The sequence below is a fragment of the Marmota monax genome, unplaced genomic scaffold, assembly GCF_021218885.2.
Source record: "Marmota monax isolate L192 unplaced genomic scaffold, Marmota_monax_Labrador192_F-V1.1 WCK01_AAM20220418_F8-fsc00014, whole genome shotgun sequence".
Classification (NCBI taxonomy): domain Eukaryota; kingdom Metazoa; phylum Chordata; class Mammalia; order Rodentia; family Sciuridae; genus Marmota; species Marmota monax.
The window spans coordinates 31676186-31793042 of NW_026695222.1; the positions used below are offsets into that span (position 1 = coordinate 31676186).

General features: G+C 57.7%; 2 protein-coding genes and 4 long non-coding RNA genes across 14 annotated transcripts; 3 read left to right on the forward strand and 3 right to left on the reverse strand.

Annotated features, from left to right (window-relative positions):
* Positions 1-14384: 14384 nt before the first annotated feature.
* Peds1 (plasmanylethanolamine desaturase 1) lies at positions 14385-33587 on the forward strand. Of its 2 annotated transcripts, XM_046433588.2 has the most exons (6): positions 14385-14573; positions 21551-21670; positions 29572-29663; positions 30226-30370; positions 31363-31575; positions 32328-33587. In XM_046433588.2, exons 1-6 carry the CDS (start codon positions 14450-14452, stop codon positions 32447-32449), a joined length of 816 nt encoding a protein of 271 aa, XP_046289544.1. In that variant the 5' UTR covers positions 14385-14449; the 3' UTR covers positions 32450-33587. The 2 variants fall into 2 exon arrangements, with proteins under 2 accessions (XP_046289544.1, XP_046289545.1); XM_046433589.2 differs by lacking the exon at positions 21551-21670.
* A 4963-nt stretch (positions 33588-38550) lies between these two features.
* Positions 38551-41917, reverse strand: LOC124085699 (uncharacterized). Its single transcript, XR_006849527.2, has 2 exons — positions 39087-41917; positions 38551-38971 (listed from the first exon to the last, which is right to left on the reverse strand). It is a non-coding gene; the product is annotated as an uncharacterized LOC124085699 (long non-coding RNA).
* On the forward strand, positions 41913-71491 carry Ube2v1 (ubiquitin conjugating enzyme E2 V1). 5 transcript variants are annotated; one of them, XM_046433591.2, is made up of 4 exons: positions 41913-42028; positions 58456-58604; positions 68841-68966; positions 70002-71491. In XM_046433591.2, exons 1-4 carry the CDS (start codon positions 42007-42009, stop codon positions 70146-70148), a joined length of 444 nt encoding a protein of 147 aa, XP_046289547.1. In that variant the 5' UTR covers positions 41913-42006; the 3' UTR covers positions 70149-71491. The 5 variants fall into 5 exon arrangements, with proteins under 5 accessions (XP_046289547.1, XP_046289546.1, XP_058431631.1 ...); XM_046433590.2 differs by lacking the exon at positions 41913-42028 and adding an exon at positions 42351-42457; XM_046433592.2 differs by lacking the exon at positions 41913-42028 and adding an exon at positions 49314-49386.
* A 10394-nt stretch (positions 71492-81885) lies between these two features.
* LOC124085878 (uncharacterized) lies at positions 81886-87707 on the reverse strand. 3 transcript variants are annotated; one of them, XR_009225820.1, is made up of 8 exons: positions 86876-87707; positions 86512-86632; positions 86081-86253; positions 85765-85957; positions 85572-85680; positions 85176-85298; positions 82834-83901; positions 81886-82155 (listed from the first exon to the last, which is right to left on the reverse strand). It is a non-coding gene; the product is annotated as an uncharacterized LOC124085878 (long non-coding RNA). The 3 variants fall into 3 exon arrangements; XR_009225821.1 differs by lacking the exon at positions 86876-87707 and having other exon boundaries at positions 81887-82155; positions 82834-83761; positions 86512-86684; XR_009225819.1 differs by lacking the exon at positions 86876-87707 and having other exon boundaries at positions 81887-82155; positions 86512-86684.
* Positions 84769-87903, forward strand: LOC124085879 (uncharacterized). Of its 2 annotated transcripts, none has more exons than XR_006849616.2 (3): positions 84769-85178; positions 85593-85768; positions 86717-87903. It is a non-coding gene; the product is annotated as an uncharacterized LOC124085879 (long non-coding RNA). The 2 variants fall into 2 exon arrangements; XR_009225822.1 differs by having other exon boundaries at positions 84769-85064; positions 85163-85768; positions 87545-87903.
* A 6159-nt stretch (positions 87904-94062) lies between these two features.
* LOC124085965 (uncharacterized) lies at positions 94063-101646 on the reverse strand. Its single transcript, XR_006849645.2, has 2 exons — positions 101065-101646; positions 94063-95551 (listed from the first exon to the last, which is right to left on the reverse strand). It is a non-coding gene; the product is annotated as an uncharacterized LOC124085965 (long non-coding RNA).
* Positions 101647-116857: the final 15211 nt, after the last annotated feature.

Here is a 116857-nt window from a genome sequence, read left to right on the forward strand (position 1 = left end):
GAAATGCAACATCCTTTCATGAAAAAAAAAAATCAACAAACTAGGAATTGAAGGAGATTACCTCAGACTCGATGGGAAAAGCCTGAAAGGTTTTCCTATGAGAGAGGAATAAGGGGCTGGGGCTGGGCTCAGAGGTAGGGCGCTGGTCCAGCAAGCACGAGGCTCCGGGTTCCACCCTCAGCACCACACAGATGTAAAGTAAAGATGTTGTGTCCACCTAAAAATAAATATAAAAGAAAAGATGGAGAGTAATGCAAGTGTATCTACTTTTCTCCCTTGTAGTCAACATAGGACAGGCAGTTCCAGCCAGAGCGAGTGTTCACGAAAAAGAAACAGAAGGTGTCCAAAATGGAAGAAAGCAAAATCATCTCTGTTCACAGATGACATGATCTGAAATGTACAATCCCTAAATATCACACACACGCACTCATACACACACACACACTCACACACATGCACACGCACACGCACACTCACTCACACACACAGAAAGAAGCTGTCAAAATAAACGACCTCAGCAGGACACAAGGGCCACACAGAACACCACCAGCACTGACTGCTACAGTAACCATGGCTGACCCGAAAAGAAAGTTATAATTCTACTTATGATATTATCAAAAAGAATAAAATACTTAAAATTAACCAAGAAAGTGAAATATTTGTACAGTGAAAACTACAAAAGATGGCTGAAAATTTTTTTTTTTTAAAATGGAAATATAGGCTGGGCACAGTGGTGCACACCTGTAATCCCAGCAGCTTGGAAGGCTGAGGCAGGAGGACCCCAAGTTCAAAGCCAGCCTCAGCAACTTAGTGAGGCCCCAAGCAACCCAGTGAGACTCTTGTCTCTAAATAAAATACAAAAAAGGGGCTGGGGACGTGGCTCAGTGGTTAAGCACCTCTGGGTTCAATCCCTGATACTAAAAAAAAAGAAAGAAAACCCAGAAATAAACCCCATAGATAGAGTCAATGATTTTTAAATGTTTTTAGTTGTAGTTGGACACAATACCCTTATTTTATTTATTGATTTCTATGTGGTGCTGAGGATGCGGCCCAGGGCCTCACACGTGCCAGGCGAGCGCTCTGCCACTGACCACGGCCCCAGCCCGAGTCACATGATTTCTGACAAGGGTGCCAAGACCACTCGGCGGGGAAAGACGGTCTTTTCAGCTAATGGTGCTGGGAAACTGAATATCCATGTGCCAAAGAACGACGCAGGGCCCTCACCTAACGCCATTCCCCAAAATCAGCTCAACAAGGGGCGAGGACCTAAATATGAGGCTTAAAACTACAAAACGTCCAGGGGAATAAGAAGGGCGAGATTTCACAGCGTGGATTTGGCACTGACCCTTGGGTCTGGCCGCAGAGGCCCAGGTGGTGGGGGAAAGGTGGATAAGCTGCCCGGCAATGTCCCACGTATTCATCAACGATCCGGCGGACAGAGGGGAAAGGCGCCCAGGGGCAGAGAAGGCATCGGCGAGCCACCTCCTCTGTAAGCCCTTCAGGTCCAGGGTGCACAGAAGGGAAACTCACAACAAGGAACAGTTCAAAATGGGCCAAGGTCTGGCAAACCAATTCCACCCTGCGGCCTGCGCAATGGTTTCATTAATGAGGTTCTTGGCATAAAGTTAGCTAGAAGAGATCGAAATAAAACACACGGACTCAGTTACCTTATTTCTATTGCCAGGTCCGAGACGGCTCCCCTCTCTGGCTCCGACCTCTAACCACCCGTAGGGCAGCAAGGATTACTCAGGGCTAGCAGGAGAGAGAGAGAGTGGACACGCCAGGGAGGAGCCTTTTATTGGGGAACAAGAAATTCAGGGGATAATTCCATCCAATGAAGGTAGAGGGGGGCCGCACTCCAAGGTCAGGGTCAGTGATTGGGCCCCCGGGGTCAGTGGTCAGTCACACCCCCACACGGACGGGTTCTCTCATCAGGAGAGGGCCGGGAAAGCCTCAGACCCTTAACGGGAGCCGCCCAGTCACGTGTCAGGATGGCTTCCCACACCAAGGACTCGCACAGACATTTGGAAGACGTATGAGCGGCCAAAACACAGAAGAAAAGGTGCTCGGCTCCACTGACCGTCACAGAAACGCAAATTAAAGTCCCAGGAGATACCAACGTTACCCATTAGGATGGCTGCGTTTCTCTTTCTTTCTTTCTTCTTCTTCTTTTTTTTTTTTAATCAAACTACAACAAAAGCAGGCTGTGTGTTGGGGGTGGTGTCACTCAGTGGTCAGCTCTTGCCTAGCACGCCCACGGCCTGCTAGGATTGAGGATGTGAGGAACTTGGAATCCTCATGCACTACTGATAGGAATGTAAAATGGGGTCAGCGGGGTGAGGTGGCACACACCCATAACCCCAGCTACTGCGGAGGCTGAGGCAGGAGGATCACACATTAGAGGCCAGGCTCAGAAACTTAACGAGACTCTGTCTCAAAATAAATGATTTTTAAAAGGACAGGTATAGCTCAGTGCTTGCCTAGCATGTGTGAGACCCTGGGTTCCACCCCCAGCATCACAGAGGCAAAAAGGAAAAGGTTCAGAACGGAGGACACCAGGTAGCTCCTCAAGAAAGTGACTCAGCAGGTCCCCTTGTGGGTTTGTCCCCAAAAGGACGGACAACAGGATCTCAAAGAGGTATCTGCACGCCCACGACCAGACCACAGCAGCCTATTCACAATCGCAAAGCGTGGAAGTCGCCCAGGTGTTCGTGAACAGATAGGCAAAAAGTGGCACGCTCACACAGCAGATGTCACTCAGAAGATGTGGCAGGCGTCCCAGTGCCAACACACCTGGAGGACAATGCCAGGTGGAAGGAGCCGGTCACCAAAGACACACACTGTGGCAAAGGGCGGCTGCCCGGGCTGGGGAGGGGCTGGTGACCGAGTGTCTGTCCGGGAAGATCACCTGGACACCTGGGCACGTGCGCAGGTGAGGCCATGCCCCTGAGAGAGGACCCCACACCTGGACTGTGCCTGTGAGGGGACCGTGGTGGTAACTGCTGGGACGCGTATTCACCCACAAGTTTTTAAATCAGGGTTGGGGGGACAGACAGAAATGGCAGCTGGTGTGTGAAGGAGCCAGCCCCTGAGGGCTCCAGGGACCAGAGGTGACTCAGCAGAGGCCCCATCCTTGAGTGGGGACATTCCAGGGTAGCCTCCTGTTGGTGGCAGGCTGGGAGGGAGCTGTCAGCCCAGAAGCCCGAGAGCGGTCAAGCCTGAGTCAGAGGCCATTCTGTGCCGGTCATAAAGCCACAGCTGGTCCGGGGACACGGTGGCCTCGGCGCCCTGCCCCGCCCCGCCTGGTGCCGCCCTCCTGATGGGCACAGAGGCTGGCTCCCGTTTCCAGGGGAAGCAGAGCTGGAGGGCATCCTGGTGCCAGGGACCACCTGTCCAGCGGCCGTGGACGAGGTGTGCAAGGCTTCTCTGGGCTCCTGCTGCCATCTGGCAGGTCCGCGCCCAGGCGCGTGGGGGCTCCGGGCACAACAGAAGGCGGCCAGTTTGCCCAGAGACCTCAGCCCTACTGACCTCGGGGCGGGTAACTCTGGTACCGTGCAGCAGGGGACGTTCAGCAGCACCTCTGGCCTCCACTCACTAGATGCCAGGAGCAAGCTGTGCCCCATCTGCACAGCCACGGATGTCTCCAGACATCGCCCGGTGTCCCCTGAGTCACCTCAGCCCCGTGGAGACCTGCTGCTCTGACGGCACCTGTGGGCCGACTGCCCAGGCCAGCTGCTCTGGGTAGATTCGTGGGTGTCACTGATTTTCTTCTCTCCACGCAGGTGCATGGCTTGTCCTCTTAGGAGGAGGTACAATGACGTCACCAGTGTCAGAATAAGGGCTTCGGAAGCCAGGTGCGGTGGCACACACCTGTGATCCCCGTGGCTCGGGAGGCTGAGGCAGGAGGATTGTGAGTTCAAAGCCAGCCTCAGCAACCGCGAGGTGCCAAGCAACTCAGTGAGACTCTGCTAAATAAAATGCAAAATGGGGCTGGGGACGGGGCTCAGAGTGCCCCTGAGTTCAATCCCTGGTACCACCCTCCCCCCTCCCCCCAAAAAAGACGAAGGGTTTCAGATTATTATTGGGACAATTAGTGGGGTTTGAATATGGACGATGCAAATGACATTCTGACAGAGTGTCAGTGTGAAATCTCCTGCTTTGGGAAACTCATGGTGACACTGAGAACCTCCTGCTCTTCTTCCACGCTGTGGCAAGGGCGACCCGTCTGTGCTGATTCCCAGATGGGTCAGGAAAACGGCTCCTGCGCACACAGACAGGGTGAGGACAGGGATGTACAGAAGTGCAGCACCCGAGGCCCCGGGCGGGACGTAGTATTCTTGCAACTTTTCTGTAAATTTGAAATTCTTTTAAAAACTACCATCCAACAAAAGCTTTTCTTTTAAAAAAAAAAAAAAAACCTATATTTTATTCTAGTTTTAAAAACATGGGTTTAATCTGTCATTCCCACTTCTCCCAGGAAAAGGAAAAATCAGGCTGTGCCCAGAATCGGGGCCCCATTTAGGGACCTGGTTCCAAGAGCTCCCGAGAAGGGTCCTCAGTGCAAGAAGAGCAGCGGCGCCTCGGAGGAAGACTACAGATGGGACCAGTGGGGGTTCCCTGTGCCTGGCCTGCTGGCCTCCACCCCGCCCTGGGCAGCCTGGTGCCTCCGGGAAGTGACCCTCCCCTGTTCCTCAGGAGCCCTTAAGGGCAAAGGGCAATCTTACCGCTGAGCCAGCGAGGGCAGACGCGGGCGGGGAGGAGGAGGAACCGGGAGCCCTGGGGCGCAGGCCCAGGCTGGTGTTTGACTTGCTTGGATCAATAAATCAGGAGGAAGTGGCCCCAGGAGGATCTGAGCCTAGGACTTTTGGATGCCGCCCCAAGAACTGCCCGTCCAGCCTGCGGGAGAGGAAAGGCCTTGCGCAGTGGCCGGCAGCCCACCGGCTGCTGCCGGATCCCCTGGTGCCACGAGGAGGCCATCCTGGACGGGGAACCCAGAGGGACCCAGCAGGGGCTCCCCCAGCCAGTCCCCAGGGCCGTGGGCAGAAGCCATGGAGCTGCGGCGGTGTCCCGACGACTGAGTTTTGGGGGTGAATGGAGAGATTCCGCGAAGCCATCACAGGGCCCGTCTGCTCCCATCCCCGGTGCCGTCCACCCCCTCTGCAGAAGCACTGCGAGGACCCCCTGGGACAGCAGCAGGAGAAGTGAGAAAGCAGTTGACAGAGCGGAGGCCGAAAGGAAGGAGCCTGCCTGCCGGGCAGAGGCCTGCGGTCCTCCAACATACTCACTCTTCTCTTACTTCTGCAACTCCAGCTTCTCAGTTGGCCTCCTGGGAGAAAAACTGCACGTGGCCCAGACCAAATTCTAACCAGTAGGCGAGAAGCCGGGAAGTGCTGTTGCCTTCATCGCTCTGTCCCGCTAGCTGGAACACAACACAATGGCTGGAGCTGGAGCAACCTCCTGGGTCCCTGAGGTGGAAGCCCCCCTCCCTGTTAGGGGGGGTGGTGAAGGTGCCTGATGGTTGTGGAGTGGCCACACTACCCCTGACTCCTGTGACTTCGTGAGAGAGAAAGAAATGTCTGCCATATTTAAGCCACTGTGACTTTGGGATATCTGTCACCTGCAGTCAAATCTAATGCAAACAGATGCACTTTCCTCCGGCAGAGGGGAGCAGCTGCGTCCACATCACAAGCCCAGTCTACCTGAGCCCAGCCAGCTCTTCCTGGCCTCCTGGCCCTTGGTTGCCACTGACTGCAGGTGACCGCTGTTCCCTGAATGGTGCATGAAGTACTTTCCCCCTCCTGGCCTTGCTCCTGACACGTCCTCTGCCCACCTTTCCCTTGGTGAAATATCACCATCTTGGGGTGAGTAGCACAGGTATTGAAAGACCTGGTGCAGACTTTTTTTGTGTGTGTGATGCCAGGGATTGAACCCAGGGCCTTGCACCTGTGAGGCAAGCACTCTACCGACTGAGCTATGTCCCCAGCCCCTCTGGCACAGACTTAACAGCCCAGCACATAGTTCCCATCCCTTTCTCCCGGTTCCCTCCCTGACCTCAACCCCCACTCTGCAAATACTCCAAAAGCAAACAGAAAATTTATTAGATTCTTTTTTTTTTTATTTTTTTGGTGGGTGATACCAGGGATTGAATTCAGGGGCACTCGACCTCTGAGCCACATCCCCAGCCCTTTTTATTTTTATTTTGACACAGGGTCTTGCTAAGTTGCTGAGGCTGGCTTTGAACTTGTGATTCTACCTGCCTCAGCCTCCCAAGCCACTGAGATTACTCATGTATATTTTAAAAAAAAATTTTTTTTTAGTCGTAGATGGACAGCATGCCTTTATTTATTTTTATGTGGTGCTAAGGATTCCACCCAGTGCCTCTCGTGCTCTACCACTGAGCCCCATCCCCATCCCCTCGTGTCTTTTTTTTTGGTGGGGGGGTACTGGGGATTGAACTCGGGGCGCTCGACCACTGAGCCACATCCCCAGCCCTATTTTGTATTTTATTTAAAGACAGGGTCTCACTGGGTTGCTTAGCACCTTGCCAAATTGCCGAGGCTGGCTTTGAACTTGAAATCCTCCTGCCTCAGCCTCCCGAGCTGCTGGGATCACAGGTGTGGGACACGGCGCCTGGCAATTTATTAGATTCTTATAACTGTGAAGTCAAGAGAAAAGTCACAGAGCAGGTAGGGCTTGCTCTAGGGGCTCAGTGCTCCTAGTAGCAGCTAAAGCTTACAAGGCGCCAGACGCTCTTCTGACTACTATATACTAACGTGTCCATCTTCACAACCCTGTGAGGTGGGCACGACGTTTACTACCCTTATTTCCTACTCGAGGAAACTGACATTCTGATGGGAGTGAATAATTTGCTCATGGTCACACAGCACACACGTGGTGGGGCTGAGACTCAAACCTAAATCTGTCTGACTGCAGAGGTAGGTCCTCTTTCAGGGGAAGGTTGATCCAGCAACTCAAAGATCTCAGGAAGGACCTGGTTTCTCTTGGTCGCTCCTCTTTGCCTCCTCTATGTTGATCACCCTAAGGGTGCCCCCCACCCGGAACGTGCCAGCAGATTCCAGGGGGACCTACTTGCTCATTCACACCCCCGTTCCATGCCAGGGTCCTAAAGCTCCTGTGGTTGGACTATTTGAAGTCACATGCCCATCTCTGAACCAATCACTGTTTCAGGGGACTGGACAATGTGCTGGGGGGGGGCGCTTCAGAACTGCACAAACCGCGGCCTGAGAATGGGGTCAAGGAGACTCCTCCAAAATCTTAGGGTATCATTTCACCAAGGACAAGGAATGGACCTGGGCCGCCAGAGCAGCCCCCCCAACTCACACGGACAACAAAGCACTTTGAAGTGAACAGGGAGGAAACAGGAGGCTTGGTCTGGGCAGCGCCTGGTCCTTCCGTGTCCCTGCAGGGAGAGGCCCTTCTGTCCACGCCCAGGGTCGGAGGCGTCACCCTGGGTGGAGGCAGCCTGCACAGGGCCAGAGCAGGCCAGAGCATGGCCCCAGGAGCTTCCTGCTGTGACTGGTGTAGGGAGAGTGGCCCTGCCAGGCACACACGGCCTCTGGGAGCCCTGCTGGCCCTGGGCTGCCCTTGAAGCCTGGAAAGTCTCTCTGAGGCTCCCGGCCTCCTTCCAGCGCTGGCCTGGGTCCTTGAAGATGCCTGTGGGCTCCAGAGCCACGGAAGGCACGTTCAGGTGGGGCAGGGAGCTCGGCATGAGCAGGAACCTCGGCTGTGTGGGACGCTGACCCACACCCTTCCCCTCCAGTCTGCTCACCGTCACTGGCCACCCCATTAACAGTGGCACCTGCCTTCTGTCCTCCCAGACCAATCCTCCCTCCTCTGCTCAACGTAGTTCTTGAAGCAGCTGTCTCCTTCTAGAACATTCCGGCTCCTTCTAACACATTCTGTCTCCTTCTAGCACATTCTGGCAGTTTATCTCCTGCTGTGTCTCCCCTGCCTTCCCCACCCAAGCTCCTGTTCCAAGAGGGAGGTTTTGTCATTTTTTTGCCCACCCCACCCCCACAGTTTCCCACAGCTCTAACAGATGGCACGTAGTACATGCTCAAGAAATGATTGCTGTGAATGACTCGGTGAGGAGAGGCTCCGAGGTCACAGTGGCACTCGCTTTCGCCCACAGGAGGGTGTCCTCAAGGATCCCAGACGGGGCACACTATGTGTCACAAGGAACATGGCAGGAATAATGCTCAGGTGGCCACAGGACAGGCCCCCGCCCAGCACGGGCTGCACACAGGGCAGGCACTGGGAAGCTTTGGGGCACCTGGTGGTCAGGCTCACAGGGGGTGGGAGGGTGGTGCCCTGGAAAGCCCCCAACCCACCCTCTTCCCCCAGCCCCACCATCGTCACCTCTGACACCAGACCCTCCCACCGTGGCCCCTCCCCCCAGGGCTGACCACCCACCTCTGCCCCCACAGGGACCTTCTCACAGCAGGTCGGTCGTCCCCTGCGCTTGGTAAAGCCTAGATTCCACTGGGGGGGGCACCAAGCTCACCCTACCCAGCTTTCCTGCCCTGCTGCCCCCTCCAGTCCCCAGGACGTCGCCCCCCCCCCACAGTTCCGGGATTTATTTATTTATTTATTTATTTATTTATTTTTAATTTTAATTTTTTATTGTGGGTTGTTCAAAACATTACTAATTTCTTGACATATCATATTCCACACTTTGATTCAAGTGGGTTATGAACTAGTTCCGGGATTTAAAACAGCCTTCATCTGGAGGCCATCGCACACAGGGTTCCCTGTGCCTGGAACATGGTAAGACAGTTCCTCCTGGAGTCCATTCCCAGAACAACACACTCAACCTTCAGCTTGGGACCTGTCATCTCCCCCTCCAGGAAGCCCTCCCTGATTGCTCACCCTGGGGCAGGTCGCCCCACGACACGTGCATTCCCAACACGTGTCCACCTCTCTCATTCATTTCAACTCATCTTTGAATGCGCGTGCTGTGCCATCTGCCTCTCTGATCCTGCCCTCCCCCCTTGCTCTCCACCCCAGCACCCCCCCATATGGTCTCTGTATGGTCTGGACATGATTCGAGGGTGTCCCCCATGGGGCTCACGCACTGGAGCTTGGTCCTCCACATGGCAGTGCTGGGAGGTGGTGGCCCTTGGAAGGAACCTCTGTGGTTCTCCTAGGACGCTGGTTACTTCTCACAGGAGCATGTTATAAAAGAGCAAGCTTATCCCCTCTCCAGTCTCCCAGCTTCCTGTCTTACCATGTGATCGCTCCCTCTTGCACATGTTCCTGGCGACACCATCCATCACAAGACAGGGCTGAGTCAAGGCCAATGCTAGTCCTTGAACTTCCAGAAATATAAGCTCATAAATCTCTTTTCTTTGCAAAGCACACAGCCTCAGGCATTTCATTATAGTAAGAGAAAATAGAATAATACAGCTTTCTTGATCTTCCCTGAAGACACCCAGCAGGGCCTTTGCACTCCCCTCACCTGGGTATCTGCAGGTGGCTCATTTGCTTCCTTCAGGTCTCTGTTCAGAGGACACCTCCTCAAAGAAGCCTTTGCTGACATCCTCCCTTTCTAATGGACGCCCCTGTCTTCACCCTGCTTCATTTCTTTCCATAGCACCTGCCCCACCTGGCAACATGTCTTCTTCCCTGTTCATGACTGCCTGTCCTTTTGCAACTGTGGAGACATCCTGTTCACTATTGTCTTGCCACATTGGCCCCAAATCCAGCCCACAGCAGGCCTTGGGAGAGATGTGGTCACTGAATGAAAGCGGTGATCTAGATCCACGTGACCTGAGGCAAATCCCGGGCTCCATCCCCAACATGGTGACATCTGGGGGTCTCAGGCCAGCTCTGCAGTCTGAGCCTCAGGGCTGGGAGGAGCTGGAGAACAGGGACCCAGGGACAAGGTGCACCAGGAAGCAGGAATGGCCATACAGAGGCCCCACGGCAGCAGTGGGAGGTGACAGGAGAGGGGCTGGCGCATTGTCAGGGCCTTAAATGCCAAGGATCCATCCCCCATCTCTGGCCTCACCTTGCAGAGGGCGCTGTCCCCCGGGGCGCAAGACGGACCTGACCAGGCCAGAGATCTGCTACTGCCCACCACCCGGAGGGTCCTCACTCCAGGCCGTGCCTCCTGTCACTCACCCCTGCCCCCGACCTTCCCCCCAGTCTGTGACTCCACCTCCTCCCTCCTCTCTGACTTTGCTCAAATGTGACCACACTCGTGTCATTCTCTGGGCAAGAACACTTGGTGCCCACTTGACACTCAGGACATCAGCCAGCACCTCCCACACAGGGGCCACCAGAACCCGGCCACCCTCGTAGCCAGAGGGATCCTCTTTTCATGTAAAGGCAAGGTCACTGCCCAACTGTGCCCAAGGTCTCAGCACTGTCCAGCAGAACTTTGAACTCTCTCTGCACTGTTGATTCATTAACCCCTGAAATGTGCCCAGCAGAGCGGAAGGACTGAGTTTTAAATTTCTGTGACTTGACTTATTTAATGGCCACATCAGGTCAGCAAGGCTGGGGAAACATGTGGCTGTCAAAACCCAGCTCGTGGGGATATAAATTAGTAGAGGATTCCAGTGGCAAGATCTACCCACCTGCCAATCCATTCGTCTGCTTCTATTAAAATGCAATCAAAAGGCATTTAACATCTGTCCCAGCCACCCCACCTCAGAGGTGTGTGCTACTGGTCTACCTGCACCCACAAGCATGATGACATTAAGTTTGTAACCTGCAAAGAGGAAGCCACACAATCTCCGTCCACAAGTGGCCAGTTAGCTGAATTACGGTCCAGCCACATTGTGGAATATGATGCAGCCGTGAAAAAAAAAAAAAGAGTGTGGCAATGTGACACCTAAGGCACACACACACACACACAAAAAAAAAAAACAGATAAATGGACTTCACCCAAAGTAAAATATGTGCTTGTCTATTAAGATAGTAAAATGACAACCAACAGGATAGTAGAAAATATATCCAAAACATCTATCTGATGAAAAGTTAACGACCACATTATATAAAGAACTCTTACAATTCAACAACAAAAAGATAAATAAGCCAGGCCTGGTGGCGCATGCCTGTGAACCCCAGCAACTCAAGACACAAAGGCAGGAGGATTGTAAGTTCAAGGTAATCTGGGGAATTTAGGGAGAAACTGTCTTATGGATTCAATGCCCAGTACAAAAAAATAAACAAGGCAAAACCAACACTTTTTAAATGGGCAAAGGACTGAATAGATATTTCTCCAAAAAAAGATCAGTGAATGGGCAACCAGCACCTGGAAGGATGGTCGATCATCACCCATCGGGAACGGAAACCAAACCACAGAGGGGTGTCGGCCCCTTTGCCAGAAGGTTGAAGTCTGAAGTGGAAAGTGGCCAACCCGTGGAGGTGGGGGGGGGCAAGGGACGTGGCACAGGGCTGTGGGTGTGCACGGTGCGGCTGCCGCGGCAAAGGGCTCACCACACCTGGCCCAGCAGTTCCACTCCGAGGTCCGCCCCTAGGCAACTGGAAAACCCGCTCTACGTGAAACCTTGGCACCAGCGTGCCCAGGGGCCCTGCTCGGGCCCCAGGTGGAAACAAACCGAGTGCCATCAGTGGAACACTTAAACACACGGGGACATTGGAACAGGATCTGCCCCTGTGACGGGCTAAGGTCCTGGGCGAGCTTCAGTGGGGACGAGTCTCAGCGAGGGGGAGAAGCAGGCGCAGAGGCTGCGGGTTCGTGGTCTGTAGTCTGAAAAGCCACAGGAAGCGGATCCACGGAGGCAGGAAGTGGACAGTGGAGACCGGGGGCTGGGGACGAGGACCCACTGCTAATGGATCCACGGCTTCTTCTGGGAATGACGACTGTGTTCTTGAATTAGTCAGTGGTGATGATCACACAATTTTGTGAATACACTAAAAACCGCTGAGTTAGACACTTTAATAAGGTACACGCTGCATGTTAAAAAGTGTGTAATTTATATCTTTAAAAGAGCGTGGCGGGGGGGGGGGGGAGCCGGGGCGGTGGTGGGCACCTGTAATCCCAGCAACTCTGGAGGCTGAGGCAGGAGGATTGCAAGTTCAAAGCCAGCCTCAGCAACTTAGCGAGGCCATAAGCAACTTAGCGAGACCCTGTCTCAGAATAAGATATAAAAAGGGCTGGGAGTGTGGCTCAGTGGTCAGCACCCCTGGGTTCACTCCGACTGCTAGGACAAGATTAAAAACAATGACCCCAGAGCAGAAGAGTAAGGTACCTTTTGAGTAAAAAGAGAAGGACAATAGCAATAAGTATTCATTTTGTCTGTATTTGCATAAAACTTGTACGATGCACAAGAAACTCATTCCCAGGTAACTCATTTCCTGGGGTAGACTGGAGAAGGGTGGGGGGGTAGTATAGTCTGATGTATATCCTTTTATGTCATTTTGATTTTCAAAGCATGTGTCTTACCTATTAAAAATGAAATAATTTTTTAAAGTGGAAGTCAGATCTTGCCATTTCTCTGCTCAAAACCCTGCGTGGAGGGGACGCCCGGGTCATTTAAAGTAAGACTTTATAACCCTTCCAAGGCCCGGCCTCCAGCCTGCCCCCCAGCTCCCTCCCACCCCCTGGCTCTCTCATCTGCCTTCTTGCTGTTTCTGGAACACCACAAGCAAGTTCCTCACTTGGGACCTTTGCACTCATGGCTCCTCAGCTTGGAATCAGTTGTCCCAGCCATCTGCACAGCTGGTTTCCTTCTCCTTTAGCCTTGGCTCAAATGTCACCTTCTTGAACAAATGGCCTCTACCCTCACCTTCCAGGAGAGCCAGCACCCTGCGCTGCCGGCTTCTTTAGAACAGCTGGGCCGCCTGCCCTCCACACCCAAGTGTGGAGTGAGTGGGCGGAGCGCCACCAGGCCCTGGCCACTGGAGGGGGCCTGTGGACACCAGCCACTTCATCCTGCTTGGCGCCTCGGGGCACAGAGCAAGCAAGCTTTGAAATCTGAGATCCAGGCCCCACCAAAGCAAGGCAAGAAAACCTCCTGGGTTAAAACCCAACCCAGCAGCTAAACCTGGCGCAAGGCCAGACACTTCACCAGAATTTGCCAGGACTTGGGCTGCAGCCGGTAAGGGCCATTCCAAGGTGGCTCTTCGTCTCTGGGAGGAGATATGGGAAGGTGACAGAAAGGGACATGAGACTGACCAGGGGCAGTGGCCACCCAGGGTAGGAATGCTCAGAAAATAGCCCCGGGGAGGCTGGAAGCTGAGGAATTCAGAGCTTAAATCCTGCGAGAGAGAGGAATGAAGATGGAGCTTCTGAATGAAATCCTGGAAGAGCCTCCCTCCCCTCCTGGAACCTCTTAGGTCCTTCCCGGCCTCCAGGCAGCTCCCACTTGATGGCAGCATGTGGAATTTAAGTGAGCAATTACTTCTGCAGTCAGCTAGACCTGGGGTAAAGCCGGCTGCTGCCATTTACCTGCCCCAGTATTGAAGGCATCTGGCTGAGCCGGACGCATTCAAGCATTTCTGGAGAGTCTACAGCATGCCAGCTGCTCCTCCGGCCAGTGGGGGTTCCCCTGGGAACAAAGGAAGTCCCTGCCCTCAGGAGACTGTTTCATGGTAGAGCAGACAGGAACTGCAAGTTCACTGCTCACCAGACAAGCCTGTGAAGACAAAACAGGGTGATGTCACAGTGCCTGGAGGAGGGGGCACCTCTGAGCAGGGAGTCACGGGGGCCTCTCTGGGTGTCCCTTCTCCAACCCTCGGCCCGGCGCCTGGCTGCTAGGGAGCGCTCAACTAATCTTACAGTGACTTCTAGGGTCCTTTTCATCAGTTTACTGTCCCCGCCCCGGAAAGAATATGAGTTGGGGCCGGGACAGGCTCGAGGTGTCTTCTCCCCGGCTCCTAGTGCGCGGCACGTAGCTGGTGGGCGCCAGGTCCTGGTAAGGTCTGCACACAGTAGGCTGCCCCGCTAGAAGCCGCCCTCGAGTGCCCGCCGGGCCCCCGGCTCCAGCCCGGCGCCTCCCCTCGCGTACTTTGCACAGTGGGCGCTTAATGGCACGCGCTGGAGGAGCGCCCGCCCTGGCCCGGCCCAGGCCCTCTGCACCCACTGCTAAGCCGGGCGGCGGGCGGCGACGTGCCGGGATTCCAGAAGGCCAGCGCGCGGCCGGCGGGGGGCGGAGCAGGGCAGGCGGGGACGCGCCGCCACCCCACGCTTCCGCGCCCAGCTGCGCCCAGCTGCGGCCCCGCCCCCGGCGCCGCGGTTGGCTGCGGCTCGGGGGCCGCCGATTGGCTGGCGCGTTTCCGGTGCGGGCCCCGATTGGCTGTGACGCGAGGCCGGGCAAGGCCCCCGCCCGCGCCGCCGCCGCGCCCAGCGCCGGGCGGTCATTGGGCGGCGTGATCTCGCCGCGGTTCCGCGGCTGTGCCGCCGCCGCCGCCGCCGCCGCCGCCAGCAGAGCGCACCGGGCGGGCCGGGCGAGTGGCCATGGCGGGCGCCGAGGACGGGCCGGGCCAGCAGCCGGAGCTCGACGAGGATGAGGCAGCGTATTGCCGGCGCTGGGGCGCGCAGCACGCCGGGGCCCGCGAGCTGGCCGCGCTCTACTCGCCAGGTAGGACCTCCGGGCCCCCCTCCGGGCCTGCAGTCACCAACCCGGCTGCGGACAGCGACCCTGGGCTCCCCAGGTCGGAACGTCAGCCTGGGGCCCAGATGGGGAACTCCAGCCCGGGCTTCCAACTTGCAAATAACGCCCCCAGGTCCGGGGTCCCCATCCCACCGTCCTCTCCAAGCCCAAGCCTGAACCCCAGCTCCGGGGCTTCCTGGCTGCAGAGACACTCCCAGATCAATGATACCACCCCATCAGGTCCCGCGTCCCCAGGCAGCTTCCATGCGACCCGCACATCCGGAATCCTATCCCCGGAGCGCTGCGGGCTGCAGTGAGCGCCCCTAGACTTGGGAACCTTCACTTCAGGACCAAGACTGAGGCAGCCGCTTGGCTACAGGCGCTGTCCCCGGCCACCTAAAAGTCACGTCCCATCCTGGCTTCCCCCGGATCCGGAATCTACCCAGAGTTCCCATCTGTATTTTTGCTAGGGTCCTGGGCTGCAGATGGTGACCTCACCCCACTCATCCTAGGAACCCTAATTTGGAGGCTGCAGAATAGGCCAGAGGCCTTTCCCGGCGTCTTCGTTATCTCCCTTACCCCCGTGGCACCCTCCAGTGCAGAGCATCACCCTTTGCCCCAGGCTCCTGGATTCCAAGAGTGGGAGGATGCAAGCCCCCCCAGTGTAAGCTCCCCCTGTACACAAGCCCCAACTCCAGCCGTCGCCTCTCCCCACGTTCGTAGGTCATCCCCCTCCATTAAGACTTGGTTGTGGAGCCCTGTGCTCCTCAGACGACTGGGATCCTTGCTTCGGCTCTGCCCCTTTGCCACCGGCCAAGGTTCCTCCTGGTTTCTTCCTGCTTTGTCCAACATTCATGCTTCAGTAACCGCCAACCCCCACCCTGTTCCCGGACTCCACGGGAACCCCCAGGACCTTGCTGCCTGCTTCCCCTGGAGGGGGACTCCAGAGTGAGGTGAAGGGAGCTGCCTGGGGTCCCTCCGCCAGCCTGTTGCCATCACTCAAGCTTTGTCTGTGGAACATTCTGACATCTTGTTTTGCCAGGATAGATGCCACCATGCACTGTCCTAGCCTGCGTGGGCCTGGGGCCTCCACCCTCTTGGCTTCCTGCCCCGACAGCCCGTGTTCAGTGCAGTCTCAGCCCTAAGGGACCTTTGCGGGACCTTGGGGCCTTTGCTTTTCCTCTGTGGGTCCTGGATCTCCGGGGTCTGTGCCCTTCCAGGGCCGAGCTGCGTGTGTGCAGTTTTTCAGACCTGACTGGGCACCTGCTCCTGCTGCCCAAAACACCCGGCCTCTAGATGGAAACCTCCTGCTCTCCCTGGGGGAGGGGGCTGGCCCCGAGGGACTTGGCTGTGTGACCTGGGCCAGGCCACTTTTCCTCCCCGGCTTCAGTTTCCTCACCTCTGAACAAGCACAGGATAAAGTGTGGGCGCCCAGTTAGGAAAGGAAGTGAGGGCAGCGCTCCCTCAGCTGACCCAGGACCTCTGCTGTGAGCCCAGAGAAGCCGGCTTGTCTCTGTGGTCCTCAGGCTCCCCCCTGGGAATGGAGGGCCAAGGCTTGAAGGCCTCCACTGGACAGCCAGCCCTGCCCACCTGCCTGCCTTCGGCCAGCCCAGACGGTCGGCAGGCATTGCAAGCCCTCACCTCGCACTCCATCGTGACTGCGTGTCTGCCCATATCTGATTCTGGTTCCCCAAGCATCCTTCTCTCTGAAGAATAGCCCCTCTGTCTGCAGCCTCCTGCTACCCCAAACCATGGTCAAGACCTTCTGTCCTCCTGGCCTGGAGGGGAAAGGAGAGCCTGGTCAAACCGATTCTTCCAAATTACTTTCCATCGGCTTCTGTCTCCTCACTGTGTGGCCTTGGGGAAGTACCTTGACCTCTCTGGACCTGATCTGAGAAACACCTATATTCCTGTCCCTGTTCCAGGCCTTGGGTAGAGCAACAAACAAGACAGAAAACCTAGAGCGGTATTTTAGTAGGAAAACAGTCAGTTTTTCAAAATAAGGAAACGTTTTCGCTCTGTGAAATACATACAGCAGGAAAGAGAGAAGGCTAGGGAGGGGGTGATATTCCAGAGAGAGGCAGCAGGCCTCTGAGCAGAGGACATTTGCACAGAGACCTGAAGGGGAGAAAGGAAGAGGGAAGAACCTTAAAGATATTTGAAGAAGGGTTCCATCCAGACCAGGGTAACAGCAGTTGCAAAGGCCCTGCGGTGGGCTTGCGCTGGGCACATTTATAGAATGCAGGGAGCCTGTGGGCCATGATGGTGAGCAGGGAGAGGGGGGAGGGGTTTCTGGGTTCTGGGACTGAATTCTTGAGATTCCTGAGCCAGGGGTGGTTTGGCACTTGACAGTTCATGGTGGATACCAAGGGCAGTTGATGCATTCAACATCTATTGAGCACCAACTGTGTGCCAGGCTTTTCCTCACAGGCTCTTTCTTGGTTCATCCCCACTCCAGCTGTGAGGTCTGCCTGGTGTCACCTCTGCTTTCCGGAGGAAGAGGAGGCTGAGGCCTCCGTTAGCCCCTCACCCACACCAGGCACACACCTGTCCTGCATGCCAGTCCTGGTTGGGATGAGGCATGTCTGTCCCCAGCAGATGGGAAGGTCAGCGAGGGCAGGGAGGGAGTGTGCTGAGCAGCCCCCGCCCGCCTCTGTCGAGAGGGTCCTGAGGCAGAGCAGTGACCTGCCCAAGGTCACGCAGCCGGTCAGCAGCAGCGCTGGACTGGCGCGTGCTGGGGCCCTCCCTCTCAGTGCTGGAGCTGGCTGGGCGCCATGCCTCTGAGCTGCACCCAGTGCTTTTCATTTTCACTTGGAGGCAGGTCTTGTCGGTCTCCAAGGCTGGCCTCAGCCTCCCGAGTTGGTGGGTTTGTGGGTGCGCCCCGCGGAGCCAGGGAGGGTTCTGCATTCTTAACTGTCCCTTTGAAGGGAGCCAACCAGGGACCGGGGTCGAGGCCAGGGGACAATGCTCCAGGTTAGCAGAATGGCGCTTGTGCGGGGCTGTGTCGGAGCGGCCTGGTACGCAGAGCAGTGGGGGTGTGTGCGGGTGGCCGAGGGCAGGGGACCTGTGAATGGTGAGGCAGGGGGGACAGCAGCCGGGTCCCAGCTGATCCTGGGGACCTGGGAGCCACAGAGGGGCCTACGCAGCACCCCACTCTGGGTTTGACTTTCACAGCCACAAAAGACCCCATGCCAAGTGTCCGGGTGTGGAGGGTCTGGGGTCCTGGAGGGCAGGCACATATCCAGCCTCCAGCAGGTGCCACTGAAACCTGGCTGTGTGTGTGCCACTTCTCAGGTGTCCCAGACTGCTGGGCTGGGGGGCCTGAGGGTCCCGATCTGGCTGCCCACTCCCCCGATCTGGCTGCCCACTCCCCCGGCCAGCCTGGGGCGCCCCGCCCTGGGGAGGGGGCTCTGGGTGGGTGGGGAGGGTGGGGGTGTCCTTTCTCTTCCTTCCTGCTGGATTCCCACTGTCATCTCTGTCCCTCTGTCCTGGTCCCCTCCCTCTCTGGGAGGCCCAGGGTCTCTGGGTGGTCGGGGGCAGTCAGAAGCGCAGGTTATTTGGCGTTTCTCCGTCAGAGCAGGACGGGGCAGCCTGATGGCGAGCCTCGGCTGTGGCCTGCCCCACCAGCCTGCACGCGGCCCTGCCCTCCCCGGCCAGTGGGCGGCCACTGCTTTAGCTGAGCCTCAGTCGCCCATGTCTGCCGAGCCTGGGCTGGTGGAGAGGGGCTCAGCGCTGGAGCCAGCGGAGGTGGGCGACCTGGCGAAGCCCTGCACCCGCCCACCCTCCGCCTGCCCATCTCAAGTGGCAGCGTTCAGGCTGCCTGCCCTCCCGGGCCTGGGGGGCTGAGGGTCCAAGCCTTGACCATCGAGTGGCCTTGGGCAGGTCACTCTATCTTTCCAGGCTGTTTTCTCCCTCTCAGGGGTGGGGGGAGGTCCCCAGCTGGGAGGTGTGAGGGGGGCTGCGGCCGTCCTTAGCACCGCACCCCGCTCCTACCGGCGACCTCGAGGACTGGTGACCGTCGTGTGTGGATTTTCTGTGGATCAGAACTGAGGGGCACAGGGACCCAGATTCCACGGGGGGGATGGAGTTTAGGTGGGAACATTCAGGTACCGGGATGTTTTTCGTGGATGGGGAAGAGCGGGGGTCATCTCTGGACTCAGGACGTCCTGTTCCGTTTACGAGTCCAGGATCCACCCCAGCTCTGAGCCTCAGCGTCCTCACCTGGGGAAGAGGGTTGCAGATCCTTCTTTGAAGGGGCTGAGACTTGAACGTGACCCCCTCCTCAGATGACCGCACAAGCCCGGCCTGGCTGCCCCTGAGGCCGCGTGAGGACACAGGCAGGGCGGACCCCGTCAGATGAGGTGGCCAGAGTGGCCAGAGCCTGTGTTCTCCAGGGAAGCGGGAAACTAGGAATTCATGTGATTTTTAAATTTAGCTCATTTAAAAGAAAAACGGAGCAAATCCTTCCCTGGGGTCCAGCATCTCTGGTGTGGGCCTGGCTGGACTCCACAAGCAGCCAGTGGACATGGGCATCGTGACTGCTGCTGTTGTCTGACCCCGTGCTGCTGCCCACTCTGCCCCCTCTGTCCTGCAGGCTGAGGGGGAGGCTGGCAGGGAGGGGTCACCTGTCCTGGTTCCTGCTGGGGCTCACAGCCCCCGCCCTCCACCCACCCCAGGGCTTCCTGATTCTGAGCCCTGGGCCCTGGACAAACAGGAACTGGAAAGGGGAAGGCCCTGGGCTGGGGCTGCTGATGGTGGCCCTGGGCTGGAGCTGCCCATGGTGGCCCCGGGCTGGGGCTCTGGGGCAGGGGGCTCCGTGGGGGACCAGGCCGGGCTGCGGTAGGCCCACTCCTGCTTCTGGGCCCTCTGCGGAAGTCCTTGCTCTTTCTTGGCCTCTGGCCTTTTCTGAACAAGAGGCCACGGGGATGGGACCCTGGCGTTCCCCTGGCCAGTCTGAGCCTTGGTCTTCACGGGGTGAGGGGAGGGCAGCTGTCCTGGTTCTGGCTCAGGCTGGGCGTCGAGCTGTGTGACTGAGCCCCGTCCCCGTCTGGACAGAGCCGGAGACTTCCTTCCAAGGTGTGCTGGTGAGGGACAGCCGAGGCAGCCTACTGTGGTCAGGGACTTGTTTGTTCCACAGCACGAACTGAAGAGCTCACTTGGCTACGGTCCCAAGTGCTGCGCCCCCAAGTGCCGCGCCCCGTGTTGGGAGGGCACAGAGGCTGGGATGGATCTTCTGTGGATCAGAACTGAGGTCCCCGCTGGCACAGGGACCCAGATTCCAAGGAGACCCCAGGCTGAGGGCTGCGGGAGCAGGAGCCGGTCTCCGGGTGAGGGGCGCGCGGAGCCTGTGCTGATCGTGTCACAGGCCTGCCTGGCCCTGGGCTCCTGACCCAGAATGTCACTGGAGTGATGGGGGCAGCATCAGGAGCCGGACAGGTTGGGTAAGGGAGGGTCTTAGGAGCCAGACCCTCTGGCCAGCGGATCCCAGTCTAGCTGACGAGCCAGGTGGCCCTGAGTGACTTCCTTGAGCACTCTGACCCTTAGTCTTCTCCTCCGCGGGACTCCTGTTAGAGTCTGTAAACAAGTCAAAAATAACACCTGGCATTTTGCCAGGGGAATGTTAGAGTTCGTAAACAAGTCTGGATGGTGCCTGGCAAAATGCCAGAGGGAGTGGTTTGAGAAGTAACAAAAGCTAGCCATTAAGTGTGGAGATTCCTGATTGGTTGACTGCTGTATCTAGTTTATGCTAATTAGATAAGCTCTGTGGAATGTATAAATACTGCTCCTGTCCTGCAATAAATGGCTCCTACTCCTGCTGTATCAACGTTCACAAGTTGTTCGTCACCCCCCGGTTATTTTGCTGCAGCCAGCCGGACTCCAGCAGACTCCCACTCCACAGGTGCTCGGCACTTAATGCTCCGTAGGTGTCCGACACCGATGACCACCAGAGTCCCGCCAGTAAGGGGGTCGTGCCCGGGACCAGCTGCCTGCTCTGGGTTCCGGTCACCCACGTGATGTTCCGATTTCCTTTTATTTTTTTAAACCTTCAGCTTATGGTCGAAAAACGTTGGTGTGTTGTGTTCAAAAAGGCGTAAATGGAAAGCCAGCCTCAACCGGGCTCTTTTCTTTCATGGTGGCTGCTGGTGGCGCTGTGCACCACTGTCTGTCCCAGGCGTCTCTCCGTGTCCGCGACTAGATGGCTTCCCAGCTCGTCCTGGCGGAGGAGGTGCCTCGCGCTGGGTTGATATGGCCAGTCCCCGGCCCGGTGGCCTTCGGGCCATTTGCGGTGTTCTGACACCTCAGTCACAGCTGCAGCGGGTGGCCAGGGCGTCCCGGCTTGCGGGCTGTTAGAAATGGGGGCGCAGGTGCCGCGGCGCTGGCCTTCCACCCCACTGCTGGGGATCGGAGGCAGAGGATGGCGCGGCTGGGCCGCCTGGGCGCTGGCCTAGGCTCAGAGTGAAGACCTCAGGAGGCCGGGCTGTGGCTGGGGGAGGAGCCCCCTGGGTTCCGCCCAGCCCCGGTGCTGCCAAGAGTGGACGCCGGGGGAGGTGGCCACACTCCTCGGCCGACCCCGCCACCCCACCCCGGTAGTCGCCCAGGTAGCGCCAACCCTAGTGTCCCACAGACCTCCTGGCTCAGACCCAGGACTGCTCAGGGGAGGCTGGGCAGGATCGGAGCCTCCACCTGGAGGCAGTGGCCGGCTGAAGAGAGCCCTCTGCAGAGAGCCTGGGGGGCCAGGGCATGAGCCCCTGTGTACAGGATCGGCCCGAGCAGGGGAGCCGCGCTGGGGACCTGCTCTCAGGAGGGCACCGGGCCTGTGGCCGACAGGCCTGACCCCTCTCTGGGCCTCGGTGGGCTCATCTGTGAAATGGGCAGGGGGCCTCGTGCTCCTGGGCGGGGGTGGCCCAGACCCTGGCCGCCTGGCGCCTGCTGCCTCACCCCCTCCTCACCGTCCTCTCCCCCAGGCAAGCGCCTCCAGGAGTGGTGCTCGGTGGTCCTGTGCTTCAGCCTCCTCGCCCACAACCTGCTGCACCTGCTGCTGCTGGCCCGCTGGGAGCACGCGCCCGCCGTCGTCCTGGGCGTCGGTGAGTGGCCAGGCTTCCCTTGCCCGCGTGCGCGCGCGCGTGTGTCTGTGTGTGTGCGTGTGTGTGCTCATGTCAGTCTGCCGTGGGAGCCCCGCCTTCCCCTCAGTTGGTGGCACCTCTGTCCTGTCCCCCTGGGTCCTCTCCTGCCCTGGGCCCGAGCTGTTGGCCCCACCTTCACAGCACTGCTGGCCTCTGTGGTGGACCACGACGCGAAGGAAAGGCCACCGACTCCCGTTTCAAACAAATTAAAGCCTGGCCCGAGCTTCCCTCCGGCCAGGCCGTCCCTCCCCCAAAACCCACGGAGCAGAGGGCAGCAGGCTCTGGGAGCGTGGCCAAAGGGGGTGTCCTGGGAACCTAGAGGTAACAGGACTTTGACAGGCATGACCCAAGGCAGGCAGTGGGTAAAGGTCTAAAGGGTCCACCTGAGGGACTGGACCTAGATCCCGGCATCAGCATTGACGAGGCGCCACCAGGTTGGAGAGGGCCGCTGTCTGGCCGGGGGAGCCAGGCGCGGGTGAGTGCAGCGGGCATCCCACGCAGGGTCCGAAATCGCAGTGGCTTACGGGAAAGCAGAATGAGCTTCTCATGCCTCTGCGGCGAGATGGCTCCAGGTGTTAAGAGGGAATTAGGCTGGGTTCGTCCCTCTGCCCCGCCTGCCCGTCCCTCTGCCCCGCCTGCCGGGGGTCCTCACTCCCCTGTCCCCACCCCACCAGCCAGTGTCCACACGTGGCCCAGGAGGGGTCCTGCAGGAGCCTCAGGCCCCCTGCTGCCCTGCCCAACGTGTGCTTAGGCAGATCCCAGCTCCTCGCCTCGACTGCACCCACCGCCTGCACCCACCGTCACCTCCTGCTGCTCGCCCGCTCCCGCCAGGCCCGCCTCTGGCCTCTCCCACATCCCTGGGGGGGGGGGGGGGGGGGGGGGGGCCTCTGTGAGGCTGTTCCCTGGGACCGGAACTCTTTCTTCAAAGACATGTAGGTACAGACTCAAGGTGCTTAGAGGTCACCTCCTCAGAGAGGCGCTTCCTGGTGGCTCCTCAAAAATAGCCCTGGGGCACGGTGGGGTGTGCTTGTGATCCCAGCAATGGGAGGCTGAGGCAGGAGGTCAGAAAGTTTGTTTTTGTTTTTGTTTTTTAATATTTATTCTTAGGTTTTAGGTGGACACCATATCTTTATTTTACATTAATGTGGTGCTGAGGATCGAAGTGCTTCATGCATGTTAGGCGAGTGCTCTACCACTGAGCCACCACCCCAGCCCAGGAGGTTAGAAAGTTGAAGGCCAACCTCAACAGCTTAGCCAGACCCTGACTCAAAATAAAAAATAAATAGGGCTGGGATGCAGCTCAGTGGTAGAGTGCCCCTGGATTCTATCCCCTCTATTAAAAAAAAAAATAAAAAATAGCAGTCCTGTCACATGTCACACCCCCACTGCACTCTCCACGCCACGCCCACGTCAGTTCTTCGAGGGCAGAAGCTTCCTCTTCACGCTCTCTCTGCCCCAAGCCCAAGGCCTGCTCATGGTGGGTGACAGTATCGGCTGAACCCGTCAGTGAACCTCCTGGTATCTTCCCCAGGTCCACCCTCCCCTGTCCACAGCCAGTGAAGCAAATGTCCTCACTTTCCAGATGAGGAAACTGTGGCTCCGCAGGGAGGGGCCGGGGTCACCTCGAGGAGAAGCGCCACACAGCCCTGGGTGCCCTGCCCCTCGCAGCCCGGGCTCAGCTGCCCTCCTCTCCCCAGCAAGGGGCAGCTGGGCCCTTGCTCCCTCCCGCCTGGCCTCCCTCAGGGTTCAGTGCCCACAGTCTCATCGAAAGCTCTGGCGGCCAAGCCAGTGGCGCTCAGGCCACCAACTGACCATCTGGGGGGCCGGACTAGCTGGAGGGGAGCAGGCTAGTCAGCACCTGTCCAGTGCTGCAGAGCCTGGCCCTGCCTGCCCCCAGGGACGGGAGGGACCTGCAACAACCCAGCCCTTCCTCAGACGAGCAGGTGTCCACAGACGGGGTCACTCTTGCTGCCTGTGTGTCCCTGGCGTCTGCGAGCCTCATTTCCCACACACGCAGAAGAGGACTGCTGGGCCTGCGGAGGCACAAGTCTGAGGCCAGTGGGCTTTTTTTTTTTTTTTTGGATGCTGGGGATTGAACCACTGAGCCACGTCCCCGGCCCTTTTTGTATTTCACTTAGAGACAGGTCCTCGCCAGGTTGCTAAGGCTGACTTTGAACTCACGATCCTCCTGCCTCCGCCTCCCAAGCTGCTGGGAGGTGCTGTCACCACCCCTGGCTTCTTGAGGCAGCTCTGGCAACTTAGAAGACCCTGACTCAAAATGAAAAATAAAAGTGGGGGAGGTGGCTCGGGGTCAGGCACCCTGTGCTCAGTGAGACGACACGGCCACAGTCCCTGCCCCCTGAGGTGCGCCTAGTGTCGGGGAGGCCAGCTACTGGGGGGGTGATACCGCCGTGAGGCACCTGGCACCTCGGCCTCACTGGTCAGTTCCACAGTGGCTATTTGGTGACCCTGTGCCAGGCACTTCTCATCTCTGGCAGCCTCCTGAGGAGGTCCTGGGAGGCCAGGGGACTGGGGCCCACGCCAGGCGTGTGCTGGTGGAGCAGGGCTCGGGCTCCTTCCCTGGTTGGGGCCCGAGCTCCGCACCCTGTGGGGAGGTGTGGCTCCCCATCCCACACCTCTGCCTCTGGCTGATAACAACAGACAATCCTGATAGTGGTGTTGACACAGCCCTGATTGATTTAAATAGCTGCTCTGATTTGTGTGTTAACGCGCAGGCGGAGGGCACCGTGCCAGCCCCCTGCCCGTCACTATCTCCCCCAGAGATTACGGTGCCCCGGGCAGGCCCAAGAAGTCAGGCAGAGCGAGAGCATGAAAGGTGTGTGGTTGGTAAAGTGGGCACAGGGGACACGAGGCTGACAGGCAGCCAGGCGGGAGGTGTGGTGGGGTGTCCCGGAGAGGAAGCCCCGAGCGCCAAGGTCCTGCAGCTGCTTGTGCCCGCGGGTTAGGGGGACGGGAAGGAGTGCAGTGAGGCTGGGCAGTTCACCGAGGGAATGGGTTGGTGGCAGCTCAGAGGCAGTGGGGACACGGGATCGGGCTGTGGCCTGGGTGCAGGCTATCCTCCACGCCCGCGAGGAGTCCTGGGGAGTTCCCTGGAGAGGTGACTGCCGCTCAGCCATTCGGGACGCGGCCGTGGAGGTGGCACAGGTTGTGGGACGCAGGAAGAGCCGTGCCAGGCGCTCTGCTCGCTGGGCTGGGGGTCGCTGGGGGGCGAGAGAAGGAGGGTCAGCGGCCACTGCCTCCGGCTGGCCGACGGGCGGGAGGGAGGGACTGCCCCTCAGAGACGAGCTGGAGGGAGGGATCAGGAGCCTGAAAAGGACGCGGGGTCCAAGCCCAGACACTAGCGGGAGACCCTGGCCCAGTGCTGCGGGGCGCAGCGGGAGGAGCGCAGGGGGTGGGAGTCTGGCGGGCCAGGGGCCCAGCCCTGGTCAGGTGGAGGTGGGAGTCGCTGAGTCGCCCTGAAGGGCTCAGCAAAGCCCCAGAGGTGAGTCGGAGCCTGGAGGGAACTGTTCCTGTGCCAGTGTCTGCAGGGAAGGGCGGTGGCTGAAGCTGCCCCAGGGCGAACCAGTCTCCAGCCATGAGCCAGCCACCAGCAGGGCAGAGACAAAGAGTCTTCTGTGTCCCTCCCCTGCCCCCATCCAAGGGGCCTCGCAGGCCAGCAGGCAGCCTGGAGCCTGTCCCTAGAGAGCCATCCCCAGCCTGGACCCAGGGCCAGTGCCCGCAGCGGGGGAGGCAAGGCCCCTCCCTGCCCCCGTGCGTTCCTGACCTCTGTCCACAGCACGAAGGCCTGAAGGCCAGGGACTGGTCCCTTGACAGGCGACAAGACCCAGGCACTGGGAGGGGAGTCCTTGACCTACCCGAGCTTCCTCTGATGAGCCCAGGGCCGCCAGGCACTTGCCGGTCCAGCCTGCTGACCCTGTGGATGGGGGCAGGGCTCGCACCCCCGTTGCCCAGCCCCGAATGTGGGGGCTCCTCCACCCACTCAGTCAGTAGCCACCCTCACAGTGGCCTCTGGTGGCCTCACAGCCGCCCAGCCACCTGCCACCATGTGAGCCTGGACGGGCCTCAACCCTGGAGTCTCTGTCCCTCTGGGACCTGGGCTGTGGCGGGGCTGACCTGTGCTCTGGAGAGACGGTGCACCCCTCTTCTGGGCACCGTGCACGTCCTGCCTCCCGGTACGGTCAGGCCCGGTGTTGACGCAGAGGCCAGGCACCGTCCATTCCGTGTCCTGCTAATGCCCCTCTTCCTTCCCGAGGCAGGGTCTGGCCGTGTGGCCCAGCCTGGCCTGGACTTTGTGATCCTCCTGCCTCGGCTGCCTCCCCCCGTGGGATTTTAGCTGGTGGCTCCCTGGTGACTGGGCTGTGGCCTGGGTCTGGGAGGAAGGTGTCAGAGGCCGAGGGCCTTTTCATCTTGTCATAGCCGGGCAGCTCTCCCCAGGCCTGGAGAGCCGTGCCCCTGAGCGCACCCCCAGCCCTGGCCAGGTGCCGTGTGCAGGAAGCATGTGAGGACACCTTCGCCACAGGTGTCTCTGCCCGTGGGATCGGGATTCTTGTCACCCGCAGCAGCAGTGCCGGGACAGTTAAGGCGATTAGACGTGTGGCCGCCTGGGCGGGCCGGGCTGCCGCGGGGGATTAGGGGACCTGAGGCAGACAGGTGCTGGCCGGGGCTGGGAGCTTCAGGTTAAAAATACACGGGCGCCATCTTCACCCAGGGGAGCCAGGGCGTGTGCCCACCCGGCGTGGAGCGTGGGCTGCGGCTTCAGGGGAAGCTGGGCCAACCCAGACGCCACCACAGCTGGTGGAGAACACGTCCTTCTCCACCTGGATGACGGGACGCTGGTCGGCAAAGAGCAGGGCACACTGACGATGCCCGTGACCCTGTGGGTGGACTGTAGAAAGTTCTAGAGCAGCTTGGTCAGTCTGCGCTCCTGGCAGCAGGTCTGCAGTTGCACAGGACAGGAGTGGGAGGGAGATGAGGGGCAGGAGGGAGCCTGGGGGGGCGGGCCAGCGGGTCTGTGGCCTGTGGGGCAGCCTGAGTGTGGGAAGCAGACCCGTGTGGCCCCCCGAGGTGGTTCCCACCCTGGCACTCTGGAGAGGCGAGGACACCGGTCCTGACTGGGAGGTGGTTGGACGGGTCTCCTAGCAGGCCAGCGCTATCAGGCCGGGGCCACAGGCCACAGGTCACGTGTGGGCCAGGCCCCGTTAAACCTCGAGGCCAGCTGCAGTTTGGGGAGTGGAAAGGGCTTCGTCGGTTCTACCCAGAGCCGAGCACTCAGAACAAGGACCTGGGTTCTGAAACATCCCCAGGCCACACCCCTCCTGCCTCCAGCCGCTTCTTGTCCGCGGCTGTTCCTTGCCCAAGAAGGAGAGTTTAGGGCTGGGGTGCAGCTCAGTGGGTGGCGCCTGCACGCAGGAGGCCCTAGGTTCAGCCCCCAGCACCACAGAGAAAAGAGAAGGCAGTGCTGAAAGGCATCACTAACGTTGTTGGAACAGGCCTCTGGAGACCCTCAGCTACCTCATTATGCACGTGAATGCTGAGGCCCAGAGGAGGTAAGGGGCTTGTCCTGGTCACACAGCAATATGGTGGTGGGCAGAGGCAGTGTGGGCAGGAGGAGCCCTGGTGAGCCCTGGGCCTCCTGTGGTGCAGGTTGGAGGTGGTAGACACCCCTGTTCTTGTCCTGAGGCTGCCACTTCCAGGCCACGTGACCGGGGGTGGGGGTGCTTTGACTTCTTTGAGCCTCTTTCCTTCTCCAAGAAATGGAGATCACAAGCGCAGCCATCTCGGGTGTCCTCGGCGCCGGGTTGGGAACAGAGCAGGGAAGTGTGGCCCAAGCGTCTGCTTGGGGTGTGGCTTCACTCAGGGGACCCTCAGGTGACAGGCACCCCGAGGAAGCAGCTGCCAGGACCTGGGAGAAAGGGGCTCCAAGGGACAGCGGGGACGTCCTCTGCCTCGCGCCCAGCCGCCCCATACCCCGCAAGGAGCAGGCCTGCGGGCCTTGCGGGGCGCCCTCCTGCCTGTCCTATGGCTTCCCAAGGCAGGAGGTGGCTCTGCTCCACGCCCCTCCCTCCCTCCCTCCCTGCTCACCAGGGACTTGGGGGCCTGCAGAAGCTGTGTCGCCTGCCATCCCGCCCGCCATCCTGCCGCGCTCCACGCAGGGCACACGAGTCCCAGAGCCTCCAGAAGGGTCTTCCAGCAGCTGCCCTTGACTCTGGCCTAGCCATCAGAACCGCAGACTGCAGGGACCCAGGCGCTCACTCTGTCCCCTGGGTCCTGAGCCACGCTCTCCAGGGAGGTGTCCAGTCTCTCTGCAGCCTCCACAGTGCTCCAGGGCCCTGTCACCCTGTCACCCAGGGGCTGAGAACTGGGCCTCCAACAGCAGTCCACGGGGACGCCGAGTTGGGAAGGAGCAGGAGGGCACTGCCCGTGAGGCTGCTCCCGCTGGCCTGGTCCTCTGCCCTTTGCCACAGGTGGTAGAGAGCTCATCGTCACTGTGTCCCACCGAGGTGGCACAGGGGGCCCTTGTCAGATGTTGCTTGGTTGATGCAGCCTCTGCCCAAATACAGTATTGAGGGCCTACTGTGTGCCACGCACCCAGTGAGCCCAGATATGTGCCGACATCCAGGTCACAGCCATAAACAAGAAACCAGAATCTCAGCTGTGTGCACCGGACACAGTATGCAGGCCTGTAATCCCAGTCAGGAGGCTGAGGCAGGAGGATCATGAGTTCAAAGCCAACCTCACAACTTAGGGAGGACCTGCCTTAAAAAAAATAAATAAATAAAGTAAAAATAAAACCGGGCTGGGGATGTGGCGGGTGTGGTTGCCTGCTCAGGTGTCCAGGGAGGACACATCAGTGGACTCTGGGGGAGAGGGCCCGGTGCACTGTGTTGCGTCTTGGGAAAGGATATGCCTGGCGGACAGCCGCACCGCAGAGCCCAGAGGTGCACGGGGCTGTGCGAGGGAAGGGGAAAGCCAGCAGGGGGCGCTGCAGGGGTGAGGGAGTGGGCGGCCGCAGCCCTGAGAATCACCTCCCGCAGTCGCTGCCCGGCCTGTGTCCCCCGAGTGCGTGGCTGTGTGTGCTGCTGTGCCGGATCTGGGTCTCAGGGCAGGTCAGGAGCCAGGTGTGGCCCTTGCTGTGTGTGTGACCTTGTCCAGTTACTTCTGCTGTCCAAGCCTGTCTCCTCCTCTCTAAAGTGGGAATAAAAATGGCAGTGATATCTCACAGACGGTGAGGTTGGTTGAGCTCCATCGTGTAGACACATGTGCCTGGTACTGAGAAAGGGCCTAATAAATGGTGGCCACTGTGTGCCTAAAAATCACTCCTGTCTTACAAGACGAAATGGGCGCAGAGATGTTAAGTAACATGTGCAGTGTCACACAGCAAGCGAGCAGTGGAGCTGGAACTGCATGTGACTGTGCTGCTCTGAGCCCTCAGGTGAGTGGTGTTGGTCTCCAGGAGACCCACTGTGTGCTGAGCAGGCGGGAAACAAAGACGAAGGAGGCAGCTAGAGACCAGGGGGTCACGGCACTGGGACTGAGAGCTGGGGTGGGCAGTAACTTCTGCCCACGACTGGGGCAGAAGGTGCAGGACGCCAGGTACAGGACGGCCCTCCAGCCGCAGGCGCACTGTGTGGGGGAGGGTGGGAGCGGCGCCGGGTGACCTGAGCCCAGCTTGTTCTCCTGACCCCGGCGGAGCACGCGTGGGGCCGGGGCTCCGTCCACAGGGAAGAAGTCCCGGGTGGAGAAGGGCTACTTTCCTCCTCTGACAAACGCGTGAGCGTGGGATGCGGGCATCTGGCCGCGGGGCTCTGCCTGGGCCGGCTGCAGCTTGCTCCCTCCCTCAGTTGCAGGGGCGGTCACCGCGGATTTCTTCTCCGGCCTGGTGCACTGGGGCGCTGACACGTGGGGCTCCGTGGAGCTGCCCGTCGTGGGGAAGGTGCGTACGTGGGGCCGCGTGGCCTGGGGGCCCCCTGGGCCAGCCCGCCTTCCCGCGGGTGAAGCAGAGGCGTCAGGACGGGTGGCCCGGGAGCTGGGTGTTGGCCTGCCTTGAACTTGGGGTCCCCTCCTGCCGCCCTCGCTGCTGGTCTGATTGGGGCTGACCCTGGCTTCATCCGACGCGGCCCACCCCGGCCTTCCCACCCCTCGACGTCCCCTCACGGCTGCTGGGTGGCTGCCCAGCCCACCCACAATGAGAGCGGTCCCCCCCGCCCCCGTCACAGCCCGAGTCCCCACTCACCCCACGGCCCAGTCAGACCCCGTGGCCAGAGGGACGTGCTCTGTGGGCACGTCGGCTATCAGAGAGCTGGTGCCAGAGAAGGGGGCACGTCCTCTCCTGAGGAGGGGCTCTGCTGCCGGCGCAGTGGGGGCTGAGTCCAGGGCGGGGGCGGCCGGCCAGGCTCCTTGTGCCCTGCAGGCCGCGGGCTCCGTCGGTGCCCGTGGGTGGAGGGCCCTGGGCGTGCCTGTCCCGGGCTGACTGGTCGGCGCCCCGCGGCCACCAGGCTTTCATCCGGCCGTTCCGGGAGCACCACATCGACCCCACGGCCATCACGCGGCACGACTTCATTGAGACCAACGGGGACAACTGCTTGGTGATGCTGCTGCCGCTGCTCAACATGGCCTACAAGTTCCACACCCAGAGCCCAGGTGAGGCCGGGCGGGGCGGGCGGGGCGGCCGGCTGCAGCAGGTCCCAAGCCCCTCGTGCTCCCGGCTGGGCGCCGTCGGTGGTCTCTGGAGCCCAGGGGTCGGACACAGACACTGGGTCAGCTCCCCTGGGCAGTCGGAACTGGGCTCGGCTGCCCCCGGGCCCTCGCCCCCACCTGGCTGCATGCACTCGTCGCCACTGCTGCCCGCTCCTGCCCACCCGGGCCTTTGTGCTTCCTGCTGGCCCCGGGGCTCTGGGTGGGAGCAGCTGCCCGCCCCCTGCAGCCACACTGAACTCAGCCCCGGTGACGCCCCCTTTTGAAAGGACTTGTTGCCCCAAGGCCCGCCCATTTTCCACTGCAGTCGGGCAGAGGTGAGGTCAGTCGCACCCTGGTCACCTCCCTGGGCTTGAGAGGTGGCTCCCGTGGGTGCTTGTGATGAATATCTGCAGGCCAGAGGGTGCCTGGTGCCACGTCGTGTCCCCCCATCCCTGTGTGTCATAGCTGCTGAGTGGCTGCCAAGTGCCCCTGCTGCCCTCCTCCCGTCACCTGCCCAGGAGGCCCTGCCTCTCCCCTTGGGACGAGGCTGGAGCTGGCCACAGAAGAAGGGAGGGCCAGCGCCGGCCTCGGGTGGGCCCAGCTCCATGGGCTGTGACCCCCAGAGCCCTTGCGGCCCCCAGACCCTTGCAGAGCTGTCCCCCTGCTGTGCCTGCCTCCCGCGGGGTCTGTCCCCAGGAGACTCCTGGAGCAGGTCTGCGTGGGGGCCTGGTGGGGGCTTATCCCCACGTTAGTGATTGGGAAGGGAGAAGGTGGCCCTGCTGTGCCACCACCGCGTCTCCCTGTCCCTGTGCTTCCTCCCTCCTGGCCCCAGTGGAAAGGTGGCCCGCTGGCCTGAGGCTCGCTGAGGCTGGCAGAGCACCCAGGTGCCCCAGGCCCTGAGCTGCAGGGTGAGGGCTGGTGGCCTGACCCCGCCCCGGTGATGCCCCTCTCCGCAGAGGCCCTGGCGCAGCTGTACCCCTGGGAGTGCTTCGTCTTCTGCCTGAGCGTCTTCGGCACCTTCACCAACCAGATCCACAAGTGGTCGCACACGTACTTCGGGCTGCCACGCTGGGTCACCTTCCTCCAGGACTGGAACATCATCCTGCCACGGAAACACCACCGCATCCACCACGTCTCTCCCCACGAGACCTATTTCTGCATCACCACAGGTGCGGGCCGGCGGGCCAGGCCCTGGGGCGGGTGGGCCTGGCGGGGTCCTGCAGTCCTGGCCCTCGTGGGTCTCAGGGCACACGGACGAGCATCAGCTGTGTGCCCGGCACCCTGCAGGTGCCACAGTAAACAGGACAGGCCCCCCCACCCACCCCACGGAGCCCTGACTCCCTCCACCCACCAGCCAGCATGTATTTGTTGAGCACCTACTGTGTGCCCATCTCTGCTTTGGGTCTAGGACCCAGCAGTGGATAAAACCGACTCCCCGCCGGGGGGGCGGGCCCAGGAAGTAAAGATGCAGCTCACCTGCTGGCGCCGCAGGGGGGGAGCAGCAGGGCGGAGCGGATGGTCCCCTTTAAATGAGGAGTCAGAGGTGCCGTTAAGCAGAGGCCTGGAGGAACTGGGAGGAGGGAGCTGAGGAGTCTGGGGAACCCCGGGTGTGGAGCCAGGGAGATTCGAGTCAGGGAGCAAGGAGGCCACTGCGCAGGTGAGGAGGTGGATCTGGAAGAGCTGGGTGCTCCTGAGGGACATGGGGACAGGTCAGTCTGGCAGAGGAAACAGTCCAAAGGCCCAAGCTGGGGACCCTGCTGGGACAGACACGCGGGCCAGTGGCGGAGGGGGAAGATGCCGGTGTGAGGCGCCCCGGGGCCCGGGCTTCTTCCCGCTGCCGTGGCCGGCGGGAGGCGGGGTCGGCCACCTGCGCCTTGGTTGGGCTCCCTGCCGCCGTCCGCTCACCCGTCCCCCTGCGCAGGCTGGCTCAACTACCCCCTGGAGAAGGTGGGCTTCTGGAGGCGCCTGGAGGACCTCATCCAGGGCCTGACGGGCGAGAAGCCTCGGGCCGACGACATGAAGTGGGCGCAGAAGGTCAAGTAGCCTCCAAGCCACCAGCTGGCCGCCGGCCTCCCGCCCCCACGGAAGCCATCTGCCGACTCCGGCCTCCTGGAGCGGCCCCTCCGCGTGGAGGACACCTCCTGGGCTGCGCCCGGGCGCCCGCCCGCCCCCATGACACAGAATACTTGAGCCACTGATTTTCCCATTTCCTCTTTCCGTTCTCTTTCCTGGGCCCCGACCAGGGCCTGGCTGCAGAAAAGAGCCCTGTCCTGCCCGTCCCTCAGGCAGAGGGCCACCGCGCCCTGCACGCCTGCCACCCACCCAGGCAGCCCTTCAGCGTGGCTGGCATTGGCTGCTGAGTCACCTCTGTGTCCTTCCCTGTTTGACACCAGAGGTCCAGGAGGCCCCAGGACACTGTCCTGCCTTGTCCTGTAGACTGACCCAGAGGCCTTGGTAGGGGACACTCCTAGCCACCGCCTTCAGCCTGCCTGTCCACCCAGGGATGGCGCGCCCCCAAAGGTCAGGGGGCAGCTGGCCAGGAAAGGCTGGGACCCCCCAAGTCTGACCCCCACCCCCCTGCCCTCTGGTTCTGGCTGGAGCTGGGGTCTCGCACAGAGACGCCGAGCAGGGTCCTGCCAAGGCTCCTGGCCCCGGGGACAGGCACCGTGTCCCCTCTGGCCAAGGTGTTGTCAGAGAAGGCAGAAGCGGGGCTTTTTGTTTTGGGTTTTTTTTTTTTTAAAGGTGCTTGCTTGTTTAATGTAAGTAATAGAAAGCCTTAATATCTTTTCTGTAACACGGAGGAATATTTTAACGCCATGTTTGGATGTACATATATATTTATAACAGAGCAGGAGGCTGCTTAACCTGGCCGCCCGCTGTCCCTGGGGGCCGGAGGCGCAGTTAGGAGCCGTGTGGGGGCTCACCACATGAGACAATGAATCAGTGTTGACATGCTCCAAACGCTTGGGGAAGGGACCCGACTCGGTGGCCTTCCCTATAGATCATGGCAGAGTCACAGGGACTGACCCCAGTCTAGGAGGCCCTTTGGCATATGTTTATTTGCGGCTGACGTGTGCCACACTCTTGAGGCACCGCAGCAAGAGACCAACAAGGACCCGCCTGGTGGATTTGACCCCCCTGAAAGAGACAATAAACATAAATAAATGCACATGGAAATTCAGATGGTGATTTGTGAAAGAACAGGGTAGAACCCCATTGGAAAGGTGGGGGGGAAATGGGCAGAGGGGGGACGGTGGGGAGGTGCTGAGGAGGGGCTGCCTGGATAAGACCTGGAGGAGGAGGAGGAGGAGGAGGCAGAGCTGCCAGGGAGCAGCAGGGGGGGAAGGGGCCTCTTGGTGGGATGGCAAGTGCAAGGGCCCTGAGGCAGGAACAGGTTTGAGGCCAAGAGGAGGCAAGTCTGGACTGGAGTGAGCAGGGGGACAGTGGAGAGGAGATGGGAAACCCAGGAACCTCGCAGCCTCCCAGGCCGAGGTGAGTGCGAGGCCACTGGACATTTTAAACAAAGGAAGTTGTTTCTGTTTTGAATAAGTTACCGTAAGGCACACGTGTCAGGCTGGGATTCAGTTGTGGACGCTACAGACTCTCGTCAGAATCTAGTTTGGGACTCAGGGGTAAAGGGCTTGCCTGGTGTGTGTGAGGCCCTGGGTTCCATCCCTAGCACTGCAAAAGCAAAACAGAAAGAAATCTATTCTGGACTAGTTTCTGCAGTTAGCCAGAAGAGAAGGCCTGTCGGGGACAGGAAAACGGTAAGATGAGAGCAGTCACATACAACATGGATTTATTTTTAAAAGTGTGTTGGCTCGGGAGGCTGAGGCGGGAGGATCATGAGTTCAAAGCCAGCCTCAGCAAAAGGGAGGCGGTAAGCAACTCAGTGAGACGCTGTCTCTAAATAAAATACAAAACAGGGCTGGGGGTGTGGCTCGTGGCCGAGCATCCCTGGGTTCACTCCCTGGTACAAAAAAAAAAAAGTGACCCATACCTTCGTTTTCCTGAACTTTGGTCACCACGGGGCTTTTTTATGCCTATGTCTGAGGAGACCAGTAACGGAAGGGAAGCTAGGGTTTGATGGCTCACAGTGACAGGTGCGTGGTGATGGTCGCCTGGACCCCCAGCTGCTCTGGAGGCTGAAGCAGGAGGATCCCAAGTAGGAGACCAGCTTGGGGAACTTGAGCAAGACCTTGTGTCAAGAAAGAAAGGGCTGGTCATGGAGCTCAGTGGGCAGTGTCCCTGGGTTCAGTCCCCAGTACCCCCCAAAAAAGAAAACCAAAGAAATTTATAGCGAAAGGAATTGTATCAGCTCACAAAACTCAGATGTCCGTGGGGTGGCCCTGCCTTGATATTGGACAGGACCCAGGGACTCACATTCATCAGAACTTGGTCTCTGTCTTGCCTCAGTTTCCCCTGAGTTGAGACGGCATTGAACAGCGGCCCATCTCCGGGGACTCGCCCTTCCCACTGGTTGCAGAGAGGCCCGGAGTGGACGCCCAGTGGCTTGGGTTGGGTCCTGTGCCTACCCTGAATCCACCACCTTGGCCTGCTGGTGGGGCACGGGTAAGTGTCGCTTGGCCAGGAGCAAAACATGTCCTGCGACCTTCTCAAACCCCAGGAGGGAGGCAGGTACCCAGAAGAGAGGGCGTCTGTACAAGAGAGTGTGATGGATGGGCAGGGGCCAGACTCCAGAGGGGCCGGCTGAGCGGCCAGGGGCTGCCAGGGTTGCTGTCCTGTCCCCAGGCCCTGCCAACCTGTGGCAGTTGCCCTGGAGCTAGCAAAAGAAATGAGTCCAGAGTGACTGGCATAAGGTCAAGTGACTGGCACAAGGTCCCACAGCCAAGGATGGCCGAGCCAGGCCTCCCACCCCCGCCGTCTTGCCTGAATCCCAAGGGCTGGAAGATGCTTTCCCAAACCAGAGGGGGCTCTGTTCTGCATCAGGTCAGAGTGTGTCGGCCACTGATAAGATCAGGGCTTGCAAAGAAGTGTCGGTGGCCAGACAGGAAATGCCACTCAACCCCTGAACACCAGCACCTGCCAGACGGCAGGGCCTGGGCCTGGGGCCATCCCGCAGCTCTGGGGAGTGACCACTCTTGGCACCACTTGCACATGGGGATGCTGAGGCCTGGAGGTTACCTGTTGTGCTCAAGCTCACAGCTGGTAGGTGGCACAAACAGGATCCAAGCTCATGTCCCACCCAAAGCCCTTGCGCCTCAAATACCCGTCAGTAGCCCCAGAGGAAGGGGGGGGGGAGGCCAGTGACAAGAGAAGTCCTCAAGAAAACCGCAGTCCACATGGGAATGGCAGCCATGCTGGGAACTGGGGTGACCTGGAGACTGTAGCTCTCCACACACAGCCGCTCTGGGCATCAGCTGATTAAAGAGAAGCCAGACGTCCAGAGTTTTCTTTTTCTTTCTTTCTTTTCTTTTCTTTTTTTTTTTTTTTAATATTTTTAGGTGTAGTTGGACACAACACCTTTATTTTATTTATTTATTTTTACGTGCTGAGGATCGAACCCAGGGCCTCGCACGGGCAAGGCGAGCGCTCTACCGCTGAGCCACAACCCAGCCCCCAGTCCAGACTTTTCAAATGCTGGCTCCATGTTTAAAACATGATGCCAGCCGGGCGCGTTGGCACTCACCTGTAATCTCAGGGAGTTGGGAGGCTGAGGCAGAAAGACCGCAAGTTCAAAGCCAGCCTCAGCCACTTAGCAAGGCCCTAAGCAACTCAGTGAGGCCCTGTCTCAAAACAAAGAGCGCTGGGGATGCGGCTCAGTGGTTAAGCGCCCCTGAGTTTAAAACAAAAAAAACAATGCGGGCCAAGCAAAATAGGTGTCATGGGCTATCTGGGACAGCCACCCAACCTGGGCGCCAGCTTTAGGTGAGCATATGTTGCCATCTGGTGGTGGAGCAGGGTAGGTGACATGCAGGGCAAACACTGGTTCCCAAGCGTCCAGGTCTGTGCTGGCTTCTCTTCAGAGGGGTCTAGGCACACACCGCAGGCTCCTGTCCACCGTTTGACCCCAACCCCTTTGGGTAAACCTGTAATCCCAGGGACTCCAGTGGCTGAGGCAGGAGGACGGCAAGCTCCAAACGAGCCTGGGCAACTTAATAAGACTCGGCCTCAAGTTAAAAAGGGCAGGAGATGTAGATAAGTGGTGGGGTGTCTCTGGGTCCTAAAAAATAACGTATTATTTGAAAGAAAATGAGCCATCTAAGCAGAATGGTGCACACCCAAAATCCCAGGCACTCGGGAGGCTGAAGCAGGAGGATCACAGCCTTGGCAATTTAGCTTCAGAAATCAAAACCCTGTCTCAAAATTAAAAAAAAAAAATCTAAAGGGCCATGGGTGTAGCTCAGTGGTAGAGCACCCCTGTGTTAGACCCCAGTACCCCCTCCACACAAGAATGTGAACACAAAACAGGCCACAGCAAGGGTCAGCGGGCGACAATGGGCCAAATCCAGCCCACTGGTTTTGCTGTGGCCACAAGCGCTTGTTTTTAAATGATTGGCAGGAGAATCTTTCAGGACAGGACATTCAAATGCCAGCGCCCGTTGCAGAGTTTAGTTGGCACGTGGCCATGCCCACCCACTCACTGGTCCCTGGCTCCTTTGTGCTGCAGCAACGAGGTAACTGATTTCCACAGAGGTCAGGTGGCCTGAGGAGCCATGAGACCAACTCTCTGGTCCTTTACAGTAAAGGTTCCCAGTCCCTGATCCACAGCGAAGTCAAACACCCCAGTTTCTGCTCCCCAAGCCCTCAGCGCCCCTCCCAGGCTCACCAGGCCCATCATTTTGAAATACCCTTGCAAGTCCCTTATATAGGCACTCGGGTAATGTAATGTCCACCCACACACAGTAGGCGGGACTGTGCTCTGCACCATCCCCTTTTTCACATAACCGTTTTGGAAATAGTGTTATCAATGTTCAGAAAGCTTTCTTCCTATTTTATTTTCTATTTTTTTTTTATATCAGGGATTGAACCCAGGGGTGCTTAACCACTGAGCCACATCCCCAGCCCTTTTAATAGTTTATTTAGAGACAGGGTCTCACTAAGTTGCTTAGGGCCTTGCTAAGTTGCTGAGGCTGGCCTGCACTTGCTGTACTCCTTCTTCAGCTTCCCAAATCACTGGGGCATCCCCATACCCAGCCTGACTCACTCCTTTTAACAGCTGTGTAGTATTCCACCTCCAATGGTTGTTGGGTTGTTTTCAGTCCTGAGTTTTACAAACTGCTGTTACTTGCAACAGAGATCTCAGATCTTTGCTCATAGGGCCACTGGATCTGAAGGGTCAGCTCCTAGGAACTGAATTGCAGGGTCGAAGGGTGTTTGTGTTTAAAAATCGTGATGGCTCACACCCAGCCCTGTTCCAGAGGCTGGTGCATTCACACTCACCGCTGCTGAGCAGCCTGTGGCCCACATCCTTGCCAACACTGTGTTATCAAAGGTCGAGCTCTTTGCCAACCTGATAGGTGGTTTTAATTTGCATTTCTCTTATTGTATTTTATTGAATCTAAGATGTCATGCGTCCTAAGATGCATCCTGGTTTCAGAGATGTTTGAATGTAAAAATCTGTATCTTAAAATCTTTGAAACACAATATCTTATTGTGAGTTTAAAAGGCACTGCAATTCCTCATCTGTTCATGTCCCTTCCCAAATTTCCTGGAGGACAGGGTAGTAGTGGTTAAGAGTTTGGGGTTCAGATCCCAGCTCTGCCACTGACAAGCTTGTGACTATGGGCAAATCACTTAACCTTCCTGTGTCTCAGTTGTCTCATCTGTAAAACGGGGAGAATAATGGCACTTACACATAGGCTAGTTATGAAGGTTAAAGAAATTACTATATGAAAAACACTATGTTCTGAGAACACAGTAAATGCTCAGTAAATGTTTGCCTTTCTCTTTTCTTTTGCGGTGCTGGGGTTGAAACCCAGGGCCTTGTGCATGTTGGGCAGTGCTCTACCATCTAGTTATACCCTAGCTCTTTGCTTAACGGATTTCAAGGGCCCTTTTTAAATTAACTCGTCCAGCTCCCTAGTTTCATCCCTTTCTCCATGGCTACAGAAAGTGACGTATGATACACAATCGGGCGTTGTAGAAACAAATTGTCTAGAAAGAAACCAAAGGCTGGGGACTTCGAGTGGGAGAACATGGGCTTATCATGCTTAAGGCGCTGAGTCCAAGCCTCCACCAGAGGGGGAGAGAGAAGGTGGGGGGGCGCAGCGGGGAGACACCGACCAAAGGAACCAACCCAGACGTCCACCAACAGAGGACTGTTGGACGGACCGGCACCCCTCCCCGTCCCCCTTTTTGACTGAATATTGTAGCAACAACATCATACATAAAATGTCCTCAGGCAGCTTAAGCAATGGACAGTGACCTTCTCGGGCCTTCCTCAGTCCGCAGCAGGGGCCCAGATTTCCCTGGGCAGCTCCACCCCCTCTCAGGACCTGGCTCGCCACCTCTGCGTTGTCATCTTGGTCTGGAGCGTCAGGGTTTGGGCCTCAGGTTGGGCCTCGTGGCTTCACATGACCGTTGGCGCCACTTCGCCACTTCCTATGGTGGAAAGAAGGGAGTGGAGAACAAAAAACCCGGGAAAGGGACGCCTCACCGGGGCCGCGGGCCGCGGACAGTGTCCAACACCCCCCTTTTCTGGACCTCCCGCCCCGACCTGCTGCTGACTCAGCGGCCGGGCTGCACGTCCGTCACGTGTGGCTGGCAACCTCAGACCCCGCGTCCCTCGCCACAGGGGACCAGCAGGTGCTGCCGGGGGCAAAGGAGGAGATTCCAAAACTGACTCTCCGCCGTCCTCGCTGTGTGATCCCCGGGAAAGCCACCTAACTCCGCCAGCCTCGGGTTCCTCGGCCAACAAAACCGAGACGGCAAAGGCTCCTTTGCAAGGGTCACTGAGGATTAGGCAATAATAGCAACTAATGCTTAAGTAGCACTTAACGTCAAGCCTTCTGAGTCCTCTAGCTCTGCTAACCATTTTAATCCTCAACAATCCGATGAAGCAGGATTCCCTCCTCGTCAGCAGCTGAGTTATCAGCTCCGGGCAGAGGCGGGACCACGCCGGGGGCCGGGAGGAACCCAGCTCCAGGGACTGGCTGTGCCGGCCGGGAAGGGGCGGAGCCTCCCGCGGGCTGTGAGCCCCGGGAGCACTACAACTCCCAGCAGGCACCGCGACCTCCGGACTACAGCAGCCAGCATGCCCCGCGCCTCCCGCTTAACCTCTTGCGAGGCGTTCTGCACAGGAATTTCCCGTTATTGTCAATTTTACTTTCAAGGAACTCCCAGCAAGAACCAGAAAAATCTATGCGAATAAACATCTTCTGAGCATCGTGGAAAGGGACTTGAATCCTCATTCCTCCACCCGTAGGTTCTCGGTCTCCGTCTGCTCATCTTTGAAATGGGGCTGTCCCAAGGGGTGGCTGCATCCAGCTGGGAGCTAGTAAAAGCAGGATATAATGGCTTGGTAAATGCCGTTTTTTTTTTTGTTGTTGTTGTTTTTCTGGCGTCCCTTGCTTCTCCCTGTGCCAAGGGGTTTTCTCAAAGTATTTTCTCGACAGCGACCCTGTGGGTCGATACTTTCCTCTCCCGTTCAAAGAGAAACTGACGCCCGGAGAGTCGTGCAGTGAAGTGCGTGGTAAAGAAAGACGTGAACCTAGAAGATTTCCCTTCAGAGGGGCGCCTACCTCTGCAGCCCAAATGTTTCCACTTGCTGCTGATGTTTTACAGTGACCCAAAGTCCAGGACACATATTTAATGTGCTCCCCAAATCAAATTTGTATCCTGTGCTACATAAAACGTCAGGTTGCATTGTGTGTGGCTGAAAAAGGAGGAACACCTGGCATTTTGAGAGCCGATTATAGCTGAAGTTGACCCATTTGGAGGAACCAAGGAAAGCTTTCCTGAAGAGGTGATCCTAGATCTGAGAATACAGGCAAAGGCCCTGCGAAGAGAGGGCTCTGAAAAGGTTGTGCTCCCTGAAAAGAGCCAGGCTGGGGGGAAGCAAGCGAGGCCCTCAGTCGGCCTCACAAGTGCAGTTAGGACCTGAGTGGAAACCTCCTTAAATTTTCTGCCCTGGACACTTCACTGGCCCCATCTTAGTCCATGATGGGCACATCCTTGCAGGGAGGGCAGCCATCCATCCTAGCTTGCCCAAATGCTTCTACTTGCTACTGACCCTTTACAATGACCCAAAGTCCAGGACAGACCTCGTGTCCATTATCCTGGAGAGAATGCAATAGACCCCTTCAGTGTGACAGGTGTCCTCACTGGAGATAACTCTATGGTCATTCAGCTTGTACCATCTATGTTGTCCAGAGGGAATGGGGAGCCACTTGAAGGCTTTAGCTGAGGGCATTTTGAGTAGACTCTGGCTGCCTTATGGAGACTAGACTAGGTCAGAATACAGGCTGCCAAGGCTACCCAGGGGAGACAACAGCACTTGCCCTGAGTGGGACCAGTGGAGAGATGCTTGGCAGAAACTGCTGTCGAGAAAGGTGATGAGTGGGATCTTCTGGGTGAGGGCTTCCGGCTTCCTCTGTCCTGAGTGCTGGTCCTTCCTCTGCTGGGGATCAGCAGTATGACCTTGAGCCAATTCCTTCAAGTTTCTCAGCCTCAGTTTTCACATCCATATAAAGGAGTTGCTCATTAAATTATCACTTATTTGCAAATATATATGTCCCCAGGACCTTTGTACTTGCAGTTTTACCTCCTTTGCATCAGTTGGGTCTCTGTTGAAATGTGACCACCTTAGGAGGCTCTTCCTGGAGATTTCCTGCTGCCCCTTCACTGGTCTATTCCCTGGCCAGTCGTAGTTAGTGTCCCACTTGTTTACTTGCTCTTTGTCTTCGACTAGAATCTAAGCCCCTGAAAGCCGGGACTTGGTTCTTTGGGGGTTCATCTCCAGCACCTAGCACAGTGCCTGGCATACAGTTGGTGCTTAACAAATATTTGGATGAAGGAGTAGACTAATGAGCGAAGGAATGAATGCATGGGTGGATGGATGGGCAAACGCTTTTGCTGCCAGCTTTAAAGGTCTCAAGTCAGTTAGCTGCGCCTGACCCCAAGCCGCCTCTGGCCAGGCAGCAACAACCCTGGAAGCAAGACTTCCTGGCCTGAGGTCAAGTTCTGATTCAGCCGCTTAACAGCTGAGTTTAGCTAAATCGCACGGCCTGGCTCAGCTTCATTTTTCAAGTTAATCCTGACCTGGTGAGGACGTTGCGAGGATCTAGCTGGAGAGGAACACGCCCGAGGCTGAACAGGCGCTTTTTGTTTTGCGGCTTTCTTTTCCTTTCACAGTCGCGCCCTCCCAAGCCTAATCGCCCCAGCCCCTCTCACCAAACACCTCAACACCACCCTCGCACCCGGGCCGGAAGACACTTGCAGGTTGCCGGGCCCTCGCGCACGCAGACATTTCCTCTCTGCGAAAGGGTTCTCAGCTGCAGCCCCTCCAGGCCCGGCGCGCGGGTGAGCGAGCGGGCGTCAGCGGCGCCGTCTGCGCTTGCGCGTGCGCCTGCGCACCAGCGCCCGGGGACGGACGGGGGGAGAAGAAGGGGCCGGCCTTCGAGCGACAGCGACGCAAGATGGCAGCCACCACGGGCTCGGGTGAGCGGGGGCGGGCCCGGCCGGCCGAGGGGGTGCGGGCTGGGCTGGGGCCGGGGACCCGGGAAGGCCCTTGCAGTGGGGCCGGCGTCTCCGCGCCGCCCGGTCCGCAGGGCTTCGCAGAGTGGCCCTCGCGGCCCGACGGGGAGGAGGAGCAGGCGGCGGCCGGAAGCACGGGCGGGGGCCGAGGGGCCTGTGGGCGGCGCGGCGAGGCGCGGAGGCTCCGGGCGGCGGGAGGGCCCCGCGGCGGGCCAGACCGGGCGAGCCCCGCGGCGCTGCCGCGGAGGAGAGCGGGCCGGGAGGCCCCTCCGGGTGCGGCGCCCGGGATGTGTGCTCGCCGGATGGCGAGGAGCCCGGGGGCGGGCGGGCGGAGGAGCGCGGCCCGGCGACGGAGCAGCCCGCACGGCCAGGCGTTGGCCGCAAAGTCCGCAGGTTAGGGACGGAAGTGTCGCCTGGCTGCCTGGGGGAAGAAGGCCATCTCCATGGGGCCGGTGGGAGCGGGGAGGGGCAGTGGCCAGGGCCGGGCTAGGGCGACCCAGGGGCACCCCAGCACTAGCAGGCCATATCTGAGGGGACAGGTGACTCCTCCTAGTGAGGCTGCGGAGGCCATCTGCGGGCTGGGCGGAAGAGGTGTCTTGGGAGTGGCAGCCGTGGCAAGGCCCCCCGCAGTGGGTCCAGACGTGATTCCTTAGAGGGGGACTTCTCCTGTCCTGCCCTGGGTCAGGGGGGCAGACCTGGAAGTGCCTGTCCGGTGGAGCCACTACTCCTTTTCACTTTTGGATAACTGGGACAGACTGGTGCCTTCAGCTCAGAAGTTCCCCATTGGCCAGATGGGAGGGACAGATGAGAACTCTTGGGTGACTATGGGGAAGGACAGCCAAGAGGGAATACTCCTGAGGGAGGGACTCTGGTGGTCCCTGGTAGGTTCAGGGAAGCAGCACTTGGAGACTGGATCTCCTGCTGAGCACACTTAAAGGGGCCAGGAGGGGACACTTGAAGGAGCTGTTTGAGGATTAGCATTCTGCACTTGAACATCTGGAAATGGACTCAGATGGTCTTGGAGGTGGGTTGGTCATTGGCTGCGGACGATTCCTCCGGGGGGGCTGATGGCGGAAGAGAGTTAGAGCCCGGAAGTTCAGGAATTTGGGGGAGATTCTCTACCTTTTAATGAGGAGGCTGCATCCTCAGCCCAGGAGGTACCCCCAGATAGGGTGATGGTGGGTTGCCTCTGATAGAGGGAGCAGACAGGGACACCAGCCTGGGTACGAAAGTCCTTGGGTGTAAGATAGGGCAGGGTCAGGAGGGGGGTGGAAGTGTGGGGGACCTCATCTTCTCAGGATGTCTCTTCTAGTGTCTGAGTATGACTGATAGGGTAGGAACTGCTAGAATTGAATGCAGAGGATCTAATTAAAGTGATCCATCACAGACTGCCTTTTACATTGCCTTGTACATTTAAGTCAGCAGAGTCTCCCTGGAGCATAGAGGAGCCGGTGCAGCCTTTAACTAGATTTTGGTTTCAGTTGGTACATTGCTGAGTCAGTTCATTTACCAAAACACTACCACAGGCACTCCCAGGAGACAGAGGCTGAGTCAGGGCAGGCTGCTGGGGGAACTTCTCACCAGAATACCACCCCTGCCAGGTTGCTGTGAGCTGGAGAATGCAGTGTGTCCGAGGCAGCCATTGTTACCATGCAACTCAGCCTTGTTGGCAGTTGCTTGAGATCAGCTACCTACTACAGTCCAGTTTAACAACTCCTTAATTCTAACTTCCTGAGGCCCTACCAGTGTTAGAGGGCTTCATAAATGCTAGGGCAATCAGAAAACATTAGCAGCTGCTGTCTAGTGGACTCCAGGGGCACTCGGCATGGCTTAGATATAGAACAGGCTTTGAGGCACCCTATACTGGTCTTCCCAAAATGGACATTTGCTGAAGGCCTGTATGTCCTATCATAGATAGCAAACAGGATGGATGTAGCCCCTGTCCTTGAGGAGTTCTGTTCAAATTAGGGAGGAGGCTATTAAGGAAGCAAATAATTAAGAATATTTTCAGCCAGGTGTGGTAGTGAATACCTGTAATCCCAGCAACTTGGGAGGCTGAAGCAGGAGGATCCCAAGTTTAAATCCAGCCTCAGCAACTTAGGCCCTAAGCAACTTAGACTTGTCTCAAAAAAAAAAAAAAGAAAAGAAAAGAAAAGGGCTGGGGATGTGGCTCAGTGGTTAAGCACACCTGGATTCAATCTCCAATACCAAAAACAAACAAGAATATTTTCACATACAGGGAGTGCTGTGAAGGAAATTGGGTGATGTGATAGTGTCCGGAGAAATGGTCAAGGTAGGCTTCTCTGGGAAAGTGGCATTTGAACTGAGACAGATGATGGAAAGAACCAACCCTGCAACTTGTGTCATAGGGAGGACTGTCCATGCCAAGGCCCTGTGGTGGCTCTGAGCTTGACATGTTGAAAGAACAGAATAAAATTCCTCGGTGTGTGAGGGAGACTTGTTATGGAGTCCAGTCATGGAGGTGTAGCTTTGGGTTTTATGAAGTACAAGGGGAAGCTATTGAATGAGTATCTGATATGAAATGGGCTTTAGGAAGTGTGTGTTTAATGAATGCTTTAAAATGACCTGTGGCCACAGGCAGTGAAGGTGTGTAGTACAGGCTTTCTAACCCTGAGAAGTTTGTCAGGTGTGTTGCGGAGCCTGTGCCCAGGTTTAAAGAGAACCTTTTGATTAATCTGTGCCCTTGACGCCAGGAGAGAGTCGTGAAGCCTTGAGTTCCTGCAGAGGCTGGACTTGGTTTCATGGTCAGCACTTGCTGCACCACCTTCCTCTCATTTCCCTTGGGTCTGTGATGTGCGCTTTCGCACAGATCCTGGAGAGTAGAACTGTGAAACATCCCTCTCAGTCCCTTAGGATGCCACACTGTGACTGGTGGATTTCTCCTGCCTTGTCCAGTAGTGCAGGATCTCAGACAGTGGTCCTTGCTGTCACCCAGCAGCCCACAGACTTCCCTGACAGTGAACTAGAAACCAAGTGCAAGAAGAGTGAACCCTAGCTGGGCATGACTTCAAATTTGCATACCTAGGAGTGGCTCCCGTACACATCTGGTTTATGGCAGGTTAACCATGTGGGCAGTGGAGATTAAACAGTTGTCCCTTCTGTTCAAGGGTGTTTCCCAGAGAAAGCCGGAGATGAGAACTCATAGTCCCTTAGTAGGTCTCAGTTCCCCTATGTCTCACTGTGAGCCATCTTGAATCAACTGTAGTTAAGTGACTTTTGCAGTGTGGTCCCTGCAGTCAAGGAAGGAACTCCATGTTGGCTCAGCCAGAGAGCCTGCAGTGTGCTCAGTGACGCGGGAACTGGCTTAGCTGGGCCAGTGCCAGCTGTTCTGTTAAGGGACCTCCAGGGTTCATTTCAGTGTTGATTTTGTCCCTTCCACATTAACTTTAAAATCACCCTGTTCCTTCCCCCCTTCCTCTTTCTCCTCCTCATTGTTCCTCCTCCATTTTGAATTGAACTCTACAGTAGTTTGATCAAAGTAGACTACAACCGTGAATCTGCCTAATTCTAAAAGGCCACAGGGAGGTACAGAGCAGCACATTTGGTGGAGTAAATATTGTGAAATTACTGCTTTCGTGCTGCATGTGGTGCTTTGGAGCATTCCAAGGACTTTGCTGGCCTTTCCTGTTGTCTCCTCTTCGCGCTCACAGCCCGGTGAGCTAACAGGGCAGGTGTCAGTTACTGAGGGAAGAACTAAAAGTTGAAGGAGCTGGTGGCTGGCTGAGAAGCGGTGGTGGTCACACCAGAGCCCATTTTGACTGCAGCCCCCCGCTGCACACACACCCTGCTCCAGGACCTTAGGAAACAGGTGGAAAGGCGTGGATTTGACATGTTCTTCCTGAGTCTTGGAGGGTTTATAATCTTGGGAAAGAAAGGACTCGAATGAGAAGTGTCTGCCGTCCACTTCAGGAACCCTTTTTTATAGCATCCCTAGCCATTGTGTGTCCCCTGCTGGGTCATGGGAGTTGGGACCGTTTTTAGGGAAGTGCTTGCATGTACCCTGTTCTGAGTAACATACCCGCTGGGCCTGGGCCAGTAGCTCACGTGCAGGTCCTGGCCCTGGTCTGCAGCAGGCCCTGGGACCTCTGGGGGTTGCCCACTGGACTATTATCTCCGGCCCCATTGCCTCTTCTCCAGAGCCGGCATTGCGGGCCCTCAGCCCTGGGCCTCTGTCCACATTTCTGCCTCGGCCACGCAGTTTCCCTCGAGTTGATGAGAGTGGATGGTGTTTGGCAGGAGTCTTTCCTCAGCTTCACAGCCACCCTGTCACAGGTCCAGCCGGTGTAACCCCAGTCCCCTCCATCCCCCTTGTCGTCCTGTAACCAGAACACCACCTTTCTCCTGTGTGGAAGTCGGGAGAGCTGCTTTGACTTGCCCTTTTCTAATACATTTTCTATACAGGAAGCAGAATGTCAAAACTGTCATTTCCCCTCAGAAAGCCCTTCCTGTTGCACTTGAAGAATAAACTCAGGATTTTCCCATGGCCCATAAGGCGCTGAGAGGTCCTGGCCCTGCACCCGCTGCCTCACATGGTGGCGCGCGCTCCTGTTCTTGCTTTTCCCCTGCTGGGTGTGCTGTGGCCCCAGGTCTCCATGTGCCCGGCTGCTTCTTATTCTTCAGGTTGCAACACTCCCCAGAAAGCTCATCCCTTGCCACCTCATGCATGGAATGGTTTTTTGTTCTGTTTTGATACCAAGGATTGAACCCAGGGCACTTAACCACTGAGCTACCTCCTCAGCCCTCTTTATTTTTTGAGACAGGGACTCGCTGGGTTGCTGAGGCTGGCCTTGAGCCTGTGTTCCTCCTGCCTAGCCTCCCAAGTCACTGGGATTACAGGTGCACCTCCGGGCATGGTTGCAAGGAGATTTCTTGGTCGCTATCCCAGGTGCCTGTTTGGTTTTCTTCTAAAGCGCAAGCTTACCTGAGTCTTGTTTCTTTTCTTGCATATTTTCTGTGCCTTTCGTCTGGCAGGATTCTGTCTAGTTCTCTGCTGTGTCCCTGCACCCGGTGTACTCCCTGACTTTATAGTCAGTTGTTCAAAAAATATTTGTTGAATGTTGCAGTGGATTAATCCAGGGTCTTACTTTGATGTCACCAAATATGTCAATTTGGCATGTGGGGAAACTGTATCTGATAGGACAGGAGCAAAGTGACCCTCAGTCTTCCCCAGGACAGGTCTCACCCTGGTGCTTTACTGTAGAGCTGACTGTGTCCTCGCCTTCCCCAGCCCTGACGCACTTCTTAACAGCTTCTCTGTCTCCACCCTGGGAGGGGAGGGAGGATCTGACCCTTGCCTCCTCGCTGACCAGCCTGACCCTAGCCTCCGAGGAGCTCAAGGTCTTCATTCTGTCATTGCAGTTTGCTTCCCCTAGAGCAACGGTCTCAAACTAGGGAGCATTCAGATGGCCTGGAGGCCTGCTGGAGTTCTGGAGGGGCAGGTTCCCAGCTGCATGAAGTAGCGCTCGGGGAGAACCCCCTCCTGGCCAGGCCTCCCGGGCAGCCAGACCAGCTGCTTGCTCAGCTTTGACCTTAGCTCTCGGAGGCTGAGCCCTGTGCCTCCCTCCAGGCCTCCGTGTCTCCTGAAGTGGGAGCCTCCTGGGGCGGGAGCAGCCCCACACTCCTAGCCCAGTTTGCTGTCTTCCTGGAGGAGCCCAGAATCCCGCGGAGCCAGCAGCTTTCTTTTCGGGAGGACCCTGCAGCTCTCCTGTTCTAAGTCAAGGCTGGGGTCAGGCGCGGGCCTCGCAGCCTTCGCCTGCTATCGAGTCCCTTTGCACCACAGATATTTCAGTATGTAGCTGAGCGTCTGATGGCTGCCTTAAGTGTCCCGCTCTACGCCGCGTCAGACTCATCACATATTCATGCTTTCTCAACCTGCCTGTTGTATTTTCTTCGTGCCTCCTGCAGCTGCTGATTTTTAAGTTTATATTTAGCCAAGAGAATTACTGGCTGCTTTTGATACTGACACAGGTCCAGGAAAATCCTCTGGAAAGAATTCTGAAGTAATAGGAACAAATATTTTCTTGTCAAAGGCCTTGGGTTACTGTGATATTTTAGCACCTTGGCGAGATTATCTTAGCATGTTTAGATTTTCCTTATCTATGTCTAGCTCTTACAGAGTCCATTTTTATATCCTCTATGTCATCACTTGATGCTGTTTTTCCAGCTGTATTTTAAATGTCAGATGGAAAAATATTGGGAATCTGAAAATTTAGGTTGATTCAGTCGATTAAAGTGCAGTAGGAATAAAACACGTTAGAATATTGGGTTTTCTGACCAGTTATGCTTCTGTTCTTTGGCATATGTGGACTTGGTTTTTTAATTTACTCACTAAAATGTTTTGTTTAAGTGAAATCGTGAGTTTGAACTTACACTCTCCATTTGGGATGGGGTGGGCTCCTGGTGACTGGTACAGCCTGAAGTCTGCAGGTCTCTGAACTCCACCTGTATTCAGATTTATATACCTAAAGTAGCCCCTGAAATTCTAGGACTGGGGTGCAGTTTGGCCATTTGGATTTAAATGCTCTTTTGTTTTGTAGAAAGTGTTGATATATTAACTTTATGTGCAGTGTCTAGATGGTCTGGGATATTAGTAACATGCTTTCCTGCAGATTATATGAAACATAGTTCATTTTACAAAAGTGAAGAATACTTTCCCTGTGTGGTTTAGGTGAGAAACCAGTTTTCTCTCATTAAAAAAAAAAAAAAAAGTATATACCTTCTTAAAATTCTCGATCACTAAAAAAAATGAAAATAGTACCAAATTTTACTTATATCAAAATTTAAAAACCTTAGCATCTCAATTATACGCTGTTGGTGTCCGATGTGTCGGTCACAGTAGACGGTTAAGACTGTTAATAGAAAAGGGAAGATTCTGCTTTTTCTTCAACCAGGAAACATTTATTGAGTTCCACTGTGTGCCAGATAGCTTGCTGGGTTCTAGGGAGGCAGATTGACTGAGTCACAGCTCTGCCTTGAGAAGCTCGGAGAGTGAGTCAGAATAAAAAAGAGAAAAGGAAACGGAAACAGAAAGAAAAAGTACAGCGCAGGCCTCGTGTGGAGATCTAGGTGTATAGGGACGGGGTTCTGAGAGGTCCTCTGCAGTTTACTGCCTTCCAAGTAAGATTTGTAGATTTTAAGATCATTATATTAAAAATATAATTTTTCTTGGACCTTAAAACCCATACTCACCCCAGGATGATTTTCATGATGTTAGACTCCTCTTTTGCAGATGTGTTGGGGTACTGAGGAGTGAACCCGGGGCCTCACGCATGCAGTTGATTAGAAGAACAGAAGCATAACTGGTCAGAAACCCCATATTCTAACATGTTTATTCCTACTGCACTTTAATCAACTGAATCAACCTCTGAGCCACCTTCCCAGCCCTAGACTCCCTATTAATGGTGCCTTGTTTGCTGTTTGTATTTTCAGAAATAAAGCAGAGATAGAATTTTGTGACATTGAAGTTATTCATTCTGAAATGATACCCCTAGTTAACCCCTAGCCGTTTGTTCATTCGCCCACAAACTTCTGAGTACCTTTTCTAGAGAGCTGAGCACTTCGGGCACCTTAGGGGCATCGGAGACACAGTACTAAACAAAGACAGAGATTTATTCTCATCACCGTAGCCAATGAAGTGGAAATGAATATGTCTAAAATGTTCAGTGGCAACAAGTCCAGTAAAGAAAAATACTACAAGATAAGTCTGCACGCCCTTGACCTCAGTGACTTGGGAGGCTGAGGCAGGAGGATCACAAGTTCAAGCCCAGCCTCGCAACTTAGCTAGACCCTATCTCAAAATAGAAAGGGCTGGGATGTGGCTCAGTGGTAAAGTGCCCCTGGGTTCAACCCCCGGTACCCCAAAGTTTTGATAAATAAATCAAGATGAGAAAATGGAACAGTTAGTCATTAGGTTGAGGAACAAGGGATCAACTCAGCCACTCCCGGCTTTGGGACAGAGGCAGAGCAAATGCAGAGGAGGAGAAAAGGTGGCACACTGGTGTGGCTGAGGCTAAGGGAGCAAGCAAGGAGTGACAGGGATTGGTGTGTGACGGTGGGGTGCAGGCCAGGGCAGGACTGGGGAGTGCTCTGGTTGTGGCAGGAAGCGGGTGGTGGGCGTGGAGAAGAGCACTTTAAAAGAAACTGGAGAATAGAATAGGCAGTTAGGAATCTGGTGGCGTGGATCAGAGCAAAATACTGTGGAGACCGTGAGTAAGAGTGACCAGATTTGCAAATGGGTTGGATGTGGGAAGGAGTGCTTGTCAGGACTACGAGATTTAGGGTCAGGAGAAATGTTTGTGCCACACACCGAGACTGTGGAGTGGATGGTGTTTTGGGAGGAAGAAAGCAAGGGGGTCCGCTTTGGGGGTGTCTTTGAAAGGCCTCTTAGATGTGGTGGTGAGAATGGTCAGGAGGCAGCTGACTGGAAAGGTAAACTGGAGGCTCCTTACTTGGCTCCCCATCTGGGTAGAGTCACCTGGGGGATGGGACAGATCAAACCCTCAGAGAGACGAGGTGGAGGGACCAGCAGCCAGGAAAGGAAGAAACCTGGGCTGAGGGAGGCAAGGAGGGTGCTAGAGGGTGCTGTCCAGAGCACCAATAACCGCGTTATTCATTTATTTATATGAGGTGCTGAGACTCGAACCTAGTGACTCACACATGCAAGACAAGTGCGCTACCACTGAGCCACGACCCTGGCCCCTGGGCGAGCCTTTTGAGATTTTTTTTGCTAATAAGGAACAAAGAAGGTGGTAGCTGAAAGAAGGATACTGGGTGAAGCAAGGGGCTTGTGGGGTTGATCGTTTTTCATGATGGATAGCAGTGTGCTGAAGGAGGTGATCAGTAGCATATTTACAACGTGCCAGGTCTTATCCAAGTGCTTTCCAGGTCTGAACTCACTCCTTCTCCCTTGCCACATGTTCAGGCAGGAGCATTGTGACCCCTGGTTTGCTGGGGCTCAAGGTAATGTGCCAGGCATACAGCCAACTTGCTGGAAGGCTGTGGAGTTGGAGCTGGGGCTGAGGCTCAGTGGTAGAGCACTTGCCTAGCAGGCATGAAGGCCCTGGGAGGGACTTTTCCAGCAGTACCAAGATCCCAGGTCTGTGTTCCTAATCCTCTGCTAAAAAATTATGGACTGTTCACCAAAGTATGTTCTGATTCTTATTTGTGGGAGTTTAGTATAGCCAACACTCCAACCTGCTCTTTTGAAATAGAGTGGTACACCACCAAATGGCTTTGCTTTCCTGTGGCATCCAGAGCTGGGTGAGGTGGGTCTGCACACACGGAGAAATGGGGTGGACTTTGTTTGCCCTAAAAAAAAAGTGGAATTGCAAACCTTTTTATTCTTTTATGCTCTGTTTTTTAAATTTTTTCAACAAATGCTTATCTGAGACATAGACAGGCCAGTTGGTTTATTTATCACATTGTAAAACCAGGAACTTCGCTGCACTCCTGTGCATTAACACAGGCCACTGTAAATCTCTCAGCAGTCCCTCTGCTTCCCATCAGCCAGGCCTGGGAGAAGTTCGTAACAAGTTTTGTCACAGAATTGGTTGTGTTTTTTGGGGGGTGGGGGTACCAGGGGTTGAACTCAGGAGCACTCAATCACTGAGCCACATCCCCAGCACTATTATTTTGTATTTTCTTTAGAGGCAGGGTCTCTCTGAGGCTTAGTGCCTTGCTGTTTCTGAAGCTGGCTTTGAACTCGAAATCTTCCTGCCTCAGCCTCCCCGGCTGCTGGGATTATAGGCATTCACCATCGCGCCAGGCACAGAATTGGCTTTAAGCAAATGCTTCTGACTTTATATCCTGAAACCTTAGCAGTAGCCACCCCAGGCTGGCCTTGGCCTCCCAGCCTGTCCTGAGCATTACCTGGAGCCCTGCTGTGCCTTTTCTCTGGTGCAGCTCCCCACCAGTTACCCAAAAGTCCAGTCGTTTGGTGACATTGCCCAGCCTCTTCAGCTCTCAGTGAATCCCACAGTCGTGTGGGAGCCCTAAGAAGCGGAGGAACAGTCCCGTGGCCAGCTGCACTTCTGTGTGTGTGTGTGTGTGTGTGTGTGTGTGTGTGTGGTCTCCACTGAGATGCGGTGGGCTGCAGGGAGGCTCCTGTTTTTATTTCTTCTTAGCCTTGCGTTGCCTGGCGCGGAGCCTCGGAAGGATGGGTGATTATCATACTGAAAGAAGGTGTGCGTGCATGTATGTTACTGATAAAGAGAGAGAGAGAGAGAGAGAATTTTTTAATATTTATTTTTTAGTTCTCGGCGGACCCAACATCTTTGTGTGTATGTGGTGCTGAGGATCGAACCCGGGCCACACGCATGCCAGGCGAGCGCGCTACCGCTTGAGCCACATCCCCAGCCCTGTTACTGATAATTTTAAAAGTTTTTTTAGTTGTAGACAGACGCAATCTTTATTTTACTTATTTTTATGTGGTGCTGAGGCTCCAACCCAGTGTCCCACACATGCTAGGGAAGCGCTCTGCCACTGAGCCCCAGCCCCAGCCCTGTTACTGATAATTTATGTATAAGGCAGCTTGTTGTTGTTGTTGGGGCAGGTGAAAAGCCCAAATTTGCAGTCATTGAAGGTGTAGGGGTTTTTTGTTTGTTTGTTTTTTGGCTTGTTAATGTAGTGTCCAATTTGACACATGCTGAACACGATAAGCCACTGTGGTCCCTTGACCAGGAGCGTTGTTTTTTTACTGGGAGAGTGCAGTAATTTCTGATTTCTGCCTTCCTCTTCCCCAAACTTTGCTTTTAATTTTTGAGTTAAAATTAAAGTTGATGGCTTAAAAAATGAACTAAGAGCCTTCTTTACAGGAGCTTTCTGGTTTGTGGACGGGTTCTTCAAGATTCACCTAAAGGGTTAAATTTACCTAAAGTGCCAGTGCCAGGTTCTGCCTGAGCTGAGTGTGGGATGTTTGGGCTCAAGGAGGTCTAGGCCAGCACTCCACCCCTGAGCCGCGCCCAGCTCTGCCCAGGGGAGTTTTTGAGCCCAATTAGGTGCAAAATGGTGCTCCACGAATAGAGTGAGGCCCATGGACTTGTCCAGAGTCCAGGAGTGACTGTCCACTTTGAGCAGGACACCTGTTCTCCAACTTACCTCCAGTCTTGGCACTCTGTGGTTTTGAGCCAGATAGTAAAGAAGGTTATGAAGCCATGCCGTTCCTCTCACCACCCTCTCTTGTTCTTTGGGAAATATAGTTATTTCATTATATATTATTTATCTTAACATGCTCATTTGTTGCCCCCCTTTTTTAATCTTTATTTTTATTTTATTTTTTTTATGTGGTGCTGAAGAACAAATTCAGCACCTCACACATGTGAGGCAAGTGCTCTACCCCTGAGCTACAACCCCAGCCTCATTTGTTGCAATTTTAATTGAAAAAAACATTTTAAAAATTTCTCAGTCGTAATTTCTAATTTGACAAATAACAGTAGCTGTAAAACCCACATAAACAAAGAAAAGTCCTTGTTAGATTTTAAGGATGTGAAGGGGTCTGGAGACAAGTTTGAGAGCACTATTCAAATTGAATAAATGTGTATTATCATTACTTAGTATATAGTGTAGTTATTCTGATATTTATGTGTCTATTTCAACTCCTACTTGGAATATTTCTACATTGCCTAATAGATACTGACCAATACAAAGTTTTTCGTTTATTAAGCTGTTTATGATGCCTCTTCTGCAACTTGAAAATTGCTGGACTAAGGCATGTAGAGCACTTGCCTAGCTTGATCCCCAGCACCTTGAAAGTCGTCTGGTTTGAATTGTTCCATGATTCCAGGATTGCAGTTAAAACAGAAAGCTTACTTTGGCCTCCGTGATTCTTAGTTACTTTACCAAGTGCTGGCTTAAAATACATTGAGCTGACCTCCATATTTCTTTCCTATTTTTCTTTTGATACTGAGGATCAAACCCAGGGTCCTAACCCTAGCTAGACCTTTTACTATTTTATGTAGAGACAGGGTCTCGCTAAGTTGCTGAGGCTGGCTTTGAACTTGATCCTCCTACCTCAGCCTCCTGAGCTGCTGGGATTACAGGCGTGCATCACCACACCCAGCTGACCTCCAAATTTCTTTGGCTCAATTGTATATGGGGGTTTTGCACAAAATTAATAATATTGTCTATTTTTTTAAGTAATTGTATATTTAATTCAATAGAAATGTGTATTGAAAGTATAGTATTAATTACCAAAATAATATTTGTCCTACTTCACAAATTCAAATTAAACATCTGAAAAAATGTGAACTTGAGTTCATCATCTATGTTGAAACTAATAGCAGTGATCTTGTGATATTCAGATGTTAGAACTTCTCAATCAGGTCTGCTTGTTAGAGGAGAAGGTATCACTTGAGCCATAAATAGGATGTTCTCTGCTGAAGTCTACAAGATGAATAGCACTACTAAAAACAGTCCTTCCTGGCTTTTAAATACCTGACACAGAAAGGAACCCATTATTGAGGTCAGGTGTCATGTAACTGAAGGGGACATGGCTTACAGTTATCTAGAGGGAAGAGTCTTCTAGGAGAGAAGAGCAACTGCAAAGGCCCCAAGGTAGGGACCTTGTCTGAAGCACAGCACAGGTGGCTTAATTCTTTTTTTTTTTTTTTGCCATTTTGCTTTGTTATAGTAGAAGAAATCAGAACCTGGTGCCTGCCAGTAGTTCCAGCTAGGTGCCTGCCTGTGAGTCAGGCGATTTCGTAAGCCCAAGAGTTCAAGGCCAACCTGGGCAATGTAGCAAGACCCTGTCTCCAAAAAAAGAAGAAAAAGAAACCAAGGGCCAGGGCTGTGGCTCAGTGGTAGAGCACTTGCCTAGCACGCGTGAGGCACTGGGTTCGATCCCTGGCACCACATACAAAATAAATAAAATAAAGGTAGGGTATCCATCTAGAACTAAAAAAAAATTACAAAACAACAACAACAACAACAACAACAACAAAGAGATCAGGAAATTCTGGTTTAGGAGGAAAATCACCCATAATCCTTGCACACACAGATAACCATTGTTAACATCTTAGTCTGTGTCCTTCAGTGTTCTTAAGCTTCTTGAGATGTCTCTTACCTTCTGTGTTGGTTTGCTAGGTCTTCCATAACAAAATGCCACCTGTTGGGTGGCTTAAACAACGAATTTACTTCTCCTGGCTCTAGGCTGGAAGTCCAAGGTCCAGTTGTGAGCAGGCTGCTTTCTCCTGAGGCCTCTCCCTTTGGCTTGCAGATAGCCATCTTCTTGTGGAGTCCTCACATGATCTTCTCTCTGTATATACTTATCCCTGGTGCTTTTTTCTGGGTCCTAGATAGGGTGGGGTCCTCCCCAAGAGCCTCGTTTTCATATGATCACTTTTTGTGGGGAGAGGCCGTGTGGGGATAGAACCCAGGGCCTCTCACATGCTAGGCAGGCAGCCTGCAATTAGCTGGACCCCGGGCCTCCACAACACTGTCCATATACAAGAACCTCAGATACTCAGTAGCCTTCCTAGTAATTGCTCCAGTGTTCTCTTGGCTTTCATTTTTATTGGGGTAGGTTTATAAGTTACCAGTAATAATAGTAGAAATGCACGCTGATTTTTTTTTTCTTAGCTAAATTAGGATTATTTAACTTTGTTGAGTAAAATTAATAATATTGTCTAGCTTTGTGCCTATAATGTCACAAACATTTCAATTTTATGTCTTTGAGAGGGGACTTCATTCCACATAGCTGAATAATCCTCTCAGCCATACTGCAGATGAATGAAAAATGCCAGTGTTTTTCTAGCCAGCAGTTCAAGTATGGTTTTTGCTGTTTCCCTTCAAGTGCTATATGTGATAGTTCATAATTTTTTTTTCAGTCAGCTGACTACTTATATTTATTTTAAAAGCAATAATTTAGTCAAATGCAACGCCGTATACCTGTAATCCCAGTGGCTTGGGAGGCTGTAGCAGGAGGATCACAAGTTCAAGGCCAGCCTCAGCAATTTAGCAAGACCCTTCCTCACAATAAAAATAGAAAAAAAGGCTGGGGGTATGGCTCAATTGTTAAACACCCCTGGATTCAATCTTTGTACCAAAAAACAAACAAAAGGAATAATTTACCATTGTTGTAAATGGGAGGTTAAGATACTATTATTTGTCCTAAATAAGTTTTTCTTTCTTTTTGTCCCCCCGCACCCCCCCAGTAATGGGGATGGAACCCAGGATCTCACAGTCTCACAACACTAGACCAGAGCTGTACCTCGGCTACACCCCCAGCCTCTGAATAAGTTATTCTTAAAAATGTATTACTGAGCAGGGTGCACGCCCGTAATCCCAGTGTCGCAGGAGGCTGAGGCAGGAGGATAGAAAGTTCAAAGCCAGCCTCAGCAACTTAGTGAGGCTCTAAGCACCTTAGTGAGACCCTGTCTCTAAATAGAATATTTTAAAAATTGGCTGGGGATGTGGCTCCGTGGTTAAGCGCCCTTGGGCTCAATCCCCAGTATCCAAACAAAACAAGAAAAATGCATCACTGTAAATGAAGCTTTGGTCACACCTAGCGTCATCTAATGTGCCATTATCGGCTCTGTACTTCCAGTTGCTCAGACCTAACCCTGGGAGCTGTAGTTGCTGCTCCTCATACTTCACAGCCCCAGACAGCAGAGTGTCAGCTCAGACCTCTGCACCCAGCCTCCGTCACAGCTGTCACCTCAACAGGTGGCTGAGGCCTCTGCCGGGCAGTCGCAGGAGCTTCCTGCCTGCGGTCTTCATTCGCAGGCGGGGCCCTGGTGGACAGCCCTGGGTCCGGCCTCTCCTGCTCTCCTCTGCCTCCCTCCCTGCCCTTCTGTCCACACCTCCCTCTTTGCTTGCTCTTCCTTCTGCCTCGAGGCCCACCCTCAGCATCCTTAGGTCACAGTCAGTCCCTTGCCTCCTTCAGTCATGCCACCTGGTGACAGTAATTTAAAGCTGTAGCCCTGCCCTCCGTCACTTGCTGCAGAACACCAGGCTCTTCGCTCTTCCGTACCCTCAGCTCCCGTTGTCTGGGCAGCCGTGGGCCTCACCGAGTGGAACTCCACGAGAGCAGCAGCGCTGTTCTGTCACTGCCTGTTGCCCAGGGCCTGGAGAAGCGTCTGACACACACGGGGGTCAGATGCATATTCTGGTTGGATTAATACTGGCCTGTGTCCTACTCTTAGGGAAAGACTGATGTATACTGGGGAACCTCTCATAGTCTTGGGTCCCTCCTCTGGGCCTCTCTTCACAGTTACGTGGTAAGTCCTACTGAGAGTTTGACCAGATGGAGAACCAGCATTCAAGGCATAGGTAGCTTGTAATTTGCCTAGATTCTGAACTTCACCCCCCTCCAAAAAAAAAAATAGTGCAAATGCCAGAGAAGATGGAGGCCAGCAGGAGAGGTTGGGGGCAGCCCTAGTAGAGAGGCTCCATGCCCAAGCCAGGAAGAAGGTTGGCGTCCCCCTCCCACACCCACCCTGAAGGCCCCGGGGCCTAGGGTCTTTTCTGGAGGACACCTAAGCATGGCTGAGGCCTGTGTGGACTTAGGTCCTGTGGCTTGATGCCGGAGTGTTGCTCTCCTGAGCTCCTAGCCGAGACTTGGGGTTTTTGGAAAACAGGTAAATTAGAGAACCGGCTGCCACCTTCCACGTTTTCACCAGTCAGGAGAGCAGCTAATGAGAGCAGCTGACACAACGGAACATTTTATCCACGGCACCTTCGCTGGCTCTTGGTTGATTAAGTAAACACCATTTTTATTTGATCTGTCCATGGCCGCTTTTCCTCCTAATGTCACTTGAGAGTCATTCCAACAGGTGAGCGTACCCTTTGCCTCAGGAGTAGGTGTTCAGTCCAGGCCTAGTGCCACACAATGGGACCCAGTGACTCAAGGCTGAGTTCAAGACCAACCTGGCAACTTAGTGAAGAAACCCTACCACCAAGCAAAACTGGAAAGGCTGGGGGTCGCTCAGTGGTAAAGCACCCTGGGTTCAGTCCCCAGTACCGAGAAAAGAAGGAAACGGAACAGAAGAGGGATGTCATGGGAGCAAAACCAAGGACGTAGCCCGTCTCCGTCAGGATACTTTGGTGGGCACTTGGTGTGGGTGGTTTTCATCGCACTCTCGTGACCCACCGGATCAACATTTGGACATGTAAAAATTGATGAAGTGTGTCAGATGGCTGGGGTTGGGGTGTCTAAATTTGGTTATCCAGCCCCGATCATGTCACCTGTCACAGAACACGAGCTCCTTCCCTCTGGTCGTGCTAGTTGTTGTAAGTGGCTCGTCTGAGGCGGGACAGCCGTCAGGAGCTGTGTGCATGTTGGCGTCCCCATCGCCAGGTAGTGTAACAAGAGCCGGCTCTGGGCTCGCAGTCCCCTGTAGTTGCTAGTATCTTGAATTTCTTTCCATTTATTTTAGGAGTAAAAGTCCCTCGCAATTTCCGACTGTTGGAAGAACTCGAAGAAGGCCAGAAAGGAGTAGGAGATGGCACAGTTAGCTGGGGTCTAGAAGATGACGAAGACATGACACTTACGAGATGGACAGGGATGATAATTGGGCCTCCAAGAGTAAGCGTCGAGCTACGGCTATAAATGTCAATGTCTTAAATTCACTGTGCCTTCTTTTAAAAACACACTAGCCTTATTGCGGAAAAAAAGCTCACCCATGGTATATTTTCTGAAATGTGGCTATTCTTTTTTGACCAGTTTCAGTTTATATATGTGAACCTCCTCTGATGCTGTTTAATCCCTCTAAATGGTAAGCAAAAACCCGTTGAGACTCTGTGAATTTACATGTCATGTAGTCAGCGAGGTTGAGATCGTTGAACCCTTGGATGTCCTTCAGAGCAAGCTATCAAAGAACCCGACTCCAGGTCTAGCCAGCAGCCCCAGGCCGGTCCCAGAGGAATTCGGGAAAGCCTACACAGCTGTGGTTTCGGCTCCTGGTTTCCCAGGTGTGCTGTACCTGCGTCCTAATCCGAGGGGCCATTCAGCAAAGGTCTGGCTTCTGTCTGTCAGCTGTGCTCTGTTCCAGGCATTGACAGGTCCGGAGACCTTTGCCAAGAAGGGCCAAGTCAAGAGGGTGGGGAAGATGACCTTTCAGCTCTGTGATCTCAGTTGCCAGCACGGCTCCCTGTGGCATGGTCGCACTCCATCTCCCAGTTGAGGAAACAGACCAGGGGAGTGAAGTCACTTGCCCAAAGTCACATAGCTGCTCGGCCACGTCTGTGTGACTGGAGCTTGTGCTCCTCGATGACCACCTGCCACATTGTTCCCCGTGTTTATATTTTGGGAGTTCATTTGCTACCATTATAGAATTACCCAGAGTGCTCACTACTATAGTAACTTGACGTAGAAGTCAAGAACCAGATTCCTGTTAACACGACACTCATTTCAGACCGGCTGCGGGAGATTTTGTTGAATGTGCTTAAGGATGATGACATCCACGCCTCCTCTTAACTGCCCACAGGCTCTGAGTTTGCACTGTGGGGTGGAAGGATGCGGGACGGGCCCAGCCCGAGCAGGCAAGAGCCCAGCTCACTGTTGGGGCGCACTGACTTTCATCCTGACCATTGGCACTCGTGGTGCTCAGCACCTAAAAAGCCACTTCATGTTGCTTTTTGAGTCATTTTTGTGACCCTGTGTTTTGTGGGGTGTGCACATTTGATAATGTGCTTATTAGTTTCTTTATCCTCTTTTTCCTATGAAGAAGTCTTGTTTTCCATTGAGATGATTTTCTTTGCTGTCTCTGAAAGTTCACTATACGCTTTTGGCTTCTTCTCTGCATTTCTTCTCTTAAGAAAGGTTTAGGATTGTTGAGGATGAGACCCTTCTTCCTTGTCCTTATTCCCAGAGGACCTGGAAATGACTCAGAATGCGGTAGTTGTTCAGTGGATTTGTTCAACCGGTTCCCTCATTTATAGTTCCCAGAAATAAGAAAATCCTCGTGTGCAACACTGAGTCCACTGAATACCACTGAATTAACATACTTAACACAAAAAAAACAAGCCACGCGTGGGAGCACATGCCTTTAATCCCAGCGACTCAGGAGGCTGAAGCAAGAGGATCACAAATTCAAAGCCAGGCTCAGCAACTTACCAGACTATGTCTCAAAATTAGCAATATAAAGGACTGGGGGTATGTGTGGCTCAGTTGTAGAGTGTCCCTAGGTTAAATCCTAGTATGAGGGTTAGGGACAGTTGGTAAGTTCTACTGGGAATATTCTATTCCACCTGGAGCAGCTTGGGTTACCCTGAGTTTCAATTTATCTCTTTCCAAAGGGGAATAAGTTTTAGTAAGTAGCTATAGTATGCCAGATGCTTTCCATATATCTATTTGGTAAAAAGGTTTATTGAGGTATAAATTCCTATATTATAGAATTCACCCTGTTAAAGTGTATAATTCAATGGTTTTTATCACATTAGTTGTGCAAATGTCACTATTTTCATCACCCCAAAAAGAAACCCCCTACTTACCAGCAGTCACTCACTACCCCCTACTTTGAAACCTTGACAGACATTAAACTACTTTCGAGTTCTACGAATCTGCCTCTTTTGGACATTGCCTATTGGTGGACACCGTGTGTCATCTTCTGGGTCTGGCTCCATTGGCCTGTTACAGTGTCTCTCAGTACTTAGCTCCTTTTATGACTGAATATTTTATTGTACGGATATACCATATTTTATTTATCCATTCATTAGTTGATTGACATTTGACTTGGTTCCTGGAGCTGTGTAATGATGGTGGGAGCATCTGTATGGACATGGATTCTCAGTTCTCCTGGGGATGCGCCTAGGGGTAGAATGGCTGGTCAGGTGGCAGTGGTGTCTCACGTTTTGAGGAAGTTTGCCGGAACTGCTGTGCCGCTCTCCATCCCTCCTAGCAGTGCGTGGGGTTTTCGTTTCTCGCATCCTTGCCCATACTTTTATCTTATTGTCTGTCTTTGTACCCCTGTAATTTTGATTAACCTTTGGTTCTCCAGGGTTAAAAACAAAAGTCATAAAAGGAACTCTCTGCTTCTAGATGTGGCCTGTAACCAGTCAGTTTTATGATTGGTGTACAAGATATTTAGTCAGTAGTTGGCATAGTAACATAATTATTAAAGATAATAATTTTTTTTAATTGTTTTACCCAAGAGAAAGTCTTCCATTAAAATTTAAAGGCAGGGGCTGGGGATATAGCTCAGTGGGTAGAGTGCTTGCCTTGTGTGCTCAAGGCCCTGGGTTCAGTCCCAAACACCACCAAAAATAATAGAAGGCAGGGACTGGGCACATACCTGTTGTCCCAGCTGCTAAGGAGGCTGAAGCAGAGGATCACAAGTCAAGGCCAGTGTGGGCAATGTAGACCCTGTCTCAAAATAAGATTAATAAAGGGCTGAGATAGGGGCTCAGTGGTAAAGTGCCCTAGGTTCAATCCCTAGTATCAAAAGAAAAGAAAAGAAGAGGCTGAAGCATAGCTTAGTGGTAAAGAGGATCCCTGGGTTCATTCCCCAGCACTGCAAGGGGATGGAGGGGACGATGCTGAGGATGTGGCTCAAAGGTAGAGCACGTGATTAGCATGTGCCTGGAGCTCGATCCCCAGCACCATATTTTTTTTTTTTTTTTTTTTAAGACAAGGCTGGGGGTGTGGTTCAGTGGCAGGTGTCTGCCTGTCATGCACAAGGCCTTGGCTCAATCCCAGCACCCTAATAAAACTTTTTTAAAGGCATGAACCATGCGATGCAGTAATTCTACTAGGAATTCACTCACCAGCTTTTCCTTTGCAGTGCTGAAAGGCAGTGTCCCAGCACTTCCTGCAGTGTGGCCAATGACACCAGACACTAGAGGTGACCTCCCAGCACCCTTAATATGAGCATACTATATGCCACTTAGTATGTGTGTCTCGTTCTTCCAATAGCTGAGGTGTAATGGTCTCTCTGTGGCATTTAAGTGAAAAAAACTCCCCAAGAGTACATAGAGTGGCCTGCAGTTGGGTGGAGGGTAGGAGGTCGTCCATGTGTGCCAGTGCTGGGCGCTCAGAATGTCTTTGAAAGAACACATAAGGAGCTGGTGACATGAGTGGGCCTCTCCAGAAGGAAGTGGCCGGCTTGGCCAGCAGGGGGAGAAAGCTTGGTTTCTGCCTTTTCGTACTCAGTGTCTTATTTGAGTGACACTGTCTCTCTCTCTCTCTCTCTCTCTCTCTCACACACACTCACACTCTCTCTCACATCTCACACATACTTTTTTTTTTTTTTTTCCTCTTTTGGAAAAGTCCTCTGAACCTCAAAGCAAAGCTTCCCATCTCTGGCAGGCTCTGGCACATATGGCCATCCAGAGCACCGGGTGTGGACTGTCTTCTTTGTAGCTAGTCCACACAGTCCACCTGCCTGGCGCTGCACTGGACATTCTTGTTGTTGTCGTGGGGTTGTCCTGTGCCTTGCAAGATGCTTAGCAGCATCCCTGACCTCTACCCACTAGGTGCCATTAACACCCCTGTCCCGATTGTGACATCCATAATATCTTCAGAAAATGCTAAATTAAATTCCCCATGTCCCTGGCATGGGGGCAGAAATGGCCCTGAATGGGAAGCACCCTCAGGCCTCTTAAATGCAGGTGAGAGCCCAGCTATGTCTGTGCACATGCTCACCCCACAGTGCTGCGCCCATGTCCAGAATGGCAGAGCATGACTCCCAGGGCACAGGAGGAAAATGAAAGCACTTCGCAGTTTGGTCAGTCCCCACAGGGTGAAGCTCTCAGCAGGGGGCACACATACCTACCTGCTCTTTTGAAGAAAAACAAGACCAGCTATGCATGATATTTTGCAGTCAGGTTTTTTCTTGAAGTTAGCAGATGGTGGACATCTTCCATATCAGTGCACATTGGCCTGTCTTTTTAAGCAGCTTTCAGTTATGTGACTGACACCTGAATGTGTTATAAAAAGTCTCAGCGATTCTGAGCATATAGCGCAGAAGGCTAACTTCATTCTCCTTAACTGTCTGCATCACTCAAGAAATTATATCAGATTTCCCCCCCCAGCTTTGAAATATAATTGAATAAAAGTTGTATACATTCAAGTTGCACAGCTTGGTGGTTTGGTATACATACACATTTTATAATGATTACCTCATTCAAATTAGCACATCCGTCACCACAGTTGTGTGTATGCAGTGTGTGCGCATCTGTGTTCCTGGTGAAGACTTTTAAGATGTGTTTTCACCAGGCGTTGTGGTGCACATCTGTAATCCTAGCTGCTTGGGAGGCTGAGGCAGAAGGATCACAAATTGGAGGCCAGCCTAGGCAAGACCCTGTCTCAAAATAAATTTTTTTATAAAGGCGCTGGGGTGTACTGCAGTGGCAGGGCGCTTCCTGCCATGCATGAGGCCCCGGGTTCAGCCCACAGCACTGCAAAGGGAAAGAAGACGTCCTTTCTTAGCAAATGTCAAGTAAAAAACACATCAGATCCCCGGGATTTGTACATAACTGAAAGTTGGTCCCTTCGACCCTTTTCCCCCACATACCAGCTCCCAGCAGCTACCACCATGCTACCATCTGCTTCTGTGAATTCAGGCTTTAAATTCCACATAGTAATAAGATGGCACAGTGTTGGTCAGTGTCTGACTTATTGAGCTTAGTTCACTGTCCCCCATATTCATCCACGTTATTGCAGGTGGCAGGACTTCAGTCTTTGTGGGCAGATTCGGGTGTTCTGTCCCCCCTCGTCCATTCAGCCTTTAGTGGACACCCAGGTCGTTTGCACATCTTGGTTCTTGGGACGATGCTTGGGAAGCAAGAAGGAGCCTTGCAGATCCTGCTCTTACTCCTGGGCTGCTGTTTCCACTGCGGGTGGTCAGTGTAGGGAGCTGCTCAGCTGCGTGTGGCCTGGAAGGGCACAGTGGGAAAGCGTGACTGCCCGCTGGGCAGAGGAGGGCGTAGGGCAGGAGGACCCTGGCCCTTGTGGGCTGCCCACAGGAGCCGGGGGCAGCGCTGACAGGAACAGCCCTCCTCCACTTCACGTCAGGCCCCCGCGTATGACTGGCGGTTTACTCTTGGGCTGCAGGGCATTTGGGGGGCACCAGGACTGAAGTATAGAAGTGAGCAGCACTGCTGCAGGGGGCCTGTGGCCCCAGAAGGATGCCACCTAGCGGGGATGAGGGAGTGTGTGCAGGGGACACTGGTGCCCCAGTGCCGGGCCACAGCATGTGCTGCCGGCCAGCGCCTGCCCACCTCCCTCCCTGCTCTGGAGCCTGCCTGGCGCTGCAGACTCTCCTCCTCCTCCGCTGACTTCCCGCTGAAGTTCTGCCAGGCAGCGACACGGGAGAGCCTGAAAGACAGGAAGAGGTCGAGGGGACTTGCTGCGTCCTGTCTCCCCTTCCTCTGTGCCCCCAGTGACAGCCCTTCCTGCTGGCGTCAGCAGTGGTCCAGCCCACGGCATCCCCTGCCCTCCTGCCCCAGGCAGCAACCAGGCACAGCCCCTGGGGAGGCCGAGTCCGGCTGTCGGGACCTCTCCCCAGGCCCCAGGGTACAGTTCTGTGGCAAGTCTCTGCTGCCCCTTTCTGTGCACTTACCTACTGTTTACATCCTGAGCCACTCAGATCCTATCTGTCTACTTATTTATTTAGACACTGGGGATGGAACTCACGGGGGCCCTGCCATGAAGGTTTTTTTTTTTTTTTTTTTTTTTGAGACAGGGTCTCACTAAGTTGCCGAGGCTGTCCTTGAACTTTCTATCCTCCTGCCTCAGCCTCCCGTGTAGCTGGGATTATAGATTGTGTGCGCCACTGTGCCCAGCAAGTCTTCTCAGGCTCTGCAGAATGTCCCTCTGAGGATCCACCCTCCATTCTAACACAGCGTGTGTCATTAAACGTGATCTGTAGGGCTGGGGTGTAGCTCCATGTGGAGTGTGTGCTTAGCATGCATAAGACCCTGGCTTTGCTCCCCAACAGGCATACAAACGTAATTTGTATATAACTGCATAGATTTAGAATCGAGGCAGCAGGTGGCTGGCTGACCTAATGTTGCCTTTTTGTATGTTTGGGTTTTATTTTTTGCTGTACCCCCTTATGTTTCCTACTTCGCACACTTTGTTGTTTCTCTCCTTTGTTGCAGCTCTAGGGATTGAACCCAGGCCTATCTGCATGCTAGGCCCACAGCGGCTGCTGTGAAGGTACACTCCCAGTCTTTTTTACATTTGATTTTGAGACAGAGTCTCATTAAGTGGCCCAGCCGGCTGGAACTTGCAATTCTTCTCCCTCCGTCTCCTAAGTAGCTAGAATGACCCACAGGTGCCACGGCGCCTGCTTACATTTTAAAATAAGTTTTGTTTCACATGTTTTTAGGTTCCAGAAGAGTAGTAAAGGTGGTGCAGAAAGTTCTCGAGACACTTCCCCCGTCCCCCGTGTTAGCCTGTTGTACTGGCCAGCGTCGACAGTGGTCATCCAGTAAAGCTGCACTTTCCATTCCTGGTCTCCATCTCTGTCCCTCGTCCTCCATGGTACTGGGTCATGACAGTGCGAGCTCCTAGGGCTCCGGCAGTTTCCTGGGTGTTCTGATGTCCCTGACTGGAGGAACACTGGTCATGTACTTTTAGGATCTGCCTGGTGTTTTCGGAGGTCTGACTGGGCTGACTCACGTAGGTGTGTCTTAGGCCCAGGAAAAGCTTATGATTCCTAGACTCTGGGCAGTGGTGTGATGGGTAGAGTGGACTGTGTAGGGGGAAGGAGGAGGGGACGACTAGGAAGTGAGGTTGCCAAATTATGTTGTTACCTAATGCACCAATTAGAAAAAAAGAAAGAAACAGACTGTGCACAAATCAACCCCAATTTGGAGGAAGGTGCGGTCACTGTTGTAGGTGGTGCACGATGTGCTGCGTCCTGGCCTCTGTGTCTGCGTGTGTGTGGACATGTCACAGCATGCGGTTGGTCCTTTGCAGGTGGACTCCAGTTGCCTGGCGTTCTAATGTGCAGTGGGCGGCCACCCGCAGGACAGGCAAGGAGGGGCTCGCGGCTCTGCCACCCCCCTCCCTTCTTTGTGGGCTTTACAGTTTGCACCTTGACATTTGATGTATGTCATCAAAATGGACAGCATTTCATGATCAAATACTCTTTTAGGTACATTTTTTTAAAAAACATTTATTTTTTTTAAGTTTTAAGTGGACACAATATCTTCATTTTAGTTTTCTGTGGTGCTGAGGATTGAACCCAGGCCCTCACGCATGCTAGGAGAGCGCTCTGCCTCTGAGCCGCAGCCCCAGCCCTTTTAGGTACATTTAATTGGCATAATTGTCCAGGTCACGTGTTCTATAAAGCAAATGCGGAGTCGAGAGCGAGGTTCCTTCCAGAAGCCATGTTCCGGGGCTCTCCCCAGGCGCTCTCTCCCCTGGACCGAACCCTCCAGCCGGCCTGGGGAGCACTCGGGACAGAACACGAGGAGGAGGCAGAGCCCGGCTTTCTGGGGAGGAGGTCTTGCGTGGGCTTCCGGCTGGCCTTCAGGTGTCCGCGCCCCCTGGGCCTGAGGCAGTTGACCGTGTTCCAGTGAAAGGGCCACTTGAGCCTCAGTGGCCAGAAGTCCATTAGTTCTTTCACTTTTAATCCGTGTGAGTGTGGGCATTTTAGAATTCGGCTTCGTGGCGTGGAGACCAGTGTCCTGCCCCGGAGCTGCGCCTTCCCCACTTCAGCCTGTAGATGAGTGAGCCGCAGGACGTGCCGGCAGGTGACCAGGTTGGTGTTGCCAGCACTTTTAGGGGCCGGGGCTGCAGCTCTAGGGTGGGCACTTGCCTGTCGTGTGCAGGGCCCTGAGTCCCATCCCCACCAGAACTGAAAGGGAGGCCGTGTCCATCGGGCCCTCTTCTGTCACGTTTTCTGAGAGAACTTTTTTCCTTTGAGGAAACACATGAAGAGTGCAGAGCGCGGCGTCCCCTCCCACGGGGCAGGTGTCGGGCGCTGGTTCCCATGGTCTTGCTGGTGCTGAGCCTCTAGGTGGGCCCCGGGGGAGGCAGCCTGGCTTGGTTGGCGGGCTTAAGCCAGCGGAGCCTGTCCCCTGTGGGAGCAGAGGCTGGGGTGGGTCCAGTGAGGGGCTGGTGGGGGAGGAGGTGGGGGAGGGCGGTTTCTTGGAGAGGGAAGTGGTGGCCTTCGGATGATGGGGCTAGGGAAAAGGGACTTGGCTGACCCTTAGGTTTTTTGTTTTCTGTTTTTTGTTTTAAGATAGAGGGGAGAGAGAGAAAGAGAGAGTTTTTTTTTTAATATTTATTTTTTTTAGTTTTCGGCGGACACAACATCTCTGTTTGTATGTGGTGCTGAGGATCGAACCCGGGCCGCACGCATGCCAGGCGAGCGGCTACCGCTTGAGCCACATCCCCAGCCCGACCCTTAGGTTTTTTTGTGGGGTTTTTTGTTTAGTTTTGTTTTGGTGCTGAGGATTGAACCCAGGGCTGCTTTACTGCTGAGCCACATCCCCAGTCCTTATTTTTTATTTTGAGACACGGTCTTGCTAAGTTCCCGAAGCTAGCCTCAAACTTGCAATCCTCCTACCTCAGCCTCCTAAGTCACTGGGATAACAGGTGTGACCACTGCGCCCCATAGCTGTTAGTTCCTTGCCTGCACTGACCGAGTGGGGTAGATGGTGGCAGCGCTTCCTAGGAGGGGAGAGGATCAGGTGGGCAGTGGGTAGGTAGCCAGATTAGAGCTTTGGTTTTGTTGGTTTGGGATCCCCAGGGACACAGCTGGCTTTAATGGGTGTAACATGAATAACTTCTGGATCTTAAGATACGTTCCAGGTTTTGTCGGGAGCAGTCTACACCACGTGTTCGGAGGTGTGGGGAACATGCCGCAGGTGGGCGCTAGGGCGTGCTGAGAGCTTGCCTGGCCCGCGGGATGCCCTGGGTTCAATCCAGGGAGAAAGAGCCTCTGTGGTTCTTTTCCCCCAAGGACCACTAGGTGTCGCTGTCCACAAGAGCAGCGTTTGTACAGCGAGACTGCTGAGAGGGGACACTTGGCTGCCCTCACAGTGGGAGGCACACCTTCAGTATGGTCTTCAGACAAGGACACCAGTGTGGCTCAGAGTAGGACAGAGAGTTAGGGACTGGGTGACTCCTGAGCTGGGTCTTGGGGGCGGTGGGTGAGGCCAGCAGGAGGAGCACTGCAGGAAAGAGGGGCAGCTGGCTCCAGCAGCAGTCTTGATACCCTTGGTGGCCGGTAGGTACTGGGGAAGGTCCCTGGTGTGGACATTGGACTTCCCTGTGCTGCTCAGCAAAGACGTAGTTGGCATTTCTAAAAGGACCTGTGACCTCCTCTGCCTCACCCGCTGCATGTCTGTGGTCCCTCGGGTCACTGTGCCTGCCAAGGGAAAAAAACACGGAGGGAGGACGACGCAGGCCAGTGGAGACCCTGCGTAGGCAGAGCCCAGCCCCACGGTGATGGAAGGGGAGCGCCTCGGGCCTGAGCCCAGCCTGTGCTTCATCTGAAGTTCCCTTGAGCCATGGCCAGTGTCACACTTTGCACATGGTGGTGTACATTGGCTGATGAGCCTGGGGTGAGTGGACAGTTAGCGCAGCTTCTGGAAGGAAGAGTGCCCCTCACATGCCATTCCCCAAGAGCAGGGCAGGTGTGCCAGGGACAGGCGCAGCACAGGCCCCTGGGGTAGGGCTTGGCCACACTGACTGGAAACGTCCTTAAATGTTCTTCTTTACTCTCCCAACTCAGGGATGAGTTGCTGCCGACTTTCCACGGTACTTGAGTTCTTCATCAGGAGTAAATGATAAATGGTCTTCAGTGAGTTCTGTCTGAGTTCCTTGTCTATAACTGCCTGACATCTCTGTGCCCTTTCTTTCCAGACAATTTATGAAAACCGAATATACAGCCTTAAAATAGAATGTGGACCTAAATACCCAGAAGCACCCCCCTTTGTAAGATTTGTAACAAAAATTAATATGAATGGAGTTAATAGTTCTAATGGAGTGGTAAGTTGTGCTTTCTGTCCCCACTTGTCCCTCTGGGCTGAGAATTGCTTTGTACTTAACACCAGGGGCCTTTGGAGGTTGTATCCGAGTGCCTGTGTGCAGGTGGGAGCGGGGCCTGTGTCCTAGCCGTGTCCACCTGCCCCTCGTGTCACACTCACCCTGGCCAGCACTGCTGCGCACTCGAGATGAGAGTTCACTCAGTCCCCGCGCACATGAGGAGGCGAGGCGGGAGACCAGAGGCCTTGCCCACAGCGCCACCTCCCGGGCCTTAAGCCTGGGATGTGATATTTTTATCTTTTGATAACCTTGCTTTTTAAACTGATTTTTATATTGGCACCCATAAATCTGAAGTCCAAAATGCTCCAAGACCTTTTTTGTGCTGGGGATGGAACCCAGGGCCTGGCGCATGGTCCCCTGCCGCCGCCGCCCGTCAGCCTTTCCTGTATGTGCTGCTGGCAAAGGCGTGTCCCGGTTCTTGCCCACGTTAAGATCTGCCAAATCTGGGTCCTTGGTGGACTCAGAGGACTTGAAAGAGTCAGAGGCGCCTCATGCTTTGGGTGCAGCGTTCATGTGTCTGGGCCACCTGGCTTCTGGGGAGCGCTGTGCCAGGTGGAGAGACCTGGCTGGGGGTGGGGGGGGGCCTGGCCACTGCAGCACAGGTACAGGCCACCATGCCTTTGCTGTCCCTGCTGCCTGGCGTCATCTTTGTCATCTCCTGCCCGGGCATAGCATCCAGGGCCCAGGCATGGCCACAGCTGGCCCACAGCAGGTCATTCTTGTCCAGCCAAGTTGGGCAGGGTGGAGTCCTGCCAAGGGCCAGTGTTACCCTTGCCTTCTCCCAAATTGGGACACAAAGGAAAAACAGTGGCTGGAGGAGGGGACCCTGCCCGGGGGCGTCCTGCATGTCAGGTATGGTTTTGTGATCAGCACGTTCCTCTTAAGAACTGCGTTCTCACCAGCTCATGCTGTGGCTTAGCCCGGGCATGCGGCTGTCGGAGACCCTGAGAGTAATTTGGTTTTGTTTGCCTTTTATAGGTGGACCCAAGAGCCATATCAGTGCTAGCAAAGTGGCAGAATTCATATAGCATCAAAGTTGTTCTGCAAGAGCTGCGGCGCTTAATGATGTCTAAAGAGAATATGAAACTCCCCCAGCCTCCGGAAGGACAGTGTTACAGCAATTAATCAAAAAGCAACGCCACCAGCCCTCCCCCATTCGATTTAAGCAGTCTTCATTCTCCACCGTAGTAAATTTTCTAGATTCGTCTTGTAGACCTCAAAGTACTGGAAAGGAAGCTCCCATTCGAAGGCAATTTATCTTAAGATACTGTAAATGATACTAATTTCTTGTCCATTTGAAATATATAAGTCGTGCTATAACAAATCATCCTGTCAAGTGTGACCACTGTCCATGTAGTTGAACTTCTGGGATCAAGAGAGTCTATTTAAATTGATTCCCATCCTGACCGGTGGGGCACGTCTAACTCAACTGTGAAAAGACACGTCACACAGTCACCTTGCTGCTGATTATTCGGCCTGGGGGCTCTGCCTTCCCCCCCTGCCCTGCCAGCCCTGGGGCAGCCCTGGGACAGCCCTCCAGCAGAGGCTTGCTAGAGTAGAGCAAAGGTTTCAGGTCACACCCTGGGGACTGCTGCTGGGTGTGGGGTGCTTTGCCTGCACCCTGGTTACTTTCTTAAGTCTTAAAGGACGCCCCTTCCAAGCCATCATCCTGCCCCACTCTCCTCCACTCCTGTCCTTGGCCGAAGCATAGATTGTAACCCTCTGCCCCCTTGAAATTGGCCTTCGCGAAGAATTCAGGGCTTTCCCCCTCCCCTACCTTGATCGAGGGGTGCTGCTTTTTCCCTCCTCCTCAACTCCCTTGTCCACCTTCACCACCCGGCACTCTCCACCTCCCCCCCTGGCTTGGCCAGAAGCCATCAGGTCAGGTTGGAAATCTCTGACCTCCTCCTCCACATTTGGAACCACGTTTGATCACTTTCCACCAGCCCGGGAAATGAGCTTTGGGTCCTGGGTCCTGCCACTCTGCTGTCACCCTCAGCCGATGCATCTTTGGCCCAGGTCTTTGTAAGGTGGACAGGGCGGTCCCCAGGTGACATAGCCTGCCAGCCCTCAGGGTCCCTCTGTTTAGACCTGCAAGAAGCCTCGTGGAGACGCCTGTGAGCACACAGGGCCCCTCTGGACTGTTCCCTTTCCTGTAATGACGTGGCTTTCAGACGTGAAGAAGGGTGAACAGGGCTCCCTGTGGGGCGCGCCTGCCATCCCCGCAGGCCCAGTGTGGAATCTGACAACTGGAACCAGAGAAACCTGGACCCAGCGCAGATACTGGTTTTGGTGCCGCTGCCTCCCGGGTGCTCAGCAGGGACTGAGGAGGAGCTGGTGTGCACAGCAGCTCCCAGCGTTGGCGGAGCCTGGCCTCCCGGCACATTGCTGCACCTCCCACTTCCTGTTCAGGACCACTGTGCTGAGACCTGATGCAAACAAATAAAGGCAGTTCATGGTGTTCTGAAGGGTTTATTTTTTTTTTTTTTTCTTACTATTTTGTGTAAAACCACCTTTTGAAGCAGCAGCTATCAAGTCTGAAAAGCAATGGATGTTCCCATTAATCTATTTCTGGGGGAAATCTTAGTTCTAAGGATTTAACATCCTGTAAGTAAAGTTTAACCTAACAGTATTCCATAAGCAGCCTTTTTCTTGTCAGACCATTGCCTGATTTTAATATAATAAAAAGTGTGCATTAATATTTCACAGGCTGTGCTGTTCTTCCTCCTGGCATATTAATTTGGCAGGTATTAATGCTTCAGACGCTTTGGGACCCTTTGGTCCTTTGTAGAAAAAATACTTCGGATTTTTGGGCCAACAGGCAAAAGTAGGGGTTCTTAATTACATATGAGAAAGTGCTTAATTACATATGAGAAAGCAGATTTCCACAGAGTACAATATTTTTGTAATGTTACTATCCTAACACGATAGTTTCTTCTAGGGATAACATCTTGCTTGATCGAGTTCAGGTTCTCAATAATCAAGTCAATTGCAAATGCTTGTCTGTAAAAATTGTTTTTCATTCAAGAACTCAAACAGGCAGTGGGCTGGATTTGGCCCCTGCCTCCTACTTTGCCAGCCCCTGGCTCAGAAGATAGTAGTTAAAAAGCACGATCTTCACAGGTACAGGGTGCCGTGCTCGTGCCTCTAATACCAGCAACTCGGGAGGCTGAGGCAGGAGGAGCCCAAACTCAAGGCGGGCCTGGGCAACTCATCACGACCCTGCCTCAGAAACAAAGTGGGGACGGAGCCCAGTGGTAGAGCACTTGCCTGGCATACTCAAGACTTGGGTTCCATCCCCAGCACCCCCCAAAAAAGAGGAGGAGGAACATAAGCAACCTCTGGTTGGCCAATAGCAAGTCATCAGTAGGTCCCTGAAGCCGGGATGGGGTGGGCCCTTGAGCTGTCCCTTGTCTGCTGTCCTGTCTGCCCTGCCTCAGGTCTTACCCTTCCCCTCTGGAGGCCCAGGGGAGCCTTCCCATGACCTGTCCCTGCTCTGCTGCCTCATCACGTCCAGGAAGGACCTCGAGGCCTCGGCACTGGGGTTTCGTGTCCTAACTCAGCACAGAAGTCCCTGGGAGAGGGGCCTTTCCGGCAGCTTCCTTCTCCCCCAGACACCAGCCGCCTGGGAGGGCCCCTGGGCTGCCCAGCTCCAGAGGCACTCTGCTTCCTCCTGAGGACCTCCTGTGGCCACCGCTGTGCACGCAGCCTGGGGAGGCCCTGGGGGACAAGTGTGGGTACGGTGTGCAGTGTTGCTCAGGCCAGGGACAGTCACACAGAAACTGGAGACAGATTTTATGTGAAATATCCAACACTTAGTTGTCATTCAGCTTTCTACCCTGTGTAGGACTGTGACCACACTGAGGCCCTCCAGCTGCCCCTTGTCCTCCGTAGATGGTCCATGTGGTGCCCTTTGACCTCCAGCAGGTCTGTGCTCCTGGAAGCGCTGCGCAGGCTCAGGTTGTGGGTTCTGAGGCCAGGCAGGAGCACCTGTGGCCCGGCTCTGGAGGGGAGCACAGCTCACCCACCGGAAGGACACAAGATCTCCATCAGCCCGTGTCCCTAGCGAGGCAGCCCTGCCCACTGTTGGTGAGAAACCATTCGTTGTGATCCCAAAGTGTCAAGAAGCCAAGAATCTGTTCTGAGGTCTCAGAAAGCAGGGGATGTCCGCCAGTTGTCATAGGAAGTGAGGTGGCAGCCACACAGCCAGCCGGGAAGAACAGGATCACAGGAAGCCAGGTGAGCCAGGCCAGTGGCACAGGCCTGAGATCCCAGGGATCCTGGAGGCTGAGATGGGAGAACGGCAAGTTCAAGGCCAGCCTCGGCAGCTTAGTGAGCCCCTGTCTCAATAACTAAAAAGGGAGCTGGGGCTTGGGCTCAGCAGTAGCGCACTTGCCTGGGTGTGTGAGGCACTGGGGGCGATTCTCAGCACCACAGATAAATAATTTTTTAAAAAATAAAGGTCTATCAATAACTAAAAAAATGTTTTAAGAGGTCAGGTGCAGTTGCAGTCCCAGCCCCTCAGGAGGCAGAGGCAGGAGGATCACAAGTTCAAAGTCAGCCTCAGCAATTTAGCGAGCCCCTAAGCAGCTCAGTGAGATCCTGTCTCTAATAAAATACAAAACAGGGCTGGGGATGGAGCTCAGTGAATGAGTGCCCGAGTTCTATCCCTGGTACCCCAAAAATAAAATAAAAAGGGCTGGGGATGTGGCTCCAGGGTAAAGTGTCCTTGGGTTCCATCCCCAGTAACAGAAACATAAAACCCCAGTTAATAAAGTACTCGCCCCTCCCCTTAGCTGGAGACTACATTGATATTGTCCTGGAGGCTCCAGGGAGCTGGGCAGAGCTCCCAGGGCAGGGAGGGCAGAGCCGTGGTCGCCCTGTGCCCCCAGCCTGCGCCCGGCCGCTCCCCCTCTTCCCCACCATTTCTTTTTTTACTCACTGGGCTGTGGCTTCACTTTGCTTCTGCCCTGGAAGGGTCTCCCTGGGTCCCACAGAGCAGCACAGGGACTCTGCCCCGTGGTTTTCCAGGGCCACAGCGCATACAGGGCCAGGCCTTCCGTGGAGCACGGAGGGCGGCATCTGCCTGGGCATCTGCGTGTGCCTGGGCTCTCGGGTGATGTCCTGGGAGCAGCTTCTCCCTGGGACGTGGCGGTTTTTTTTTTTTTTTAAGAGACAGAGAGAGAGAGAATTTCAATATTTATTTTTTAGTTTTCGGCGGACACAACATCCCTGTTTGTATGTGGTGCTGAGGATCGAACCCGGGCCTCACGCATGCCAGGCGAGCGCGCTACTGCTTGAGCCACATCCCCAGCCCCTGGGACGTGGCATTTTGAACTCTGACATATTCTAGTGGTCTGCAAAGTTGTGGGCTCCCTCCCACCAGGTGCAGGCCGCATCCCTGTCCCTCGTGGCCGCCTCTCCTGGGGCTGGACAGGGTGCTCCCTGGGTCCTGTGCCACTCTCCTCAGGGGTCTGCAAGCACCCTCTGGCTCTGTTTGGAGTATGAAGTGGCTCCTGTGGCTTGACAGGACTGGCGGTCGGGTGGCCACCCTCGGGCCATGCTGGGCTGGCGGGACTGCGCATCAGTACGCGTGCGCCTGGGGGAGCTCTTGCCTGGTAGCCCCTCCCTTCGAAGCCTGGAAAGTGGCCTCTGCCCTGAGTCCCATGGATGAGGAGGCTGTGAGCACCTGGACGGCAGGTGGCTGCCCCACACCCACAAGCCTTCCAGGGCTGGAGCGGGCCTGTCCCACGCGCCTCGAGCCCACAGTGGGTCTCTAAGCTGACACCAGAAGCAGCGCCTCCCAGTGCCCCCGCCCTGCCACCCTAGCCTGTGCCACTGTCACCTCCCTGGGTGCAGCTCAGCCTGTGTGATTGCTTGGTCCTGCCTTACTCCCTGCTGGGCACAGGTCAGGGTGTGTGACCGAAGGAATGGCCCAGCCCTGCCCTCCTCTCCTGTCAGGCCATTGCCAGTGACAAGGGAAGGGTCCCAGGGTCCTGCCTGTGAAGCATCCTGCGGGGCAGTTGGGGGAGCTGGGTGGAGGGACAAACAGAAGGACTGGCTGAAAAGTGTAGCTGCAGGAATTCTGGGAATCAGTTCAGAATCTGTTCTGGCCAGCAGCCCTCAGGCCTGTTGCAGGCCAGACGTGGCAGGACCCCGTGCTGTCCCGAGGGGCGAAGGTGGAAGCCCTGCTCAGGAGGGGCCCCCTCAGACTCCTTGGCATCACCAGCAGGATCTGGGAAGGTGCTGGCCAAGAGGCAGAGGGGCCGGGCCACCTGCCTTCAGCCCTGGAGGACACCTCTGCCTCCAATGGGGCTTCCAGGGCGGTTCAAAGAGCTGCAGCAGGGCTCCCGGGAACTGAGGCATGCGCCAAGGACAGCCACAAACGCTACAGTGACGCCACCAACCCCACCTCAGGCAGGTCACCAGTAGGCGACTATCAGTCCTGGGTGGTGGCAAGGGAGGTCCCCTCCTAAACGCACTTAGAGTTAATTGTCCAGCATCAAAAGCCAGTGAGTGCTCAGATGTGGCCAAAACTCGCCGTCAGGTGGGTGTGGCCGAGCTGGGGACAGGCAGCCTTATCGTCGTCCCTATCACCGCGATAGTGATGTTTGCAGACTACCTGCCCGCCCCACCCCGCTGGGACGGGGGCTGCGAGGGCAGGGACGGCCTATTGTGTCTGTCCCCGCGTCCCTGCTGGCTCTGGCGTCGCCCACAGTGGCGCGGGTGGTCTGGACGTGGCGGGAGCTGAGGTCCTGCCAGCTCTGCCCTCCGACGCCGGCAGCCCCCGGGCTCAGGCCCTCTGCCTCCCAGCTGTGCCACCCCGGGCGGGTTCCTGAGCCTCTCTGGGCCTGTGGGCGCCCCGGGGCCCCCAGGCTTGGGCGGTATCTGAGGCGGAGCGGGCTTCTCACCGTCCTCGGCTCACAAATGGCCGCTGTCCCGCTGCGCGGAGGGGACACCGGGCTGCGGCGCCCGCGGAGGCCAGCGGGGGGCGCCGGCGCGCTGCGGACCGACGCGGGCCACGGGTCCCTCCTGCCCCGGGGCCGGAGGAGGGGACCGACCGGCTGCGCCAGGCTGAGCCCGGGGCGCGCGGTTTCCCGCAGACGGGGGCAGGCGGGGCCACCCGGCCATGCACGGGGCGGGTCGCGCCTCAAGGCCTGGGGACCGTGGGCCCAAGCACGGGAAGCGACCGCCCTGGCCTCACTGTGCCCAACAAGCCGGCCTCGGGTGGGTGTGCCGTGTCCGCTGCTTGGAAGGTGTCACCTCTGCCCGTCCTCCGCCGCCCAGCTCCCGCAGGCTCCTGCCCCTCCTGCTCCCCCCAGCCCCTCCCCGAACTCCCCCCCCCGTGGAGCTTTTGGCTCATTCTTGCATTTATTGAGTGCTTGCTGTATGCCAAGCCCAGCGCTGGGGAAACAGCCAGAACAAGTGAGATAAAAATCGGCCTCTAGTGCACACCTGTGATCCTGGGGCTCCGGAGGCTGAGGCAGGAGGATGGAGGGTTCAGACAGCCTCAGCTGCTAAAAAAAACACAAGGAAAGGCAGAGGCTCCTCCACACCAGGGAGAAGGCGGCCAGAGGAGCCGTGGCCTCCGCAGCCCCCTCTGCTGGCGCCGTGGCCCAGGCCAGGGCCCAGTGGGGCGTGGACACTGGCTGAGGGCAGAGGCTCAGCCTCAGCCGCCCCAGGGCTCTCTGAGCTGCGCCCAGCCAGGAGCAGGGGTCTCCCCTCCGCTGCGCCCCGGCTGCTGTGCTCCCCGTTCATATTGGGGGGTGAGTCCCTGGACGGTGCCGGCTCCGTCCTCTGCTCTCCTGGATCTCCTAGTTGTGGACGGCGCTGACCTTGGGCAGGCCACCCTCGGCCCAGGCCAGCCCTGCCCCTGCAGTCCCTCAGAGTGCCTTGGGTGCCTTGGAGTAAAATTCAGGCCAGGAGACTGGGCTGGCCACTTCCGGCCACACGGCCCTCACTGCCTCCCTGTCCTTCACAAACCTGACGCTGCTCAGGAGAGGCCAAAGCCAGGCCCGCCTCCCCTCTGTCCCCGACCCCCTGACAGTGCCCAGCTCCAAGAATCTGACTAGGAACACCCAGGACCCTCAGCTGCCTGCAAACCCCAACTCAGGACACGCACCCAAAGGACACTGCCCTGGACAGCGATCCTAACACGCAGCCTGCTGCCCAACCCAGGATGCGCCAGCGTCTGCACTTCCAGGTTCGTGTGTCCAACCAGCAACATCATCATTACTGTGTTCGTCAGGATCATTACTGCTTTTGGTGGCTCTGGAGAGGGAACCCAGGGCCTCGCACACGCTAGGCAGACTCTGCACTGAGCCCCGCCCAGCCTCCACGGACATTTAGTGAGCAGCTACTGTGTTCCAGGCACAGAGTGTCCAGCAGGGAGCAACAGGCAGAAGCCCCTCTCCTGGGCATGACAGTGGCCTGCAGAGGGCCTAGGGAGACGGCGGGTGACGAATACCCTGGAGGAAGATGAATCCAGGAGGGCGACGAGCGATGGGGGTGGGGTGGGGTTGGGAGGTGGCATTTGAGCAGACACCAGGAGGAGGTCAGGAGTGAGTCCTGTGACAGCTGGGGAAGAGGAAGCAGCCTGTGCAAAGGCCCCGGGGCAGGAGCTCACTGGACCTGAGCAGCAGCCGCAGGCCAGTGTGGCGGGAGCTGATGGTGGCTGGGGGTGGGGGCAGAGGACGCAAGTGACAAGTGACGGCAGGAGCTGAAGGGACAGAGGGTGGGGCTGGCCAGGGCGTTCCCAGGGGAGGTGGTGAGCAGTGGGGGTGCCACAGAGCCCAGGGCTCACAGGGGCTGCAGAGGAGGGAGGGACCTGGCCCGGTTCTGGCCAGGAGGACTGAGCGGCCCTTCCTGCCCCAGGCAGGGCTCTGGAAAGCCGGCTTGCGGGAGGCCTTGGGTGCTGCCTTTGAGCCACCCGGCAGGAGGGATGGAGGAGCTGGCCAGTCCAGAGTGACCTGGGGACGGTCCCCAGAGAGGCCCTCGTGGAGTGGGAGGTCCAAATCAGCTCCCCAGAGGAGGGTGTGGCTGCAAAGAGAAAGGGTAGCCCGCACAGCCCCCCGTGGGGGGACCTGGGAGCCAGCACCTCCCGCCTTCCTGCTGGGCTCAGCCCAGGCCTGCGCCACGCAGCCCTGGGGCCGCTGGCACCAACAGGACGAGTCCAGGCACACAGAGCCTGGGTGACTCGCCCGGGATCACAGCTCTGAGCCACACGGTTCAGCCCTTCCCTGTGGGACCTCAGCAGTGTCCCCAACACCACAGCCCATCAGCCACTTCCAGACCTGTCCCCGAGGCCGGTGCCAGCTCACTCTGTGGCTGAGCCTGAAGTGCCCACACCCCCTGCCCGGCTCTCCTTCCCAGTCAGTCTGCAGTGCTGAGCCCCACTGCACAGGGGACACCGAGGCTCAGAGAGGTAGTGTCACCAGGTCAGGGCTGGGATCAACCCAGGACAGCAGCATCTGGGGCCCAGCGCCTCTGCGTCCAGCGGGCTTCCTTGGGCCCAAGGGGGGTGCTGTGAGGGGACGCAGCGGCTAGGGACCCTGCCCGGGGCTCCTGAGCACCACATTCTGCAACGACTCCCTGAGACCCCAGCCCTGGGGGTGGGGACTCTATCAGACCCACCTGACGGGGGTGGGGGACAGGCCACAGGACCTGCCGCCCTGGCCTCCCGCCTCCGACCCCACCCCTCTGGAGGCCCCAGGGAGTGGAAGAGGCCGGGGTAGCCTTCAGCAGGTGGCTCTCCTCTGTCCCCTCAAGCTGACCTCAGGCAGTGACCCAGAGAGCCTGAGTGCCCACGGCACAGGGGGACAGAGCAGCCCTCCCCACCAGCCAGGCCCGAATTCTCTAAGCCGATACCCGGGACCTCTCCCCCAGGAGCAGGACTTCCTAGGGAGCCACACCTGGGCCCCTGAAGCCCAGTGGAGCAGGGACCCCAGGAGCACTGTGCCCACGGCCAGCCAGGGCCACGTGGACGCACCCACCTCCGCTCTGCTCAGCCCCAAAGCCAGGCCCCGCTGACCTGGCCTTCCTGCCGAGTCCATGGAGTCCCCAGCACAACCTTGGGTCTGCTGCTGCAGAAGGCCAGGGCTCAGAGGCCCAGAGAGGGGTGTCCTTCCCCCAGAGACACACAGCGGGGGCCGGACGGGGCTCTGGGAGGTGGCTTATCTGCTCTCAGGGGCTGTGGCCAGACACTGTGGCTGTGGCCACAGCCCTCGGAGGGCCCTGGGGGACTGTCCCCGAGCATACATGGTGCATTCCTGTGTGTGCAGCCTGGACCTGGCCACTGTAAGTCCTGCCACCTACGGGCAGGGGCCTCCTCAGTGAAGCTGAGTGACCCTGGGCTTCTCGGGGCAGGCTGGGCGGGAGCCGTCGACCTGGGCCCGGCCGGGCACCCTGGGCCCCTCACAAGACCCTAGCCAGGACAGCTGCACGGGCTGCCCCCCAGCTAGGGCTGGCCTGGGGTGGAATTAGGCTGGGGTCCCACCTGGGCGTGGGCGGAGGAGGGCAGAGGGCGCCCAGCCCCAAGAGAGGCCCCAGGTGGAGGCCACAGCACCCCGCAGACCCTCCCAAGTGCCCCCAGACCAGAGGCCAAGCCTCCTTGCCGCCCCTCGGGAGGCCTGTCGCTCAGGGAGGCCTGGACCTTGGGGGGGCTCACGCGGCCAGGCCCGGCCACCTCGGTCCCCAGGGCTCCCGGGCCAGAGCCGCCAGTAAGGCAGCTGCTCAGTGCCTGTGACCGCAGGCTGCGGTGGCCTTACTGTGTGGGGCGGGGGCAGGTCTCCGCCACTGAGCCCCACCCTCAGCCCTTTTAAGTTTTTAAAAAAATGTTGACACAGGGTCTCATTAAGTGGCCCCGGCTGGCCTCAAACTTGCGATCCTCCTGCCTCAGCCTCTCAGGTCCCAGGGATTTTCGGTGTGGCCACCGCGCCTGGCTCTGGCTATTTTTATGGGACGGTGCACATCATGAAATGCCACCTGTGTCCCAAGGTCTGTGTCTCTTCCTCTAGCCCAGTTCTGAGCCAGGGGCTGCTCCGCCTGGGACGTGTTGGGCCGTCACCACCGTCACCAGTCACCACCGTGGGCTCCTTCTGCAGAACCTCGGACGACGCTCCGGTCAGTCCCCTCAGCCAGGCAGTACTTGGACCCGTCGCCCCCACGTAGCTCTCCACTGTCCTCACAGGACGCGTGGCCGAGCAGGGGGGACCTTTGGATTCAGGGCAGAGTCCTTGCTGGTTCCTCTGCCCCCACAGCAGGTAGAAGGGGGTCCGTCTCGTGGACAACTGGAACTGATTGACCAGTTTTTAAAAAGGGGGTTCATCAAGTTCTCACCACTTGTCTTCCTGAAAGTTGGGGTCCCCCGCACTCTCGTTGGCGTGCAGATGGCTGGTACAGCGGCGGACGCCTCTGACCCACCGGCCTCCTGCTGGGGCGCCTGTGGGAGGTGGGTTCCCCAGAGGGACCCAGGCAGCCGAGTCCCAGCTGCCGACACCTCGGCCTCGTGCCCTCTGGACTCCAAGCCTGGGTCCTCCCTGGGGGTGGGCAGGGGGCAGGGCTCTGACAGGCTGTGGGCCAGCAGCGGCCAGTCCCCAGGCCCTCCCTGGGCGAGGCCCTCCCTGGGGTGTCCTGGGAGGCCCGCACTTCTCTTACTGCACGCCCACACCCACTGTGGCAGGTGTCCTGCCCACCCGTGAGGGCCTCACTCTCCACGGTGGCTCCTGCAGAGCCCAGTGGCCATCCCCCAATTACAGATGGGGACATGGAGGAACAGCAGGGGACGGTCACTCAGCAGAGCCAGGAGTGGGGCTCTTTCCCTGCATCCTGCTTCCTCCTGATTTCCAGAGCCACAGCAAGAAGGACTAAGGGCAGATGGGTGGGGAACTTCCCTTCCAACTTCCCGGCTCTGGGATGTCCCTGAGGGTGCTGGGAGTGGACACTCAAGAGCATCTCTCTGGAGGCTTCAGAAGAGAGGCCTGAAGTCACTGGGGGAGGACATAGGTTTGGGGGGCTGAGGGTGGGACAGGGGTCTGCAGAACCTCATGTTCCAGTCCCATCAGCCAGACCAGCCCTCAGAGCCCCTCACACCCCCCTGCCATTGCCTGAGCCCCCCGGGTCCCCCAAATGCAAGCCCAGCCACGTCCCAGCAAGTCAGGCTTAGGAGAGCAGCTTATTCTAGGCCCAAACTCTGATCTTCGTCCAGCCCCCGCGCTGCCGGGTGGGTGTGCGCGGCTGCGCTTTATTTTTTGTGTGGTGCTGGGCCTGAAGCCAGGGCCTTGTGCTGCCAGGCAGGGACTGACCAGCCGAGCTGTGTGCCCAGCTCATGGCTTTGCGTTCTAACTTTGTAATTCTCTACAGTTTCTTCCTTGAGAATCTTTCTCTTTTTCCACCAGAAAGACACAGAATCAAGGAAGGTGTCACTGGCTTTGGGGGCGACTCGGGCAGCTGTCCCCCCAGCTTCTGTCCCTCGTCTCAGCCTCCTTGGCAGCCCCAGAGCCAGGGCGGACCCCGGGCAGGCTTGGAGAGGGCACATACAATGGCTCCCAGAAAGGAGGCTGCCGGGCACCTGTGCCGCTCAGAGTGGTCATCAACCCGGGGCTGGGGTGGCCACGGGGAGCCTGCCCAGCCTGCGCCAGACCCTGGGCTCCATCCCAGCACTGAGAAAAGTGAGTCCAGAAAATAATTGCCTGGGTCCCCAAAGACAGGATCACAGGCCCATCAGGTGGCCCGTAGCCGCCACCAAGAGACCCACCAGCAACCTTCTGGAAAGCAAGCGCGTGCATCCACGCAGGGGAATACAACGCAGCTGTAAAGAAGAGTGAGGCTGCAGAGGCGGGGATGGGCATGTTGTGAAAAGGCAGGTTCAGAGCAGTGTGTGTGTGCATTTATTTTATTTTAATTATTTATTATTATTTCTAAATCATTTATTCATTTTGCAGTACTAGGGTTTTGAACCCAGGGTTGCTCTACCACTGAGCCACGTCCTCAGCTTTTTTAATTTTTATTTTGATATGGAGTCTCCCTAAATTGCTGATGGCTGGCCTTGAACGTGTGATCCTCCTGCCTTGGCCTCCGGAGTAGCTGGGATTACAGAGGGTGACACCCCACCTGGTTCCTATCTCAATTCCATCTGTAAAAAGAAAAGTACCAACATGTCAACAGGAGCCGGCTGCGGTTGGGATGGGAGAGAGTTTCCTTTTTCCCTGATAATTATTTATCATTACGAAACCCTTCAGGCCGACAGAGAGGATATAAAAAGTACCCCCCCCAAAAAAAAAAAGCTGAAGAGGGAAAGAAAGTCCCGGAGAGACACCTGGGCCAACCGGGTCAGTGGGTGGTGGCCTCCCCATGCCCAGAGGAGGAGCCCTGGCCTGCACAGCCCTGGCTTGGGTTTTGGGGCACACTCCTGGGTTTTGGGGCACACTGCTGGCCCCGGGGGCAAGGGGTAGACAGCAAGTGGGAGAGGGGTCTCCCTGCAATACGCCCTCTCCTGGCCCTGGGCCTGGCCTCCCAGCTCCTGGCCTGGCCTCCCGACTGGTCCCCAGGCCTGGTGGAGTGGGGGACCGGGTGCAGGCCGTGCGCTCGCCTGGTGGCTGCGGCCAGGGCTGGGAGCCAGCAGCCGGGGCCTGGGGCCTCCTCACAGCCGCTTTTGATAAAGCCCCTCTGTGCTGGGGGTGGGGGCGGCCGGCTGGAGCCAGCGCACATCTGGAGGCCAACACGGCCAGGCAGCCGGCGGCTGACAGCGGCGCCACCCGGAGCCACATGCCCGGCCCTGGGTAAACACGCCTGCGCCCACCCAGCGGCTCACCTTTCGCCCACAAGGCTGCCTTTCTTCTCGGACCCCGGCCGAGGCTACCACCAACATTCCTCCCGGGCACAGGCAGAACGGCTGGCCGCTGACCTCGAGGCTGGCCGAAATCCGAATCCAGACTCTGACTGCGGCCAAGGGGACCTTGGGAAAGCACCTACTACACCCCAGCAGTTTCAGACACACTGGAGATGGGCGGTTAAGGATGTGTGCTCTGTAACTAGAAGGCCGGGGTTCCAATCCCAGCTCCCACTGTGTGACCTGAGGAAAAATCACTCAGCCTCTCTGAGCCTTATCTGTAAAATGCAGAGAGTAGAGTATAATGTTCTCCGGCTCAAATGGTTATGGATATTAGAGAAGCTGTCATTACAAATTTCTGGGAAGAGTCTCCTCTAGGGGTCCCACTGTGGCCACGTCCCATGCAGAGGGACTCCCTGTGAGGCCTTAGTGCAGCGGCTCTGTGCCCAGAACTAGGGCAGGTGATGACAACAGGGGCTAGGCCTTGCAGAGCAGCGTCCTGTCCTCAGTGAGCAGGAAGGGACCATCGGGGGACCCGAGAGCAGTCTCTCCACCTGGTCCCGCAGCCGCTCCCCTGGAATGAGGCTGCTGCTCAGGGCCCTGGTGATGTCCAGGGGCCTTGGACTCGGCCCAGTTTGGAGACAGGCAGTGTGTGTGCAGGGGGTCAGGCCCCAGTGCCAGCCTGGGGGACGGCAGGCTCAGGTCCTTGTCTTCTTCCTGAGGCAAGAGGGGGGCTCCAGAGTTGTGGGTGGCAGCAGGAGCAGCCGGTCTCCTGGCTCGAGGCCAGGCCAGGCCAGGGCAGCTCCTGAGGCTGGGCTGCATCTTTCACCACGTCTCGCTGTCTCCCTGGCCCTCGGTATCCTCATCTGGGGGATGAGTCCAGTTACCTCCCTGACCTCCATTTCCTCATCTGCAGGAGGGCACAGTACCATCAAGCACCAGTTTGTCCAGCATGGGGGAACTGGGGGTGGCCACTGGAGGGACACCATGCCAGGCACAGAGGAGAGGTCTGCTAGAAGTCAGGGTGGCCTCCTAGAAGGGGCCACTGTGCTGCCAGGTGGGAAGAGGAAGAGACAGAGGGCCACTGAGTACCCGTGGGAGCTCTGGGGAACTGTCCTGGCCCCCAGCAGTACCACAGTCTGCCCTGCCACTGTGCCCACCTTAAGCAGGCGAAGACTGAGGCCCCTGAGCAGCTCCCCACTCAGGCAGAAAAGCCCAGGTGGAGGCCAGAACATGACCCAGTACCAGTCCCCTGGCGCTTGACTTAGCCTGTCCCCACTGTCCCGGGTCGGCTGGAGCCCCTCAGCAGAGCCAATCCCATGCCATCGGGGCCTCCCTGCCTCCCTGCCTCCCTCTCAGGCCTCAGTCTCCCTCTCTGAGCCCAGGGTGAGCCCCGCCGCCTGCTTCGGTCCTCCCTGGGAGGCGCTGGGGGCAGCTGCGGCCGGTCCCTCCACCTGCTGCCCCAGCCCCCAGCCCGGGACCTGCTCGCCAGGCCGGAGCCAGCCGCCATCTGGAGGAGGGCTGTTTATGGAGCCAGGCGGCGGCGGCCCCGGCCCTGACCCGCGGTCTGGAAGCGATTAGCCGCGGGCGGGAGCCTGTGGCCTCCTCGTCGCGGACACCGCGCGCCGGGGTCCCTGAGGCGCCCCCCTGGCAGGCGCTGGGCCACACGCCCCTGGGCCGCGACGTGGGCGTAACGGGCGCAGAGGGGACGCGGGACGCCCCCTCCAGTGTCGCCAGTGCCTCGGGTGCCCCGCCGCAGGCCGCGCTCGGTCTGTTGTTCCTTCTGCCTCCCTCCCGCCCGCCTGTCCCCCAGGGTCACTTCCGGCCCGCGTCCCGGGAGCCAGAGTCGCCACCGCAAGGCTGCGGCCCCTGCGCCCCCTGCGCCCACCAGCCCCCCACCCCGTGCAGCGAGCCAGTCCCCGGCGACCTCCTGCCCGACCCACCGCAGAGCTGGCCGCGGGGCACCGGCCGCCCCTGCCCGCTCCGACGGGAGGCCCCCTGCCCGCTCGGAGGGGAGGCCGGAGGCCGGGGAGGGGCTCGCAGGACCCGTGCTGGGGACCCCGGTGCCGCGTCATCTGGGTCATCTGTGTCACCTGCGGTGCTGGGAGTTCCACTCCCAGAAGGGCCTGGGCAGCCCTGGGCGGGGCCGGGCCTCTGTCCTCCGCGGGAGGTGGCCCTGCCTGGCTGCCATCTCCAGGGAGCCCCATGGGCAGGTCAGCGGGCGGCTCTCTAAGCCTCCTCAGCTGGGGGCTGGACGCTGTCCCGCGGGCCTCCCCACGTCCAGCCTGGCCTCTCGTGTGTGTTCCCACAGGAGCCGAGCAAACCTGGTAAAAGCTGAATGGAGCAGGCGCAGTCATCCCAGGGCTCCGGAGGACGGGGCGGGAGGGTCGCGAGTTCAAAGTCAGCCTCAGCAGTGAGGCGCTAAGGAGCTCAGTGAGACTCTGTCGCTAAAGAAAATGCAAAATAGGGCTGGGATGTGGCTCAGGGGTCGAGTGTCCCTGGGTTCAATCCCTGATCCCCCCCCCCCCCAAAAAAAGCTAAATGGAATCTGGCCTGCCCTGACTCACCCCAGCCACCTGTACTTCAGGGACAAGGGGACCCGCCCCTCCCCTCCCCTGCAAGCAGACTGGGATCCCACTGGGCTGTACCTGTCACAGGCTGCCTTCACCCCTCCCCAGAATGCCAGCCCGCTGAGGACGGAGGTCTTGCCTGTCACTCACTCCTGTGTCCCTGCATCTTAGGGCAGAGCCTGGCGCACGCTGGTGCCCACAGCCAGTTGGTGAATGTGCACGAGTGCGTCCCTGAGGACCCTGAGCAGAAGGGAGGACCCTGGGAAGAGGAAGAGAGAAGGTCTTATAAAGCGCCTACTGTGTGCCGCGGACCCTTCTCACTCCCATCACCTGCAGGACTCACACAGGTGAGGAAACGGAGCACCCGCCTCGGATGCACAGAGCCTCCTCTCTCCAGGGCTGCAGTGACAGTGACAAGGAGCTGGGCATCTGTCGGGTGTCAGGCTGACAGGGAGGCCGTGCCTCCAGAGGGGCGGGCAGTGCTCAGCTTGGCCACACGGCCCCCCGGTCAGCCTGGGGCCTGGGGGGGTCCCTTCCTGGGTGTCAACAGGACATGACAGGGACGCTCAGGAGCAGCTCTGTGCCTGCCAGGCTCCCAGGGCCTTCTGCAGACACGCCCCTGACCCTAGCTTGTCCCTCCAAGGGAAGCTGAGGCTCACCCGGTGTTGGTGTGGCCAGGGACACGCAGGCAGCCGGGAAGGAGCACTATGACACCAGATTCGGGATGAGGTCACCTTTCGAGGAGGGAGGGGCTGCCCGTGGGGGAGGGCACGTCCGCCACATCCTCCCTTGGAGGTGGGGCGCGGCTGCTCCAGCTGCCTTCTGAACCTTTCTGCAAGTTGAAAATCATAGTCCCCAACAGCAAGTGGCCGCAGAGCCACATCACACAGAGTGACTAACAGTGGACACCGGCCAGCCTTCAGCCAACCCTGATGCTGAAGCCAGCTGGGCGTGAGGCCCCTCCCTGCACCCCTCAGTCTCCGGCCCGCCCATCTCAGTGACGCAGCTGTGGTGGCGTTTGGCAAGTGGGGCTGCCCAGGGTGACAACAGCCAGGCTCCCTCCGGCCCGCCAGCCCCTCCTCGACCCTACCTTGCATCCTGGTGCCATCACCATGGTTTTGCAAGTGTGTTCAGTGACCACAAAGTCAGGTCCTGTCTGTGTTGGTCACGGCCCTCCCAGGACTAGTACACAGTTGGTGCTCAATAAATGTCTGCAGGATGAGCCAACCAGAGCTGAGCAGAGCAACTGCGAACTGCGCTGGCTTATTCCACCCCGTCCCCGCCCTCCCTCCCAGGTAGTGACTGAGCACCTACCAGGCGCCAAAGTCCCTGACCCCCGGAGCCGAGTGGTGCCGCGACCCCAGGGAGCAGGTGCAGACGGGCAGCTGCAGAGGGGGCGGGGGAGGGTCCCATGCCACCTCCCAAGAGCGGGGAGGGGGGCGGCTCACCCACACCTTTATGCAGCAGGGGACGCACGGGTTACCAGGCACAGACTGGGGACCTGTGGGGACCTTCAGGGAGCAGGAAACACGCTGTGAAAGAGGAGACCCTTGGTGCTGAGCAAGTGCAGGCCGGCCTCGCCCCTCAGCCGGGCAGGTCCTGAGGAAGTGAGCTGTGCCCTTGCCGGGACCCTACCGGCGGATCCAGAGCCTGGGAGGAACAGCGTCCCCTTCCTGGCAGGGCACAGCTGGCCAAAGGCCGGACGCGTCACCCCGCCCCTGGAAGCTGGTGGCTGGGTGGAAACGCCCTGCCTTGGCTGTGTCCCCTGGGGAAGGTGCTCCAGGCAGGCTGCCTCGACTCAGCGAGCCTCAGTGTCCTCATCTGCAAGGGGCACAGTGATGCCCGGCCTGCCCAGTGGGCAAGAGGACATCTCTAGGGCCCTCCCTTACCCTGGGTCCTCAGGATCCCTGGAAACCACCGTCTCTGGGACTGGGGTGGGAAGGAGATGACGGGGGCAGCCCAGACTCCTCAGCTCCAGACCCTGAGTCAGGGGACCCTGAGGGCCTTGGCAGGAAGTGACCCGGAGCCTCACGTACAACGGAAGGAAACTGAGGTACTCGCAGGCTCAGGCTGCCAGCCGCTGTGCTACGCCTCAGCCCAGGCTCCACGGTGTCCTCCAACAGCCCCAGGGGAGCAGGCAAGGCCGACTCGGAGACGGAGACGCAGCTGGAGGCCACAGCACCAGTTAATGGGGAGCAGGCGGCAGCTGACCAGAGCAGGCGGCTTAGGCCTGTCCCCTGCAGGAGGAGGAGGATGGACAAGGGGCCTGGGTCAGCTCCACGTTCAGCCCCCTGGGTGGCCCAGGGCAGCTTGCAGAAGCCCAGCCCAGCCCCGCCCAGCAACCTGCAGGTACCAGGTCCAGCCAGAGAGGACGCCAGGCCAGCCACCAGGCAACAATAAACGTGAGCGGGTTAAACGGGTCTGTTAAAAGCAGAGACTCTCACATTAGACCAAAAACCAAATGAATATGTGCTGAACCATCTGTTCCAGGTCCCGTTTTAGATTCTCATGGCAGGGCTGGGGAGGAGGCGCCACCATAGAGCACGTGCCCAGCGTGCAGGGGGCCCTGGGTTTGATCCAGCCACCCCGCCCCCCACCCAGATCTCACCTGTTCAGGAAGGGGATCCGGGAGAGTCCTGCGGTGTGAGGCCTGGATGGAGCCTGAGGAGTGGAGACACGGGGCCTGGGGTAGCTGGATAACAGGTGCCCCAGAGCGCAAAGTGGACAGGCCTGCGGCCAGGACAGGCAGGTCAACGTGGACATGAGCTGGGTCTGGTTTGTCCAGAGCTGAGGGCAGCCACTGATCCTGGCTCTCCCAGCGACCCCCAATGGACTATGGGCCTTCCCAGCCAGGGGCCTTCCTCCTGCCCCAGAGGCCTCAAGGTGGCCGACCCCAATGTCCCCACTGGGAAGAAGACCCACCAGGAGTGACTGGTGCCAGGCGCTGACGCTTCATCAAGTTCTGTGGTCAGGTTGGGTTCTCTTCTCTTTTCATTTCTGGGTGTGCGTGTGCTCGTGTGTGTGTGTGTGTGTGTGTGTGTGTGTGTGATCACGGGGGATTGGAACTTCATCCCCAGCCCTCCCCTTTGGTCTTTCACCAGGGATCGAACGTGGGGAGCTAACCTCTGAGCCACTCCCCAGCCCTTTTTATATTTTATTTAGAGGCAGGGCCTCCCTGAGTTGCTGAGGCTGGCCTCGAACGTGCAGTCCTCCTGCCTTAGCCTGCCACGTACGTCACCAGGATCACATGCCTGTGCCACCACACCCAGACTCAAGTTCGTTTTTTCCCATTTTACAGATAATAAAACTGAGGCTCAGAGAGACGAGGGATCTGCCCAGGGTCACAGATCCAGTGCAGGGCTGAGTTTGAACTCAGTGTACTGGACACTGTCCTTGTGGCTGACCGCACCTTGGAAGTGGCAGAGACCACAGAGACTGGAAGATAGCTGGTGGGGTCAGCGGCGGGCCCTGGTGACCCCACCCTTGGGGCAGTGGCTTCAGTGCTGAGCAGGCAGCTTCTTATCGGGTCTGTGGTGAGCCATTGACAGAGGAGGAGACAGGCTCAGAGTGGGGAGGTGACCATCTTGGTCGTGGCCTGAGCCCTCCCGTGGGCCTGGCACTGGGTGTGTTCAGTGAATGGTGACCCCCTAGGAAGGGCCAGCTGAGGAGGTGGAGACCTGGGTTGGGGTGGGAACAGGACCAGGGACACCAGGGTAATCAAATGGACAGTGGGCCTGGGACCCAGGACTTGGGGCTCCTGGCCCTGCCCCTCATGGCGCTCCAGACATTCCTGAGGGGCCTGGGCCGTGGGAAGACCCTGCGTCTATCTCATCAGGCCTCACGGAGGTCCTGCCCCAACCAACAGGAAGTGCCAGGCAGACCCCACCCCCACCAGGCTGTGGGAAGCGCTGGGACTGCAGGGCTCCCAGCTCGTGCAGCCTCAGTGGGGCTGTGTGACCTTGGGCCAGGCCTTTGCCCTCTCTGGGCTTTGCTCTCCCCATTTCTAGTCACAGGCTCCAGGACAGAGATGCTGTGCCACCTCTGGATGTGTGACCTTGGGCAGTGGCCGGGCCCCTCTGAAGCCTAGCTCCCTCTTTTGCACCTGGGGGACAGTGCCCACACCTGGGGGACAGTGCCCACGGTGCATGCTCTCTCCTGGGAGCCAGGGTCATCCCACTCAGAGCGTCCGGAGTGACCTCGGGGCCCTCTGGCAAGGCGCCAGCTTCCTGGGCTCAGGACCACGCGGCTCTCTCCCCGCCTCACTCCCCTCCGTGAAGGAGGCAGAGCCGGGATCTGGGCCACATCTGTGTGGCCCTGGGGATCCTCTGGCAGGAGCAGGGAGGTGGCGGGAGGTGGCGGGACCCTGCACAGGACCTACAGCTGCGGCTCCTGGTCAGTGTCTCCTTCCTGTGAGGGAAGACAAGCTGGACGTGGCAGAGGGAGACGGTGGTCAGGACTGGACCCCACCTCCTGGGGGCATGCAGAGCGCTAAGTGGGGACAGGGTGGCGGGAGGTGGGCCTGGAGTGTGGGTGCTGTGGCTCCGTTCCCTCTTTAGGGTCCTCCAAGCGAAGAAGCTGTGCTCTAGGTGTCGGCCTTCTGGGCCTGGTCCCCACACCTTCCCAGCCGGAGCCGTCTCAGCAAGCCACAACCCCACGGAGGTGGGTGAGCCTGGAAGATCAGAGAAGCTCAGCGACTTGCCTGAGGTCACACAGCAGTGTGGCAGATGCCTCCCAGGCCTTCCCTGGGAACCTCTGAAGTCCCAAGTGTGAGTGGAAGGAAGCCACCTGCCACTTGCATGCTGGAGGCATGAGTCCCAGACCCTGAAGAAACTTGGGGAAAGTCAGACACCAGGGAGATCCCTCTGAGGGCTGGCTTCCATTTGGGGGCGTTGGTGCAGGATGCTCCCTGGGCAGAAAAGGGAGGCAGGCTCTGGGTGCACCCCAGGGGGGGCGGGAGGCCCCACAGGTAAAGCAACACCCAGAGCACGGCCTGGTGAAGTGGGGTGCTATTGCCACCGTGGAGCACCCCTGTAATCCCAGCGGCTTGGGAGGCTGAGGCGGGAGGATCACAAGTTGAATGTCAGCCTCAGCAACTTAGGGACACCCCGTCTCTAAATAAAATATGAAAAGGGCTGGGGTGTGGCTCAGTGTTGGGCGCCCCTGGGCTCAATCCCTGGTACAAAACCACAAAACTCAGTCTCCTCATCCGTAAAGTGGGGGCGAGTCCCTTCCCAGAGGTCCACTGAGGACTCCCGAGTCGCCTCCGTCAAGCACCTGCTGGCACCTGGCTTCCTGCCTTCGCCGCCGTCGCGGCACCGGAGCAGAGGCGTTGGCCCTGGGAGCCTCAGCGGCTGCCTTCTCCCCTGTTGGGACTGGGACGCTGGACAAGTGCCGCAGGCCACAGCGCCTGCCTCCCAAGACCTGGTCCCTTCAGGCCGTCCCCACAGACCCCCGAGCCCTAGTGTCTCAGGACCTGGGGGTACAGGTCCTGCGGGGTCTGCGTGTGGGTTGGGCGTGCAGGGCACGGGGGCAGGGGACTGGACGTTATGGGTAGGACAGAAGCTGGGGAAGAAGCAGAGGAGGGTCTGACCCAGTTTCTCTGCCAGGTGTGGACTCGAGCAGGGGTGGGGACGGGGCCCAGGACGAGGCCACTGGAGGGGCAGGCCGACAAGGCTGGTGGGAGGCAGGCAGGGCGAAGCCTGGGCCCTCCCGTCCCCCTCAAGCTGAGGCCTGTCCCGAGCGGCAGCCGAGGAACGAGGCTCAGAGAGAGCTGGTGAGGCCAGGAGGCCCCAGGGCCTGGGCTGAGGTCACCTTGGGCTTCTTGCCCAGACCTGCCCTCCTGACGCTGTAGTTGGGCAGGTGTGGGGACGCACTCCTCCACCCAGACCCCTGGTGAGCTTCATGTCCCTGAGAGCATGGACAAGCCACCAGCCTTCGCCAGGAGGGTGCCGCGGCGCACGCCTGTGCCTGTGAGCCCATCTCCTGGGGAGGCCGAGGCAGGAGGATGGCAAGTTCAAAGCCAGCCTCAGCAACTTAGTGAGGCCTGGGCCGCTCAGTGAGACCCGTCCCTAAAGAAAATACAAAAGGGCTGGGGACGCCCCGGTCTGGTCCCTGGTACCATCTTCATAAATCATGACGATGAAGTGCCATGGCCTGTGGCCTAGGTGCCACCATCAACCCGTCGTGGAGCTGGGGACAGAGGCTTGCACTTGGAGGAAGCTGAGTCGGCACCGGGGCCTCACGGTGGCCAGACTGGGCTCGGAGCCGCCAGGCCTCGGTCCCAGGTGGAGCGCCGGCCTCTTGGCCTCCCTGTGGGCGGGGCGGGCGGTCCTGGGTCCATTCAGCGCCCCCAAGACGCGAGCCTCAGGACCCTGCCCGGCCACGCAGAGCCCTGCGCTGGCCTGGGGAGGCTCCGCGTCCCAGGAGCTGGCCTGGGGCCCTGCAGACCCGCCGCTTTGATCAGCTTCGGGGCTGTTTGTGGAGCGGGCCCCGCCCCCCTGCCACCCGGCTGGGTCTCGTCACCGGCACTTGGAATATTAGCTGTCCCCGAGAGCCGCTGCAGGCCCCGGGCCCACTTCCTGCAGCCCACGCCCTGACCCTTGGCCTCTGCCCTGGGAACAGGCCCTGGGGGCCTCTGGTGACTGCCAGCAAATGCAAATGAAAGCCCAGGCCCCCGGGTCCTGGCCCCGAAGTGGCCGCGATCCACCCAGCCTCCCCAGGGTCCGGCGGGTGCTCTGGCCACCTCCCCAGAGACGCCTCCCTGGCCCTTCCAGCAGCCCCACCCCCATCCCCTGTGACAATCCTGCCCCGCCGCCCCTCCCTGCCTGGAGTCCCGCACCCCTGTCACCTGCTCACCCCTCCCCAGCACCCACTGGCCTCTGGCACACAGAAGGCGCTCAATAAATAACGTGAAAGGCCAGCTCTGGTGGGGACCAGCCCGCAGGGCCACCCGCCTGACTCCAGCCTCAGGAGCCTCCGGCCTGGAGAGGGGTCAGCCCCCAGGAGCAGGACCGGGTCCCCTGCCCAGGCCCCTTGGTGGGTCCCCAAGGCCCCCACTGCCCCTCCAGCCCCCACCCTGCCAGTCACACCTGCATGGACGGCCCTGACCGGGAGCTGCCCGCACAGGTGTCCGACCAGACGGGCCGGTTCGGGGCGTGTGGGGGCTTTTGCCCAAGGGCCTGCTCGGGGTGCCAGGGCCACCTGCCTGCACCTGCCTGCACCTGCCACTCAGGCCACAAGCCCCGCCCCACAGGCCCGTGTCCTCCTCCCGCTGGGTGCTCTCTGACCTGGGACAGGTGCACTGCTGGGCCCAGCAAGGACAGCAGCAGCAGGCGGGGCTGGCCGGCCTCCCTCCAGCAGCCTCCTCCCCATGGCCAGCTGGGGACCTGCGAGCTGGATGCCTGGTGGGGGTGTGCAGACCGGCACCTGCTGGGGTGGGCCACTCCCTGCTCACCAAGGATCCTGGAGGCAGCTGGCCAACAGATCCCTGTTCTAGCTGAGGCTGTGGAGGTTTAGAAACAGAGAGGGCAGGACACTTGACCAGAATCACACAGCAAGCAGGATTCAAACCCCATTTGTGTTTTTCCTGTTTCTCCAACAGGTCTCTCCCTAGGGAGTAGATGCTGCTTCAGTCTTTGCTGAAAACCTACTATGTGCCAGGCATTTAGCCAGGCCCATGCTCAGCAGACAGGGACCGGCAGAGCCCTGCACGAGGTCAGGGGATGGCATGGATTAGAAGGACACAGCCTCTGGAGCTGACCTCCCAGTGGGGGACACAGAACCCACCAGCAGAGGCGAACAGCGGTGAGCCAGGACAGGATGCGGCTGGCCCGCGGAGCTCCCCAGGAGCAGCGCTGGGGGGAGGCCTGGAGGAGGAGGGGTCACCATGAGAGGAGAAGGAGGGAGCCGCAGGGTAGGGGGAAGGCAGGGGGGCAGGGAGGGTGCCCACAGCCAGGAGGACACCGGCCTCCGGCTTCCCTTCTGCAACCTGGGCCTGGGAGGAGCCGGGTCCTCGGCCCCTCCTGCTCTGGAGGCCTTGCTGGGCCTCTCCCCGAGCCCAGAGGCCAGGCAGGGAGGGAAATGGGAGCTGGAGCCGGAGCCGGAGCCGGAGTGGGGGGACTGCATCCTGGTCAGTGTCCCCTGTGACCTGGCCTCAGCGCTCTTCCCACTGCTCAGGCAGGTGGCACGGCCTCGGAGCCCCGGCTGGCGCTCAGCAGAGCTGGGTGGCAGCGCTGGCCTGGGGCAGGCACGGGGTAGCCCAGTGGGAGCTCAGACCTGCAGGGTGCTGCCGGCCCAGAGCCCCAGAGCCTTCAGTGCCCCTGAGATTCAGAGCAAGGAGGCACCAAGGCTAGTCACTGCCCCCCAGATGGGAGCCTGGGGGAATTCAGATTCCCAGCATCCAAACTACCCTACCTCACAGAGAGGGTCAGAGAGGGCGAGACACTGGTCTGAGACCACACAGCTGGAAAGGAAAGTAGGCCTCTTAGACTTGCACCCAGCTCTGGCAGACTTCAGCTTCTTCCTCTCAGCCACAGCAGCCTCCCCACAGCCCATTCTTTCATTTTTGTGTCCAAACAGCCCAGTGAGGTCAGTACTTGCCCTGGGCCTATTGCACTGAAGAGGATACAGGCTCAGAGAAAAGTAACTTGTCAGGACTTTTGCAAATTTATTCAGATTCTTATTGAGCACCTACTAATTGCCAGGCCAAAGTAGATGGACAGAGAGAGCAGAAAAAAAATAAGCCTAACTTTTGTGACTCCCCACTACCCCATGGAAAGGGCACGTTAAATCTTCCAAGAAGTGATGCGCACTAAGCTCTACGGACAGGCTTGGGTTTCAACACCAGTAGTCACTTGCTGGCTGTGCAGCCTTGGGCAAAATACTTAACCTCTCTGTCTCTCAGTTTCCTCATATATAAAATGGGAGATGACGTAACACCTACCTTACAGGGTCGTGCACAGCGCCCTGCTGGCACATGGGCTCTCTCAGCTCCTGTCGGCTGCTCTCTCATGACCTCAGTGTTGAGTGAGCCACGCCCTCAGCTAGATCCGATGTATCTGTGTCTTTCCGTGATTTCAGTTGTGAACGACAATGAAACTCACCCGCTGTGCCACTTTCATCAGCAATAATTCACCGAGTACCCCTGGCTCACCTGGCAGCCATGATCAGGGCCATCACAGGTTCCTTTATCCTTCAATCTTAATCACCAAGACCCATACCGCCAAGTCCCACGCCATGCTTCACAGTGAGACAGACAGACAGACGTTACAGAAAGTCTAAGAAAGGGCTCACCGTGGCCAAGGAGGCAGTTCTCAACTGGGGAGACAGACACCTACCTATCGTCTCTGCAACTTGGAGGCCCAGGCAGGAGGCTCACAGGTTCAAGGCCAGCCTCGGCAACCTACCAAGAACCTACCTAAAACAACAAGGGCTGGGGTGTGGCTCAGTGGGAGCGCATCGCCCAGCAGGTGCAAGCCCTGGGATCCCCCAGCGCATGCCACAGTGGGGGACACTGCCGGGAGCAGGGAGGGCCACAAACACAGGGTCCCCGCAGGTGGTCAGCTGGGCGACAAGCCACCAAGCTGGACAGCAGGCAGTTTCGAAACGGGCCACGTCAGTCAGGGAGATAGAGCTGGGCTGGAGCCCCGGGGACAGAGTCAGGAGTTGGTGGCCTGTCACTCTGTGACGCGCTTGCTGGATGGTCTGATAAGAGGCTGGGTCAGCGTGCCACTGACCGCAGTCCCAGGTGCCTCCCTTTACATGTTCTGGGGGAGGGTGGGTCGCCCGTGGGCTGCCGTGTCCGCAGCACGCCCGCCACCACGTGCCTCTGATCTCCTCTGAGAAGTTCAGGTGGCCACTGTCCCGACGTGATTGGTCCATTTATCCACGGTGCCTGACATTGTGCTGGGCAGGGAGGCTCTTCTCTCCAAGAAGTCCTGGGTGTCGAACCTGGTGGCGATCTGTGCCTGGACACGTCACCACTCCTTCCGCCTGAGCACTGGGGCTCAAAACAGGTCAGCTGACAGGGCGCACTGCGTGATCCTAGCAGTTTGGGAGGCCGAGGCAGGAGGATGCCGAGTTCGAAGCCACAGTCAGCAATTGAGGGAGACCCTGACCGACTTAATGACAGCCTTAAAATAAAAAGTAAAAAGGAATGGAACATGGCTCAGTGGGAAATCCTCTGGGTTCAATCCCCAGTACAAAAAAAAAAAAAGAGTAGTTTAGGGCAAATGGCTACTTTATATACTTTTGAAATGGAAAACCCCAGCAGGCAGAGCCTGCTCTCCATATTCCTGTGTATCTGGAAACTGGGGACACAGAAATGACAGAGATGACACAGTCATGCCCCCGTGGGGGTCTGGGATTCTGACTCCCAAGACGTCAGCTATGGACCTGTTTCCAGGACCCCTCCTCCGGGAAGCCCTCCACGCGGCCCTGGCTGCCAGAACCGGCCTCCCTCGGAGACCCTCTCGCCGACCCTCACACCCAGCTGCTCCAGCCAGGGAGCCCGGGCCGCTGGGCTGGGGCTGGCAGGGGCCCAGACACTGTCGGGGCGTCTCGTCCAGAGAGATCCTGGAGACACAGGAGACGGGAGGGTGCAGACAGGACAGTCCCTGCCTGGGCAGGCCCAGCTCCTCACCAGGCCTGGCCAGGGGGGAAGTGAACACAGGCGGGGGCCTTGGGACTCCTCTAGGAACATGGCACGCACCAACCTGTGACCCCACTGACCAGCAGAAACCCTGGACGGGAGGCCAAGGACCAAGCCAGCTCCGAGGGTCAGAGAAGGCTGGCTCGACCCCTCGGGGTTTGACAGTGTCCTCAGCCACAAGATTCCCAGCAAACTGCAGGCCTCCTGTTTCCCTGGTGAAGCCCACTCTCCTCTCCCGGCCGCCCCCGTGCCCGACTGCCTCCGCTCGGTCCCTGGACCACCTGCCCTGCACCTGCAGGCGCTGCCGTCACCTGACCCTCCTAGGCGTGGGGAATAGGGCAGCTGTGGGGCTCCAGGAAGGACCGGCCCCCAGAGCAGCCCTGGGGCAGTGCACTTCACACCCTCTGGCTGGACGAACATCCCCTCTGACCACGGCAGGGTCTGCTGACTGGCCCCGGGCCTCTGTGCCCCCAGGCCTCTGCCCAGGGGTCTGCACCTTGCATATTTTGCAGATGAGTGTGAGTCTGTGGGCTCTGGGCTTTGGGGCCGTGCGTCTTGACTCGGCCTTCTCCTGGCTGTGTGGTCCTGAGCGGGGCCACCTCCGCTGTCCAGATTCATCCATGAGACCAGGTGTGGGCCCGCAGCAGAGCAGATCAAGAGGAGCCTCCCCGAGTGACATGAGGTCACGTCCCGGCCATGCGTGGACCTTTGGTCCTCACACAAGGATGAGGAGCCAGGGCACAGACGTTGAAGTGCGTGGCCAGGGCCACCTGGCCAGGAAGGGCAGGCCAAGACTTTTGGGGTTTGTTTTGTTTTGCTCGGGCCCTAGGATTTGAACTCACCACTGAGCCACATCCCAATTCCTTTCTTTTCTTGTTTTCTTTGTTTTTTAATTTTGAGACAGGTGCTCACTAAATTGCGGAGACTGGGCCAAACTTGCAATCCTCCTGACTCAGCCTCCTGAGTTGCTGGGATTCCAGGCTTGCACCACCCAGCTCAGCGAGGGGTCTCCTTTTAACCTAGATTAAATCCCGAGTGGTACGAAACCTCTGCCTGAAGAACTGGGGCTGTGGCTCAGTGGTGGAGTACTCGCCCGCAGCCCTGAGGCTTGGCTCTGGGTTCAGGCTCCCAGCTGCAAACAGACAACAGAAACCCTGCCCGAGTGGGGCGCAGGGCGCAGGCCCGGGATCCCTGCAACTCAGGAGGCCAGAGCAGGAGGATGGCAGGTTCAAAACCAGCCTCAGCAACTTGTTGAGGCCCCTTCTCAAAATCAAATATAAAAAAGGACTGGGGAGGGGCTGGGGCTGGGGCTCAGTGGCAGAGCGCTTGCCTGGCGCGTGCGAGGCCCTGGGTTCAATTCTCAGCACCACATAAAAATGAATGAATAAAAATAAGGTCCATCAACATCTTTAAAAAAATAAAAAATAAAAGAAAGGGTGACATTGTTGATTTTTAAGACATCAACATCTTAAAAAATAAAAGAGGTGGCTCAGAGGTAGAGCACCCTGGGTCCAATCCCTGGTACCAAAAAAAGGAGAGAGAGAGAGAGAGGCCAGCTGCAGAGGAAGTGCGCGAGAGAGGGAGGCAGAGAAGAGGTAAGGACGGCAGAGGCCGCTGCCCGTGACCCGGGGGAACAGGGACCCCCTCAGGCACCGCAGGGCCCCCTCACCTCTGACCTGGGGACCCTGTCTGAAGGCTGCCCTGGGACCTGGGCCCCCACCCTGCCAGGCCCTCCCCCGGTCTCCCTCCTGCCAGGTTGACAGCAGGAAGCTGTGACTCAGGAGCCTGGCCTCCTCCTGCCAGGACTCAGCCGCTGGGCTGCAGCCAGTGTGGCCAACCTCCAGTCCTGCCTCGGCCGGCACCTCCCTCCACAGAACGGGACCCTGGGAGGGCGCGGGAGGGTGGGGGCTGGAGTTGGCTGGAGCCGACAGACCCAGCGATTTCCCAGGGACCCCACTTGCAGGAGGGGAGGCCCCAGACCCCCTCGATGCTGACACCCCTCCAGCCCCAGAGCTGGGGTCCCCCTTCCTCACCAACGCCCAGCCCCACACACGGCCAGGAAGACCCGGGACTCAGGACACAGGTCACCTCCTGGGACGAGTGCCCCCCACTCCCTCCGGGAACCTCCTCAGATCATCCGGGGACTGGACATGGTTTCTCTCTCGGCTTCCCAGGGGAAGGAACAGAGGTTCAGAGTGGGCTCCGTCCCGATCCTGACTGCACTCTTCAGCTGTTTACCCTTGGGCAAGTGTCCCCACCTCTCTGGGCCTCTGCACTCGGTACGACCTTCCAGGCTGGGTTCTGAGTGGCTCCGTCAGTGCGCCGTCCCCCCAGCACACTGCTGGGCCCTCAGCTGATGCCCAAAGATGTCCCCACTGTCCTCCGGAGCCTGGTCTGTGCTAAGTCTCAACAAAGAGGCCTGGGGACGCACCCGCCATACCCACATGGGAATCTCGCCCTGGAACTTCTGCCACCCTGTCTCAGGGACGAATTATATCCTGATCTCTGTCACCCACTGAGCCGCGCAGTGCAGTCCTGGGGAATTAGCCCCGCCAGCCGGCCCTCCTCGGGGTCCAGGCAGTTTCGGAAAACTAGGGGCCTTTTTCGGATCCGGGTCATCCAGGGCAGCGTGGGCTTGCGATTTGCAAGGTGGACGCCACCACTTTCCAGCTCTGTGGCCCTCCGAGCCCTTCTGTCCCCAGCCCCACAACCCAAGCCCTCGGGCTCTCAGCACTAGAGGGCCGTCCTCTGCGACAGACAAATCACAGCACCGCTCAGCTTTTACCCCTGGAACCACCCTTTGATGGGGACAGAGAGGCCCAGAGAGGTGGACACACTGCCCAATGTCACACAGCCAGGAAGGGGCAGAAAAGGGCTGGGGTCCAAGAGAAGGTGACGTGGAAACTGGCTGTCCCCCCCCAGCTCCCCTGCTGGGGACGAGCGGAGAGGCTGAGCCTGGATGGGGACTGGCCTTTCCTGTCCCCTCGTCCTGCCGCGAGCTCAGCTCATGCGCACAGCCCTCTGGGCCCAGGGTCCCCATCTGCAGAATGGGGCAAAGCCGCGCCTCCCTCTTAGGTCCTGCTGAGAGTCTGCCCCAAGACCCCAGAGGCTTTAAAAGGTGTCCCCGGAGTCGCCCCAGCCCCCGCGGCTCTGTCCTCCCGCGGACCCAGAATAGCCAGGAGATGCTCTTCCAGACACGTGGCCTGGGCCGCGCCCCAGAGGCGATCCGTGGCACGTGCCCTGTCCCTGTCCGTAAGGTGGCACCTCTCAGCAACTCCAGCTGCTGGCTGGAGGGGGACGCACCAGGGCTCAGGGCTTCCTCGGGGAACTAGGTGGCAGTCAAGGTCTTGCATGCTGCGAAGGGGACCAGGGGACCTGACCGCGAGTCTCACCACAAGAGGGGAAAGCGCTCGGCAGGTCCGGACACACCGAGCAGCCGTGGCAGCCAACAGGACTGTGGCGCTGTTCAGGGGACGCCTGTCACGCTCGGGTGTGGCATCCAAGGCAGACGTCACGCCCATCTCCGCTGCCATCCCCCACAGGGCCCGCAGTGTCCTCGTGGCCCCCACACATTCTGCACCCCGTGGGGGGCGAGGGAGACTCTTGACAGTGTCATTGTGGGGAAAGAGAGATGACGCCGTCCCATGCGCTGTGGAGAGCAGGGAGCACTCCGGGTAAAGCAGGGGTGAGTCTGGCCACGGTCACCAAGGAAGCTCTCCAAGGAGGTGACACCCGCAGAGTTTGAAGAGGGAAAGGGAGGATCCAGGTGGCTCCTAAGTGGGACCTCCCCAGCTCTGCCTCGGGGCCTTTACGCCTGATGTTGGCCTGACTGGGAACACTTCCCCACAGGGCCCCGAAGGTGCCCTTCTCACCTTTTGGGTCTCTGTTCAAGGGAGACAGAACCCCTACAGCCCTGCCCGGGCACCTCCCCTTTCATCTATTTCCCTCTTAGTACTTTTCCCACCCAAAATTATCTTCCTTAGGAGTCCATTATCTGCCTCCCCATTAGACCTCAGCTCATGAGGGCCAGGCTTAATGTCTGGCTTGTTCTCTGGGTCACCCCCTCGGCCATTCCTAGAACAGTGCCTGATGGCATACAGTAGGCGCTCAAGTCAAATACACCGTTAACAGATGTGCAGCAGCCGAGGCGAGGAGGTGAGTGGAGAGGAGGCTCAGGCCCCGACAGGAGCTCAGACTCCCCAGGGCTCCAGGGCCTCACTCCAGGCACCCACTGGGTGTCAGCGAGGCCCTGCTTGGTGAGGCCGTGGGGTAGGAAGGAGGCCAGGAGGCCAAGAGGCCCGTCCGGTCCCACCTGTCCCCTCTTCACTGTGCAGGTGTGTGGTTTGGTTCGGGGCCTGGGAGTTGAACCCAGGCTTTACCACGGGGCCACACCCCAGCCCTTTCCACTTTTGGAGACAGGACCCACTAAGCTGCCAGAGCCTTGCTAGGCTGCCCGGGCTGGCCTCGAGCGTGATCCCCCTCCTCAGCTCCTGAGTCACCAGGGTTACGGGCGCGGGCCACCCCATCTGGCTGCCCCCTTCTCCATGATGCCCCCTCCAGCCATGAGGCGAGGCTCTGCCCACCCAGTCCCCAGCCACACTCTGACGCGCCACCTCCGGCCCCGGTGACTCACAGGGACTTTCCCAACAGGTGAGGGCTCAGGAAAGCGTGGCCGGAAGCAGGGTCCCTGAACCTGCCATCCTGAGGTGAGAGAGGTGACAGCCCATGGCACAGGAGGCTCTGCCGGAGCCCCCCCCACTCCCTGGCACCCCAGCCCTCAGCCAGGAGGCACACCCCAGGGCCCCGGGCAGGTGGACCACTGCCCTGCGCCTCTGTGCCCTCCTGGGCAGGACTCTTGGCCCACGGGGCTGGTGGGAGAGAAGTGGGGCCGAGCGCCGGACGCCCCCCAGGGGCTGGCCCCACATTGCACAGGACATACTCACACTGTCCACACCCGGGACACGCTCACACTCATAGGACGCGGCATATACTTACCCTGAGGAAGTAGCTGTTGTTCATCTGAAATTCGTATTTCACTGGGCGTCCCGGGGCCTTCTGTGGTTGGTACCGGGATTGAAGCCAGGGGCCCTCCCCGACCGCTGAGCCACGCCCCTAGCCCCCCCTCCGTGTGTGTGCGTGTGTGTGTGCGTGTGTGTGTGTGTGTGTGCATGTGTGTGGGGAGGGGGGCTGGGGATCGAACCCGGGGCCTCATGCACGCAGGGAAGTGCTGTACCAACTCAGCTCTGTCCCCAGCATCACCCTTTTTTGAGACAGGGTCTCACTGAGTTGCTGAGGGTGGCCTTGAACTTGGGATCCTCCTGCCTCAGCCTCCCGAGCTGCTGGGATTAGAGGTGGGCACGCCCACCCGGCTCCGGGGCTCTTTTGGTGGCTGGTGATCTGGCCCTTGCTGACTCTGGCGGCCCTCATCTGGGGACACAGATGTCCCGCAACCTTCCGCAGCAGAAAGAACGAAGACCGGGAGAGTGCGCAGTGCGCAGGCGCGGGTGCCGGACGCCACCGTCGCCGCGGCCCGGTCTTCTCCCTGCGGCTCCCCCGAGTCCGGCCTCGGCTCGGCCGGCGGCCCGCGGCCCCGGGAAGTGACTCACCGGCGGCGTCCAGCTTCCAGGCAGCTCCGCCTCCACGTGCTCCGGAGCCCGCGGGGCGCTGGCGCGGCTGCCCGCCAAGACGCCGAGGCCGCGGAGGCGACAGGGCCGTCTGAGCGGGCGGCGGCACCGCCTGGAGGTGGCCCCCGGCCAAGGGCCAGGAGCTGGGCGCGCTCCAGGCTCAGCGGACACCTGGCAGCCGCTGGGCCAGGCGAGGGGCTGCCCGCCCGGCCCCGCTGCGCCAGGGGCGTCCCCGGCCTGAGCCACGCCCGGTCCCGGCTGCACTCCTGGCCGCCACCCCCAGGGCTGGGCACCTCGTGGCCGGGCCAGCAGAGGTGGAAACCCGCAGCTCCCCGCCCGCAGACTGGGTGGCAGGCGCGGCTTTCTTTCAGTCATTCAACAAACGCTGTGGAGGGTCTGCTGGCCAGAGCCCCAGCCTTTGTCCCTGGTTGTGGGGAGAAGTGACCCGGTGGTGTTCAAAAAGACCCCAGCCCACAGCAAGCACCCCCGTCCTTCCCTGTGCACCCACCGTGGGCCTGGTGCCACCGCGGCTCTGCCTGGCCTGTGAGGGAGACAGGGCCACACGGGGAAGCCAGATAGGAAAAGCCAGGGAGTCACCAAACCAGCAGAGCCTGGTCCAGCACGCGGGACAAATAAATACATAAAAGTCTAAATGCCGAGAAGACCCTCCCTCGGTTCCGTCCTCGATTCCATCAGAGGCTCCAGATCCCCAGTCCCCCCTCAGAATACAGGGTCTTTGTTGTTTTTGTGGTACCAGACAGTGGAACTCAGGGCCACCTGACCACGTCCCCAGGCCTTTTTGTATTTTAGAGACAGGGTCTCACTGAGTTGCTTAGGGCCTTGCTAAATTGCTGAGGCTGGCTTTGAACTCTCAGTCCTCCTGCCTCAGCCTCCCAGGTGGCTGGGATCACAGGCGTGCGCCACCACCCGGCTCCAAGCACAGTTCTTTTTTTTTTTTTTTTAAATATTTATTTTTTAGTTGTAGTTGGACACGATACCTTGGCTTTACTCATTTATTACTTTTATGTGGTGCTGAGGATTGAACCCAGGGCCTCGCCCACGCTAGGCGAGCTCTCTGCCACCGAGCCACAACCCCAGCTCCCCAAGCACAGGTTTTAGCCTTGAACTTGACTATGGTTCAATGTCCCCACCAAAACCCGTGCTGAGATTTAATCCCCACTGTTAGGTATAAGGAAGAAGGACCAGGTGGGACACTGAGAGGTGATGAGGCCAAACTGTGGTGGCGCACACCTTTCACCCCAGCAACCCAGGAGGCTGAGGCAGGAGGATCACAAGTAAAATCCTCAGTAAAATCCTCAGAGCCAGCCTCAGCAACAAAACCCTGTTTCAACATAAAAAATGAAAAGTACCCAGCTGTGGAATTCAGTGACAGGAAAAGATGGCGGGGCTGGAGGAGGACACCCTCTGAGGTGGGTGTTTTCACAGGGGACTGGGGCCTGCTGTACTGAGGGACACGGGGTGGGGGGGTGGGGGGGTTGACACCAGGGCTGGCGTGCCTGTCACCCAGCAGAGCCCAGAGCAGAGCCCAAGGCACGAGGTGGGATGGAGGGAAGGGGGAAGGAGGGGAAGGGAGGGGACTAGAGGGATGGAGGGGAGGGACGGAGGCAGAGGCAGGAAGAGGGGAGGAAAGGAGGAGCCAGTTCTCACCCTCCCAAGTCGGCCAGCCGCGTCTGGAGCCAGACCACAGGGCTCTCATTTTCTCCCCTGGTTTTTCTGCCAGAGGCAGGAAACATTCTCCCCTGGGAAGGTCAGAAATAGCTGAGCTCCAAAGCCAGGCTGGGAGAGGATTCCAGGCTGGAGGAGGGATTTACACCAAAGGGCCGGCGAGCAGAGGCTGAGGGCACTGCTGGCACCAGAAGGCCGGGGTTCAGACCCCACTTCTTCCCCTTCCTGCCTCTTCAACCTTGGATGTGGCCTCAGCTGCTCACCCACAGAGCAGGAATCAGTAATGGCACCAGACATGGCTGCATCAAGGTATTCAATTTCATCATCAGGGCTGGGTGCAGTGGTCCAAACCTTTAATCTCAGCAACTCGGGAGGCTGAGGCAGGAGGATCACAAGTTCGAGTCCAGCCTCAGCAACTTAGTAAAATCCTCAGCAACTTAGCAAGACCTTGTCTCACACACAAAATTTTTTTTTTAATATTAAGAAATTAAAAGGGCTGTGGACGTAGCTCAGTGGTAAAACTCCTCTGGGTTCAATCCCCAGTATAAATAAATAACTAAATAAGTTTCATTAAAAAGTTCATAATCCCAGCATCTCTGAAGTCTGAGGTAGATAGGAGGATGAGGAGTTCAAAGCCAGCCTCAGCAAAAATGAGGCGCCAAGCAACTCAGGGAGACCCTACCTCTAAATAAAATACAAAATAGGGCTGGGGATGCGGCTCAGGGGTCCAGTGCCCCTGAGTTCAATCCATGGTACCAAAAAATTTAAAAAGTTCATAGTCGGGGCCCACTTTCTCCATCTCTGCTGGCTTGGCACCTGCAGGCTCCCGCTCACTGAGTCCGGTGAACCCCATAACCAGGCCTGGCTCTCACTGACTGAGAGAAGGAAGTGCTCTGACGGTCAGTCCTGGTCACATGCCCCACCCCTGAGGCTGGGGCTGGGCCTGCTGGAAACCCTGGGCCGAGGGAGTGCGAGTGGCCAGGATGTCCCCAGCAGGGGCCCAGGGAGGACAGGACTGGGGGAGAAGGCCACAGCGCATGTGCCCACACTGAAGTGACCCGGGCCTGCGTGACGAGTTCCCACTGAGAAACAGGAGGAAGGCTCGGAGGAGGTCACTGACTAGACCGGGGCCCCCACAGCTGGCCTGAGCCCTCTGCTCGCACCTGCACCAGGTGGAAAGCCCTGGCCTCCGGGTCCTGTTTGCTGACCAGCCGACACCCCTGGGCGACCCCCTGGGGGTATCCACCTGAGGCTCCGGGGGTCCAGGCACTTGCCCAGAGTCACAGAGCAGGGGTGGGGGGGCAGAGCCAGGGTCTGCCTCCTGCCACCATCAGCACCAGGACAGGGTGGGGGAGAGGGGACCTGGCTAGGCCACCTTCCAGGGACCCCAGGACCTCAGCTGGCCCCCTAGGAAGCCCCAGTTCTGCCGTCCTCTAGATACAAGGGACCCTGCCCAGCAGCAGCCCCAGGAGGGAGGGGGGAGGCCCGGACGGCCCAGCTCTGCCCCTTAAGTGGGCGAGGCCCCGCTGCTGTCTCCTCTTCCAGGGAGGCTCGGGGCCTCCAGGGCAGCCGGACGCTGCTCTGCACAACAAGCAGCTCACAGCAGCCGCAGGTGCACGGCCAGGGCCCTGGGTGCAGCCGGAAGTCACGGGGTGTGCTGCCCATAAGCCCCCGCACCACCTGCAGGGAGGGCGGCCTCACACCACCTCCACGTGGGGGAGAAACCGAGGCAGGAAGAAGCTGAGCGGCCTCCTTTCCAACCCAGGCCTGTCTGTCCCAGAGCCGCCTGTGCCCAGTTTCTCTCTTATTCTTCCAACCAAGACTGGCCGGGCCTCACCCCCAGCCACACCCCTGCCCTTTTTGTGTTTGATTTAGAGACTGGGTCTCTGAGTCACTTAGATCCTCACTAAGTTGCTGAAGCTGGCCTTGAACTTGCGATCCTCCTGTCTCAGCCTCCAGAGCCTGTGATTACAGACTGCTCCTGGATCTTTTTTTCTTGCCGGGCCAGGGTCTGCCATGGAGCCCACCCTCAGCCGCCGTCCAGGACCCGCGGAGAACCCAGGTTGGCTTCCAGCACTGCGGTGCCCACTGCGCTGCTCTTTGGGTCGTGTCCTTCCCTGAGTCTGGAAACAGGGTGGCCCCGACTCCCCGGGGTTCCACCCTGAACAGCCACCCTGCTGCACCCCTGCCAGGGAAACGGAGGCCCAGAGTGGGCATGTGCAGGGCCCGAGGGTGCACAGCCTGGGCCCAGCTCTGCTTCTCAGGGCAAGAGTCCCCCAGCCCTGTGTCTCCTGTGCCTCCTGGACACAGCCCCTCTCTCTCACTCACACACCCTCCCCCTCCAGGCAGAGCTGCCTGCCCCTGGCTCCACGCTGGCTGCGGGGCATTTGTTACAGCAAAGTCAGTTCCCGCTCCCACCCTGAGGGGGCCAGCAGGCAGGGGGCTTCCTGGCCCCCGCCCGGCCCCATATGGCCTCCTCCTGGCCCATCTGCTTCCCATTGCCCGGCAGGGCCGCTGCGGGGCTGCCAGAGCCCGCCCGCAGGGGTGTGAAGTTTATGTGGCCGGGCCTGGAGCCGGTGGTGACAGGGCCACACACGCGCACACAGACACACACAGGATGCCCCCTGCCACCACCGATGTGCGCATGCGCACACCCTTCAGTCCCCACCACGTGTCCCCACGCACTCAGATTCACATCCTTGCACCAGCGAACGGCAGAGGCCCCTCGAACCCCAGGGACCCCCGCTGAGACACAACCCACCCCACAACCTGCGCGCCAAACCCTGAGGTGCGCATGCGCACCCATAGGCAGCCCACACCCAGAACACACCCCCGCACACCCGCGCCCAGACCCCCCACAGACCCCGCCCCGCACACAGCACCCCCATGTCCCCCACGCACACCTGCACACCGGCTCTGTCCCAGCACACACACAAGCTGTCCCAGGTGGCACAAAGAGTGACTTAGAGGCCACAGGCCCAGGTCACTGAGAGGCCACCTGGTGGGGAAGGGGCCTTGACCTCCAAGGCACAGGACAGCTGCTGCCGCCCCTCGCCCAACTTTGCTCACCTCCTAGGCGCTCCCCGCAGCCCAGGGGCCCCTTCCTCAGAAGGGGCCTGGAGATGGTGGTCACCGGCTGGAGGCCCGGGGACACATTCAAACCCAGGCCCCCGGACTCCGCATGCAGTGCTCTCCCTAAATGCCCTGCGGGTTCCCCGGGGACTCGCACCCCAGACAGACCTGGTGGCCTCCTCCAGGCATAGGCTGGAATTCAGGGACCCGTGAACTTGGACTGGGGAAAAGGACACGTCTTGAATGTCACCAGCCTCCAGCTAGAATCTGGAATTTCCTCCTGGCAGGCAGAGACGGGAAGCCAACCACCACAGGGCTCAGCTCGGCTGGTGGCTGGGAACCCGCATCCCCAGGTCCCCTTACCCCTCTGAAGAGCAGACAGCCTCTTCCAGCCCCACGGTCACGGTCACGACGGCTGGGAGCCAGGCCCCATGGAGGCCCTGGGTTCCGTCCCCAACCCACCAAAACACAAAAACCAACTGGCTGTGTTTATTAGGCTGCTGCCACATGGTGACATTAAGTGCAGTGACAAAAGACGTGCCTTGGGCCCGAGGTGCAGCTTAGTGGTACAGGGATTGCTTTAGGCCCAGGGTTCCAGCCCCACACCAAAAATAACTTATCACCATACCAAATACCTTAATAACTGTGATTCAATATAACTGGATTTCCTCTAATCCTGTACACTTTCACCTAAATTTAAATCTAAGCCAGGCCAGAGACTAGGGAGGCTGAAGCAGGAGGATTGAAAGTTTGAGGCCAGCCTGAGCAACTTAGCCAGACTTTTAAAATTTTAAGAAAGGGCTGGGGACATGGCTCCTCGGTCAAGTACTTGCCTAATATGTCTGAGGCCCTGGGTTTGATGCCCAGCAGTGCAGAATCATCATCATCATCTAAATATGTAACCAGAAAAGGAGTCCATGATGCAGAAGAGGGTACAGGTCCTAGCAAGGCCAGCTACTACATTCTTACACGCTTTTACTATTATTATGTTTTTACCATGTTGAGGACTTCAGCAAGGTGGGGTGGCTTGTCCAAGGTCACACAGCTCTAAATAACCCAGCTGCCGGAATTTGAACCCAAGTGCCTGGCTCAACCTTGAGCTCTTGCTATGCTGTCGGGTAGAGCCCAGTGTCTGTGTCTGGTCTCAGGAAGAGGACCCCGGGCACACACTCCACCCAGCCTGGAGAGCTGGAACTTCCCAGCCAGCCCAGGGCAGGTCCAGCCAGCTGCCCCAGCCAGAAGGGAGCCTGTTTACAACGTGTGAGAATTCTCACCCCGGGCGGTGGCAGGCAGAGGGGGCTCCCAGCTCCCAAGACCCTGCCCCATTGGGGGTTCTGCAGCAAGTTGAGAATGAGCTTCCCTCTGCAGGGCCCCGGGGGTGAGAACAACTGGTGAGCCCTGGAGCCCTCTGCTCAGGTCCCCTTATTCACCTGACCCTCTCTGCCTGTCTGTAGCTCAAAAAACAGGTTCCCTGCTGTCCCCAAACCAGCCCTCCCCCCAAGGAGGCTTCTTCCTGGTGCACTGTCTGGCTCTGTCCCTTCATTTCTTTCTCCCCCCACCATTTCCTGAGCACCTACTGTGTGCCAGTCTGGGAGCAGAGGCTGCAGCTGAGAACAAAGCCCCCCCTGAAGCATCCGCAGGAGGTGGGGGAGGCAGATAAGAAACGTGGCAGCAAAAGGTGTGTGAGGTAGAAAGAAATCGGGCTGGTGGCTGAGAGAGAGGCAGGAGACGGGAGAGGTCTGAGAAGGCCTCTCCAGGAGGCAGCCTTCAAGTGGAGGCCTAGAGGAGGTGAGGGCGGCTGCGGAGGTGTCAGGAGCAGCATCCTGGGGAGAAGGCACAGCAGTTGGAGACGCCATCGGCCCATACGCTGTGCTTTCTGCCTTTGCTGAGTCTGGGTTTGAAACTGGGCTGGGGAGGCTGGGGAGGCCCTATCCTGAGGTTTCCTGCCTCATCCTCTTGTCCCCCGCTCCTGCTCTGTCCAACCCAAGGGCCCAGGGTGTTGGTCACCTGTGCATCTGAGCATGTGTGCATTTGATCCTCTGCCCTCTGCCGGGCCCTGTGGTCTGAATATGTCCCCCAAAGTCCTGCTGTTGGAATCATCCCCAGGGCAACAGCCCTGGGAGGCGGGGCCTAGAGAGAGGGAGCAGGTCCCGGGCGCTCTGCCCCCTGTTCCCTCCTCAGAGCTGGGTGAGGAGTCCGGCCTCCTCCCTGCCCTTCTGTCCCCGGCCATGGGATGCTGCAGACCAAGGTCTGAAGCTAAGCCAGTCTGTTCTGTACCCATCGCCCGGCGTCGGGGATTCTGTTATAGCAGCACAAACAGAGCCGGGTCGGGGAATGGCCCGGTTTCCTGTCCCCTCTGGAGTGGAGGCCAGGGTGGGAGGCCGACTGTCAGGCCCACCCTCAGCACCTCCTGACAGAAGAGGAGACGGAGGCCACCCTGGGCTGTGCACTCGCCTCGCCTCCACCTTCAGGACCATCCTGAGTTCAGCGTGACTCTGGTCCCCAGGCCTGCCCTCGGTGTCCCCAATGGCCACACCTCCACCTGCAGCCGGGGAGACCCTCGCGATCCCGCGTTGCCGCCCGCTGTGGCTCCACCTGCCCGGCTCACGTTTCTGCCGGCCGCGCCTCGCCCTCCACCGCGGATTCTCCACGCGGGGTCAGGGCTGGAGACCGCTGTCTGCAGCCGTCGGGGCGGGCTCAGCGGAGGAGGGGACGGCGCTGCCCAAGGAGAAGCAGGAGCCAAGCGAAGATCGTGGTTGCACCGAGTTGCCCAAGGCCACCCGGGGGCGAGTGGGACAGCTACATTGCCCGACCCCAGCCCCGCTTCTCGGAGCACCAACTCTGTGCCCGCCGAGCCCTGGGGTTGGCCTGTTGCCTTGCCCTGTTGGGGCTGGCATCTCCGTGGGGGACCACACGTTGGCAAATAAACTCCTAAAAGTGTCAGATGATAGGCTGGGGGGTGAGAGGGGAGCCGGTGAGAAGGGAGGATGGCCAGGGGACACCTGCGGAAGGTCGGAAGCTGTGAACACCTGAAGGAGGGGTGCTCCAGGGAGCGGAAACAGCATGTACAAAGGCCCTGAGGCAGGAACACCCTCAGCCATCATTTCCAGATCAGTTGCTATAGGTACTTCCGTGCATGGTTTCTTTTCATTCCTTTCAGCCACTCTGCTCCTCCAGGAATCTGTATAATCCCTTCGTCCAGCTAAGCAACAGGCTCACAAGGGTCAAGACTATCCAAAATTTCCTTAGCAGGTCAGTAGCTAGGCAGGATTGGAACCAGGGTCTTTGGCACTAGTACATTAACATGACAGGTGCAAGGCCGGGTCTTTCTCACCTCTATCCCCATCTTTAGCACAGGAACTGCCCAGGGCATCGGGAGGGGCAGGAAGGAGGGAGGAAGACTTGAGACTCATCCCGCCTCTGTGCCCACCGACAGACTCCTCCTGCTGGTCCATCTCTAATGGAGACTCAGACAATAGAAATGCCCTTTCGTGAGCTTTCTCTCCGGGCCCAGGGCTCCCAGGCTTCTGCATTCACCCTCAGGTGGACCCTGTTACAGGGAGACGAGCTGAGACAGCAGAGAGTCCCCTCCCAAGGTCCTGTGGGCAGCGAGTGGCAGAGCTGGGTGTGGCCCTCACACCCGCACTGCACGCCACCTGCCAGCCAGCGTCACCAGCACATGACGTGAAGACCCCCAAAGCCCAGGGTGCCGGGGACTCTGAGGCTGTGAGCCGTGCTGGGGAGGGAGGCAGAACCTGCTCCTGGGCTGGACGGTGTTTCCCCTCCACACCCCCCACTCGGCCCCCTGACCAGGCATCGAGGACTGGAGGAAACGCCAAGCCCTCCCGAACAGCACCCAGACCTCGAGTCGTCCCATAGAAAACCAGGCAAGGATGTGACGAGAAAAGAGGTCCCCACAGGTACCAACAAAACATACTTGACAAAGAATTGCATCCAGAAATATAAGGAACCCTCAAAATCCAATGCAAGAAATCAACTAAAAGTGAACAAGCACTGCCGGGCGCATGTCCACACCTGTAATCCCAGGGCTCAGGAGGCTGAGGCAGGAGGGTCACGAGTTCCAAGCCAGCCTCAGCAATGGCGAGGCCCTAAGCAACTCAGTGAGACTCTGTCTCTAAATAAATACAAAATAGGGCTGGGGAAGTGGCTCAGTGGCCGAGTGTCCCTGAATTCAATTCCCAGTACCAAAAGAAAAAGTGAGCAAGCCCAGCACAGTGGTATACATGTGTAATCGCAGTGATTTAGGAGGCTGAGGTAGGAGGATCCCAAATTTGAGGGCAGCCTCAGCAATTTAGTGAAACCCTGTCTCAAAATAAAATTTAAAAGGGCTGGGGATGGAGCTCACTGGCAGAATGCTTCTGGGTTCAATCCCAGTATCAAAAAAGCCAAAATTTTACAATTTTTGGAGGGGTACTAGAGATTAAGTCCAGGGGTACTTAACCACTGAGCCACATCCCCAGCCTGTTTTTATATTTTTTGAGACGGAGTCTCACCAAGTTGCTGAGGCTGGCCTTGAACTTGTGAACCTCCTGCTTCAGACTCCCGAGCTGATGGGATCACAGGCGATGGGCGGCCGGCTCACAGGGTGAGAGATCTGGACATCGTAGGTCCTCACTGATGAAGACAGATGGGTGGAAGTGCCCAGGAGGGTGGTGACGTCAGCAGGCACTGGGGGATGCAAACTGAGACCCCACGAATACCTCAGGCCCCGAGGGAGGCCGGGACTTCCTGGCCGCCCTGCCTGCCTCGTGGGGGTGCGAGACCGTGCGGCCACTCTGGGAGGGAGGTCGGCAGGTTCCTAAAGAGCCCAGCACAGGCCCCTACAATCCGGCCATTGTGCTCCCGCGTATTTACCCAAGAAAGTGAGGACACGCGCCCCACGGGGACTCGCCACCGAGTTTACAGGCAGTTTATCTGTTATGGTCCCAACTGGCTGGGACCCCAACGTCCACCCGTGGTGAGTGTTCTGGCCACCCAGGGCACCACTTGGCAACAAATTTTTAAAGAAGGATGAACTATTGTGACCCACTGTGATGGGGACAGATCTCAAAGTAATCAGGCCAGGGAGGGAACCAGACCAAGGCGGAGCGAGCGCCGGGGACCTGTGCCTAGGCTCTGCAGAAGGGCCACCAGCCCTTTGAGATAGGGTTTTGCTAAATGGCTGAGGCTGGCCTCTGGCATAGCTGGGGTTACAGGAGTGTCCTCTGTGCCCGGCCAGGTTCTGTTCTTGATGGTGGTGCTGGTCACCAGGTGAGCTCACTTTGTAAAAAGGCTCCGAGCTGCCAGGCAGGGTGGGCCACGCCTGTAATCCCAGGGGCTCAGGAGGCTGAGGCAGAAGGATAGCAAGTTCGAGGCCAGCCTCAGCAACTCAGCAAGACCCTGTCTCTAAATACAATATTTATAAGGACGGGGGCTGCCCGGGTTCAATCCTCAGCACCACGTAAAGATAAATAAATAAATAAATAAATAAACGAGCAAATAAATAAATAAATGTATTGTGTCCATCTACAACTAAAAAAATAAATCATGAAATAAATCCCTGCTCAGCCACAGTTGCCTGGGGGTGGGGCCCTGGGCAAGTCCCTCCCCCTGGGGGACTGGTGTCATGGTGACAGTGCTGGGCTCTTCCAGAGACTGTGGTGGGGCCTTCCAGTGCCGGGCTCCAGAACCAGTTGTTCAGCCTGGACCAGGGTCCCCAGCAGACTGTCTCCAAGGCCAGGGTGGAGAGGGAGCAGGAGCCAGAGGACGCAGCCCACCCCTCCTCCAGACCCTCCATGGCTCCCCACTGCCCTAGTCTCCACCAACGTTGTCCACGACCTTCTTCAACTAATCCCACACATATTGAGTCCTTGCCCACCACGGGCTGGGCTGCAACAGTGCTATTCCTGGCCTCTCTGAGCCCAGGGTCTGAGGGGTAGGGGGACGCAGAGGTCTGGCTGCGAGCGTGGGCCTGGGAGAGAAGGAGGGTCCACCAGGCAGCCCCTGGGCAGAGAGTATAAAGACTGCATCTGTTTCGCAGCCTCCTCCATGTCCCCTCCCCAGGGTCCAATTCTGTCCATCGGCACCAGCCTCCACCCAGCAAGAACTGGAGTCCTTCCTCTGCCCGGTCCCCCCCCAATCACGCTGCAGCCCACCCCCAGCCACAAAGACACCTCGGCCCCTCTTCCTCTGCTGACTGGCCCGGAAGCCTCAGCCTGCAGGTGCCGCCTCTGCTGTCCACTTCCTGTCCTCCCTAGCTCGACTCCCACACAAGGCCAGAGGGAAGTCAGGTTGTGTCATGCCTCCGCATAAATCCCCTGGTGGCTTCCCGTGGCTCAGAATAAAATCCAAACACCTGGTGCTTGGCCGTGGCCCACGAAGCCCCACAGGGCCAGCCCCTTCCCACCTCTCCTTCCCCAGCTCCCCCTTCTTTCCTCTCCAGCCACCCTGCACACACACAGCCACCCCAGGGCCTTTGCGCTTGCTGTGCTGGCTGCCGGCATCTCCACCTCTGCCAAAGTTCTCCCAGAAGCTCCCGTAACACCCCAGACTGAGCTAGCTCCCCTGCGGCTCTCCCACAGCCCATCTGCAGCATGGTTCCCCTCCCTGAGACAGGTTCAAATCCTGGTTTAGCCATTATCCCCGGGGGAGAACTTGGGCAACCCTCTCCTCCCCTGGGTGTTGTCATCTGTCACATGGGAGTGTGATAGCAACAGTGCTGGGCTCCTCCCCAGGGCTGTGGTGATCACCTCCATCCCTGGCCTCCAGAACAGTTGCTCCACCTTGGCCTCGACCCGGCCCCTCAGCTCCCGGCTCACTGCTGCGGCCCAGTGCCTGGAGCAGCCTGGAGCCCCACACTTTTCTCAGGCCCATCCTCAGCCAGAGCAGAGACCCAGATGCAAGTCTGAGCAGTTCACTCCCTGACCCCACCCTGCCGGGCAGTGGGTGGGCACCCCCAGCAGAAATCACCCTGACCCTGGGGCAGGACAGCCAGGGTTCAAACCCTGTCCAAGGTGGGCCGTGGTGCATGCCTGTAATCCCAGCAGCTCGGGAGGCTGAGGCAGGAGGATCGCAAATTCAAAGCCAGCCTCAGCAACCGAAAGGCACTAAGCAACTCAGGGAGACCCTGTCTCTAAATAAAATACAAAATAGGGTGGGGATGGGGCTCAGTGTTTGAGAGCCCCCAAGTTCAATCCCTGATATCCCATTCCCCCCAAAAAGCTTATAGGGCTGGGAGGTGGCTCAGTGGCCAAGTGCCCCTGAGTTCAATCCCTGGTACCTCCCCACCCCACCCCACCCCCCAAAAATATCCTGCCTGAGCAGAGCCATCACGGTGCAGAGAAGTGCCACTCCGGTGTTTCCCCAGGGAAATGCAATTGTATCATCGCACATTTTGCATCTGAGGCTGCTTCGTGTGATCGCATCGTGAGAGACTGTTACCTAAACGCGCCGAGGACCCAGGACAGGCGACCCGCAGGCGGGACGCGCAGCCTGGCGCGCAGAGCCCCGGGTTGTCCCCAGACTGCGACAGCCGGCGCCTCCAAGGATCCCAACGGCTGGGTCCTCCCCTCCGTGGCTCGCAGTCCCCCAAAACCTGCTGGAGCTGGGACATTCTCCACCAGAGCCCAACACGTCCCCAAGAGGACAAGGGCCAGGGGTGTAGCTGGGGGCTGGAGCGCGGCCAGCGGATCCCCAGCCCCGAAAAACAGAAACGAGCGGCCAAGAGGGAAGGGTGAGCCCCGGGATCGCTGGCCGCGGCCACGGAGGGAAGCGAGGCCCGGGGACACAGGGGACCGTGCGATCCTTCAGAGGATGCCCCGGACACGGGCTGCGGAAGGATCTGGGGCGGGGAGCGGGGACTCCGCCAGGCGTGGGTGTCCCCTGAGGCCCACCGAATGCCCCAAGGGCGAGAGCCACGCGGCGGGAGGACGGTGTCCCCAGAAAGCCGCCTGCGAAGTCCCGCGCGGTCCCCTGCAGCTCATGGCTGGACGCTCCTTGGTCCTTTCTGAGCTGAGGCCCCGCCTCTCTCGGGCGGGCGCTGTCACCCCACACACCTCCAGGTTCTGGAAGGCCACTCGCTCCCACAAGCTGCTCTGCAAGGTGAACAGTCGCGTCTCCGGGAGTAACGGGCCACCGTGGGATGGCGCGTGGGCTGCCCAGACTCAGGGCTGAGGTGGCACCAAATGCCACCCGAGCATCAAACCTGCAAGTGACAATACCTTCAGGGGACACGGGGTGCGGCCACTGCTCAGCCCTCTACACCCCGACACTGTGGGCCTGAGGGCTGCTCTTCAGTGTGTTTCTGTTTAGGAAGAAAAACAGCCCCTCGGTGGCAGCGCCATCCCAGCTGCTCAGGAGGCTGAGGCAGGAAGATCACAAGTTCAAGGCCAGTCTCAGCAACTCAGGGAGGCCCTAAGCACTTATCTGAGACCCTGTCTCAAAATTTAAAAAGGGGCCGGGGGTGGGGAAGTGGCTCAGTGGGCTGCAGCAGAGCCCTTGGGTTCAGTCCCCAGTGCCACAGAGACCGAGAGAAACAGCACAATGTCTTGGAGAGCTGTCCTGGATCTGCCACGAGGCTCTCAGGACACACAAGGACCCAGTGGACACTCCAGTCAGCTCGGCCGGGCGCTCAAGTTGTCCACTGCTCCACTGCTTTATATCTTGCTCTGGGTCAGGGGCTGAGTAGGTTTCACTGACCTGCTTGCAGGTCCTGGGGAGGGCAGGGGCTCCTCCAGGGTCCAGGCGCCCTGGCTCGGCCCCTCCAGTGATGGAGCTGCTGTTTCATTGTCTGTTACTTACTTTTGCAGTCAGTGCTGGGGACTGAATCCTGGGCCCTGCTCCTGCCGGGCAAGCCCCCACGGCTGAGCCGCCCGCCCTGCCCTGAGGCGGCACTCCCCAAGGCCCAGCGGTTGGTGAATGCTCACTACTGGTTCTGCACCACCACCCCTGGAGGAGCAGCTGGCCATGGAATAAGGGACATGGACACCCAGAGAGGTCGAGCACCTGCTGCTCACACAGCAGGAGGGCCACGAGCAGGGTCAGGACCCAGGCAGCCCAGCTGGGCTCCAGTGCTGCCCTGAGGATCGGCGTGGCCAGGTCTGCTGGCTTGGCCTGGCTGCTGCTGCCCGCCTCCTTCCTCCCACTCCTTCTCTGCCTCCCCTGCTACCCCAGGTGGCCTCCTCCTCAGCTGCCCTCCCGGCTGCCAGGCTTGCTCTCCACTCAGCCGCCCCAGGGACCTTGCCAAAGGACAGGCCACACAGGTCACCTCCCATGGCTCCCTCATGCCCTCGGGATAAATCCAGACACACACCCCCTCAACCTTCGTGGCCTTGGCCCTAGTCCCCACTGGTCCCTCTCATCCATGCCCTGGTGCCTACTCATCCTGCAACCCAGAGCTCACGGCTGGTGGAGCTCTCCCCTGAGGCCCTCTCCCTTCCAGAAGCCGCTGGGCAAGTTCTGACTCACTCTGAGCCTCCTCCTCAGGGTCCCTCCTCAGGCCGCAGGGTTTGGTGAGTGAATAGGAAAAACTCCTGGATCTGTCCCAGGCCAGAAAAGGAGATGTGAAACCCTGAAACAGCCCTCTGTAGTGGGCTGATTGTGTCCCTCAGAAAGATCTGTCTCTGTGGTGTGCGGTGGCGCACACCTATGATCCCATCAGCCCAGGAGGCTGAGGCAGGAGGATCACGAGTTCAAAGCCAGCCTCTGCAACTTAGCAAGGTCCTAAGCAACTCAGTGAGGTCCTGGCTGGGGATGTGGCTCAGTGGTTAGGGGCTCCTGGATTCGATCCCTGAGGGTGGGCGTGGGGTCTGGAGGTGTAGTTCAGTGGCAGAGCAGCCTGGGTTCTATTCCCAGTAAGAGAAAAATGAATAAATCTGTTCAAGTCCCAATCTTAGGAATTTATGAAGGTGACCTTATTTGGAAGTAGGATCTTTGTAATGCAATCAAGTTCTGATGAGGTCACCGTGGATGAGGGTGGGCCCCAAATCTAATGACTGGTGTCACAGGACCGGGAGAGGACACACATAAAGAGGAAGCACAGAGGCTGGAGGCTTCAAGGAGGCCCCACCCCAGCCTCACAGGGAGCACAGCCCTGGGGACACCTTGATCTGGGGCTCGGATCTCCAAGACTGTGAGCAAAACCCTCGGTTGCTCTGAGCCGCCAGTTTGTGGTATTGTTAGAGCGACCTAAGAGGCCAACGTATCACCCAACTGGGACGTCAGAGAGGGCGCGAGGCCCGAGCGGGGCAGAGGGAGTCTGGCTGAACCCAGTCCTGCCTGGTGGGCGCCCTGCCCACGGGAACACCTGGTCCAGCCTCTCCCAGTGTACAGGGGCCACAAGAATACCCCGCCACCAGGGGCCTGGGACTGAGCCGTTTTCCTGTGTACTAGGCACCCACACTTGCCTC

Coding starts and splice junctions, on each gene's coding strand:
- Peds1 (XM_046433588.2), top strand. CDS start 14,450: ATGGCGGGCGCCGAGGACGGGCCGGGCCAGCAGCCGGAGCTCGACGAG. Junction 14,574..21,550: donor GGCCGCGCTCTACTCGCCAG/GTAGGACCTCCG, acceptor CCTCTCCCCCAG/GCAAGCGCCTCCAGGAGTGG. Junction 31,576..32,327: donor CTATTTCTGCATCACCACAG/GTGCGGGCCGGC, acceptor CCCCCTGCGCAG/GCTGGCTCAACTACCCCCTG.
- Ube2v1 (XM_046433590.2), top strand. CDS start 42,352: ATGTGTGCTCGCCGGATGGCGAGGAGCCCGGGGGCGGGCGGGCGGAGG. Junction 42,458..58,455: donor GTTGGCCGCAAAGTCCGCAG/GTTAGGGACGGA, acceptor CATTTATTTTAG/GAGTAAAAGTCCCTCGCAAT. Junction 58,605..68,840: donor TGATAATTGGGCCTCCAAGA/GTAAGCGTCGAG, acceptor CTTTCTTTCCAG/ACAATTTATGAAAACCGAAT.